Consider the following 144,179-nt stretch of genomic DNA (forward strand, 5'->3'; position numbering starts at 1 on the left):
CAGCTTTAAATGTCTCACCATCTTTTTTCAATAAGACTAAGGACTTAAGCATCCTCAAAGTCAACGCTGGTCGAGCTTCAGCTCTCTCGGCAAATTGTCAATGGGAAAATGAATGGAGAAGGCCTTAATGGCCCTTGGAGGCCTCTGAACTCAGCCATACAAGGTCACACACACATCATTCAAAGTTTGTGTGTGACAGGAAAGACTCAGCTTTAACTGTGGTAAAGGGCTTGTTAATAGCTTATACAGCTTTGACACAATGGCAGTTTACGTTTTATAGAGCCAGAGGACCTCGTCTCATGAGGCGCACACTCTAATCCTCACTCTAAAAATCTTTTAAAACAAATTTCTCGAACAAATTCCTCTCACGTCCAAAATATCTGCCTGATCTGGATAAATCATACATCAAAACGTAGGTATTTTAGTTGTCTTTCACCCAATGTGACTGTCATTGAGCTGGGCCTCACAGGTTTCTCACAAATCACCTGTGAGCGCAAAGAGGGAACATTTTCCATTAATCTGAACAGATTAACAGCTTCATGGCAGCCCCTGACGACACAAATGCGTGCGATAGCGCGCATTCACTCATATGTTTTCCATTATTCTGAACAGATCAATCGGGCCTTGTGTGTCTAAAGCAGATTTCACCAGAACAAGCCAGAATCTCATATTTCAGACTGGATTACGATCATATAATGGTTGACCTTCAATTTGACCTTCAACTCTCAGCACATTAACTCATATGTCTCTGTGTGGACGGGCAGCAGCTTGGCACCCATCAAAATTTCTTCATAAATTTTCTAGTTTTCCCTTATTCTTTTCCCTTTTGCTTCAGGTATTTTCAAGTTGGTATAAAAGTAAAGAACAGATGACATCTGGTTTTGATCCATCAATTTGAACATGATAAGCTACTGAACAAACACATGAAAAATGAATGATATTACTTAGAATTATTATTGTATGTGTTATTGTGATAGGCTGCACGGTGGTGTGGTGGTTAGTGTTGTCATTTCACAGGTCAAGAAAGTTCCCTGTTGCAAGAAGACTCCTGTTTGGAATCTTGGCTCGGACCTTTCTTTGTTGAGTTTGCATAGTCTGCCTACGCATGTGTGGGTACACTTCCTCCCAGTCCAAAATCATGCATGTTACATTAAGTGGTGATTTTAACTGGCAAACATGGACAGGTTGCTAGTCTTATGCATTATCATTAGCTTTGTGTTTGCCATAAATGTTATATTTAATGTATATGGCAAGTATGATATTAATAAGGTATATGATAAATGTAAGTTATATTTATCATTTATTTATTTAGTTAAAACACATGTAGTGATCAAGCCTAATTGGATTACTTAAGCATCAACTGTTGTTTGAAGAAGATTTGAGACTGTTGGAATAAAATGCAGAACATTATGTGACTTCACGTTCCTCTGAATACTGTGTTCCTCTGAGAAACAAGATCTCTGTTCTGCACCTCAATGAATCTACCTACTGTGCTTTAGAAATAAAACTACAATGCACAAAAATGAACAATGTTTAAAAGAAATCCACTTCTCGTCCCAGATCTAAAGTTGATTTATTTATTGACAGTAAAAGCTGACGCAGGTTATTTCTTTAAAAAAAAAACTCCAGGTGTTTCAGGTCTCTGCTGTGAGTCGTAATCCTGTCATCATGGCAGCAGTAGAAGGCAGAAGTGACCTCATCTGGTCACTGCTCTGAGGTTTCTGTTTTCCTCTGGATGTGGGAGATCTCCAGTATTGGCATGAGGAGCTGGAAAGCATCTTGAATGTAAGATGCACTGTTGGACGCCTGTGTAAGGAGAAGGTTTATAATATAACCAGGTACACTTTTGTAAAATACAACGTTTAGATTCATAAAGTTGACTTGACAGATCCCAAAGTAAAAAGACTTAACATAATATAACAATAATATTTAGTCCCTGCTCTTATTAGCTGGTTTTAGACACAGACCAATGCCTATAAAAACTAAATGATGGATGGTCAAATTTACTAGAAACCAACACATTTACACATCAACTTTTGTGATAAACTAGTCACTTTCTGAAGAAGATACAATCTCACTCTGTATTCATTGAGCTTCAGTAATGACACAAACCTCTAGAAAGACTTCTGTTATCAGAGGGTTTAGAATGTCTCCCTTCTCATTTGACTGTAAAAGATGACATTGGGGTCAAATTAGCATCATGATTCAGAGCAGATACAGTGCACACAACAGCTCAAATGACAATGAAAAGAGCATGATGGGGTGGGGGTGTTCTCCCCTCTGCTGGAGGCTGCTTGAGTGAGCCTGCAAGTGTTGGGGTTGCAAATGTTGTGATAATGTTTTTTTTTGTTTGTTTGGGTTTTTTGCAGGTGGGCCTCTGGGAAGGGGTGGTTGCTTTCCTGGGTGTGCAGTAGTTCTCTGGGTGCTGTCACCGTGGGCCCGAATCTGGTGAACCTCGAGCCCTCCTGCCCAGCGGCGAGTTGCAGGGAAAGGGGGTGCCTTCTGTATGCAGTCAGGTTGCTCAGTTTTGCTGCACTCTGTGACCACCCGCTCCTCAGTTTAAATTAAACCATAGACATTGCTACATATCACACACTGACACCACACACATGTACACTAGGCTTGGGGGCCTTTGCTCTATGGCTGTGAACTCTGCCTAGGGCTTTCCTCTGCTGTCTTCTGGGTGGATGCGCAGTTGTCCCTGTGGTGGGCTTCATGGGTTCCATGCTATGGCCCTCTGCACCCATTATTGATCACAATTAGGTCATTCAAGACTTATGCCATATATATTTTGCATGCTCATGCAAACACACTCTCAATCACATGCTTACTATACAGATGTGTAGAGTTGCCCTGGTTTTAATCATCAGTATGCACAGTTATGTTTTCATATACTTGATGCTGGTGTTGTTGCTGTTTGAGTTTTTCTCCGTTTGTCTTCCTCTAGGCTGATGGGTGGTTTCCCCACAAAGGCCTTAGGTTGTTTTTTTGTTAAGTGTCTCTAGAGCGGTAGCAGCTGGTTTTCCGGTTTTGTCTTGTTTTTCTTGAACAATTGTTTTCTCATATTATTCCTTCGTATCTCTGTCTTGTTTCTCTTTTCTTTGCTTTCCCCCTTTTCTTGTTCCCACTGTCAGGTTCGGCATTAATATGTATAAAGTATTTTAACATAAATGAATACACAAGAAGTACTTAACATAAGAAGCATCAAGGGGAGCTCTATATCCATAAATCTTCCCTTGGCAAAGCAAATGTGTTTAGGGGGATTGGGGATCGAGTTCCCCAAACTTCCACTGAATACAACTTGTTTATAAAGACATATGAATAAACTAATACTTTAGACTAGAGTCCATAAATGCTTATTTTCCATGACACAATGCATGTGTGAAAATAACTTATGTAGGTCCATGAGATAAGAACTAAAAGTGGACTTTAGAATCTTATTGAACATACTTTGATTTTATAGAGCCCACTTACCCCTAATACTGTCAAACAGGAGGTGAACTTCTTGGAAAGCAGTAAGATCTCTTTACACAGAAAAACAGTTAACCTAAAGAGAGATAACATAAGTGTTTAAGGAAAGCGATACCACACATGTTGAAACAGAATATCCATGTGTTGTCTTACTGTGACAGGAAGCTAGCATCTGTGCTGTCACTGGAAGAAAGGATGGTCTCAGCCAGTTTGTGGAACAGCTCAATGGATCGTGCTGTCAGCTCCGCAAGACTGCTAATAGCAGCAGCATGAGCCTCCTGATAAGATGCAACACAAAGATGCCGAAAGAAAGCACACCATCTTTAATTTTATGGTTTCATTAGGACACCATAAAAAAAATAGCCTGCTCCTTACCAGGTCTTAAAATCCGGTAACACAGCCTGAGAATAACGTAAACATATGGAATATTACACCCTATCATTATTTATATAACAAAATCTAAGCAAAAATACAGAAACAATGTGTGTTTAGCGCTGTCGCCTCACAGCAAGAGGGTTCCTGTTTCAAATCCCAGCTGGGGTCTTTCTGTGTGGAGATCTGCCCGTGTATGCGTTGGTTTCTCTCCAGGTACTGTGGCTTCCTCCCACCATCAAAAAACATGCAAATTAGGTTGATTGGAGACTCTAAGTGTGAATGTGCATGGTTGTGTGTCTCGCTTGTCTCTGTGTGGCCCTGTGATGGACTGGCGGCCTGTCCAGGGTGTACCCCGCCTCTCGCCCAATTACAGCTAGGATAGGCTTCAGCCCCCCTGTAACCCTACATTGGATTAAGCCGGTAAAGAAAATGGATGGATGGATGGTATAGAAAATACCAGGTAACCCAGGTAACCCAGGTAACCCAGGTAACCCTTCCAAGCAAGCCATATTGTTCAGACCCTAAATCCCAGATGAGCTGAAGAGGAAACAATGCAGTATCATGTGCTTCACTAAGACAAGTTTACAAGAGCATACAGTCCCTTGAAAATATATATATTTTTAAAGTACAGTATACCCTTGAACTTTTCCTCATATTGTTAATTTACAAACAAAAACTTAAATGTATAGACCAACACAATGTAGCAATTTTTGCCCATTCTTCTTTGCAAAACAGCTCCAGTTCAGTCAGATTAGATAGAAAGTGTCTGTGAACAGCAAGTCCTTCCACTCCTCCATAAAAGTTAGATTGGTGGAGTGCAGGAGCTGCTAGTCGACAATCCTGGGACCAACGGAGGGACCGAGTTGTGACATAAGCCTTTGCAAGAGCATTCAAGTAGATGGGAGCCGTTCCATTAAGGACTTTGTAGCTAACATCAGGTTCAATGTTCAATGAACAGAGGAGTGTTCCTCCAGAGTTACAATGGGCATCTTGCTTGCTTTTCTGATTAATGCTCTCTCTTCTCTGCCTGTCAGTTTAGGTGGACGGCCATGTCTTGGTAGGGTCGCAGCTAGGGTCGTGCCATGCTCTTTCCAAATTTGGACGATGGATTGAACAGTGCCCCGTCAGATGTGAAAACCGTGGGATATTTTTTTATAACCTAGTCCTGCTTTAAACTTCTCCACAACATTAGACCCTTCTGATGTGTTCCTTTGTCTTCATGATGCGGTTTGTTCCCTAATGTTCTCTAACAAACCTCTCAAGCCTCCACAGAACAGCTGTATGTATACTGTCACTAAAGTACACACAAATGGACTATTTACTAATTAGGTGACTTCCACAAAACAATTGGCTGCGCTACATTTTATTTAGCAGTATCAGTGTAAAGGGGGATGAATACAAATGCACACCACACTTTTTAGATTTGTGTTTGTAAAAAAAATTGAACATCATGTATCATTTTCCTTCCACTTCTCAATTATGTGCTACTTTGTGTTGGTCTATCACATAAAATTACAATGACATACATTTACGTTTGTGGTTGTAATGTGACAAAATGTGGAAAAATTCAAGCGGTATGACTAAGGTACTTTTTCCAGGCACTGTATGCCACCTTTGCTAATTTGCGACAAGCAACCACACTGAATGAAACAGGTTGAAATTCCCAAATAGCACAACAAGTATTTTTTTTTTACTCACAATCACTAGATGGCACACGTATTATTTCAGTTACACCCCCAAATGAAGGTATCTTCCCATTCAAAACGTTTGAGTAAATTCTAAAGGAAGTGAAACACCGTGTTGATGACAATCGTGTGGTTATGTGTTAGTGTTTATAACAAAGATATTCTTGTGAATGTGCCCTGAGCTGGGACTCGAACCAGAAATGGCTGCATCGAGATGCCTCTACCTCTGTATGTGGAACGCATTCTTAACCACCTGAGGTAAATGGTGTCCCATCACATACAAATTCAGTGATTAAATAAACTACCTTCGTAAACTTTAGGTAACACTCAATAGTTTTTTTATTTACAGCATCCCTTTATCTCAAAAAACTTTTAAGCTGCAGCCTTTTGAGATCTGGCCAAAATGTAAGGTTTTCTTAAAAAGAAAACCTGGCACTTAAGGTTTTCATTGGCGCAGTTGTTGCCAGGTTAGAAACACAACATCCCAATGCATTAAATGCATTCATGGTGAGGCCACTTAACCTCATAAAAGAGAATAAATCAAAGCGGGATTTGTTTGCTGTTTTGTAAAATGAAATAGTGATAATTATTAATATGGACTTACTTCTAAAGAGTGTGTTTTCTTAATCTCCACTTCATTCTCTTCAGCATCCTCCTGTGATGTGGTCATGTCCCTTACTGTGCTATGTGCACTTATACAGACCTGTTGGAGTACAGAAAATAAACTTTCTTCAGTGACACTGAATGGATAAACATATGAAAAAAGTGTCAACACAAAAAAAGCAACTGTTCAATCTAATGGGATCTATGGTTACATATGATTGGATGTAGTCGCATATTCCTGCCATTTTATTTTTACAACACAGTAGAGTAAGCATTTATATGACTGTCATAACCTGACCAGACTGACCAGAAATCTTTTCCAGAGCACAGATTAATTATTTATACCTTGCTGAGTTTGTCAGCCGTAGCAGAGACATTGAGACCATTAATAGCCATCATTAACTCCTTCTCAAACTCAGAGCCGTCTTCATCTGGAATTAGAAATGCACAATAAAATAATTAAGATGGCAGTCATCAAGCTTTCATCTTGTTTTATGAAGGTGTTACCTGTCTTTTCCTCAATTTCCTCATCCTCAAACTCCACCATTGAGAAAATGTTCTTGATTTGCTCCAGTTCCTCTCTGAGCTGAACCAGCTCCTCCCCTGATAGAGTGGTCAGAACGGACTTAACCTGCAACATACACACACAATCAAATACATTCACATGTGCATCTTTGACAAGATTTCACTGAAGTGAGAAACCAAAACAGTGGGTGCTTTTCGTTAAGCCACTTATTCTCCATCATGTTTTCTTGCCTTCAATGACCCCAAAATTGTTCTCTCTCCAACATTTTGGATGGTTTTCTAGTCTCTTAAATGCACATTAATGAGACAAGTTGAGATGAACCTTCTAAAGGGGCTCAGAGAGAGGAAGCACAAAGCATGAATACTCTCGTCTTTACTAATAACACATGTTTCGTTGTCCTCTCAGACTGGTGCAACGGAAACAAGTACCGGTATGTCTTCAGTTAGCCAAGTACTTCTCACCTGGAAGTTTCAGCTCCTTATATCGTTCTCTCATTCTTAGTGGGAGAAGGTACACAAGGTAAGAAAGTGAGAACAGGAAGGAGACACGCCAGCATAATGAAAAGCACTAAATGTCTCAGTAGGTCTGTTCCATAGCTGTTTTTATGAGGTAAAAAAATTAAATAAAAGAAAAATAACAAACCATTCACCGCATACTTTTCGTTTGTTTTAGTTTAAGACTAAGAGAAATGTTAATATTGACTTACTGTAGATGAAGTATTATATAAAGGAACTTGTACCTTACATTTGCTGTCTTGAGACAGAATCTCCAGAGCTTCAAGATGCGACAGACCTTGAAATTCATCAAACAGCATATTGTAGTGAGCGACCACCTTCTTCTCTGAATGTGATGATTCCCTCTCTGCCATCTGAAGCTCCACTTTCTCCTTTGCCTCTCGCAACACCTGAAAAAGATAGAGACAGAACAAAAGGACAGAAGTTTAGACAACTAGTGAACTATCCAAATTCACATCACTGCATCCTCTCTCATTCAATAGATCCATTAAGACTAATTTAGTCTTGAAAGCCCACCTGTGAAAGAGTTGAGTTCCTATTCATCAGTCCTTTGGTCCTCTTAAAGCCAGGATCACCTTCTGCGATCACATCCATTGTCTTCTTTCCAATGAACTCCAGAGCATCCAAACCTCCTGTTATCACCGTCTTTCCCTGTGGAGAAGTTCATTTTCAGTAAGCAACACCATATGAAAGGTTTTGCTGATTTGGAGGTTGCCAGGAAAGTGACTACTAATGAGCATTCGTGCACATGTAATTCCTCCTCTTAGTCATTTACTCACTGTGGTGTGGACAATGCTAGTGAGGGAAGACAACATCTCCATCGTACTTCCTACTGCTGATGATCCATCACCCAATACTTTGTCTGTCTCACTGCTAGCCTCGCCAACAGAAGGAGAATCTAATGACAAAGGTACTGGTAAATGTACAAATGTTGAGATAAAAGGGAAATAATTTTCAATGTATGTCTGTGTTACCTTGTTTCTGTTCTTCCTCCACCCGGGTGATCAATTCCGTTGGACTTGGTATTCCCAAAGAGGTCTCAGCCTTCTCTAACACCTGAGTGAGCCCTTCACCTGGACCGACCAGCAACATGTAGAATGAAGAAGAGTAAACAATGGACATAAACTGGATCATGTGTTGGGATCAAATGTATTAATCTTTGTTTTCTGTTAGTTAAAAACTACAGTAAGAATTTACTGAAGGGAGACAGCGAGGAGTTTGCACCCAAGAGGTGTGGACACTAATCTTTGTTGCTGGATGTGTTGCATATGTCCATTTGAGAGATTACTTTTAGGTTCACAGCACTTGAGATGTCGAAATTCTAATTAATCATACAGTCTAATTTTAGAGAGGTGTTTTAAAAGGGAAAATAAAACCAGCCTTTTTTCTGTGTAACAAAGTGATGTTTTTCCTTAAAAATAAAATGGAAAATTTTGTCATGTCTTGTTGATTGAAGCAGATCCTTTTTCTGTTGCTATTTCCAGTTGGGAACTGCGAGTAGAAAAAGATCCTGAGCTGTTTATCAAAGTATTTTCATCTCAATTTGTCTTTTTTTCCTTCTGCATTATCACAAATGATGTTGACTATCACATATTTTCTTTGGTATCGATTTTGAAATTTTAGTATTGTGCCAAACCCACTCAGGACACATGTGGAGACACATTTTAATTCCACCTGTGAACACAGAGCTGTCCAAGATGTGGGATGAATGTTAGCACTAAGTATGAACAGGCATGGGGGCTAATGAGAGGAATGTTACACTATACAGCGCTCTCCAAATCCTGCAGAGGTGTTGGGTTGTTAAATATACTGTTTATATTCCTGAACTGTAAAAGAAAAAAAACAAAGCTGTCAGTAATTTGAAAATAAGATTAAAACATGTTTTAGGCGAAAGTAGGAAAAAGGCAACTAAAATATTTTCAGCAACTTCAGGGTAAGAGTCCACAAAGTTTTCACACTATGATCATTTGTATCAGATGAATCAGATTCTACTTGTGACAGATGACACAACCAGGACATCGCCTCCATGTTCTTAGGTTAGAAGGGTGACATATTCTGTTAAATGACTGGTTGCCAGAAAAGTAGCAACGGTGAAAGCACTGGTGCCTTCATGAAAAATTCTGAGATTTTGAAATTAGTGTTCTGAAAAAAGACACTGATGTCTCATATATTTTGTCGTCATTGGGAAACATTTTAAAGAAGATGCTTGTGCTCAGACGCCCAACTAAGGGGTAAGGCAGGATCCGCATTGTGCTTTATTATGTTTTAAGGAGAAACAAGTGCACCTGAGTCACTATGCTTCATTATCCACAGGTTTGCTTGCTTGTGATCCAATGCTAATTTGTACTGATTTCAGTAGATTGCTTTGGTTCTTACTGATATGAGGCTTTGTCTGTGTCCATAGTTCAGTCCAAACACCCAAAGAACTGGCCTAACCTCACATTAATGTCTCTCCAATCATGCAGACAAGTACAGCTCTGATTTATGCAGCTTGGACTGAAAACAAAGATTAGATTAGCTGTAGTGCTGGATACTCACCCACAGTGGCCACAGTAGCTGTCGCTGTCGATAAGATGGATTTGCCCCAGTTACCCCAGTATCCCCAACCACTCTGAGACACAGTCAACTCACTTAAATTCTGAAAGACAAGACATGAGGGCAGGAGGAGGGAGAAAGGAGAAAATCAAAAACAGAGCAAGAAAAATATATCTTAATGAGTGAGAGAAACAATCAATTTGTGTCCACAAAATGAAGTGATCTTGGTGTCAATACAAGGTGATCAACAAATCTAATTCAAGAGTTAGGGTCAAGATCAGGCTCATCACGAATTATAACAAACTGCAGCTTGTTTGTAAGTTGTGAATCAAATGATTAAACTTAGCCTTCATAATGCAACATGACCAGACAGATAATCTACTTTATTATATCAGTGGAATTCTTGTTTTGGAAAAGTTGTTTTTCATATTTGACATGACACATTTTTTAAGCATTTAGTACAATTTAACCTTATTGTAAGTTTGTTATCTTGGTTTCCATTGTAGTGTTGCTGATGTAAAAAACAAATGGGAAAAAAAGAGGTAAACTGCTGAGGTGAAAACCTACAAGCTGAATATGTTATGCTAAAGATTTGGATCTAAAGAGAAACTCTCTACCATACTGGCCTTGTACCTTGGATGTTCTTAAATGTTTATTAATGTGCAACAGAGGCACATCTGCTGCACTCTGAGCTTAGCCCTACCCAAGACAACTGTCATTTTTGACCACTCTCAAGTTCTAAGACATACAATAAAAACTTTTTCATTGTTTTCTCAGTCAGAGATGTGTGCTTAACATATATTTATATTTATATAAAATATAATTGCTAATGTATTTAAACAAAAGAAAGATTCTCTTTTTGACATTATTACTGCTACCTTTGCTGTCTGCTCCTCCACTTTTGGTATCATCTCAGCTTCAGCTGCCTGTTTGGCCACATCAGGTGATTTTACATGCAGACATGGCATTGTTGGGTTCTTGGGGGTTTCAGGGAGAGAGGCATGCTGCATCTCAGGCTCCACCTTTGGACTCTCAGCTGCTGTACAGGAAGCTTCACTGTCTGACATCTTGTCAAATGTGTCAGTACAAGGCTGCAGAATAGAAGACGGACAATCACAGTGGTGTGGATAATTTTTTGTATGATACTGTAGTGAACTCAAGTGTAGAATTTAATACAAAGTTAAACCTTTGGGAGACTCCAACATCCCTGTGTGGAGATGTTCATGTGTAAAGAACAGATGGGGGATTTCCACACCAAAAATAAAGAGAAATTTACAACAACCTTTGGCCTATGAAAGCATTTTGGGGAGTTTTAACTCAGTACCTCTTTCCACAGACCTGCACCATAAACTTTGGTGGCTGCATTAATGACTTAGTGCTAACTAAGCTGAACAAACAAAGGATAATCTGAGAGAACATTGGAGAATAAACACTCCCCACCTTATCTGGACAAAAGTAAACCAAAGGTGACATCTGCTCTGATCCAGACTGACAAGAGACAGACGCCTCATGGACGCCTCTCTTAAAATTACTTGACATAGATTAATTTTCAGTCGAATCTTGAAACTATATTAAATGTGTTTTATATCTTTGTACAATTTCTTTCAGGTTCTCAGTGAAATCACAAGTTGCATTTTAAGACCGTTTTTTTTATCGTACTTGGAAGAATAACGAAGAAATCATTATTTTGGAAAATGACAAACCTGCCTATGGAGCCTCATTGCCCCCTACTGGTCTGTAGTGTTGAATAGTTAAATCCAAATAAAGTCAAGAACTGGACATTTATATGAAGTAATGCAACTATTAACCGATGTTTCCTGCTTACCCTCTCTTTATAAAGGACGAGTGTGTGAAGAGAGTTTACTTATTCAGATTCCTTGGCATCCATATCTCAGACTGTCGGTCAAGGTCATCAAACACCTCAGCGATGGTTAAAAAGGCACAACAGTGTCTCCACCTCCTGAGTATCCTCAGGAAAAACCAACTGAGTGAAAAGCTACAGGTGTCCTTTTACAGATCTACAGTCGAGAACATCCTGGCCTACTGTATCTCTGTTTGTTTTGCTGGATGTTCTGTTGCAGACAAGAAAGCTCTCCAGAGAATCATCAAGACAGCAGAAAAAAAATCAATCGGTTGCCCCCTCCCCTCTCTGTCAGACATTGCAAACGGCCACATTCTCTTAAGAGCTAAAAACATCATAAAGGACAATACACACCCCGGTCATCATCTGTTTGAACTGCTACCCTCCGGCAGGCATTATAGGTCCATCAAATCCAGAGCTGCACTCACTTTTAGCAGCTTTTGTCCACATGTTATAACGTCACACACAGATAATAAACCCTCCCACCTGCCACTCTCTTGCATATGCACACTTGCTCTGCATTTTAAATGGTTGTATGTATATTTATTGTGTATTGCTGTATCTATTTAATTATTTATATTGTATGTATGTCCCCAGTGGAGTTTCACTTTTGAATTTTGTTCTACTGTAATATACAATAACAATAAAGGCTTTCAATACAATTCAATTCAATAATAATAAAAAAACAAAGAAAGTCTGTTTTTTCACAACCTTTTCAAAATGTTTTTCATCTTCTGGAAGTAGAAAATAAATTAAAAAAATCAATCAAGAAAATAATTTTGGACCTTCACACTCGCCGTAGAGCATCGCCGTGGTACGAGCGCAGTATGTCGGGAGCGAGCATACCCCTGATGCAGGGACGAATCTTGACGGGAAACGGACTTTGACACAACAAGTGTCAGATTTACAAAAAGCACAAAACCCTTTTCTATCATATTATATATCTAAAGTGTGCACGAAAGTACAACGCTCCAAACATGTGGCACACGGATAACACAAAAGAGGAATTCTATGAATAAGCAACTAGGTGCCTTACATTTAAATCAGTTAGTCAGCGGTTTAATCTTATAACTGCATTGTAAGACGTGCAGTTACTGATACTCGGCATGTTGGAACCATCACAAGGAGTTGCTGCAGATCAGTTGAGCTGAACGTCAGAATCAGCGTTTTCTAGCATTTAATCAAATATTGAAGCAGAAAAAAACGTCTGGCTTGGCTTCACACATACGAACCAACTCAACTGTCTGAAGTCTTGAAGCTAGCAGTTAAAGTTACCTCAGTCTGCTGGTAGCTTCCTTCACGGAAACAAAAGGAAGAATTATCCATATTGTTACTCATTATACGTTTGTATATTTACATTAGATGTCTCTTTTTTTATAGAACAACAAAGTAAATCAGGTCTTCTTCTTTTTGTCCAACAGGATTAGCCACGTCATATTTTGTTTACAAACCTTACAGAAAATGCTTTCCGGTTGGCACCTTCAGAATAAAAATATTCTTAGCACCTTGATGCACAATGTCAACAGGGACCAAAAAGAAAGAGAAAAGCGTCTATATAGCGATCCATGATTGAATTTTCATGGTTGTATTCAAGTAGCCACAGAGTCCCAAGCTGCCTTATGAATGCTTTCAGTGTTATGGAACTCTACAAAGTGAGAGACTTCGTCATTTTATTTTTTAAATACACCACTGTAGGCACTGCTATGTCGTCAGTTACCTTCATGAACGAGGAAACAAAAAGTCGACCTGATGGTAACGGGAAAATTATTTGAATGTTTAGGAAACAGCTATTTAAAAGGTTAATAAACAAATTAGATTACTGGTCTTATATAAATTGTTGCTATCTTATTCAAAATATGTAATTCATGATTAATTTTTTAACAAAACATAAATACAAATACGATTAATCAATGAATATCCAACTTAAACATTAAATATCACAGCAACAGATTTGCTATATAATAGAAAATACATTTAATCTAGTTCTGTCAGCAATGACTGCTTTTAGTTTAAGTAAATATTTATTTGTGTCTTATCTAAGATATATTATCATTATGTTAAATGCCATCATTATTATTATTATTATTATCATAATGATTCACCTGCAACCACCGCACCCCTGTAGTATAAACCACGCCCACTCAACCTTACTAGAGCTCTCGTGCTCTAAACTGAACTAGAGCATTGTAACCAGGAAGTTAATGAATCACCAAGAAACCTAAAGAAGTGCAGTCTTCGTTCGGATTGTGCATTTTGTTTCAACTTGAGGGTGAAGTTTCATACAAAATATGAAACTGTAGATTCAAAGGTGTATCATTTTGTGGAGGATTCGTTGTTTTGATCTGCAGGAGGTGAGAATTTGAGAAAGCTTTGCTTAAAATACTTTGTTATATAAGCATATGTGCTTGACAACATTTATTTTCTAGATTCTAATTCTATATTCTTGGAAAGAAGAATTTATTATTTAATCATTTAAAATTATATTTGTATCAATATGTTTATCAATAAGGCTTATTAAAGATTGCAGTAGCAAATATTTATCAAATATGGACCAAAGTAAAAAGTAAGTCACCTTTGCAACGTCAGCCATAACCACCGACTCTTCCTGTTTTGCAGGTTTGTCTCGTCTGAATGGTAACTGATGTCATAACTCCTCCCAACATGTTATCACCTCAGGATAAATGCCTATCATGCATGCTTTTTGTAGTCCTGCTGCTTAGTGGCTGCACAACAGATGGAGCTCAAAATAAATCAGAGGCAGTTGCATCCCTGCAGATGAACACCTTCCCTTCCAGTAAGGACATTATGGCAAAGGAGGGATCCAGCATACTGATTGAGTGTAACATAACTGCAAGACATGCGGACATTAAATGGTATAACTCCAAAGGACTTCTGCTGGAAGAGGGAGAAGGTAGGATGAGAGTTCATGATCAGTAATGTGTTTTTATGGCATTATATGGCTGTGGGAAAAGTTCAGACACCAAACTACGTGTGAAAGACCAAGAAAGTAACTAATTTTGATGAAAAGATGATGCTTTAAAAAGCTCTCATCATCATCAGTGGCAGCTGCCTTCCTTGATATATACATCTCTCTCAATTTACAAAAAAGGAAAAGTCATTCAATTTGTCATTGAAAATATAAACTCTTAGGTTTTTTGGATTTGATTTAATCACCCTTCATATGTAAGATGAAGCTTCTTCTGTCCCGCAATATCAGATATACTTAAACATGCTAAAATAAATTCAAGTTTGAATTTTTTCATTTGACCATCTGCTGCTGCTTGCTGGGTTGAACAACTGCCTTGAACAGAGGTGCCAAGACTTCCTTCTCCCCAGCCAGCAACAGTTAATAATCCATCCATTTTCTATACCGACAGTCCGTTAATCGGGTAGCGGGGGGGCTGGAGCCTATCTCAGCAGTCACCGGGCGAAAGGCGGGGTTCACCCTGGACAGGTCGCCAGTCCATCACATAGAGACAAAGGAGACAAACAACCATGCACACAGTTAATAATATTTAGTAAAATTATTAAAGTTATAATCTACGAGGCACAACTGATGAAAGTCAGAAGCTTATGACTAAAACCTAATATCAGTCTCAAAACATGTTGGCCTATACGTGTCAGTCTGGAACAGATATGAAGGGAAAATATCTGAGCATTGAGAGTGGGGGGATGTGTCCTAAAATCCACGAACATCTCTACCAACTTGAGCGTGTTCAGCTCCAGAGTGTTCTGCACCAGCTGATCCATTTTTATATTTATATACTCCCTTTTTATATACTCCTATACTTTTTATATTTATTTATATACTCCCTGCAGTTTGCCCGGTAGGCAAACTTATGAGGGACACTTATGAGGGACTTCAGGTGGGCCAACACCAGGCATTCAAAGGATTCATGACTACAGATGTCAGAGCGACATATCTGCAGTCATTCAGTTCTGTGATGGAAGATTTCTTGGGAACCGTGTGGTCAGGTGTGTAGGGAAACCTGCAGTAAAATGTACTGAGGTTGTCAGCCGGGGCTTTGTTGGCTGCAGTAGTGGGAGCAGGGCGTTGTCTGTTGTTGATGATATCCAGCAGGCCTCTCTCTGTTAGCAGAGAAGTTGTTCCTCAGCTTTTCAGAGTTTACTCTCTTGGCCGCTCTGATCTCCCTCGTCAGCGTGTTTGTTCCTGGCTTGTTTGTACAGGGCCCTGTCCCCACTCCTGTAGGCGTCCTCCTTGGTTCAAAGAAAGGTGTCTACATTTGAAAAGATCTGATTTACTGAATAAAGTAGAATCCTAAGATATAAAGGTCAACACAACATTGGAGCCTCTTCAACATGCTGCCACTCATGCAGCACAGCTAACAGCAAATAATCCATAATAAGGGTTTTCACCTTTCTTGTACTGGAGGTTGAGGATTTTCTGCAGTTAATCACAAACATGACTCATATGTCACTTTCTTAAAATTCTTGTGTTATGCATTTTGACTGCAGGTGGGAAGTGGCAGATCACAGAGAAGGGCATCCTGAACATCACTGTGGTCTCCTTTGAAGACCGTGGCCGCTACATCTGTGTTGCTTCCAATAGCAGCGGCCTCACCAAAAACTACACAGTCACACTGCGTGTTGCCTACACCCACAGTGGTCTGGGGGTTTACTTCATCATCGTGTGTCTGGTGGCCTTTACCATCACCATGATCCTCAATGTGACACGACTGTGCATGGTCAGCAGCCATTTAAAGGAAACAGAGAATGCCATCAATGACTTCTTTCGCACTGAGGGGGCAGAGAAGCTGCAAAAGGCATTTGAAATTGCCAAACACATCCCCATCCTCACTTCAGTTAAAACACTGGAGCTTGCCAAAGTCATGCAGTGCAAGACCATGGAGTTTGCCCGGCACACCGAGGAGCTGGCCCGCAGCATCCCTCTGCCACCAATCATCCGTAACTGCAGAAAGTTGGCAGAGGAGGATGTGAACCCTGTATCTGATTCTGTAAACCCTGAACCATTGAACAGGGAAGCTACAGACCAACACTGTTGCTACAAATTCGAAGAGGAAGAGGAGCTGTGTCCGTCAACTCTGTCTAGTGAAAGACGAGGGAACAAAGAGGACAGCAATGAAGTCAAAATGTCACACAGAGAGGGTCAGTTGTGAATATGAGGAAGAGGACTGTTGCCTCAGCTCTGGAACATGAGTCTTATGAGTGCAACACATGATATGTTCAGTACAAATCTCATTTATATACATTTCTGCAGTGGAAGGTGTCCAATTAAAAACTTTTTAGTGATCAAGAAGTCATCAAATTCTGGGGTTTTTAGAATTTAGAGATTTATTTTCTTTGTCTCTGTGGTGGGAAAAAATATTGTTACATTTTGTCTCTTTGTTAACATTGGTCAAAATTTTATTTCAATGTGATTAAATATTTTTTGTTTTCATGCACCAATGCCATTTGCTTTTAGAAACTCCTATTTAAGTTCTCATTTCCAATGTCATTTGCTGCTTTTCCCTTCTTCTTTTTTAATTAAAGATGAATATATATACATATGAAATAAAGTTCACTAATATATATGAACTCGTAAACCTTGTCGGGGTCAAATGGAAAACTAAGCTCCACCTCAATCGTTGCTGAGACATGCTAACAGGCACTGCTAGGATGGAGAGATAGATGCGGTTCAGCAGGTACCAAAGCTGAACAAGTGCCAGCTCTGACCAGGGACTTGACAGATAAGGTGGAGAAGTTTCTGGTGATTTGCAGGTGATTTAGCATCCAGTGTGATGAGTCCACGGACAGCAACAGTACATTGCAGCTGATAATGTTTTTCACAACGGTGTTTGATGATTTCTCCACAAAAGAAGAGCTCTTTACACTATTGGCTACAGTCGACATCTACATGATGCTGATGCTGTGAAGAGCTTCTTTGTTGAGAAAAAAGTTCCATTGAAAAAGCTAGTGTCAGTGACTGCAGACGGCCGTCATGCAGGCTTCCTCGTGCACTGCAAAGGAGACATAGACTTCCCAAAATGTCATCATTACCATTGCATTATTCACCAGCAAGCGATATGTGCAACAGTGACCGCCTTTGATCATGTAATGACTTCCATCGTGAAGATCATAACAGCATTCGCTCAAAGCCAAATAACACTGGCTATTCATGCTTTTGGAGGAGATGTCAGCTGAATACGGCGACCTGTTAATACACACATATGTCCAATGGCTCAGCAGGGGATGAGCTTTGCAAAGAGTGTTCATGCAGTCCAAATGAGAAGACGCCTCACTTCTTGAGATCACTGAGTGGATAGTTGACCCATTTTTAACAGGCATCACTCAGAAACTGAATCGTTTGATCCGTGAGCTGCAAGTCAAAGGAAAGACATAAACGCTGTAAACGCATTCAAAGCCAAGATGAACATTTTCTCTGTGCATTTACAGAGAAATTTACAGAGAAAATGTTGTACTTTCCTTCTGTGCAGTCAGTGGTATATGACAATGCTTATGGCTCTGGGGCTTTTGACAAAGCTGTAGAAAAGTATTCTCTGTCACGAACGATGGTGCAGGAAGGGAGGAGCCAGATGCAGACTTCAAAAAGACTTTGATTTATTAACAAAAAGCAAGGAGCAAGAACAAAAAACGCACCTGAGCCACATATCAAAAACTTCTTAAACTGTGTGAACAAAACAAAACACGACTATGAAACAAGACTGTGGACTGTGAGGCAAATTATGGCCACAATTGTGAAGGGCCCAAGGTAATTTGGGCCTAATTTGCCCCCCTTTCCTTTGCTGGCTCCTTACATTTAATCTCCAGACCTTCATGCCCACTTGATAGTCTGGAGCTCGGCCTGGTTATTTTGAATTGTACTATAAGTGCCTCATCCAGTTTTAGGATGTCCTCAGTCATTTCCTCAATAGAGATGTTATTTTCAACACTGCCATCCACCTTTAAAATTATTTCATGGTTAGATTAAAGCACTAATATACACATTGTTCATTGTTTCTTTAACATACAAAGTGCAACTCACCCTGTGTTCTTCAGGAATCTCGCTGGAGTACGTTGCCTCTCTTCCAGACATTAAAAAAAAACTGTGAGAATTTTGTTATGACTTGGCGCTTAGTCCTGAGTCCAAACAAGACTGCATCCAAGTGGTTATCCCACTCATCTGGCCTCTCCTATACCAATTTTCACAGTGCCCTAGAAAAAAGGTAAAATTATAGAGCACTTCTAAAGTTTTTAAATACTGTTTATTTTATACCAAACAATATTTCAAAGCGATACTTATCACATGTTATAAAAGACATACCTCTGGATGGTCCCGTTCATCCTCTCCACCAGTCCATTCATCTGGGGATGGTAGGGAGAGCAAAGGCTTCTGTGGATTCCCAGTATCTTGCATATATTTTGGTTGATCTGTATTAGGAATAAATAAAGACAGCAATATAAATGCAGTTATAGAGAGAATAAGACATGACTTAGTTATTCAGTGAGTTTCAAAATATTTAGAGTTACCAAACAAGATAAATGTTTGTTATATATTTATTTTATGTCAGTAGCATATTTAGCATAGTAAGCATACTTCATTCACAAACTCCCGGCCTTGGTCAGTCAAGATCCTGTTGGGAGCTTTGAACTGATAAAAAATTTGAGGATGCACTCTGACTTTCTTAGCAGTCTTTGACTTTATGGCGTATTCCTGGGGCCACTTCATCAGGTAATCTATCATCACACAAATGTACTGATTCCCTGCTTTGGTTGTTTTTAATTTGCCAATCAGGTTCATCCCAATAAGCTCAAATGGTTTTGCAACCTGTAACGCATAAAATATCCCTGTTAAAATGTATGTTATATGTCCTGTATAAGTTGAATTTCAAACATATTTTATCTAAAAGTAAAATATAATATTATTAAAATAATGTTGTTGTTTTTTTTGTTTTTTTTTTAATTGTTATTTTATTGGTGTGTATTCCACAACCTGCTTTATAATGACACTGCTGGCCTGGCATGCAGTACACTGGTTCACCTGACAAAATATGTGGTAGGATAGCATAGGTTCATACTCACCCACTGTTTAATGTCGTCCGACATGCCAGGCCAGTAAAATCTTTTAGAGATTGCCTGTCTAGTTTTTTTCTGGTTACAGTGTGCACCAGTGCTGCTGGCATGGAAGTCTACAAAGACTAAATCTGCCTTGTCTTTCCCATGGAGCACCTTTGCCTTGAGACAATGATGCTGTCCTCTATACCTCAGATAGTACAAATGACCATCTGTGAAAATCACAGGGCCACTAAAGTAAAACTTCATTAAACTAAACAAGTCGGTCATCTTTGCTTCCATTAAATCGAGCTCTCAATAAAGGAATTAATGCGTCTACTGTTTTAAATGTTCTCAAAACTAAAAGAAAAAAAATATCTAGAAAAACAGAAAAAATTACTTCGATAAACAGGAAAAAAAAATACTCAGAAAAACTCACCCACAAAAACAACCCAAAAACAAGATTACTCAGAAAAAACGGATTTTTTCTTTCAAGTGAATGCAATACACTTCCCTACTTATTAAAAGACAGATTTCAAATTAATCCAGGAGGAGAAGAAGAAATGACCGTTTAAAACCCGAAGGAGGCAGTAATGCAACAAAAGGATGCCAACTGCCGCATAACCCCAAAGAAAATGAAGAAGAAGAAAAGCAGCGAAAGAAGAAGAAGAATGTGTGTTTGTTGTACAATTGAACAGTTTTTAGTGACGCTTTCAACTAGCCTCTTTGACAGATAACGGTGAATAACAGCACTGAGGTAATTTTTATTTAGTTCATGTTGCTTTTAATGTCAGTTGTAACACACAGTTTCTCATAATTGGTGAATGCTTTTAACGTTGAGCTAGCTGTGGCTTCTGATGAGAGGTGTAGTGAATTTTTTTGGCGTCTGGGAGGACACAACACCGTGGAAGCAGCCTGGTGTTCCGGTTTAACCTGCGTCCACGTTAACTGGAGACCTTGAGATGAAAGTGTGGGTGGTTGCTGGTAGCTACAACATTTGTCGGGAAACTGACAGAGGCCGCTGAGCCGTTCTCATTGAAGCCGCCATGTTTGTATTACATTCACCGGCCAGCACATCATGTTGGGTTGTTGTGTGGACTGTGGTTGGATTGAGCTTTTTGTCTCATGCAGGAAACATCCGATTGCATTTGTATCGTTGCAATTCAACGGCAGCTATACAGCCGACTGTCTGTTATACTAGAGGAATGGATACAGGAAACAACTATATTTACGTCTGTTTAACGTCGCGGGTTCAGACTTTTAACATTGGTCAATTGAATTCTTAATAAGTTGGTTTCTAACAGAAGTTGTCTATGTTAATATGTTCTGTGGGTCCAAATAGCCCCAAAATATAATGTTAACCTTGAACATGAAGTCAGGAAGTATATCTCTGTGGAGGACACAACTCCTCATATTCACCCTGCAGCAGCATCAGATGGGAACATTTGTATTTATAAGTATTAACAGTGTCTACAGAGCAGGTTCCATGTTGTGTTGCTTTAGCTCTGCTCAATGGGATCACCACAGTGTTTGTGGTGTAAAGAAAACTGATGGAACAGGCTGCTTCTGCCATCCCTCCATAAGCCGAGCTGATTGGGCCCTTAGTGTGTCTGTCATCATCTTTCTGTTTCTTAGTCTTAATCAAGAAGCCAAGTTAATGATAAAACATTGAAATGATACTCGCAGATTATCAGTGATAATATTCTTATGTCATCATGTATTTATTCAATACATGTGACCGTTTACATGATATTCAAATGTTTATTTATAATATTAGCATATTCAGACTTTCCTTAATTAGTATTTGGATGTCTGAGGAGGAGAAGACTTAATTCAACACATACAGGGCTTAATTCAACAGATACAGGGCTTAATTCAACAGATACAGGGCTTAATTCAACACATACAGGGCTTAATTCAACACATACGGGGCTTAATTCAACACATACGGGGCTTAATTCAACACATACGGGGCTTAATTCAACACATACGGGGCTTAATTCAACAGATACGGGGCTTAATTCAACAGATACGGGGCTTAATTCAACAGATACGGGGCTTAATTCAACACATACGGGGCTTAATTCGACACATACGGGGCTTAATTCGACACATACGGGGCTTAATTCGACACATACGGGGCTTAATTCGACACATACGGGGCTTAATTCGACACATACGGGGCTTAATTCGACACATACGGGGCTTAATTCGACACATATAGGGCTTAATTCGACACATACAGGGCTTAATTCGACAGATACAGGGCTTAATTCGACACATACAGGGCTTAATTCGACACATACAGGGCTTAATTCGACACATACAGGGCTTAATTCGACACATATAGGGCTTAATTCGACACATAGAGGGCTTAATTCGACACATACAGGGCTTAATTCGACACATACAGGGCTTAATTCGACACATATAGGGCTTAATTCGACACATACAGGGCTTAATTCAACAGATACAGGGCTTAATTCAACAGATACAGGGCTTAATTCAACACATACAAGACTTAATTCAACAGATACAGGGCTTAATTCAACACATACAGGGCTTAATTCAACAGATACAGGGCTTAATTCAACACATACAGGGCTTAATTCAACACATACAGGGCTTAATTCAACAGATACAGGGCTTAATTCAACAGATACAGGGCTTAATTCAACACATACAAGACTTAATTCAACAGATACAGGGCTTAATTCGACACATATAGGGCTTAATTCGACACATATAGGGCTTAATTCGACACATACAGGGCTTAATTCAACAGATACAGGGCTTAATTCAACAGATACAGGGCTTAATTCAACACATACAAGACTTAATTCAACAGATACAGGGCTTAATTCAACACATACAAGACTTAATTCAACACATACAGGGCTTAATTCAACACATACAGGGCTTAATTCAACACATACAGGGCTTAATTCAACACATACAGGGCTTAATTCAACAGATACAGGACTTAATTCAACACATACAGGGCTTAATTCGACACATATAGGGCTTAATTCGACACATACAGGGCTTAATTCAACAGATACAGGGCTTAATTCAACAGATACAGGGCTTAATTCAACACATACAAGACTTAATTCAACAGATACAGGGCTTAATTCAACACATACAGGGCTTAATTCAACAGATACAGGGCTTAATTCAACACATACAGGGCTTAATTCAACACATACAGGGCTTAATTCAACAGATACAGGGCTTAATTCAACAGATACAGGGCTTAATTCAACACATACAAGACTTAATTCAACAGATACAGGGCTTAATTCAACACATACAGGGCTTAATTCAACAGATACAGGGCTTAATTCAACACATACAGGGCTTAATTCAACACATACAGGGCTTAATTCAACAGATACAGGGCTTAATTCAACAGATACAGGGCTTAATTCAACACATACAAGACTTAATTCAACAGATACAGGGCTTAATTCAACACATACAGGGCTTAATTCAACAGATACAGGGCTTAATTCAACACATACAGGGCTTAATTCGACACATACAGGGCTTAATTCGACACATACAGGGCTTAATTCGACACATATAGGGCTTAATTCGACACATACAGGGCTTAATTCAACAGATACAGGGCTTAATTCAACAGATACAGGGCTTAATTCAACACATACAAGACTTAATTCAACAGATACAGGGCTTAATTCAACACATACAAGACTTAATTCAACAGATACAGGGCTTAATTCAACACATACAGGGCTTAATTCAACAGATACAGGGCTTAATTCAACACATACAGGGCTTAATTCAACACATACAGGGCTTAATTCAACAGATACAGGGCTTAATTCAACACATACAAGACTTAATTCAACAGATACAGGGCTTAATTCGACACATATAGGGCTTAATTCGACACATATAGGGCTTAATTCGACACATACAGGGCTTAATTCAACAGATACAGGGCTTAATTCAACACATACAAGACTTAATTCAACAGATACAGGGCTTAATTCAACACATACAAGACTTAATTCAACACATACAGGGCTTAATTCAACACATACAGGGCTTAATTCAACACATACAGGGCTTAATTCAACACATACAGGGCTTAATTCAACACATACAGGGCTTAATTCAACAGATACAGGACTTAATTCAACACATACAGGGCTTAATTCGACACATATAGGGCTTAATTCGACACATACAGGGCTTAATTCAACAGATACAGGGCTTAATTCAACAGATACAGGGCTTAATTCAACACATACAAGACTTAATTCAACAGATACAGGGCTTAATTCAACACATACAGGGCTTAATTCAACACATACAGGGCTTAATTCAACACATACAGGGCTTAATTCAACAGATACAGGGCTTAATTCAACAGATACAGGGCTTAATTCAACACATACAAGACTTAATTCAACAGATACAGGGCTTAATTCAACAGATACAGGGCTTAATTCAACAGATACAGGGCTTAATTCAACACATACAGGGCTTAATTCAACACATACAGGGCTTAATTCAACACATACAGGGCTTAATTCAACAGATACAGGGCTTAATTCAACACATACAAGACTTAATTCAACAGATACAGGGCTTAATTCGACACATATAGGGCTTAATTCGACAGATACAGGGCTTAATTCAACACATACAGGGCTTAATTCAACAGATACAGGGCTTAATTCAACACATACAGGGCTTAATTCAACACATACAGGGCTTAATTCAACACATACAGGGCTTAATTCAACAGATACAGGGCTTAATTCAACAGATACAGGGCTTAATTCAACACATACAAGACTTAATTCAACAGATACAGGGCTTAATTCGACACATATAGGGCTTAATTCGACACATATAGGGCTTAATTCGACACATACAGGGCTTAATTCAACAGATACAGGGCTTAATTCAACACATACAAGACTTAATTCAACAGATACAGGGCTTAATTCAACACATACAAGACTTAATTCAACACATACAGGGCTTAATTCAACACATACAGGGCTTAATTCAACACATACAGGGCTTAATTCAACACATACAGGGCTTAATTCAACACATACAGGGCTTAATTCAACACATACAGGGCTTAATTCAACAGATACAGGACTTAATTCAACACATACAGGGCTTAATTCGACACATATAGGGCTTAATTCGACACATACAGGGCTTAATTCAACAGATACAGGGCTTAATTCAACAGATACAGGGCTTAATTCAACACATACAAGACTTAATTCAACAGATACAGGGCTTAATTCAACACATACAGGGCTTAATTCAACACATACAGGGCTTAATTCAACACATACAGGGCTTAATTCAACAGATACAGGGCTTAATTCAACAGATACAGGGCTTAATTCAACAGATACAGGGCTTAATTCAACACATACAAGACTTAATTCAACAGATACAGGGCTTAATTCAACAGATACAGGGCTTAATTCAACAGATACAGGGCTTAATTCAACACATACAGGGCTTAATTCAACACATACAGGGCTTAATTCAACACATACAGGGCTTAATTCAACAGATACAGGGCTTAATTCAACAGATACAGGGCTTAATTCAACACATACAAGACTTAATTCAACAGATACAGGGCTTAATTCGACACATATAGGGCTTAATTCGACACATACAGGGCTTAATTCAACAGATACAGGGCTTAATTCAACAGATACAGGGCTTAATTCAACAGATACAAGACTTAATTCAACAGATACAGGGCTTAATTCAACACATACAAGACTTAATTCAACACATACAGGGCTTAATTCAACACATACAGGGCTTAATTCAACACATACAGGGCTTAATTCAACACATACAGGGCTTAATTCAACACATACAGGGCTTAATTCAACAGATACAGGACTTAATTCGACACATACAGGGCTTAATTCGACACATATAGGGCTTAATTCGACACATACAGGGCTTAATTCAACAGATACAGGGCTTAATTCAACAGATACAGGGCTTAATTCAACACATACAAGACTTAATTCAACAGATACAGGGCTTAATTCAACACATACAGGGCTTAATTCAACAGATACAGGGCTTAATTCAACACATACAGGGCTTAATTCAACACATACAGGGCTTAATTCAACAGATACAGGGCTTAATTCAACAGATACAGGGCTTAATTCAACACATACAAGACTTAATTCAACAGATACAGGGCTTAATTCGACACATATAGGGCTTAATTCGACACATACAGGGCTTAATTCAACAGATACAGGGCTTAATTCAACACATACAAGACTTAATTCAACACATACAGGGCTTAATTCAACACATACGGGGCTTAATTCAACACATACGGGGCTTAATTCAACACATACAAGGCTTAATTCAACACATACAGGGCTTAATTCAACACATACAGGGCTTAATTCAACACATACAGGGCTTAATTCAACACATACAGGGCTTAATTCAACACATACAGGGCTTAATTCAACACATACAGGGCTTAATTCAACACATACAGGGCTTAATTCAACACATACAGGGCTTAATTCAACAGATACAGGACTTAATTCAACACATACAAGACTTAATTCAACACATACAAGACTTAATTCAACACATACAGGGCTTAATTCAACACATACAAGACTTAATTCAACACATACAAGACTTAATTCAACACATACAGGGCTTAATTCAACACATACAGGACTTAATTCAACACATACAGGACTTAATTCAACACATACAGGACTTAATTCAACACATACAGGACTTAATTCAACACATACAAGACTTAATTCAACAGATACAGGACTTAATTCAACAGATACAGGACTTAATTCAACAGATACAGGACTTAATTCAACACATACAAGACTTAATTCAACAGATACGGGGCTTAATTCAACACATACGGGGCTTAATTCGACACATACGGGGCTTAATTCGACACATACGGGGTTTAATTCGACACATACGGGGCTTAATTCAACACATACAGGGCTTAATTCAACACATACAAGACTTAATTCAACAGATACAGGACTTAATTCAACAGATACAGGGCTTAATTCAACAGATACAGGGCTTAATTCAACAGATACAGGGCTTAATTCGACACATATAGGGCTTAATTCGACAGATACAGGGCTTAATTCAACAGATACAGGGCTTAATTCGACACATACAGGGCTTAATTCAACAGATACAGGGCTTAATTCGACACATACAAGGCTTAATTCAACACATACGGGGTTTAGGGTGAGGTCAAGTGGTTTAAAAAAACCACTCTCAAATCCCAACATGAGCAGTTCTTTGCTCTAAATCTGGTGATGCTACTGTAGCAGCAGTTTTTTTAGAGCTGGAACCAGAGCTTTGGTGGTTGAAACAGAACATTTTCTAGGCCATGCTTCATATTAGGGCTGGGCGATATAACGATAGTTATCGAGGACTTTATGAAAAGATATGAAACCTGGTCAATATACTTTTGGATAGATTACATTCATCCATTTTTTGACAGACAGTACGAATAGCCAATGACAAAGAGAGTTTCGCTGAACCAATCAGGTGGCTGGAATAGAGCCATGCCAGCAGCTAGTCGTGTTTGTTTGTGCTGCTGCAGCCGTATAGAAAAAGAAAATGAGTGCACAGCCCAAGGTGTAAAGGATTGTTGATAAGAAGGGCCTAAAAGGTTCGGTGGTGTGGAGGTAGGGTCCCTACTGTACTAATCTTTTTCATCAGCTGAAGCAAAGAGAATCCAAACTTACAAACAGCCTGGAACAAGTGCTAATCTTCTCCCAATAACAGCACCTGTGCAGCAGCAACAGAAGACCGTAGAGTCTGCTTTATACAGCATCAGGCCACAGGCCAAAAGATCTAAGAGACACCGTGATATTACAAAGGCAGAAGCTTACTGCAAAAGACCTGCTGCCAATAAGCACAGAGGAAGATAAGGGCTTCAAGTGGATGCTAAAAGTTATGGACCCCAGATATATCGATATCGACTGATATAGAAAAAAATATCGTGATATGTATCGATATCGACTGAAAATATCGTGATATGACTTTTTCCCATATCGGCCATATCTATATATAGATATATGTGTGTATAGGTACACAGATATATATGTATTTATACTACCGTTTCAGGTCGTTAGTCCTAAAAAAAAAGTTCGATTTTATATATATCGACTGATTAGGATAAAAAATATCGTGATTTGACTTTTTCCCATCACCTAGCCCTCTTCATACCAGCATTGAAACCACTTTGTGGAGAGAGAAAAAACACGAATGACCCACTCAAAGCTCTGATATCAACACCTTATTGATCGTGACTCGCCTTTGCAAAAAAACAAGAATAAGCGGCAAGAAAATATTGTCTAATAGAAGTTTTTATAAAATAAATTAAAAAAAAAAGACTAAAAGTTTGAATGTAAAATCTGCCATAATTCTATCAGGACCCACACTAAGGTATTATTTTAAATGTTACATGTTAATACTATTTAAGTAATCTGTGAGTCAAATCTGGTTGGAAAAACAGCCCGTGATTTTTCTTGTAGTTGATGTTGGATCCTCTGACCACGATGATGTCACACGGCTTCAAGAGCAGTAAACAGGACTTCACTTTTGGACCATGGAAAGTGACTGCTGCTAAAAACCATATCATGAAATCCAAAGACATTGAAAGGTAAGATGCATTTCTTATTCCTAAATGATTTATTTATTTTTCTAAACGACATTGGTCTCTGTTATCTTCAGGTTTAACACAGGTTGTATAGGCAGAACATAGAGAAATAAAAACGAGTTTAACAGACCTATTCCTGCAGGTATTAAACACAGACCCAGTCATTAGCTATGTGTACATAAACTGGCCAATAACCTGGCTCTGTACAACATGGAAGCCCCTGTCAGGTAAGATAAGTAGGAATATGGCTCAATACATGACCAGAGCACAGAGGGGGATTAGGAGTAACACCAGAGGAGCTAAACTTTAACAACTGATCGACAGAACTGTCGCTCAAGATTGTAAGATCAGATATACAAATTGACTACAAGAGAGCTTATGACTCAGTGTCCTACACATGGATGCTTGGAACTCAACATCAACAGGACATTAAGAGCCTTCATCAAGAACTCAAAGGGACTCTGGAAGACAACCCTGGAGACCGGACATCGGTATGTCAGTCGGACTAGAAAAAAGCCTCTGAATGATATCAAAGATCAAGGTGATCACTGCTGAGGGGTTGAACTGCCAGAGGGCACCATAACCCTTCCATGAGAATACGGTGTTTGTTTCTGTTTGATGCAGAGTAGATGAACATGTCTGACATGATCTCCCAGATTAAGCCCAAACTTCAGTCTCGGTCTGATGTCTTTCCACTAAAATCTAAATCTTTGGTTACTGTGGCTTCATGTGGGAAAACTTTGTGTTTTGACACAAACTTGTAAAACCGACGGCTCGATTCTGTGAGCAAAAGCTATTTTCCAACTTTGGTCAGTAGTTCCTTCACCCTTTCAGTATTTTTCAGTTGACATATTATCATGATTGCAGTAATAACTGGTAACGGTGCCTCATCGTGCTGCATGTCAGTATTGAGTCATTTTGATGAGGTAATATCTGCATCTTTCAATTAAATTCAATTCACTTTTTTATTTATATAGCGCCAAATTACAACAATTGTCATCTCAAGGCACTTAAATAATAAATAATTATATTTATGATGATAAATAATATAAATATAATAATAAATAATATATAGTCCAATTCAAGCCAATTGGAATTCAATTTATTATTAAACTTGTCTTCATATGTACATAAAATCATTTGAGAAATTAAACCGGCGGAAAAAGGAGAGCAAAGAGAGGAAAGGTGTGACAGATGAGGCCCCCCAGCAGTCTGAGCATATAGCAGCTTAATTATGGGATGTTCCAGGATCTAGCACCATGCCCAACAAGCTGGGGCCTAAAAGCCTAGATGGCACGGCTGCTGGAGCCCTGTGTTGCGTCACTGGCTGATGTGCCGCCGAGGTGTGAGGGCCTTTATTGCTGCTTGCAGCTCTAATTATTATGGTTTTTCTTGGTATCTTCTTGAGAAATGCTAATGTAAGTTTTTTTTCCTATTAAAATGCATTAAAAAAACCCAAAACAAAACATTTCTACCTTGGTTTGGATGATGTCAGCACATGTTATTTCTGCTGGTACTTAACATGCCAACCAACACAAGCAGTTGATTGAGCTTTCCAAAACCCAAGTAATGCCTGGAAAAAAAAAACAAAATCCAAACATCAGGGAGGTACAAGTTTCAAGCATTTGTTCTCTCAATTAGATTAGATTAGATTTCCTTTATTGTCCCGCAGTGGGGTCCGACCTGGTTGTTAAACAGATACCTGCGATATCTCTCCTTCACACACTGGGGGTGAAGGAGTCTGTCACTGAAGGAGCTGCTCAGTGCACTGATGGTGTCCTCTGTGGGGTGGCAGATATTGTCCATCATTGATGATAGCTTTGTGATCATCCTCCTTTCTCCCACCACCTGCACTGACTCCAGGGGGGAGTCCAGTTTGTCAAGTCTCTTCCTGTCAGCTGTGGAGATGCTGCTGCTCCAGCAGACCACTGTGGAGAAGATGGCTGATGCCACATTGTTCTCACACAGTGTGATATTGTTATAACACTTGTTACAGGCCTTGGTGAGCTCACTGGCAAATAAAATGAACAAACCTGACACACTGATGAGGACACAGAAAGACTATTTGTGAACGCAATGCTTCAACTAAACTCTTAATACCTTTGTACCTGACTTCCTGATGTGGCCACTGGCTCGCAGCTCCTCTAAATCACTGTATAGTCTGCTGTACTGAAGCAGGCCTCTTTGGTCTCGGTGTGAAACCCTAACCCTACCATGCTGTTGCTGCTGGATGAAGAGAGAAAACAGCAGACGAAAGACATAAGCTTTCTGGAAAATTTAGGAAGTTGAGCTATATTTCTTAATGTAGTATTTTAAGTGTTTTAACTTCTTATTCAGAAATACGTGTGTTACACATAATTTTACAATTGGTATTAAGATGCGTCTTCACACGTCTTTCGTGACGACTTGTGGTCGGATCACATGTTCACGGCCTTCATGAAATTAAACCCAGTTTACATCACACACTGCCAGTTAAGGGGAAACACAGAAGATCAGCAGTGGGTTTACTGGGGATTCTGCTAAATCTCTAATTGCATTCAGTGACCTTAACAATACTAATCAGTTACAGATTTAGGCATTTATACATTTTTTGATCTGCCAGACAAATATATTATGTAACAGATGCAAATGAAAGAGTTTAATGGCACAGACCTGGCTTTTAATTCTAGTCCACAGATTTTCAGTAGGTCTGGGGTCAGGGTGGTGGAAAGGACTTTCCAGAAACTTAATGTTACCCTGCTTTGCTTAGCCATTCCAAAACCAGTTTTGTGTGGGTCAGAAATGGTAAGAAGTCGACCTTTACAAACCTTGGGTTAAAGTGGATACTGATCTTAAATTTGACAGACAGATTCGGGCAGTTGTGAAGTCAAGTTTTTATCATTTAAGGCAGTTTGCTAAAATGAGGCCAAATCTCCTGAGGAAGCACTTTGAGACAGTAATCCATGCCTTCATAACTACTCTGCTGGATTACTGTAATGCACTTTAAATGGGGGTTAGTGGTTCCTATCCCCCATTTTAGCTTCACTCCACTGGCTTCCCATGCATTTTAGGATTAATTTAAAAGTTTTTATTTGTTTTTAAAGCTCTCCATGGCCTTGACCCTTCCTACCTCTCTGAGGTGCTGCACCATTATACACCGTCCCGCTCACTCCTGGTGTGGCTTAAACAAAGTGTAAGCTTTGGGGGGACCGTGCTTTTGCTGTGGCAGCTCCTAAAATGTGGAATGACTTACCTTTGCACATCAGAGATGCTGCATCACTGTCTGTTTTAAATCACTTCTTAAAACTCGTCTCTCTGCCTTAGCTTTTGACACCACGTGAGATGTTGATTTTAAGTTTGTGCTTATTTTATTATTATATTATTATTTACGTGTTTTAAAGTATTTTGGATTTTAGTATTCTATGTTTTTGTGAATTTGTAATTTTAATGTTTTTATGTATTCTGCACAGCACTTTGGTCCTTGTGGTAATGCAAAGTGCTTAATAAATAAAACTGGATTGGATTAAAAGCCCCAAGTTGATAAGACATTGATGCCCATGATGTAAACTTCTGACCACTACAGTAAATGTTAGATTTGAGGTTCAGAATCGGCTCATCATTTAAAATTCAATTAAATCAATAAGGGTCCGTAACCACAAGATGCACTCAAAGCTTTTTTTCAATCTTTTATCTGTCGCAGCATAGATGAGTAGAGAATGGAGGTTTTCTGTGAATGATATATGCATATTATGTGCTTTAACTCAGTTTTACCCAGAGAAACTGAAGAGAAATGGTCCTTGAGGAACCCCTGCCACTTCTGTGGTGGAGTGTCAGTTCATGAGGTGCTTAAAAAAGTGTCCATGTGTCTCTAATCATCCTCTGCTGTGGTATGATCTCAGTGATCTTAATGCATAATGAGTGCTTTCACATCTGTATGAAGAACTGTCAGTTTAGTGATCAGATCACTGAAGATGCATCTCAATACCAGATGGAAACAACAATAATTCATACCTATTGTTTCATATCTGCCTTTCCAGGTTAGGGGAGGATATGAACATGCCTTCCCTTCCAGAGATGTTGTTTGGGGACAACATCCTGCGTATCCAACACACAGATGGCTACGGCATTGAATTCAATGCCGTAGATGCCCTTAAGAGAGTCAACATTATGGAGGATGCCGTCAAGGTGGCCTGTGCTCAAGAATGGCAGGACAGCAGGCAAGACTGGCAAACTCTTACTCCGTGTTTGTGTGTGCGGGAGAGTATGTATGTATGGAATTTAACTGAAAGACACATAATTTATACCTAAAGGGGAATTATACTGTCACTGAATAAAATTAAAGTGATAGTCCGTAGTGATTTATCGTAAGCAGACATTTGTACGGTTATTGCAACTGCCAGGAATGACCTTTTGTACTATTCTGTGTTGCAGCTGAGCTTAAGATGCCTCTTATGGAACAAACTCTGTTCCTTCATTACTGTAGGGTATAAAGGATGTGCAGTTTTGTGCATTTTCTGATCACCTTGTTCAGGATTCTTCTTTTACAATTAGCTTCAGGGGCTCCAGAGCAGTCCCCAGCACAGATGCTGCAAAGCAGTTTGTACTTTCCACAACAGACTTATAGCCCAGCCAGGCCCGGGATGCCAAGGCATGAGTTGAGCACTAGAGCCAGGACCCTGTGAGTCCGAGCACCACCCAACCCCTCTGGCAGAGGCTCGTCCATCACTTGAAAGGACCAGACACCCCAGACAGCTAACCAAAGTGTGTTGCCCCAATGCCCCCAGCGGCAGAACCTCAGTGACCCAACCACCAGTGACCTTTCTGCACACATGACTTACTCTATAAGACAGCCCCCCTCGTTTGCATAATGAAGGAGAAGTGTGAACAGAATAGGCTCGATGAAATAAACAGAAGAAGAAAGTGGAAACTATAGAGTACAGTAAAGATGTTTTCAGTGACTAATTAAAAGATATATTCTATAATTACAGTAAAATACGTGAATGCATTCGGGGAATGAATAGAGTGAAAATGCAATGAGAAATAACCGACAAATCAATTCAGTGATAAAAGAAGAAATAAATGAATAAAAGTACAGGATTAAATCAGTATTAACACAAAGTTAAAGGAATACAGTTTAAATCAAAGCAGAAATATTTATACATTCCGTATTGCGTTTATTCAGTTTTTGTTTATGTCTGCAACGTTTATTGGCCTATTAATTAAGTAATTTCTGCTTTTTTGGTATTTATATCGGATTATGGCAGTTCAATTCAATTCAAGTTCAATGATCTATTATAGGCTGCTTTCTAGACCATGGCCTAAAAGCACTTTTATAGTCATGACCACCTCCTCGCTGTTATTCTGATCACAGGTTGCCACTGAACAAAGGGTGTAGAGGAGGAGGTGAGGGATATAGGATGATAGTCTGCTTTACCTAATGGAAGAGGGGCCGATGAGATAAATAGACCTCTAACATTTGCATAGAATAAATCAAACAATTTATTTTCTCTGGTGGAACAACTGGAAGAGTAAGCGAACTGGAGATTTCAGTGAAGTCCCCCTAGATGGCCAAAATTACGACTATTGAGCACCTGGCTACATACTTGTCTCCAGAGGCAATATCCATTCGGAAGCCAGTTGCTGATCTGATCAACGATAAGCCAGCACTGGAAACTGAGCAGCTGGTGGTGGGGAGTAGTTCTACCTGGGCGCTATTTTCGGTGTCGAATGCAACAATTTCATTGAATCGTCTATTGTCCCAGAAGTGAGTTAGCATTTGAGAGGGTAACAGCTAGCTTCTCTTGGCTGATGACCCATAGGATTGGATTCTTCCTCTGCTGTCTATTAGCAGAGAGATGTTGGCGTTAGCATCGGAGAGGCTAACAGCTAGCTTCTCTTGGCAGGTGAACCACAAAATAGAATTTTTCTTCTGCTGTCTATTAGCAAGAAATGCTGGCAGTAACATTGGAGAGGCTAACAACTACCATGCCTAACTTGGTGACCAATTTGTTTAGAAACTGCCTGGTTGGCTGTAAGTTTGGAGAGGCTATAAAACCAAAGCTGACAGCCTACTGAATTGTCTATTGCTCTGGTTGTTAACATGCCAAAGCTCACTGAATTATCACATCTTCTTTACTAAGTACTAGTCGATTGTGTGATACAATACTGCCACCTACTGTTTAATTGGTTGTTACTGCACTCTCTGGCTCCCACTGCAAAATACAGATCAGCTGCAGATACAGCTGCTCCACCTCGGTTGCCATTGGTTACTGTTGTTAACTGTGACCGGAAGAAAAAGCAAGGATTCGGCTATAACCTGAAACCACACAAACACACAGCCACGCCCCCTAGAGGCATGGCGGTGAACTGCAGAGCAACATGTTCCCTCGATGCAGAACTTCGAATGCTCAATGATGACGTCATGTTGTTGTTGTCGACGTTACGGAAGACTATAAATTAAGCTGTACCAACCCACCGCCAAACCGGTCATGCTGGAGGATGTTGCAGGCAGCAGAATGTTCTCCACGGCGTCTCCAGACTCTGTTACATCTGTCACATGTGCTCAGTATGAACCTGCTCTCATCTATGAAGAGCACCAATGTGGCGCCAATCTGCCAATCTTGGTGTTACATGGTGTTGTTTAGGTGTTCCATTTAATCCTATATTTGAAATATGCAAACTAAGTGTGTTACCTTAGTATAAATTTCTCATTTCAGATCTGACTCTGAACTCTCCAAAGAGGTGATGAGACCTTATGACTGGACATACACCACAGACTACAGAGGAACTCTGTTAGGAGAAGGTATGCAGATAAAGGTGGGTTTTAGCAAAAGGAACACAGCACCATCAACTGTAAAGTGTTCTCAAGATGTAAGACCACAAAGAGAAGGTTTATTTCTGCCTGTTTGTCTTAAGGTGACTGAGACCGCCGAGCGTATTGACATAGAGAAGCTGAAAGCTCGTGAAAACATCCTGTTTTTTGATGAAGTGTTGCTGTTCGAAGATGAGCTACATGACCATGGAGTCTCAATGTTAAGTGTCAAAATTGTAAGTGTTGTTTGCCTGAGGGACTGTTTGTACCGTGTTAAAGGAGGAATACAACCCCAAAAAAGGTTATAAGTCTGTTGAAAATGCAGGAACTGCGATTGCTACATTAACTTTGACATTTATTTGATTACAGACTGCATGAACCCAAGATATTTCATGAGTTTTCTCACCAGTCACATTGAATTTGTTTATATACATCCACTTTAGTATTTCAGGTTTTCAACACAATCCATGAAAGGTGGGATTGTGGCAATTTAGATCTGTTGTTGTTAAAAAATTGTTATTTGAAACAGGTGATTCGAATCGTGATTTTGTATGAAAGCAGTATCTATGCAAGGCCTAAGCTGGATACATTGATGGCACTGCATCAAGAACTGTGGAAAACCTTTGTAAAGCACTACAATACAGAGTTCCATTCACAAACTTTACTGTGCAGAAAAGAAGTCTGATGTTAATTGAGTATGATTCAGTTCAGTTTTATTGATCTAGAACTAAATCAAAACAAATGTCATCTCAAGGCACCTGAAAGATACAGCATCCAATTCTCATTGTAATACTATCAAAATAATTATATTACAAATTTGTCCAATTCATAGCCAAAAAAGCTACAAAAAAAAGTTGTATTGAAACTTCCCTTTGATCCATCCCCCGTCCTGAGCTGCACGAGGCGACTGTGGAGAGAAAAAACTCCCTTTTAACAGGAAGAAACCTCCATCAGAACCAGAACCAGGAAGGGTCCATCTGCCTGGACCAGCTGGGGCTGAGAGGACAGGAAAGAGGGGACAACAAGCAGCGTAACACCAGGCCAGAGACACCTGCTGAGAGAGAGAAACACAAGTTAATGACAGCAATGATGTCATCTGGACATGGAGGGATAACTGAAGGCTCTGCCTCCCATTCTGCTTTTAGGGGCCTGATAACTGAAGGCTCTGCCTCCCATTCTGCTTTTAGGGGCCTGATAACTGAAGGCTCTGCCTCCCATTCTGCTTTTAGGGGCCTGATAACTGAAGGCTCTGCCTCCCATTCTGCTTTTAGGGGCCTGATAACTGAAGGCCTGTTGAAAAATGACCAAGTTGAAAAAGATTTACTGTCCCACTGTTTCTTTTCAGGTCTGAAATACAAAAATCAATGTATATTTACAAATTGAACTACGTTGACTAGAAAAAATACTAAATATCCTGGGTTCATACTCTGAAAGAAAAGTTTAATACAGTGTGCTATAGAAAAGTAAGATTAAGTGTAAGGATCCGTTAGTTTTCCATCTCCCAAACTATTTCCACCTTTGAGTCAAAGTTTTTGATTCATCGCTGTTTGCAGCTTTAATTAGACCTGAGCGCTGAAGGTGGTGCAAAGGCCTATTGAATGTTTATTCTATTTTTTCTTCTTCTTCTTATGAATTTTTGGGACTGCCTATACTCCAGAACTCATGGAAACTAAAGCCATTTTACAAATACACAAGAATACAAATATCAAGATAAGAGCACATACTCTGAGACCCAATGAAACAAAGATGGGCTGACTGGGAAGATGCCATGTTGAAGTCGACTGTGGGATCCTTTCTGAATGTGGGAAATGTCCACTTATGAAGCGTGGCTGACAATACTGATCAATATGGAAACAATTATCACTCTTACACTGTAATTTGTGTTTTTTGTTGACCCAAACAGCTGAAGTAACCAAACTTTATTAGCGCCACGTGTTACATAAACTAGGAATCACGTTGATGTATAGCAGGTGTGAAACAAGTTGTTGCTGTGCCCATGTTTCCTTTATCAGGGAGCCCTGTCAGCTCGCTGTGTCTCATGAGTCTGTCATCTGACTCTCACACCAGCACAGGGCCAATAGTTTATGCTTTATGAAAGAAAAAAGGTCAAAGAGAAATCTGAAACTGAAGAAAATAAATAAAAGATTGTAAAAGGCTCACTGAAAAAGCACACGGGAAGGACTTCACATTATGCAAGAAATTTAGTTTCTGGACTAACCGTGTCGTGTGTAACATTTTAAAGTGTTTAAAAATGTTTTAGAAGTGCAAAATCAAATAATCAACTCATCAAACTTCTTTACAGCAAGTAGGAAACCATTCAGAATTTTCAGTGTAACAGTGAAATTATTGTTTTTTGTATCTGCAACCAGATATAGCTAACCTAAGGGGTTAGGATTAGGGTTAACCCTAACCCCAACCTAAGGGGTTAGGCGTAGGGTTAACCCTAACCTAAGGGGTTAGGATTAGGGTTAACCCTAACCCCAACCCAAGATACACTCACTCATCATTAGTATATTGTGAGGACAGATTCAGAAAACATTCATTCATTCATTCCACCATATTCATGGCTCCCTGCCAGTGTGTCTGTCTTTGAATCAACTGGCAAGTGAAGGAGTGGCTGGAGACTCATGCAGCTTGAACCCTGCTTATAATCGCCTGCACTTCTAGTTTTCTTTGGATTATATGGCAATTATTGATTGACACAAAAAACTACATATTTATATAACTTTGTTAGATGAGGATTCTCATTCTGAAAACTCAAATGATTAGAATAACAATGTTTTTAGTTTCACTGAACTGAATAAAAGAAGTGTGCAGAATTCTACTATAATTCTATTGTTGCTGTATTCTTTTTTTCGATAAAAGAAGAATAAGGACCAGGTTTAGAAATATTTGGGCGACAATATGTGCATGTAGTCACAGAATTGGCCAAGTTCATTAATAATTATTATTTATTCACAGTGATATCAGCAAGATTTGAGGCAGAGATCCTGATTCCCAAACTATGTCTTTCATTAGGCTGTTTACAGTGATATGAAACATTTGCATAGTGTGACTTTGTGTGAAAATGTAACCTGCTCTACTTTTGTTGCTACAGAGGGTGATGCCCACCAGTTTCTTCTTATTGATGCGTTTCTTCTTACGCGTGGATGGGGTGTTGATTAGAATAAACGACACTCGACTGTATCATGAGGCAAGTTGATTTGTACGAGCCAGAATAAAGTGCAGTGTAAGATTCTGAAATGTAAAACAGGAAAATTAAATGTTACAGCAGTTAATCCACTACCAACACCAATTAATGCGCTAATGACTAATAAGATTATGCTTTTGCTTCCAGGCTGGAAGGGATTTTATGCTACGAGAATTTAGCACAAGGGAAAGCAAAATATCCCAACTGAAGGTGAGCAATGAGGCATCGTGTCCTGATACCCAGTTACAAGACATATTTTAATGCAGCTATTTAACGATTCTAAAGTCTGGAACCAGGAGATTTAATTTATAGACTTTTCTTCTTATGATTAGAAATACTTTAGTGTTATTTTCTGACTATAGAAACATTAAATTGAACTTTATCATAAGAATGTTGTATAATATGCATTAAAAAGTTGCATATTCTCCTGGTAATTAATATAAAGTATATTACTATGTTATGTGGTAAAGGCATTTTAACACGGATGTGACTTCTTTGTTCAGAACATTCCTGCAGCACTGTACACTGATCCCAATGAGATTGCTCAGCACCTAACCCTGAAGCTGACAGAGTGTGAGAAGCTGGGACTTCCTGCGTTGCAGCCGCAGAATGTTCATGATTAAAACATTCAGTGAGCAGGTTCAGCATGAGGTGTTGCATGGTGATAACAGTAGAAATAGTCCTCAGTCCTTAATGTAACAACCATTGGTCACCCCTTTAAGTATCTGTACAGACACAGTTTTTCACGTGACCACTTTGAAGATATCAGCAGCATGACTTTAGTAAGAAATAATCCCCTGCTCTGTTTTTATTGTTAGTATATTGAAGACCTTTGTATTTTAGGTAAAAACAGTTTCTGTAAATGTGTCTACTGTATTTTTAAGGTCACCAATGAAGGCTGAAGAACTGCCTGCAGGATCTATGTGAATATGGCCAAATAAAATGTGTCTGTTGTGTGTATCTCGGTGTGCTCTGTGTGAGGTGGATTCTTCATTTCTTTTTTCATTCTTTCTTTTCTTTTTCAGACATAAGGAGTCCCCTAACTTGATTTTATTATTTTATCGTAAGATCACTTTGCTTTGATCATAAATTGCTGGATGAGCTTTTTTAGTTTCACATCATCCTCAATGAGACGACATCTGTTGCTGTAGGAGTTACCAGTTTAAGACTGGTAAGCTGGTAAAACAAGTCTCAGCATTTCTCTCTTTATGTGAAAAGCAATGTGTTCATTTCTACTTTTATCAGTTCATTGGGGCAGTTCTTTTAAACAAATGGTTGAGATGTTGCTTCTTTAGCATATTTGCTAATGGCATAAAACACCACTTTTCACTTTAGACCTACATACCTGAACAGGAGGTTCAGTCAGGTTTGTATCCATACATTTTTTAATACATTATAGTGATTTAAATATGCCATTAGACATGAAAGGGTTAAGGGAAAGTGTTTCACATAAATGATAACTGTGAAACTCACTCCATATATCAGACTGTATTTATTCATTTTACAGATAATACATCAGTGGTAGGACTGGTCCCATGATGAAAAAGTTGATTATGATTTATTTTATGTCATTAATATGTCATTCCAGTTGTTCTAGCTTTTTCTCTTGTATTATATTTGGTTTTAAGTCTCTAAGTTTGTTTTTCTCTGCTGTTTTCTCTCATTTTGCCAAGATGTGCTCAGTTGCTTTTGTGTTATCAATTGATCCATCCATCCATTTTCTATACCCGCTTAACCCAAATTGTGGGGGGGGGGGCAGCCTATCCCAGCTGCCATTGGGGGCAGGGTACACCCTGGACAGGTCGCCGGTCCATCACACGACAACACAGAGACACACAACCATCTCTTGTCAATTGATCCCCGTATTAATATCTGTTCTCTGCACTAATCACCCCTCCCAGTATATGTGGTCCTTGAGCCCCCCTGGCACACCGGGCATGTTTTTATCACTGCAGCTCTGTCTCTTGTTTGTTTTTTATATTAAAAGATTATTTTGTTCCAATGAATGCCTGCCTCCTGTTTCTCATGGAATGTGACAGTTTTACACTGTATTTTAATCAAACTATGAAAAATCACTTCATTTTTGGTTCTTGGGAACACATTGTTGGGTATTTGGAGCAAGCCAACATCTGCCCTTCTTAGTCTTAGTCTTTCAATCACTCCCCGCAGCTTGTGAGGGTTGGAGAGTAGCTTGACAGCTTCACTTTGCAGATTAGTTTTCTCTTTCCTTCCACTGTTCAGTATAACGTCCGGATCATTGAAAATACTGCCCCTCCAAGTCCATCTAACACCATTCAATTCAGTTCAGTTCAGTTTTATTCATAAAGCATCAAATCACAACAAATGTCATCTCAAGGGTTATTTTGGTAATATGTGCTTCACGTCTGTTTCTCTGTTTTTGGTAGCATAATTCCACTTATTCATATATATATTACCCTTTAATTACTGTCACGGATGGCGAGGTGCCGAGCCGACTCACAAAAAGGACTGAAGAGTAGACCCAGAACACTGGGAGAATTAGAGTTGGAACAGAGTTTATTTACAGGTGTTGGGAGCCAGAGGGAGGATCCTGGTAAATGTGGAACTCTGAGAGAAGACTAATTTCATGTTTGTATGACACTCAAAAAACCGTGTTGCTTCGTTAAGGTAACATTTACTTCCACACCAGCTTTTTCATTTGTGACCTTTTGCCGTAAACCAGCTATGAGCCTTAAAGACACTCTGAGTGTTTTTCAGACATAACACTGATGTTCAGCCAGAAGGAGAAGAGTTCAGCCAGCAGTGACAGGATTGAACCAGAAGAGACTGAGCTGCACATGATTATCTTAAAAATTTGACTCAAAAGAAACTGTTAGTTATTCCACTTCATTGTATCATTATTCATCATTATTTCACAACAGGGTCATATGTTCATATTCACATGCACGTGTCATGGTTTTGTGTTTCTGACGTTCCTCAGTGTTCTGAGTGTTGCTCGGTTGTTTGTTATTGTCTATTGTTTCTGTTTTTTTTTCCTGAAATGCCTTTTGTTTCATTATTTGGTTCATTCCTCTTTCATTTAATATTTTAATTCATACATTATCACACATTCTGAAAAACACTTAACCCATGAAGTTAGTTTTGCTTTGTTTTTCAGTGTCTCACTTTAACAACTTTAACATACTTGAGCACCAAAATCTGCAGATCATGATCACGTCTTGTTTCCTGTTTTTATCCCAAAAATGTTTTAATTTATAATTAACCAAGCCAACCCATATTGTATTGCCAAGTGATGAAATGGCATGAACACAAAGTAAGATTAACACACTGATTATTGCTTTTGTGATGTTGCTCATTTGAGCAGTCCATTCTCCTGCAGCTCCATCGCGTTCCTGATACTTCCTGCTGACTTTGTTGGAGTATTGCTGGGTTCCACTGGGTTCCACTGGGTTCCACTGGGTTCCACTGGGTTCCACTGTTCGCCAGTCCAGGGGACGGGGCAAGAACCGAGACGACACTACTTTAGTGCTCCAGCAAAACCCGCCAAAGTTCTTTCACCAATTTTTCGGGACGGACTTTAAAGGGCTAGAACCCATGTCCTTCGAAGTATGCAATCCAAACTAAAGTGTCAGGCTATGAGTTCAACCTGGTTCACCACAGCACTGAATAAGTTCTAACTTCTGACATGCTTCTACTGGGAGTTAAAAAATTCCTACATTTTAGTTGTTATGAATGCAGCAGTTGACTGTTTGCGCACACGCAGATGACCAATTGGCTTTCGCCATCCCTTACAAGCGGCCAATCACAGAGCCCGTATCATGTTGAGAACTATTCAACATGGAGACAACCGTTGAGAAGCTTGAGGCAATGGTAAGTAGAGCGCTAAATGGCTTTATTCTATGTATTAATGTATTCTGGAGTCGATCTTAGTCGACCTTTTTTTGCATACCTGGGGTTTGTTTTTAGTTTAAGTTGAAAACAATTGAAACTCCAGGTTATACAACGGAGACAGATACATGGCCGAGTTCTGTTCAGCTGAAAGGGAGTTTTCTTGTAACTGGATTTCATCACCGTAGGTTGAAATCTTAACCTGCTCATGGGCAATTCTTTGTTCAAATTGTCCGAATAAATCGCCTGAAATGTATAAAAGCTTTTATGTCTGGCATTGTAACGCAATAAAAGCGTTTAATTGGTTTAGTAGGAGCATCAGATTGTCGGATACTTTAGAGAAAACCAATAAGTCAACCATCATCCTGATGTCAACATGTGTTCCACGTTCAGATGTGACCTGAAGTTATTTTAATCCCGAAACTGCACCACAACACAATTTTGACTCCATGGCATCTTTTCAAAGCCAAAAAGTGAGAGTGGCTTGAAAAGATGTAGAATATCAAGAGAACACATTAGAAGAAGTTCCTGGTGTGAGAACCTCAGATTAAAGTCAAGATTTTAGGTCTCATGGAAAAAAATCTACTTGTAGTTTAATATTGTGTCCTACTTCCATCCAGTGTAGCTGACCTGTGTGCTGTTAGCAGTCAGTCTGAAGCCCTTCTTTCACTGCCAGTTCAAAGTGGAGCAGAAGCAGCATCCAATTCAATCCAATTTACTTCTAAAGCACATTTAATAACAATTGTTGACCAGTGTGCTGTACACTAGAATAAATGAAATGAATAGATATTCAGGGAATGTACGGCTGAAGCGAGTCAGTAAGGTAGGATGGAGCGAGGCCATGAAGACATTTGTACACAGATAAAACTGCTGAATTTTAAGAATATCTTTTGTAACACACTGGGAGCCAATGGAGCTCCCTGAATGAAATATAGATTGGAGAGGGAATCGGTGAGGGGGGGCTCAAAGTGACTCAAATTCTTGTTTGCAACTAGGCTTCCAGCCTTTAAGACGCCACTAAGCTGCGCTTTGGGGATTCATTATTTTTTTAGTGTAGAAATGCAGGCAGCAGGAAATCTGACTTCTGGTGAAACGTTAATGTCTATGAGCCACAGATTCTTTGGTAGAAAGATCCCAGTCTCACAACTGGCGGCAACAGCCTTGTTGAATGTTTTGTCACTCATGGGCTGTCAATAAAATGTCTCCGGTGTGTCTGGCATGAGAACAGTAGGTCCACACAATTTAAACACCACACAAAGAGTGGCATGCCCAGTAAGCAGGGTGCATACGACCTAGGATACCCTGTTCAGAGTGTGCATATGACCTAGGATACCCTGTGCAGAGTGTGCATACGACCTAGGATACCCTGTTCAGAGTGTGCATACGACCTAGGACACCCTGTGCAGAGTGTGCATATGACCTAGGATACCCTGTTCAGAGTGTGCATACGACCTAGGACACCCTGTGCAGAGTGTGCATACGACCTAGGATACCCTGTTCAGAGTGTGCATACGACCTAGGACACCCTGTTCAGAGTGTGCATACGACCTAGGATACCCTGTTCAGAGTGTGCATACGACCTAGGACACCCTGTGCAGAGTGTGCATATGACCTAGGATACCCTGTTCAGAGTGTGCATACGACCTAGGACACCCTGTGCAGAGTGTGCATACGACCTAGGATACCCTGTTCAGAGTGTGCATATGACCTATGATACCCTGTTCAGAGTGTGCATATGACCTAGGATACCCTGTTCAGAGTGTGCATACGACCTAGGACACCCTGTTCAGAGTGTGCATACGACCTAGGATACCCTGTTCAGAGTGTGCATACGACCTAGGACACCCTGTGCAGAGTGTGCATACGACCTAGGATACCCTGTTCAGAGCGTGCTGACGACCTAGGACACCCTGTGCAGAGTGTGCATACGACCTAGGACACCCTGTTCAGAGTGTGCATACGACCTAGGATACCCTGTTCAGAGTGTGCATACGACCTAGGACACCCTGTGCAGAGTGTGCATACGACCTAGGACACCCTGTTCAGAGTGTGCATACGACCTAGGATACCCTGTTCAGAGTGTGCATACGACCTAGGACACCCTGTGCAGAGTGTGCATACGACCTAGGACACCCTGTTCAGAGTGTGCATACGACCTAGGATACCCTGTTCAGAGTGTGCATACGACCTAGGACACCCTGTGCAGAGTGTGCATACGACCTAGGATACCCTGTTCAGAGTGTGCATACGACCTAGGATACCCTGTTCAGATACAGCAGTGAAGCTGCCTGTAAATCCATCAGGATCATTTGTTTGATACAAAGACAACAGGCTTGTTTTGTAGAATTTCAATCCATAGCGTGTGGCTCTACTCAGGGTCTTCAGTGGGGTCTGGTGAGATGTGTCCAGAACTGCCTGGGCCTCTTGTAGTTTCCCACAGAGGGCTGTTTCCCAGCAGCATGCTGTCAGATATTCACTGAACGACCTCGCTCTAAAACCTGATGAGCAGAGAGGCAGGTTCTGATTTAAGCTCAACAAAGTCCATCCCTTACTTCCTGATGACAAAGTCCTTAAGGAGAGCTTTATCTTTCTGAATCACTAGACGTTACTGAAGCAGCTATAATGCTTCATTCGGGGAAGCTTCAGCTGTTGGCAGGTGCTCTGACTTCATTGCACTACTGTGTCTCACAGGTAGTAGTGCAATAGTATTGTCAAAGCATTTGAAAACTGCAAAGACTTACTGCTTTCATTACATGACCTACTCACCCGTAAAATGTGTTTAAGGGAAATTATTTCTCTGTATCTAAAGCGATTTTCACACCGCAGGTGTTCAGGACCGTCAGGCCCACAGTTTGTCCCGACATGCTTCATGCAGACGATGCTGAATCAGCTGAGTGATGACGGTTCAAGTGTCAAGTTCCACTGTGCCGGCGAGATGCTTGTAACCCAGAGTTACAATTGTTTAAATTTTGTATCTAGATTTTGACTTTCTACAATTAAACAGACCTGATCATTCCATATTTACAGTACTACCAATGCAAAGCAAAAGCAAATCAAGCGCTCCCAGTTACCACTCGCTTGCATGTGTCAGTCACCGCTGTTCCTGGCACGATGCAGCTCTAAGTTTGCTGTATTAAGTTTGGACGAGTAGCAACGTAAGGATGGATATGCAGGAACAGATAGAGCGGGGAAACAAAACCAAATTCCTGTCACATTGGAGGGAAAAGGGCTCGATCTGAAGAGCAAGTGATGTTCAATATGAGCAAAAAGTCCTGTAGAGTCGTTAATCCACCTGAAAACAAACTGCAATACGATGAACACCTGAAGGAAAACAGTCCACTGGCTGTTAAACATGACTGGTCCATAAAAGCTGACCTGTACATATAAATCCCACTCACAGAGACCCACATGGATCACCAACACACTCAAAGATGTGTCCAATAAACACTGAGTACTGCTTTAGGAGGTCCACACACTGACAGAAGAGATGCAGAATGATCTCTTCTCAGTGGCTCTACCTGCGTTAGCGCTTTATGCTAAACGTCAGGACAAATGCAGACAGATCTCACAGTACTTTACTACAACACTGACCTTTGGTCTGGCAAAACAACGGAGCCTTACATCAGCAGGACGGTTATTACATCAATGATGATTTTGCTGTCAGGATTCTAAGCTTGTAGACATAATTTTTTCCCCACTTGACCACCCCGTAATTTTCCCAGGGACACGGGGAAGTGCTCGCCGGGGAAGACTTGTCTGCATCACAACAGAAAATAGACCAAATGTTGTGAAGGCAGCTTCTTTGGATAACTGGACAAGGCTTCAGTGCTTTGGCCAGAGGCTGCATTTAGCAATAGGTGAATAGCATTATCCATTTAAAAGACAATCGATAACCCAATATGAATGAATCTAAAATAGTATTTGTATACAAATGAGAAACTACCTGAGCTGTACTCAGGAAGCGATGCTGCCTGTCCAAGGTGCCACCGTAATCCTGTCGTAAAAGGCCACATGTTCTGGTCATGTTTATCCTTCTGAGTTCTGGAAGCAGATGCCTTGTACCCTGATTTTATCACAGTGATTTTTGTCTGCTTCCCACAGGCCAGAGCTGTTAGCTTTTGCATGCCCCTTGGCCCGCAAACTGATTTTACAGCGGGAGTCTAAGATCCCTTCCCTTGGTTCAAAAAGTGAGTGAAAGAAGCATTTTCCATGATACCTCTGGAAAAACTAAGTTATGGAGAGGCAGATTGTGGAAAAGATTGATCACAGCTTGGTACCCTTTCATGAAGTTGATGGAGAACGATTTCCCTTTGAGATTCCAGTTTTCCTTTTAAATTTTTTACTTCTAAATTTTACTTCTCCCCTCAAATTACTGCACTGTTACACAGCCACCTGCGCCTGTTAATGCAAACTGATCTTTCAAATTTGTACCTATGAAACTGTGTCTAAATTCAATGGACACTGGGTTTCTTTGGTTTCTTTCTCTGTGGGGTAAGGGGGCATGGTAGGGGAATTCATAACTCTGTTACAGTATTTATAATTGTTTATCTATTGGTAAAAACTTAATTAAAAAGAAAATATATATTTTTTAAAAACTTTAGCTCAGATAATCCTGCATTGGCTGAAGTGGGAAGTTGAAACTCTTGCTTTAAGCTTTCATGTTAACATCAGATGTCATCATTAGTTGTAAATCTGTAAAACTGACTTCTCAATGAGGTTTTTTCAGTTTTTTACCAGTCCACAGTTAAAAAAAATCTGATTTCCCTTTAGTAACTAGATGCAACATCAGTACAGCACTGATCTGATTTATTTATTTATTTTAATGATTAGTCTTGCCGATACTGAACCCATCCAGAAAAACAGCGTGTGGAAGTGTGGAAAAGACTGGGATCATTCGTTTTTGCAAGGCAACATCAGATATCTTTCCTATTTTTTTAAAGCAAATAAACAGATATAAATATACAGAATTACTTATTTATGTAATAATTGTGCAAACAATCTTAACCATAAAAATATAATAAATGTAACTGGTTCAGTCAGGATCCCCAGCTGGTTCTTTCTGTGTGGAGCTGCATGTTCTCCCTGTGTATTTGTGTGGGTTCTCTCCAGGTTCTCCGGCTTTGTCCCACCACCCAAAAACATGCTGTCAGGTTAACTGGTGAATCTAAAATTGTCCTTGGGAGTGAGTGAGTGTGGTTGTTTGTCTCGTTTGTCTCTGTGTGGCCCTGTGATGGACTGCCGACCTGTCCAGGTGACCCCGCCTCTCGCCTGATGACCGCTGGGATAGGCTCCCCCCCCCCCCCCGGCGACCCGGCCGATGGATTAAGCGGGTATAGAAAATTAGTGTTATGAGTGTATTAAATGACTCAGTCAGTGAAATTAAGGATTCAAAATCCAATGTAAAACAAAATATTAAATAATAAAGGAGCTGAAATTGAGGGGGGAAAAAAACGAGCTCGGTTGGTCGACTTTCAAAATAAATAACAATCAGCTCTTTATATAGTTTGGTGCAAATGAGAATTAAACATCCATTACAAAACAATAGCTTCTCTAGCTTGGTAAAAACAAACACTAGAGGGGGCAGAAGGCCCTTGAATGAATGCCAATGCTGGACAGGACAAGGGGGAAATTAAAATAAGATAAAAATGGATCGGCCCATTGTAACCGATACCCGATCTTGAATTTTCTTCGATATCGGTACCGATATTGGATCGGTGCATCCCTCATTACAAAAGCAAACATTGGTGGAATATTTCCAAATAAGCAACAGTTCCTGATGTTGGCCCACTAAAATCTTAAAGGAAAGACAGAGAAATGGAGCTACAGTTCTATCCAGAGTTTATGGAGCCCTTATGTGACAGAAAAAGGATGATGGGAGCTCAGTGGTGTTCTCTGCCCGGTAGGGTTTATGTTCTGTGGTGCATGTTTTGATAGCTGAGTTGTGATATGACTGTGCCTAAAGGATGGATCAGAGAGATTAGCCTACAAGCTGTTCATGGTACAGAGACGAGAGAAAAGGATGTATTTCAGAATAAAACTGCCAGTGAGACCCTGTGACGGATTGGCAACCTCTTGCATAATGGCAGCTGGGTCGGCCGCTATAACTTTTTCAGGCATGTTTTACAAAGCCAGTGTTTGGTTTTTAAATGATGAATAAAACAATAGTTTTATTTTTTATTTTCCCGATATATAGCAACTGAATGAACATTTTCCAGGACTGATGATTTACCGGTATAAGTTCTATAAGTTCTATAAGGTGTATCACGCTTCTGTCACAGCCAACAGTGGCCAGTTTTAAACCCAGATTGCTTTGGGTGAAGGAGGTTGTTCTGTGAGAGGTAATCAGTGACCTGCTTAAAGACCCTTTCAGTGGTTTTAGACAGAAACGGGAGGAGAGAGACCGGCCGATGATTCTCCAGGAGTTGGAGGGAGGGAAGGTTTCTTCAGCAGCGGTGTAACCCGAGCTTTCTTGAATGTGGTAGAAAATGTTATCAGTGAAGCATTAATTAATGGCACTTAAAAGATTCAGGCCAATTAGACTCCAATTTATTGTAATCCAATCAAATCCAATTCATACAACGCCAATTACATTTTTTTCTTAAAAAATAAAAAAGTAACCTAGCTAAAGAAACCTCAAAATATCACTTAGATCCAATCTCCCGTCCTGGGTGTGCATGGGGCAACAGTGGAGAGAAAAAACTCCCTTTTAACAGGAAGAAAGAAACCAGTTCTCCATCAGAACCAGAACCAGGAAGGGTCCATCTGCCTGGACCAGCTGGGGCTGAGAGGACAGGAAAGAGGGGACAACAAGCAGCGTAACACCAGGCCAGAGACACCTGCTGAGAGAGAGAAACACAAGTTAATGACAGCAATGATGTCAGAGGGAGGAGAGGTGCATCATGGGAGCTCCCCCAGCAGGCTGGGCCTATAGCAGCAGAACTATGGGATGTTTCAGGCTCCCCTGAGCCATCCCTAACTATAAGCTTTATCAGAAAGGAAAGTTTCAGCCTGATCTTAGAGGTCAGGATAGGGGTGTGGAATTAAAAAATGTCTCCCCTGCTTCCTTGTTCTTTATCATTTTTGGCACTTGGTCCTCAGTGTGATGAAATCTGTTGTCTTTGACCCCTTATTTCTCAAGCTGACGTTCAACATATCACCTATGGAGAGTTTAATCTCTAAGGGCTATATGCCAACTCAACGTTTTAGAGGGCTGAATGCAAGCCTGTCCGTCTTGGTTCCTTCTGTCTGTGTGGGATGAGGGTGACAGACGATATGTGGGAATTAGTCTCTAGCTGTTTGTCATTGAGCTTTTTTGAGTTTAACATTGAGTGTCTTTACAGTTCCTGAAGTCGGAGGCAGACCTGGAATACATTGAGAGGCGGCTGAAGTTAGACTTCATCAACAACACTGCAGAGAATGGCTGTTCTGCTGAGGTGATGTCATTTCTCCATCCAGTTAAAACCAACCCAGTGAATGGCTGTTGTTCACTGTCAGTAACTCGGCTGATAACCCTTAATAACTACGTCTACTATCAGACCTCTTGTGGCTTGGAGCACTGCCAGATTACTTGACCACTCTGTTGTTGTGAATATCACTCAACTTGCTGTGAAACGAGCCCAGAGTCGGACAGTGCAGTTTCACACAGTCATCACATTTCAATGGGTGCCGAGAGACAAAGCAGTGTGTGTGAAAACCCAACAGGATAAATGAAATAAAAAGAATGCAGCTTTTCACATTAACCACCAAGCACAGAAAACTAAAAAAGTACTCAAATATAACTGTAATTGTCCATCATCACGAACAAAAGGTTTGTATAAGAGAGCAGGAGGGTCCCATCAGAGTGAATGGCTGCTGACTCCATTCAATCCTTTTCTGTCCACAAAATAAAAGCTGCTCAGTATAATCACAAGTCTTTATCGTTATTGCATTTCCACATGCAGCAAAGTTGGTGTCTCCAAATATTCAGATATACATTTACACTCCGTCCCTCCACAAACCCACCTGTTGATTCCACATTTACCTGAAAATATTTTTTCTTGTGGATGTAATCCGTTCCAGAGAAATTCATATCCCATTCTCTGTAAAATGGATAGTTCATATTTAATTCTCTAAAAGGCGTACAGCCAATGCATTGCTTCGGTTTGCTTCTAGTCTTTGGATTCGTAGGCTGTTCCAAAACAATAAGAAGAGCTAAATAATCTATGGAAAAATGCCAAAAAAAGCAGGACTTCTTCAGGCAATTTGACACAGTAGCATTTAATGTGCCTCCCTCCAGCACCGTATTTTACACTCTTGCAAGGTAAAAAAGACTCAAACTTATTGGATTATGCATGAAAAATGACCACATTTTATGCACTTTTAAAAGGTGCTGTTTTGATTTAAATCGTATTAACTTAGAGGGAATATGTAGCACATTTTCAGAATGGAAATTCATAAAAACAAAGTCTCAATAATTCCACTTGGACTGACGGTGGACATTTTGTCTGCAGGAGAACATGGTGGTGATGCTAGAAAATCTGAAGACGATCAAAGCCAAACACTCTGCTCTGAGGTGTCATGTGAGGGAGATCACAGGTGCACAGAAACAGTCCATGGAATCCATCAGGAGCAACCTGGGTGCTGTCAGAGAGGTGATCAAACACTGCCATCAGACTTCTGATTTTCAGGTAATGAATCAGTAATGATACATTCTGTTTTACACATGAATATGTGTGTGTATACCATGCCTTGCAAAAGTATTCACCCCCCCGGCTTTTTACCTATTTTGTTACATTCCATCCTGTAATTTAAATGTTTTTTAATCTTATTTTATGTGATGGATCTGCACAAAATAGTCTAAGTTGGTGAAATGAAATGATACAAAAATATATATTTTAAAAAAATTAATTAATAAACTGAAAGTTGCCATGTGCATATGTATCCATCCCCTTTGCTATGAAGCCCCTAAAAAGTTCTGGTGCAACCAGTTACCTTCAAAAGTCCCATAATTAGTGAAATGAAGTCCACCTGTGTGCAAATGTCACATGAGCTGTCAGTAAACAGCACAAAGCAAGAGGCATCGCACCATGAAGACGAGTAGCTCTCCAAACAGCTCAGGGACAAGCTGTTGAGAAGTGCCAGTCAGGGTTGAGTTATATTTATATAATATATATATCCAAATGCTTTTGGTCCTGTGTATTTTAGATTTTTTTTCATTATGTTACAGATGAGCTGAGAGGAAATTATTCCATGCAGCCAATCCCAGTTTGGCATGTTGTGGGGCTTTGTGAAACCTTTGCAAATACATTTATATCAAGGACAACTTTTTGACTATCCTCGTTGCAAACAGAACCAGAGTCATTAGAGACTTATTTTACTGCAAAAATAGATGCGTCATAATTGTGATACATTGAAAAATAGTCCCACACAAACCAAATGTCTATCCAGGCCATCATTAAACAACAGTATGTTACAGCTCTGTAAACTGTGGCTGTCTTTCAATTCTTCAGGTTGTGCCACTGACAGAGTCAGAGCAAGAGTCAGCAGCACTGCTGGGTTCAGATGTCACCACAGTAGAGGTAAGACAGAGCTAAGATGGCGTCTGTGAGGTTGGCGTCTACCATTCTCTGTGCATGCTGTTGCTGTTTTTAACGTGTCATTCAACATGTCAGTTCCACACTGTCCTGCGATTGCCAGACACTCTTTGTCTATTGACAGACTTATTGCTAAAGTTTGGTAATATTAACTAAATTCTGTGCCTCTGTACCTGGCTGAGGTGCCAGCTTAGCTACTCCGGGTCCCAGCCCCACCTCCGGGGTGTCCGCAGCAGGCGTCCCACCGAGCTGAAGGCCTAGCTGGCCTGTTCTCCTTGTGCAGTTCGGACTCTTTACCAAATCTTCCCTTGGCTCCTGGTCCCATGGCGCGCCCTGGACCCTGTGGACTCCTGGCTGGTTTCTGTGGTTGGACTTAATCAGGCGTCTCTGCTGCCTGACTTCTGTGCTGACGGGGAGGGAACCTGCTGAATGTGCAGCCAGTGGCTTGCAGGCCACTTTCCCCGTCAGGCTGGGATTAGTTAACTCCAGATTGGTGACAAATAAGATTTTTGTGCTCAAGGATTTCTTTTCCTCTAATGGTTTGGATTTTCTCTGCCTGACTGAAACCTGAATTTCCCGTTTCCTGAACTTTTGTCAGTGCTTGTTTTAATTCCCCCGGGGCTTCTGCTCGTGGTGGTGGTCTGGCTGTTGTTTATAGATCAGCAGCAGCTTCCCCCGCCGACCCACTACAGCAGTTTTGAACTTTGCCTGTTTGAGTTGCTCTCCTCCGCTGCTTTGCTCTGTGATTTACTGGCCTCCAAAATATAATAAGAACTTTTCAGCTGACTTTTCGGATTTCTTGGCTGATTTTACATCGAGATATTACCAAGTTTTAATAATGGAGGATTTTAACATTCATGTTGTTGGTCAAGGACTTCTTGGATTTAGCGGACTCTTAACTTTCTGGTGGTGCCACTCAAGAACTTGGGTTAGGGGACATGCATTAGACCTGGTTTTGTCCCACGGATTATTTGTTCTTAGTTTGGAGATTGATGAGGCCGTTTTCTTGGACCATATACCTATTTTGCTTATTTTTATGCTGTACAGTTCTCTGCTTCTTTTGTTGAAGCGTCATCTCAACCCCCAGGGTCTTCCAATACTGAGGAGTTACTTTCTCATTTTGACTCACTTTGTCAGTCTTTTCTGGATGGTGTTGCCCCCATGAGGGGCCAAAAGCCCAAGTCAGAGCCTTGGTTAAAAGAGGACACTCGGGTCATCAGAAAAGAGTGCAGGAGAATTGAAAGAAAGTGGAAGAAAGATGGGCTGCAAGTCTGAAATGCTAAAGGAGGGCTGGAGTTCTTATCAGAAAGCAGTTAAGGCTGCAAAAACAATATTTCTCTGAGATTATTGCTGCTAACTTACATGATGCTCGTGTTCTTTATAACACACTGAACTCTGTTTTAAATGTGAATGAAATGGTCCCTTTGGAAGACTCAAATAAGACGTGTAACAGTCTTCTTAACTTCTTTATGGACAAAGTTGGTAGTATCAGCTCTTTGATCTCACTTCCTTCTCATGACCCATCTATGCTTGTCTTGTTCAGACTTACTTGATAAATTCCACCATCAATTCTCTCTCCTGCACTAAAACATCTGGCTCTCCGTGTGACATTGTTCCTCTGCTCAAGGAAGTCTTTCCCATGCTGGGACCTCTTATTTTCAACATAATTAATAGTAGTTTGACATCTGGTTTTTAAAAGAAAATTTGCAAGTGACAGTGGAAACCATGTACTGCTTGTACTTTGGGATCTTACTTCTGCCTTTGACATAGTAAACCATAGTATCCTGATTTCATGGGTGGGAATCGCAGGCTCAGCTCTGCAATGCATGAAGTCGTACCTCCCTGATAGAAGCTTTTGTGCAAGGATTGGTGTTTGTACATCCTCCTGTGCTGACCTTCCATGGGATGTGCAGCAAGGCTCTGCTCTTGGGCCTCTTCTTTTTCCCCTGTACCTGTTCCCACTGGGAACTATCCTACATAAATATGGGATATCGTTCCATTTACATGTCGACGACTGTCAGATTTATTTCTCCCTCAGGCAGTCTGAAGCTCACTCTCTTCAGCCCCTGAACGTAAAAGAGAAGTGGTTTTATTTGGTCACAATTTTTCTACCTGTGCCCCTTGTGCTGACCTGTCTGCTCTGACCCCACATTAAACAGGGTATCTTAAAAAGTCTAGATTTTTTAGATTTTTGAGGACGCGATAACGGAGCTAAAGTACCTGTGCAGCCCGGTCAGAATTTATCAAGCACAGCCTGCTATATAATATGCTGTTCGTGGTTGCTAGCAACGCGGCGACTAGCAACGGGAAATCAGTCAAGTTTCTCTATTTTCAGTGGACCTAGAATTTGCTGTGTGCACTGTTTCTCTCCACTGGATATCTTACTTTAGTCATTCCCTGCACCTGTTCTGTGTGCATTGGCTCACTTGTATTGGAATAGGCTTTGACATTTAACCATTGTAACCAAATTTAGTGAGAACACTGAATTTCTCCCCAATTGGAACTATTACAGGTTGTTGATATGTTTATAAATATATATGATTTATCAATATATTTCCACTCCCTGTTGCTTTTATCTGAATTTTTCTTTTTTTATATAGATGATGTGATTCCCGAACAATTTGACGCCTTCCTGTCCCTTGAGAGCTGAAGTGAAGAGTTCCCCTCCTTCCAACCGATGCAAAAGAGGCTAATAATAATAATAATAATACATTTTATCTGTTAGGCCTTTCATGGCACTTAAGGTCGCCGTACAACAATCAAAATATAAAACACAATTTAAACAACAGACAACAGCACAGTTTGCAGCTGAACAAAAATGCATATATTACAGGTCAAATGTCTAAATAACTGAGTCAATATTCCTGATGTCAGGGGGCAGGGAGTTCCAGAGACGAGGGGCAGAGCGGCTGAAGGCTCTAAACCCCATGGTGGACAGACGTCCCGGGGGGATGGAGGAACTTGTGGGGAAGACCAAATAAAAGGGAATTGGAATAGTACAGGCAGGAAGTGACCAGAGAACCAGGATAGCTGCGCTGTTAGAAATGAGTGAAGAGTGGGAGCGGTTGATTTTCTGGAGGTGGAAGTAGGCGGACAGGATGGTGTTGTTGATGTGGGTGTGGAAAGATGGGGTACGACACCCAGACTCTTAGCCTGTGGAGCTGGGGGAAACTGAGTAATTGTCTATGTTGAAGGTGAAGCTGGGATGTTTGGAGAGGGTGGACTTTGTATCAATAAGGACTACCTCAGTTTTGTTTGTGTTGAGTTTGGGATAATTTGAGGAGAACCAGGCTTTGATTTCCTGTAAGGAGGCACAGAGGGAGGAGGGTGGGAAGGTGGAAGTGGGTTTGGAAGAAAGTGGGAGGAGATAAATAATAAATAGGAGAGGGCCCAGGACAGAGCCCTGGGGAACACCGGAGGAGAGGATGAACTGAGTACAGCCAGAGAGATTGGAACCAGTCTAGGGGTGTGTCAGTTATGCCAATTGAAGCCAATCTTTCAAGGAGGATTGGTATCGAAGGCCAAGAAGGATGAGTATGGATAATAGTCCGGAGTCCTCTGCCATTAGGAGGTCGTTTGTAATTTTAAGGAGGGCCGTTTCAGTGCTGTGGTGGGGGCGAAAGCCGGATTGGAATTGGTCATAGAGGTTATTGTTGGAGAGATGAGCCTGAACCTGTGATGCGATGAGAGAAATGGCAGGTTGGAGATGGGACGAAGGTTATTGTAGTTTCTGGGGTCTGACCCAGGTTTTTTAATATTGGTGTCACTGCAGCAGATTTAAAAGATGGTGGGGCAGAACCAGTGGTCAGGGAGGAATGGATAATGGCAGTTATCAAAGGCAGCAGAGATAAAACTTAAAAGAAAAACTGTCCAAGAAGTTTCTGGAAGTCGAAGACGCAGACAGGCTTGCAGAAGGGGCTGAGGGCAAGGCTGGTGGTCACAGGGCCCAGCTCAGTCCAATGCTTCGAGTAGGAGCTACAAGGAGAAAGTGGCAGAGCTGAAGAACGTTGAGGAGGAGATTGCAGCCAAGGGATGAGAGCTCAGATAATGTAGTTCCATTACAGATACAGTTCTTGTGTATATACATGCTCACACACACATAATACGACATATAATACAAATATTGTTTGTCAATATTTTTTTGTTCTGAGTTCCATACAACTGTGAATAAATTCATATATTTCGCAAGTAATTTCAAGCCTCCTTTTTGTCAGTATGGATGTGAAATGGGTCTTAAATTGTATTAATTATGGTCTTAAAAAAACCTGCAGATACCCTGTTAAAGGTCTGTTTTTGCCAACTTAGGTGTGAAAGTTGATGCTACCCTTTAGATTTGATAACCACGTTAATGGTAGGGATGCGGTAAGTTTCATTGTGTGGAAAAGACTGGGATCATTCTTTTGTGCAAGGCAACATCAGACTTTACTTAAACATTTCTTTCCTATTTTTTGTAAAAAAAAATAAATAAATTTAAAAAGATGTCAATGTACTTACTTACTTACTTACTTATTTATTTAATAATTCTGCACCAGTAAAACAATCTTAACCATTAGCCAGCTCACCCTGTCACGCCTTCAGTTAGTGTGAAATGCGGCAGCACGATTTTTAACATGTACAAAGAAACGAGAGCACATCACTCCGATTTTAGCCTCCTTGCATTGGCTTTCTATTTATTTCAGGATCATTTTTAAAGTTCTTTTATTTGTTTTTAAGTCCCTAAATTGCTCCAGCCTATTTGAGTAAGACATACAGGTATATGCTAGGAAGGAACATCAACCATCTTAATTGAGCTTATCTGACCAACATGGGATGGTGGAATTTTCATAGATAAAATAACCTTCAGCAGGGTGTCTGGTAGGTGAATGTATAATAATGTAATAATAAATGTATAATAAACAAACAAAGGCATGTCACACATATCAAACAACAGGACCCTTCACTCTTTAATCTCCTGACCTCAAATCCCAAAGTTAAAGCTTGAACCCCAAGTGTCAAATGTCACCCGAATAAAGAAAAATGGTTTGACATGACCTTAAAAACCAAAAGGTCTCGCCATGGCCAGGCGCTCGATGACTGCAACTAAAACCGTGCAATCAGCTGTTGCCTCATCATGATGGCACTTTGATGGGGTGGTCCATGAGGGGATGTCTTCTGGCATGTTGTCTGCCTGGGCTGCTTCAGGTAGTGGGAGACCCTCGTTTATGGCAACATTGTAGAAAACGCAGCATGCCAGAATAATCTAGCATGCCTTCTCTGGGCTATAGAGCTTTGATGACCAAGGGGAGCGCACGACTCACAGAGGACTGGGACACACCCGATCTGTCTCCAGTCTCCCTCTGAAAGGTTCCCGTGGCCAAAGATGTGATCAAAGGGTGATCAGGACCTGGACGTGTGGTGGAATTGGGTTTGATCGGCATGTTTCTATCTGAAGTTGTGGCTGTAGCAAGCTGCATATTTGCTGCAGCACAGTCAATCTAAATCTTGATGTCAGCCATTCGTCTGTCTCTGCATGGATATCTACACGCTCTCTTCCAAGAGCCTGAAGTGCTAAAGCATCCAAAAGTTACACTTCCCATTGACCTTGTTATATACAGAGTCAAATTAACCTTCAATTAGTGCTTAATTTAAAACAAACAGAATAATGTCTGCATAATTATTGGATATAATGTATATATTTCTTGATATCTTCAAAGTAATTAAATGTACAATCCATTAGTCAAGCAAACTTGATTTGAATAGCAGCAGACTGAATAACAGGTTTGGATCACTCGCAAATTCTGTTCGTACCTGAAAGAAAACTCAAAATACGAGGGGTTCTTGCATGAGGCCCAACGCTTTCACAACTTTCAGGCACTAATTTACCACCACACCTTGTTATTTCTTATGTGAAGCTATATTTTTTTCACAGTCATCATTGCTGTTCAACCCAAACTTGCATTTCATGCGATTCTGTGAAAAGGTAGCTTCCAATAATAATGTGAAATATTTCCTTTTGTCTTATAAACATTTCACAAAATATCTTTGTTTTTTCAGTTTAGTAAGTACTAGTAGTATGTTGTGTTCATAGCTCCATAATAAAGCAAAAAAAGATGTTTCTTTCTCCACTGGAAGTAAATAAATGTGCAAAGATTGAACATAATCTGATTTCAATTTCAGAATTCCTACTTCCCACTTCAGAAGCCCATTAAATGCAGTATAGAGGAGCAGCTGGCAGCAACACAAACAGAATGTCTCACTCATATTGGCACAGCACACTGTCTGATTACTGTTTATGAAAAGTTCCCTGTTGACTGAAATAAATGTGAACCTGAAATTTATTAAACTAACTTAGCTCCCATTACTGCGCTGCACAGCAACAACATTTAGAAACCAATTTTGTGACGGTGACCACTGATTTGTGATTGCAGGTGGCTTATTTTTGTTTAAATTTTTTTCTTGCAGATGTCTCCTGTTATAGCAGCCGCTAGCATACAGCACCAAAAAAGTGGTGAGTATTTTACATTAGTTGCTTGACTGTGGAATGGTGAGGAAATTTGAATGTCAGTTTTCTGAAACTATTCCTACATGCTTTAAATGCATGTTTAAATGCAGTTTTTTGTTTTAGTATCACAGTAAAACCACATGCTTGTATTTCCCTAGCAGTATTTACTTGCTTTATGTCCTTTTCAATACACGTCATCCATCCATCCATTTCATCCACTTATCCAAGGTCAGGTCTCTTCCCAACGACACTTTCCAGCTCCTTCTGGGGGTTTCCGAGGTGTTCCTCCAGCAAGTCCTGGGTCTACTCCGGGGGCCTCCTCCCAGTAGGACATGCCCAGAAAACCTCCAAAGGGAGGCGACCAGGAGGCATGCTAACCAGATGCCTGAACCACCTCAGCTGTCTCCTTTCAATGCGAAGGAGCAGCGGGTTTACTCTGAGTTTCCTCCGGATGGTGAAGCTCCTCCCCTTATGTCTGAGCCCAGCCACCCTCCCAATCTGTGTGTCCATTTCTCACTCAAACTTGCCATCATTGGTGAACAAGATACCCAGATACTTAAACTCCCCTGCCTGAGACAAGGACTCATCCCCAACCCGGAGAGAGCATTCCAGCCTTTTCTGGTTGGGAACCATGAACTTGGATTTGGAAGAGCTGACCCTCATCCCAACTATTTCACACTCGCCTACGAACCGCTCCACTGAATGCTGAAGGTCCTGGCTTTGGTTGTACTGGGACCAGATTGCTCGTAAAAGCAGCGAAAGCCACACTGCTCCTCCTGAACCCAAGGAGGTTTGGTTGGTTGGAGCTTTGTCTCCAACACCCTGGAGTAAAGTTACCTTGGGAGGCTGAGTAGTGTGATCCTCTTGTAGTTGAAACACACTCTCTGGTCCCCTTTCCTAAAATTAGGAACCACCACCCTGGTCTTCTACTCCATAGGCAATGACCCAGACATTGAACCATTGGAATGACCCAGGCATTGAACCATTGGAATGACCCAGACATTGAACCATTGGAATGACCCAGGCATTGAACCATTGGAATGACACGTCCATGCGACTTCAAGAGGCGTAGACAGCCCAGACAGCCCCACCGTATCCAAAAACCTTTAGTATCTCAGGGCGAATCTCTTTGACGACCTTCACGACTGCCACCAAGGTGATGGACGAGCCTTCCCCCAAGTCCTCAGACACCTGCCACCTCAGAGGAGCCAGATTGAGGAGATCCTTTGAAGTGCTCCTTCCACCGTTTGACAAAATAATCAGTTCGGGTCCTTGAGGCCATCCGAAAGTCCCTCTCCATAGTCTCCCTGAATTCCTCCACACCTGAGTTTTAGCTACAGCAACCACCAATGCTGCAGCCCTTTTAGCTGCTCTGTAGCTGTAGCTGCTTCAGGTGACCCCTGGGACAATCAAGCCCAAAAGGCCTCCTTCTTCAGCTGTACGGCTTCCCTCACCGTTGGTATCCACCAACCAGGCTTCCGGTTACCACCACGACATGCAACGACAACCTTCAGGCCACGACTCTACCAGGGGTTAACATCTCCAACAACACAGCTTGCAGGATCATGGGGATACTCAAAACCTTCCACCACGTTAAGGTGGCGATTCTACGTAGGAGAATACATGTCAACAATAATCAAATGTTTTTTGGTTCAGATTTATAGTTTCTTCAAGTTTGAGGTGCACAATGGTAGAATTGAAAGGTTTTCATTGACAGTGACAATAGGTTTCCCAGATATGCCTTAGGTTTTAGTAGACTAAGATGACGCTTTGGTGCTAAGATGTGTTGTTAAAGGACACTTAGGTCTGAATTTACAATCAGTTATTTATTCTACACACATCCCTGTAGACTACAACAAATAGAGAAAGCATTTGACAATCCTTCAGGCATTGGTGGACCAGACTTTTCAATAAGAGTCGCTGTTTTTGACAACAGAGGTCAGTGTCGTCAAAGATAAAGACAATACTGTGCAAAAGTGTCTATCTACCCCCAATCTTTTTAAGTGGTCTTGAACGGTTCTCTATTGTTCTACTTCACTTAAAATCTTTTGATGGGGGGGTTTGCTTTTTCGGTTTTTATATTTTCCATCATGGCCATGCGTCTTTGAGCCTGACGAGTATGTCTTTGTCCTCAGGCTGTGAGTACAAAGAACTGAGTGCAGCGCTGTTGGAAGAAGTTCCTCTCAGTGTACGCTCCAACATCAAGCTGACTGACATCAACGCATTCTACCAGGAGCTGCAGCAGCACCTAAGCAAAGGCAACAGGTTGGTGAGCAACTACAGGGAGTCTGTTGGGAAATAACTAGCTGAGGTGCAAAACATTACTGAACAGAATAAATGTGTTAATTCGGAGGACTTTTTAAAAATGATTTTAGTCACAAAGATAGCTTTTTTTCTTCGACAGCAACATTTTTCAAAAACTGAAAGTTTAACCAAAATCTTTTGGCAAAGAAAATGAATGAAGGAAGATAACAGACAGTGACTGGCTGAGAATGATGTTTGACATAAATTAGGTTATACTGGGAGAATGGAAAAAGAATCAGTTTAAATTGTATTACATTCTTTCTTTATTTTACATTTACTCCCTCACTCGTTTTAGGAAAAATGACTATACTTTTTGTATTCTTACAGTGGGGCAAAAAAGTATCCAGTCAGCCACCAATCGTGTAAGTTCTCTCACTTAAAAAGATATGAGAGGCCTGTAATTTTCATCATAGGTATACCTCAAATATGAGAGACAAAATGAGAAAAAAAATGCAGAAAATCATATTGTAGGATTTTTAATGAATTAATTGGTAAATTCCTCTGTAAAATAAGTATTTGGTCACCGACAAACAAGCAAGATTTCTGGCTCTCACAGACTTGTAACTTCTTCTTGAAGAGGCTCCTCTGTCCTCCACTCGTTACCTGTATTAATGGCACTGGTTTATACTCGTTATCAGTATAAAGACACCTGTCCACAACCTCAAACAGTCCCACTCCAAACTCCACTATGGCCAAGACCAAAGAGCTGTCAGAGGACACCAGAAATAAAATTGTAGACCTGCCCCAGGCTGGGAGGACTGAATCTGCAATAGGTAAGCAGGTTGGTGTGAAGAAATAAACTGTAGGAGCAATTATTACAAAATGGAAGATATACAAGACCACTGATAATCTCCCTCGATCTGGGGCTCCACGCAAGACCAAAGTAACAAAGGCTACCATCAGCAACTCACTACGCCACCAGAGAATCCTGCAGTCCCAGACGTGTCCCCCTGCTTAGGCCAGTACATGTCCAGGCCCGTCTGAAGTTTGCTGGAGAGCATTTGGATGATCCAGAACAGGATTGGGAGAATGTCATATGGTCAAAAAAATGCCGAGTTGCATCCAAAGAACGCTACTGTGAAGCATGGGGGTGGAAACATCATGCTTTGGGTCTGGTTTTCTGCAAGGGGACCAGGACGACTGATCTGTGTTCAGGAAAGAATGAAGGGGGCCCTGTATGGTGAGATTTTGAGTGAAAACCTCCTTCCATCAGCAAGGGCATTGAAGATGAAATGTGGCTGGGTCTTTCAGCATGACGATGATCCCAAAAACACCGCCTGGGCAACGAAGGAGTGGCTTCATAAGAAGCATTTCAAGGTCCTGGAGTGGCCAAGCCAGTCTCCGGATCTTAACCCCATAGAAAGTCTGTGGAGGGAGTGGAAAGTCCGTGTTGCCCAGCGACAGCCCCAAAACATCCCTGCTATAGAGGAAATCTGCATGGAGGAATGGGCCAAAATACCAGCAACAGTGTGTGAAAACCCTGTGAAGACCTACAGACAACGAAGGGTATATAACAAAGTGTTTGAGATTAACTTTTGTTATTGACCAAATACTTATTTTCCACCATAATTTGCTAATAAATTCTTTAAAAATAAGAATTTTAGGAAAAATAGGATTTTTTTTCTCATTTTGTCTCTCTCATCTTTTTAAGTGGGAGAACTTGCACAATTGGTGGCTGACTAAATAATTTTTTGCCCCACTGTACTTTGTGAACCTTCTGTTTTTCAGATCTTTGGGGGGAACTATCAGTATTTTAAATGTTTAACAGATGATCCACTTGGTGCATGTGTGTCAGTTCACTGGAGAGAACCTCATTTCATTTGATCTCCTCTTAGAATGTATTAGTTTTGGACACATGGATATAGAAATCAATCAATAAAAGTGATTTTTTTTTTGGGTTTGCATTATAGAAGCTCTTATGTCTGCTCAGATGAAAATGTGATTGTCTTTTCCTCCTCTTGTTATCTGCAGTGGATCACTCAGCATGCAGAAGATAAAGCAGTTGAAGATGAAGGCTAGCGATGCCAAGCTGAAGGTCTTGCAGCACCTCAGTTTAGTTGAGCTGGACAGAAGAGGCCAAGTTCGCCTTGTGATGTGAAGATGGGTGCTGGTCCCAGTGTGCTGCGTTTGGCTGCTTTTCCTGTTGTTCACAAAGATCAGATGCATTCAGGTCTTGTTTGTAGCCACATCCGTCATGTTTTAAATCCAAAGGCAAACGTGCTACTGCTGTTTTAAATCCAAGTGATGCAAATAGAAAAATTATTTTGTCCTCTTTTATGTCATTGATTAAACTTGTCATTAAAAAAAAAAACTTTTTTTAAGTATAATTAACCAGAACAATTCAAGTGTGCAGAACTTGAAGTAATGTGTTGTAAATAAAATTGAAAGGTAATGCCTCATGGAAACAAGGACTATACTGCTGCAAATATGCAGCTTGCTACAGCCACAACTCCAGATAGAAACATGCCGATCCAACCCAATTCCACCACACGTCCAGGTCCTGATCACCCTTCGATCTTTGGCCACAGGAACGTTTCAGAGGGAGATTGGAGACAGATTGGATGTGTCCCAGTCCTCTGTGAGTTGTGCGCTCCCCTTGGTCATCAAAGCTCTCATCAGTTTATCACCCATGGTGCACCAAATTCCCTTACACCGCTATCCAACAAGTACAAATTAAGGGACTTTCACGCCGTGGCTGGACTGCCAAAGATAACCAGAGCAATAGACTGAACACATATACGCATCAAAGCACCTTCACCTGATGCATTCCCTTTCCTCACCTGCAAACAGTACCACTCCATCAACGTCCAAATCACATCAGACTCTAAATGCAACCTTTTAAATGTTGCTCTGCAGCCAGGGGAAGCGCAGCCTTTTGTGCTCAGTCGAGCACAGTTGGCACGTGTTCAAGGTGCGCATGGAGATGGCTGTCTTGTTGGTAAGTGACTTGTCTGATTGTTGATATTCACCATGCAAACTTCATCAGATTATTTACCTAAAAGTCACTGTTTTCTCCAGGTGGAAGCTATGCTTTAGCCCCCTGGCTATTGACACCCTCAGTCAGCCCTGTAACAAGACAACGATGCTGGTACAATGACTGTCATATGTGCACCCGGGCTGTTGTGGAGCGCACTGTTGGTATGCTGAAGGCCGGGTGTCTTCATACGGGGGGGGGGGGGCAAACTGCTCCATAGCATAAAGGCTTTAGAAGAATATTCTGGCATGCTGCGTTTTGCACAATACTCCATGCCAGAAGACCCCCCCCCATGGACCGCCCCATCAAGATGAGCCAACAACTGATTGCACGGCTTTAGTTGCAGTCATCGAGCGCCTGGCCATGGCGAGACGTTTTGTTTTTTAAGCCATTTTCTTATCAAATAATTTCTTCTTTAATTCGGTGACATTATGAACTGCAGGTGACACGAAATTAAAAGCAGCGGAGAAAAGAAATAAAAGAAACCTCCAGAAACCTCTTATCTCGCACGTCAACTGCTAAACAGCCTCCCCAGCACCGTTAAAAGATAAAGTCATGAGCAAAATTGAACATACAAAAGTCAAGTGTGCGTGCTACAAATAGAACTTGTGTATTTAAAAGATGTCAAATATATTTTTGTAAAGAATAATGTGTCGCAGCATATAAAAATAATCACTCATTATTCAAAAGTTTTGGTGCATGGAGTGACTGACGTAGCTGTGTGGGTGCAGATTACAAATCACCCTTGACACAAATCAACGTTGAGTCAAGAGTTACCCAGAGGTTCCTAACTGAGGGTTTAACAAATGAGATAAATGGGCCGAGAGTCTCCGTTATCTTAGGTAAAAATGTATCAGGGGCACACTTCAGTGTTCTCTTCATTAAGTTGTAGAAAATTGTCAGTCATACAACTTGTGACAGAATTAAGCACCTGAGCAAGATCTGTACCTTAAAAACATCATAGGGTTTAAAATAAATATATCATCTGCACAGCAGTGATAAGAGATGTCCTTAAAATAGTTTCAAATATGCTGAAGAGGGAGCAGATATAAAAGAAACAATTAAGGCCCCCAAAACAGACCCTTGTGGGACACCAAGGGATGAGGAAGAGGATCTGAATTTAGCAGCAGCCACAGAAAAAGATGTGCTGTGATTGCTGTGTTTAAAAAAGCAAAGTCCTTTTCAGTCCTTTTTCAGACTATTGATTCATTGCTCCCCACATACACTCTGATACATTTTAATACTGGATATGCAGCCACATAATCCAGAATGAGCTGTGATGAATCTGACACCATGTCCTTGGAAAAGCAGAACACTTTATGCTCTTCCATCTTTTACAGCTAAATCAGCCCCAGTTGAAGTCTGAGGCCCAGTCTGCAACTTTCCCGGTAGCCCTTAGTGTCTGATTTCCTCACATCTCACTCTCTGGTTTGATGTTAAATGACCACACAGGTCATCAGACAAAATGTCAGGGTTGAAAAACCATGAAAATGTTGCTTTACCAACCAAAATAGATCAGTCCCAGTGATTTATGAGTATCCAGAGACCAACATAAATAATAAAAAAAGAGAAGTTCAACAGAAAGTTGGAAGTTAGGTCTGAGAGCAAAGTGTCCAACTGAAGATCAGCTGAGCATCATCACAGGAAATAATGAATCACAAAGCTTAAAAGCACCTTTTCTCTCTGATGCCAAATAACCTGCAAACTACCATGTTGCTCCATATTGTTCCCAGTTTAAGTTTTTATTTGTTCTGGTATCCTTAGCTTTGTTATAAATGCTCTCACCCTAAGATTATTTTTAACATATCATGTCCAATTAATTAGATCTTTGATTAATTTTTAATTGAATTGAAAGCCTTTATTGTTATTGTACATCACAGTACAACGAAATCCAAAAGTGAAACTCCACTGGGGACATACATGCAATATAAATAATTAGATATATACAGCAATACACAATAAATATACATACAACCATTTAAAATGCAGAGCAAGTGTTCACATGCAAGAGAGTGGCAGGTGGGAGGGTTTATGATCTGTTTGTTTAATGAAGTTACAGCATGTGGATAAAAGCTGTTAGTGAGTCTGGAGGTTCTGGATTTGATGGACCTTTAACGCCTGCCGGAGGGTAGCAGTTCAAACAGGTGAGTAGGAGACTGACCTGTCCTTGTGCGTTTTCAGGTGCCTGATGAAGTTGGACGCAGTTGAGCCTGGCATCATTTATCCTGGTACCACACACTTTGCAAGTGGCTGTTTGCTTTATAACCAGATATGACAACATATGGCAAAGTTCCAGATGATCTTGACGCTGCCATGGTTACGGTAGTTTGGATATCAGAGGCTATGTTGCGCTCAGCCTGCCATCAGCCTTGTTATACATCGGAATGAATGAAATAAACATCAATCACAATAATTTAGTGAAATACAGATTGAAGAGAGTCCCAAACCTCAAGTCCAAGTCAAGTCTTTGTTTGTGCAGCTCGAGTCTCCATCTCTGCAGAGAGGGGAGGGGGCAACTGATGATTTTTTTCTGCTGTCTTGATGATTCTCTGGATAACTTTCTTGTCTGCAACAGAACATCCAGCAAAACAAACAGAGACACAGTAGGCCAGGATGTTCTCGACTGTAGATCTGTAAAAGGACACCTGCAGCTTTTCACTCAGTTGGTTTTTCCTGAGGATACTCAGGAGGTGGAGACACTTGTGCTGTTGCTGAGGTGTTTTTTTTATGAGAATGACAGACAGTCTGAGATTTGGACGTCAAGGAGTTTGAATAAGTGAACCCTCTTCACACACTCGTCCTTTATAAAGAGAGGCCGGTGACCTGTGTTGTTTTTCCTGAAGTCGATTATGAGTTCTTTGGTTTTTGTAGTGTTGAGGATGAGCTTGTTGACAGAGCACCACTCGGACAGGTTCTGGACTTCCTGCCTGTAGGCAGACTCATCGCCACCTGTAATAAGTACAACCACAGTAGTGAAATACTCAATAAGAGTTAGATGGAAATGTTGGTGAACAGTCAGAGGTGCATAATGAATAGAGGAGGGGACTTAACACATGGCCCTGAGGAGAGCCGGTGCTGAGTGTGTTTGTGGAGGAAAGGTGAGGGCCAGGTGGGGTGGGGGGGGTGGGGGTCTCAGGATGTCTGGGATGATGGTGCTAAAGGTGGAGGAGTAATCCACAGAAAGCATCCTGACGTAGCTGTTCCTGTGTTCCAGGTGGTTCAAGGCAGTGTGGAGTATGATGGATATGGCGTCATCTGTGGATCTCCCAAAACTCTTCATTATGAGGGGGTGAGGGCCACAGGTCTGTGGTCTGATAGGCTGCTTGAAGATGGTTTCTTTGGAACAGGGATGCTTATTGCTGGTTTCAGAGAAGAGGGGACCATGGCCTGGGTGAGAAATAAACTGAAGATGGCGGTGAAGACAGGATAGAGTTTGTCACAGTGAGCACCTTCCTTGGATTCACCACTTTGAGAACCTGCCTCACCTCATGCTGTTGAATAGTGACGGCAGGAGTGTCTGTGACCAGGAGGGTGGAGTGGAGGAGCTTCTGGTCTCAAAGTGGGCAAAGAAGTCATTAAGCTCCTCTGACAGCAAGGCTCCATCTGTTGTTGTTATTGGCTTTTGGCTGCCTTTGTAGTTGGTGGGATGTTGTAGCTCCTGCCACACACGCCTCGGATCCAAGACTATGTCCTCAATTTTGCTTTTATAGGCCAGCTTGACGGCCCTGATCCCTCTCCTCAGATCAGCCCTAGTAGTGGTCTCAGATGGGTTTAGGCCCCATCCTGAGGACAATTACCATTAGAAGCTCTTTTTCTTTAAATCCACAACATTTGATGAAATAACTGAAGCAAAATTCACAGTGATGGTGATTAAAGTTGAGTAATTAGTGTAATGTAATCGGTGAAAGGTTGTGCATTGATCCTATTGAAGGCATCTAGGACCACCCAGATCACAAGGAAAGAGCTGAGGCTCCTCTGGTTGGGTCATCGTGACTGAGCATTAAACTATCCCTGCTTCCTTCTTCTCTCATTCAGCCCAGAGAGTGAGGACAGTCCAAACAATACGTTTATCTACAGACTCTGATGCTGGTTGATCATTGGTCTGTACTTTAAGAGTACCATAGATATAGTTATGTAACATGTGAGTTCACAATAATAATAGAAGTTTTGTTTTTTTACTAGAACAATTATTATCAATTAATTTAATTATTTTAAAATGTATTGATAATCTGAAAACAGCTTTTCAATGCAAGCATCACAGTGAAGAGAAAAGAAGTAATCAAATGTCAAAAATAAATCCAGGAAGAACACAATGTTTAAAACTAGACATTAGTACAAGTTTGTTGTTGAATTCAGATTTAACAATATGTGAAATATGTGAAAATATCAGAATTTAAAAACAGCAAGACCAGAGGGTCAGATGTCAAACAGGTTTTTATCCTCTGAAAGCAGTAAATGTCAGCCTTTATTCTTTTAGAGGTTATTTTAACATGACTTTACTGTTTTACAGCTGATCTAAATGTGTCTGCTCTGCTTCTTTCTCAGTGAGATCACCTTTCATTCTAACATTCAGGTGCAGATGTTTTAAGCCAAGCTGATACTTTTTCTAAATTTGAGGTTAGCTCTTCTGCAACAACATCGCAAGTTTTACCAGAAACATGAGCAGAAAATGTAGAATTTAACCCAACTTAATCTAACCCTTTGCTGCCATCAATTCATTAAATCTGTCAATAAATCCGTTGACAACCTGTAAAGAGACAGAGATGTTTTCACCAGTTCTGTGTTAATATGTATCATCAGCATTTATATTTGATCTCATTAAACCATTTAACTATTAACAGTTTGAACCCTGCCAAAGACCACAAGAAACTCTGATCCTGAGCGTGACCAAGACCAGCCTTAGCAGGGCTCCCAGAGCCCCGGTGGATACAAATACTGATTCCTATTTAAACACCTAACAATTTATCAGGGAGAGATGCTTTTTATAAAATAGGGTGTATATTATGATAAACGATCAAAACAGAGCTTCCAATATTCAAGCAAACAGGAACAATAAAAGTTTCCTATTGAAAGGCATCGTTTATTTTAAAAAATGCTTCAGATGTAAATTGTTTATCCAGTACTTTTTAATTCCAAGATGCAACAATGATCAGAATCCTGTGTGATGCATTAATGGTAATAAAACCACAGGCTGTTATAATCCACCATAAATCAGATCAAATAGGGAGATGCTAAAACACAAGTACCAAATAATTCATGGTCCAGATCTGGGTTTCAAATGTTAGCTGAGGCGTCATGTATAGGGAAAGTAATTGTAGCTGAAATAAAACGGCAGTCTAAAGATTTAGTAACCACACGCACTGACACTTGACTTTCCTACATATCCGACGGTACTTGAAGGCAGCGGAGAGATCAGGAGTCACAAGGCTCCTTTTGTCGTTTTTTGTTTTTGCCTCCATCAACGTCTAATTACTGTGTTATGAAGGAAGATGAACTGTGCAGGCAGATTTAGGCTGGTTTCTTTAAAAGGAGCTCAACAAAGCAGGCTAGAGCCTGGAAATGATTTAAGTCCCACTTTCATTGCGAATCCACTTATGTATCAATGAAAAAGTGGACTTTATGTTATATTCCAGCTATAACTCGGGGCTGGCGCTTAAATTTGGAGTTTAATGTTGATGTGATCTGTGTGCTGATCCTTTATGTGACTGTTTTAAAAGAATTAGCAAAAAAGTAGAGAGGAGGAGGGATTTCCGGCCCCTGGATGAAAAAAAAGAAAGATTTCATCCAGTTTCCATTAGATGTAGAAGAAGTTTGGGAGGAGAAGGGGGGCTGTAAATTCCTCTCATGCAGCAGGCCAGGCTGGAGGGAGTTCCTGTTCCTTCTCATGTAGGTTACTATTTCTTTCTAGACGTTTGAAAATGAAATTAGCTGGGGAAGACGTGGGCTTTGTGGCCGCAAACTAACTTCTTTCTACGGAGACCTCTGGCGATGTCCACGAAGGAGTGACGGGAGTTTGGAAAGTTTTCTTCCTGAAAAGAGCATTAGAGCGAGCGGAGGGGCCGCTTCTGCCCTCCAAGAAAGAAATGAATGTTTCACGGAGTTAAAGGACCGGGAAATAAACGGAAGAAGCTCGACAGAAAGGTAAAACCGTGTTTGCCGACATGGAAAGTGAATATATTCGGTAACGTACTTTTCTACCCAGCAGGAACACTTGATTCCCTGAAAGTGTTGCTTTGCTTTGTTTGTATGATGAAGGCAGCGATACGAAGACAGCTGCCAGGTGCTGCTCAGAGATGGAAGGAAGGTTTAACAACAGCCTTTTAGAAAGTAGCAATGGTTCACTATTAGAAAAGAGCCTCCTCAGCATCAGAGACCCCTGCTGAGAATGGGGGGGTTCAGACCCTTCAAACTCATTCATTCACTGGATATCAGTGAATTCTTTTCTGTAAGTAATAACCACTATTCAACACAATGTTAGATTCAGAAGTAACCCAAGTGGTCGGTCTACTTTTAGCTTAGAATGAATAATCAATCAGAAGTTCCAGCAAAGCAGAAATGAGGACATGAGGCACTTCATCATATCATTTAGTAAGACTGAAACTTTGCAACTAAGCACCAAACGAAGCACTTTTCTCCAGAAAGACCTTCATAGCACAAACATCTTTTTTAAAAAGTGATCCCCAGTCAGAAGGGCCCAGGAACTGTGTTTTTCACTTCCTTCAAACCCTAACTGTGACAGTTGTACAGGCATCTTTAGACTGTTCTGAAGAGTCTGTGTGAGACTTTAAAAAAGCAGCCTGCATTTGGGTATTTCACAATGTCAGAGCTGTTCTTTTTGGAGCTTCTCCCCACTGACAGTGTTGTGTTTCCTCTGGAAAGCAGAGTTTATTTGGCTTTAGAATGGTGTGCTTTTGATTCTGTTTCCCAGCGGGTTGGGATCGCTCTCAGGCTGGTAATGTACTCGCTGTTTCACCGTGCGTACATGCAGTTACTCTGGTAAACTGTTAGCACGGCGTCATGAGAAGACGTTAACATTTTGTTGATCTTAACATCAAGACAGAAAAGCAACAGCAGCGGTTTCGTAGAGCCCTAAACCGAGCGTGATGAAACACATTAAAACTAAGCCTTACACACCCACTACACGCTTGCATACGTGTAACATTCATTTTTGAGGACGCGCACAACCAAACGCACCAAACCAACGCAGGGTACAAACCAAACCAACGCAGGGTACAAACCAAACCAACGCAGGGTACAAACCAAACCGACGCAAGGTACAAATCAAACCAACGCAGGGTACACACCAAACCAACGCAGGGTACAAACCAAATCTACGCAGGGTACAAACCAAACCAACGCAGGGTACAAACCAAACCAACGCAGGGTACACACCAAACCAACGCAGGGTACAAACCAAACCAACGCAGGGTACACACCAAACCAACGCAGGGTACAAACCAAACCAACGCAAGGTACAAATCAAACCAACGCAGGGTACACACCAAACCAACGCAGTGTACACACCAAACCAACGTAGGGTACAAACCAAATCTACGCAGGGTACAAACCAAACCAACGCAGGGTACAAACCAAACCAACGCAAGGTACAAATCAAACCAACGCAGGGTACACACCAAACCAACGCAGGGTACAAACCAAACCTACGCAGGGTACAAACCAAACCTACGCAGGGTACAAACTAAACCAACGTAGGGTACACACCAAACCAACGTAGGGTACAAACCAAACCAACGCAGGGTACAAACCAAACCATCGCAGTGTACAAACCAAACCAACGCAGGGTACACACCAAACCAACGGAGGGTACAAACCAAACCAACGCAGGGTACACACCAAACCATCGCAGGGTACAAACCAAACCAATTTAGGGTACAAACCAAACCAAAGCAGGGTACAAACCAATTTAGGGTACAAACCAAACCAAAGCAGGGTACAAACCAAACCATCGCAGGGTACACACCAAACCAATTTAGGGTACAAACCAAACCAAAGTAGGGTACAAACCAAACCAACGCAGGGTACAAACCAACGCAGGGTACAAACCAACGCAGGGTACAAACCAAACCTACGCAGGGTACAAACCAACGCAGGGTACAAACCAACGCAGGGTACAAACCAAACCTACGCAGAGTACAAACCAAACCTACGCAGGGTACAAACCAAATCAACTTAGGGTACAAACCAAACCATCGCAGTGTACACACCAAACCAACGCAGGGTACACACCAAACCAAAGCAGGGTACAAACCAAACCATCGCAGTGTACACACCAAACCAACGCAGGGTACACACCAAACCAATTTAGGGTACAAACCAAACCAGGGTACAAACCAAACCATCGCATGGTACACACCAAACCAACGTAGGGTACAAACCAAACCAACGCAGGGTACACACCAAACCAATGCAGGGTACAAACCAAACCAACGCAGGGTACAAACCAACGCAGGGTACACACCAAACCATCGCAGGGTACAAACCAAACCAACGCAGGGTACACACCAAACCAACGCAGGGTACACACCAAACCAACGCAGGGTACAAACCAAACCAACGCAGGGTACAAACCAAACCAACGCAGGGTACAAACCATGGATGGATAGATGGATGGATGGATGGATGGATGGATGGATGGATGGATGGATAGATGGATGATGGATAGATGGATGGATAGATGGATGGATGCTATTTGGATGGATGGGTGGATGGATGGATGGATGGATGGATAGATGGATGGATGGATAGATGGATAGATGGATGATGGATGATGGATGGCTGATGGATAGATGGATGGGTGGATGGATAGATGGATGATGGATAGATGGATGGATAGATGGATGGATGCTATTTGGATGGATGGGTGGATGGATAGATGGATGGATGGATAGATGGATAGATGGATGATGGATGATGGATGGCTGATGGATAGATGGATGGGTGGATGGATAGATGGATGGATAGATGGATGGGTGGATGGATAGATGGATAGATGGATGGATGATGGATGGCTGATGGATAGATGGATGATGGATGGCTGATGGATAGATGGATGGATGATGGATGGATGGATAGATGGATGGATGATGGATAGATGGATGGATGATGGATGGATGATGGATAGATGGATGGATAGATGGGTGGATGGATGGATGATGGATAGATGGATGATGGATGGGTGGATGGATAGATGGATGGATAGATGGATGGATAGATAGATGGGTGGATGGAGGGATGGATGGGTGGATGGGTGGATGGATAGATGGATGGATGATGGGTGGCTGATGGATAGATGGATGATGGATGGCTGATGGATGGATAGATGGATGGATAGATGGATGGATAGATAGATGGGTGGATGGAGGGATGGATGGGTGGATGGATAGATGGATGGATAGATGGATGGATAGATAGATGGATAGATGGATGGATAGATAGATGGGTGGATGGAGGGATGGATGGATGGATGATGGATAGATGGATGATGGATGGCTGATGGATAGATGGATGATGGATGGATGGATGATGGATTATTGGATGGATGGATAGATGGATGATGGATTATTGGATGGATGGATGGATGGATAGATGGATGATGGATGATGGATGGATGGATGGATGGATGGATGATGGATGGATAGATGGATGGATAGATGGATGGATAGATAGATGGATGGATGGATGGATGGATGGATGGATGGATGGATGGATGATGGATAATGGATGGATGGATGCCTGCTGTCTTTCCATTTGAAGCATTCTACATGTAAAAGTGCTCCTGGGGTTGCTGCCGTCTTTCTGAGCTCAGTTCTGTTTCCTGATCAAACATTTTCATCACAAAGTGCTTACCTTGATGCACTGAATATTGTCCAAATATCTGTTTCCTGTGCTGAATCAACTGGCCTGTCACCCTAACACAGAGAACCAGGCTGTACAGTAAGTGGACTATACTTAGATAGCACTGTTTTAGGGTAGCTGACTTTTACAGTACAAGCACGGCACGTCTTAGTCTACCCTGTTTATGTCTCTATCGCACACATTTGCACACGTAAGGGTCACATGTGACGATGGATAACAGCTCACGGTCAATAAAAAAGGGAAATGTTGCATTGTATCTATAATCATCGTGATGAGCCCAGCTTTGGATGCACAGACAGCAGAGATAACTGTATATAACTGCTGGCTCACATATTATCTCAGATGGAAAAACTTTTTAGTTTTGAGCCGAGCACAAAATCCCAAATTGGAGAATGATTCGTCATACAAGTTTTCAAAGTTATTGGTATTCTTTTTAATTTTTTACATTAGTTCAAATATGGAAGGAATAAATGATACATTGATTCAGAACCTTTAATGTTTTTCAGTCAATGTCCATTCAGGTCCAGAATCTTTTCACCATTATTACACATATTCTTTAGCATATATTAACAGAAATCTAAGCTTTACAGCCATTTATATGCATTGAGAAAAAAGAAACTGTTTGGACTATGTTCATTCAAAGATTATCCCAAAGATGTTATCATTGTGTACAAAAGACAAAGTTTTACCTGATTAATGAACTCATGACGGCCGGCCTTCTAACAAAGCAAAATGAACAGAGCTAGGATGGTTTCAGTTCAGTGTACCAAAATGATCCCACAGACTAAAGAACGATTCAACTATGATTTAATAGACAAGAAAAACACTGTGGTTACAGCTGGAGCATGTTTTACTGGAAGTGGAAGTGGAAATGATGGACACATTCTTTTGTTTAAACTTGGCCTTTACAAAGTAGTTACCTCCAGCTGGAAATCACTAGTAGTGAGGAGCAGAGGGAGAGGAGAAAGCTCTAATGTTACTCAGCTGAGCTGGAGGGGGGGGGGGCTGGACAGGCCCAAACCATGATGAGGAATCTCAGGAGGAGGAGGGTGATAGCCCAAAACTTTCCAGCCCATGTTTTTTACGTAGGTGATTAGCATGAGTATTTCATTTATGTAAGATAGGCTACACTTACAGTGATATATTAGGAGAGGGGGGGGGGGGCAATTAAAAACTTTTCCCAGATGGTGGGAATATGATCCCTCTCTCCTCTGTAAATCATGTGGCATCAAAGAACATCCAACAGTGACACACCACTGTACTTGTGACATCAGGCTAATGCCCTGCAGCCATTTGGTGGTGCTGTGAGAATGAGTCAGCACTGCCATGGAGACATATTCAGGCTGAACTATTCTCAGTTATATCAGCGGAATAGCACCGTACATTATCGAGAGTTTCCTGTTTTATGGCAAAAGATTGACATGAAACAGAAAGTTGATAGAATTACTATAAAAATATGGAGACTTGGACTTGAGGGGAAGTCTTTCTCACGGAGACATTTTGAGTGGACATTACATATAACATTATGACTGTGACAGACAGAACAGCCACAGACAATGATGCCATAGCACAAAACAACGAATAGAAATAGAGCCTTCAACGTACTGTGGAGTTAACAGGGCCTGTTCCTCAGAGCACCCACTGAGGCTGCAATGTTCAGGATGGACCTGTTATGTAGCTCAGTGGGACACGGTGTGGGGAGACCCAATTATTTTAACAACTGTATGGGTTCGGATTGGTTGGTGACTGGTAACATGATGAAAAAACAGGTGGAACATACAAGAGGATTGGCTGAATGAAGCTCTGGTAGAGTAAAAGGAGAAGACGGGGGGGGGGCATAGAGTCTTTTCCGTTGATGTATGACTGACAGTTGTTGGTGGTTTCTCCTATGATTGTCTGTAATGTGTTGGTTGGAACTGAGGTGCAAAGACAGCTAATCACAACAACGTGGAGCTCCTGGGGAGACATTGGAGGTGCAGGGACAGTGTTCACATCTCCAGGTCAGGTGTGCACACTTTAAGGTGCGTCTTGATGCTGTTACAGCACCTATCATTGATATACACCCCACCACTTTTTCATCGACTGTCAAACGTAATGCATATGAAATTGTTTAGGCTGATCTCAGAGGCCAACTCCTCGAGCCATTGTCAGGATCCAAGTGTCACTGAAAGCTCTTTCCAGTCGGCACCTCACGGGTAACAGGTCCACTTCATTCAGAAGGAGGGCATTTGACAAGATGACGGTGTGGAGCGGTGGTGCATATGGACACTTCACTAATGTGCAATGAATACCTTCACGTCTTCACGTTGCTCTGGTGTTGTCACTTTATCCAACACCAGTGAACAATACAATAGAAAATCAGTTAAATGTCTTTCAATCAGATCGTGATTCTGGCTTCAGTGCTCGAGAAGCCATGAACTGGTGTTTATATCTGAGTTTCATTTGTTCTCAGTGTCCAGAAATCATCAGTTAGGAAGAGGGACAACAACTCAGTGGGCTCAGCATCTGTCACATCTGTCTCCTCGATAGGCAACAGGCTCATTGAAGTCTCTACTTCCCTGCTGGTACCTTCATCAGTTTTCAGAGAAACCCAGTCCTCATTCCTACTGACACACTTGTTTGCTGCCACATTCAGAACATCCCTGTGGTGCTTCCATGTTCATCTGCTCTCTTATCATATTGATCTTGTACGCTGTTGCACAGCAACGGGTTGAAATCACTGCTCTCACTGTCCTCTGATCCATCACTCTCCTTTCCTATTGACAGCCAACCATCGCTCTCAAAGGGAAATTCTCACCCTCTGAAACTTTATCAGCAAACATTTCAACCAAAATATCTTCTCTTGTTGAATATTTTCTTTCTTGATTTTCTCAAAATCTGACCTGGACATCTTTGATATAAGCACTTCCACTTCCGCGGGGTTTTAAAAAGTCAAAATGTTTCATTTGAATTTAAGGCCTTAAAATGTCTAAAATCATCTTAGAATTTCAGAAAATGTCTTAGAAATGTATTAACGTTACTTTTATTTAAAACAAATGCATAAACTTCAGTCTTGCTTTTAATTATTTCGATGTTTGAGGAGCTATGACAACAAAATGGAACTAAAGTGCACCCCGGTCACAATTTATCCAGCACAACTAGTTAGTGTGTCGTGCGTGCGCCCGGGTGGGTTGGCGCACATCTTTTTTCTGTTATTGCTCCGTTGCGATGTAGATGATAGGACTCTGAGTTGTACTGGAAGTCTGAGGTGTACAGTGAAGAGAAACTGTGTGAGTACAGGTCCCTGAGGTCCTCCTGTGATGCTGACCACCTTCTCAGACACACAACCCTCAGACTGTCAGGTCGTCAATAATCAAAGTGGCTGTGGAGGCACCCACCTGAATTTCCTGCAGCTTCTAACATAACACTTCAAGCTGAAGTGTATTAAAAGCTGCAGAGAAATCAAAGAACATGATCCTCACAGTGCTTCCAGATGAGAACGGGCTGATGGCAGATGATGGCATCTTAAATACGAGGACAATAAGCAAACTGTAGTGGGTCCTGAAAGGCCTCCTGAGGTGACTCTATAACCATCTCTCCAGGACTTTCATGATATGGGATGTTACAGAAACTGATCTATAGGCGTTGAGGACAAATGGATGGGATTACTTAAGTACTGGAACAAGGCATCCATCCACCCCAGAGCTGACACCATCTGGACCTGCAGCCTTGTTGTGGTTCAGTCCCTCCAGCTGCTTCTTCACCTGACCACTGGAGACACTATTATAAATATTATTACTGTAACTCCTAATATTCATAGATAAGAAAATACCTATGTACATCCTGCATTGCCACTCAGTCTAAAAACTATTTTGGTCTGTGCTGTCCAGTGGGATAGTGAAGATGGATTCAAAAAGTTGGAAATGTGAAGAGTTTAAAACTTTTTAAAGCTTTTTTTCTTACTCAGCCAGCTCTATGCCTGTTTTAGGTCAGTCCAAACAAAGAAAGGGTCTAACACAAACAACGGCCAAACTCAGCCCGAAGATCTGAATCAAGTTAGAAGCTGCACAAAAAGAAACTCCCTTCTCCTCAGCTGGTATCAAACATGTCAGGGTCAATATCAGTTAGCGCCTGACAGATCTTTGAGGAATTCATGTGCACGCCAGGTTAATGACTCGCCAGGTTAATGACTCGCCAGGTTAATGACTCGCCAGGTTAATGACTCGCCAGGTTAATGACTCGCCAGGTTAATGACACGCCAGGTTAATGACTCGCCAGGTTAATGACTCGCCAGGTTAATGACACGCCAGGTTAATGACTCGCCAGGTTAATGACACGCCAGGTTGATGACACGCCAGGTTAATGACTCGCCAGGTTAATGACTCGCCAGGTTAATGACACGCCAGGTTAATGACTCGCCAGGTTAATGACTCGCCAGGTTAATGACTCGCCAGGTTAATGACTCGCCAGGTTAATGACACGCCAGGTTAATGACTCGCCAGGTTAATGACTCGCCAGGTTAATGACACGCCAGGTTAATGACTCGCCAGGTTAATGACACGCCAGGTTAATGACTCGCCAGGTTAATGACTCGCCAGGTTAATGACACGCCAGGTTAATGACTCGCCAGGTTAATGACACGCCAGGTTAATGACTCGCCAGGTTAATGACTCGCCAGGTTAATGACACGCCAGGTTAATGACACGCCAGGTTAATGACTCGCCAGGTTAATGACTCGCCAGGTTAATGACACGCCAGGTTAATGACTCGCCAGGTTAATGACACGCCAGGTTAATGACTCGCCAGGTTAATGACTCGCCAGGTTAATGACACGCCAGGTTAATGACTCGCCAGGTTAATGACTCGCCAGGTTAATGACACGCCAGGTTAATGACTCGCCAGGTTAATGACACGCCAGGTTAATGACTCGCCAGGTTAATGACACGCCAGGTTAATGACACGCCAGGTTAATGACTCGCCAGGTTAATGACACGCCAGGTTAATGACACGCCAGGTTAATGACTCGCCAGGTTAATGACACGCCAGGTTAATGACACGCCAGGTTAATGACACGCCAGGTTAATGACTCGCCAGGTTAATGACTCGCCAGGTTAATGACACGCCAGGTTAATGACTCGCCAGGTTAATGACACGCCAGGTTAATGACTCGCCAGGTTAATGACTCGCCAGGTTAATGACACGCCAGGTTAATGACACGCCAGGTTAATGACTCGCCAGGTTAATGACACGCCAGGTTAATGACTCGCCAGGTTAATGACTCGCCAGGTTAATGACTCGCCAGGTTAATGACACGCCAGGTTAATGACTCGCCAGGTTAATGACACGCCAGGTTAATGACTCGCCAGGTTAATGACACGCCAGGTTAATGACACGCCAGGTTAATGACTCGCCAGGTTAATGACTCGCCAGGTTAATGACACGCCAGGTTAATGACTCGCCAGGTTAATGACACGCCAGGTTAATGACTCGCCAGGTTAATGACTCGCCAGGTTAATGACACGCCAGGTTAATGACACGCCAGGTTAATGACTCGCCAGGTTAATGACACGCCAGGTTAATGACTCGCCAGGTTAATGACTCGCCAGGTTAATGACTCGCCAGGTTAATGACACGCCAGGTTAATGACTCGCCAGGTTAATGACACGCCAGGTTAATGACTCGCCAGGTTAATGACACGCCAGGTTAATGACACGCCAGGTTAATGACACGCCAGGTTAATGACACGCCAGGTTAATGACACGCCAGGTTGATGACACTGTGAATGCATCCTCTGCATGATGAGTCCACTTGACTGTATCTGCATGAACAGGACATGTCGGACATTTTCTAGTCTTGTTTGAAACAGCTGTGTGAACTCACGTAGCCCTTTGATGTTTCTGTTTCTGTTTATGTATTTATCAGACGCTTTTATCCAAAGAGACTTACAAATGAAGATATAACAGCTTTATAAAAAGCTAACAATAAGCTAACAATAAGCTACATAGCAGGAACCCAGGAGTCCGACTCTGTCAGAGGGGACAGAGTAGAGATAGGGTGCAGGCATAGAAGGAAGTGCAGAAAGATAAAGTGCAGAGATAGAGGGGGTAGGGAAGTACAAGGTAAGTGCTGGGATAGGAGATGCTCTCTGAAGAGCTGGGTTTTCAGGAGCTTCTTGAAGATAGACAGGGACGCCCCTGTTCTGGTAGCGCTCGGTAGGTCATTCCACCATCGTGGGACGACACATGAACAGAGTTTGGATTGTCTTAGGCGTGGTGTAGGAGCTGCTAGACGACAATCCTGGGACCAACGGAGGGACCCAGTTGGGACAGAAGCCTTTGCAAGAGCATTCAAGTAGATGGAGCCGTTCCATTAAGCTCTTTGTAGCTAACACCATCATCACCTTTGATGAGTGTCTCTAACTCATATGTTGACACTAATGTTCTCTCACATATTAAAAGTTCCTGCATGTGTAAAGTTGACTCATAAACAGGCTGTAAGAACACATCTCACTCTGCATCAGTACTTTTCTCCAGGTTTCTCACTCTTCTTGTGCAATCCTCCTAATGCTGCTGTTGTGCAGCTACCACAACAATGTCTCTCTATTGCAATTACCTTCATCTAGTGCAATACTTTCCCTTCTCATTTTGTACCCATAGTCCCACTCTCTGTCCTGTATGATGTATTCTTATGTATTATCTATTTATTTCTTGTTGCTGTATGTTCTCTGGTGTGTTGCTGAGTCCTGAGACAAATGCGGTTGTAAGTCTGACATATTTATGTTTTTAAAGGCCAAATGGTTCTGCAGACTTATTATATGCCACGTATGATGGTTACAAAAGCTTTTTAACCTTTTTTCTGATAGCTCTCTGGATCCCTGGCCTGTGAAATTACATAGAAATCTGTTTCTGTATTTTCATGAGATGAAAAGGTTTAAAACAACTAAGGACATTTATTATTTTTTCTACAACTAATCTTTCTATTATTGTTATTATACAAAACTGTTGTGTCGTCAGTCCTGTTTTTAAAGCCCAAGTCATAGAAGGGAAAGTTACCATCTGATGGATTCAGGGCAGGAGAAGTATTCACTGTAATGCACAGGTATGAAGGTGTGGCCAGAGCTGAATGGATGCCAGACCCAACTGTCTTTCTCTCCCAACCCAACCTGTTGGAGTAAGTGTGTGAAGTAGGAAATGGAAAGAGGGGTGTGTCTCCTCAAACCAGAGCGCAGCAGTTAGATGCTGAATGGTAGAAACAGGAAAGTCAGGATCATGGCTGGATTCAGCTGTGTACAATGAAGAGGAAATTATCGGGGAAACCTTTTGATTCTTGGCACAGAAATTTATCAAAATTTGATTTTGAAAATGTCAGATTGGGAAATGTTTGTGTTCCAGCTGAAAATAGAAGAAGAAGCGAGAAATAACTAAATAACAGCTCAGTTCTAAAATAAGTAGCTCATACAAAGCACACCTGTATGTCTGATCAAACTGGTATTTAGATAACCTGTTAAATAACCCTTATGATGACATCACAGCATCCAAATGAGAGCGTTGAAATTATTTCAGTTGGCATGTGATCAGAACTGGAGAGGAGAGAGGAGGGTGATGAAGTTATCGGACTGCCGTAGAAACATGTAGTCGGGGTTTCACTTCATCAAAAGTGTCCTCCTGTCAAACATGAACTGATTTAGGGATTCATTCATTTGGGTATTGATCAGTACAGGATATTCAGTGTGAAATGCTGATTTATAGGGTACATCCAGTGATTCTGGCACAGCACTGTGTCGCTCTGTGTTTGAGTGGAGATGCTGGTCTGGGGTCAGTGTGTGGCTCTCATACTGCAGGGTTGCTTTAGAATACTCTGACCATGAAACAAAAGCTGCTGTGACAGAAGTCATCTTTCATCAACCGAAGACGGCCAAGATACTGTAAACATGTGAAGTCTTCATGTGCTGATGCTGTCCTCGTTTCCCTTTCCACACTGAATATTAAAAAATGTTTTAATTTATAATGGCTTACAAAACATAACTCAAAAATGTAAAAAAAATAAAATTCGATGTTAAACAGAAGATGAGCGAAGAGAGAAGAAATTCTGAAGAATCAGACTTGTTTCAAGGTGCACGAAGGTGTTGTCGGATCATTCTCACCTTCCAGAGTTCTGAAGGTTCACACTGAGCGGCTGATCTGTGGTACTGTTGCACTACAAGACTTTTTACCAGATTTAACCCCCAACCCGGCTGATTAATCTCTGTCAAGGATTTCCAGCTGCCTTTCAGATAGTCATTGTTTTGTCATGAATATACAGAATAAAAGTAACTCCTTTTGTATTACATTTGTGTTCTCGCCTGTTTATTTCGGAGAACGTGGCAGTTTCTCTCACTAAAATCTCTTCTGATATCACCTGCTGGAAACATGAAAGAAGCATGGCTGTTCTCGCCAACGTTCAACCAAATTCTGTTCAGTTTCCTTAGTTCACCACAGTTTCTTTTCCAGGTTTTGCCCTGTTGTGCCACCTGACTACCTGCTCTGTCCATGGTTGGTTTCTCACTGCCTCTCATGTGATGGCTTTGAAACATTTGCACATAGTGAATGATGGCTGCGAATCAAAGGACTGATTTGCTTCAGATCCGTGGCATTTGTCTATTAGGCTCTGTAGAGAGTGGCTGATGAAGCCTCTGCAGCTCACTTCCACAATGTGCTCGCCGACACTCCTCCAGAAGACCCTGGTACTTGGCTGGCTTCTCCTGGGATGCCTTCTTTTTCTGGGTACATTTATTTTTTGTCATTTAAGTTTTTATTCATTTTCATTCTTTAAAATAGACATCTTCATAACTATTGCTTCCATCCTACACCACAGTCCTCTGTATTGCAAAACAAGTAAATAAATAGATTGAATTAAATAGAGGAGAAAAAGGAAGGGGAGAAAAATAATCCACAGGTACCATGAATAGATCATGAAAAATAAAAATGAATGGCAAAAGTAAAGGGAAAGAAAAGGGGGCTGCAACTTCATCCTCCCCACAAAAGTTTAACTGGTGTCACCCAAACCCTCCCCAAGTGTTCAGATACTGAGATAAGATAATGTTTTATGTCCATTTCTGTCCAGACTTCCATACTGCTCGTAAAACAAAAACTATTGCTACTACAAACCTTTTTAAAAAACATGGGACCATAGAGTGTGTTTCAGCAATTTTATTGATACTGCCATATATATCGATATTTGGTTTTCCGATAAAGTATACAATTTTTTGCCGCAAGTATAAATTTTTTTTTAAATTAATTAATTTTTTAAAGCAAACTTTGAAAACTATTGAAAAATCAGACGTTACAATTAGTGAAAACACTAAATATTAACATAATACAATACAATGCCGTTATAAACAGTTATAAATTCTTAAAAAAGTTCAGTGGTTTTTATGGCTTTTCTGTTTATAGAGTATTGGATTGTTGTAACTCACCGGCTACTTTATTATGTACACCTTGCTAGTACTGGGTTGGAAACCCTTTTGCCTTCAAAACTGCCTCAATTCTTTGTGGCATACTTTCAAAAAGGTGTTGAAAACAGTACTCAATAGATTTTGGTCCATATTGACATGATTAGGGACGTCACGAGAACTGATACTTCGGTTTTATACTCGTTTTTCTACAGTACCAAAGGTACCATTGGTACCGGGGATGTAATTCCTCAGGACATAACGTGGGCACCACATACACCTAAAAGTGTTCTAGTGTGCTGTTAAATGCCAAAAGAACACGGAAGATGGCAACTGCAGCGACAGCTCTGAAGAACCCAAGAACCCAAGCATGGTCAGAAATAAGAATGTTCCTGCTCTGCTATGGGTTGTATCTCACAACCCATAGCAGAGGAGATGAGTGCTTTGTGTCATAACGATGGTGGTGGTGAAGGGAGGTCCCGGAGGCAGATATTCCAAAGAAAAACTCTTGATTTATTTAAATAATCCAACAGAAAGTGCCGCTGAGCCAGTATACCAAAACTTAAGTATGACCATGAAAAAACAAAAACCTGACTATGACAATGAGAAAAACCTTACATGAACTAGGATGAACCTCAGACAACAGCATGAGTGACTTGGCTTGGATGACGGTGTCTAGGCAAGGAATGACGGTGAGGATCTCACACTGAACATGAAAAAACCTTGAGACTAATGCAGGCTGTGTCCCACAGCAGGGAAATCCAAATTGTTGCAGCATCAGATACATTATAGCTGGAAATAAGAAATAGGAAACAATATAGAAAGCCATAAAGGTACTACAATATATAAAAGGAGTATTTACAAGATTATGAGTAATACTATGTATGGACAATAATATATAGCAGAGTATACATCAATGGTAAAAGCTGTCTATACCTTTCAGCACTGATGGAGCCTTTCCAGATGTGCAGGTTTTCAATTCCATAGCACTAATGCTGACCTGCATCTGTGGCTGTTACGGTTTGTGTTCACAGACAATGATTCCTGGAAGTGTTCCTGAGCCTTTTCTTTTAATATAGCGCTGACTGAGAGCCCAAAGAGGCAATTAATATGTATTTTCTGCCATGCTCACCTTTATTTCTGAGAGACTCTAACCTCTAACCAAATGCCCTGAGCTATTTGCAACATGTTCCTTCAGGTATTTCTTTGTGGAACCTCTTACTTTTCCAGCCTTTTTGTTGTTCCTGTCCCACCTTTTTTTAGATGTGTTGCTGCCATCAAATTCAAGATGAGATGATATGTTTCATGAAGTAAATGTCCCACCTTTAACTTTTAATATGTTTTCTAAGTTCTATGATGAATACAATATTGGTTTGTGAGATTTCTAAACTTTTGTATTCTGTTTAAGTTTACAATTTACAAAGTGTTACCATTTTTTTTAAAACTGGCTCTACACTGAAAATGTTTTCACTCTTCTTCTTGAACAACTAAGGAAGAATGTATTTGCAGTCAAAGTATTTTACAACAGCCCAATACATGGGTCTCTGGCCTTCAGTTGATCTCTGAAGAATCCACAGCGAACCGTCAAACAGCTGCCACTGTCTCCAGTTTAAATCATTTAACTTAGATATCTTTGGTGGTCATGAATTTTTTTGAGGTTTTAGTTTTTTCTTTAAAAAAAAATCAAATAAAAAATGTTCCTGCATTCTTGCTCTTATCCATTCCTGTGACACTTGGCCATCAGTATAACACTCCATCAGTGGGTCTTTCATTACTTTATATGCTGGTCCACCTCTATTTACTCATTTTCCTCTTCTTTTCCTCTTTTCTATTCCAGCCAGTATAGACTGAGGGTGAGCCTTGTCCTTCCATGAGTTTGGTGGACCCCGTGATATCAAGATGAGGGCCTCAGGTGAGGAGTTGTCAAACAGCAGTAGTAGTGTAGGCGGTGGTGCCAGCACAGTCCTGCAACGCCTCCTGCAAGAGCAGATGAACCGGAACTATGTGCTGCAACAGCAGCAACAGCAACAATCTGGAGGGGGAGGGGGAGGAGCAGGTGGGGGAGGTGGTTATTCAGTTAGCCCACCTGATGATCACTCCATGACTGCCCACATTGCGCGACAAGAGCCCCAGGGACAAGAGTTGCAGACAGACAGCAGTCTGGAGAAGCTTGGTTCCACCAAAGTAGGAGGAGGTGGTGGGAGTATTGGAGGAGGAGGATGTATGGGCACTTGTGGAGGAAACAGTAGTGGTGGAGCCGGTGGGAGCACCCAGGAGCAGTGCCCAAACCCCGAAGACCTCCCCACATATGAAGAGGCTAAAGTGCAGTCACAATACTTTCGTGGCCAAGCTCCTGCTCCCCAACTTCAACAGCAGAACAACCAGGCCCAGCAGCTTCCATTGCCAGCCTCGGTGGGAGCTGCCTTCTATGTCACAGGAGTTAGCAGTGCTAAGGTGCGCACCGAGGGCCGTCCTACATTACAGCGAGTGAGTGGTGCAGGGAGGGTGCATCAGGATGATGGATTGAAAGATTTGAAGCAAGGACATGTTCGCTCTCTCAGTGAGAGACTTATGCAACTCTCCTTGGCCACCAGTGGTGTGAAGGCCCATGCTCCTGTCAGCAGCACTCCACTCTCCCCCCAGCTGCCCCCTCTAGGGCAGCCTAGTGACTACTACAAAGCACAGCATCGTGGCCCACCTCCAGACTACCCTGTCAAAGGAATGGGTTCTCCAGCCAAACAACAAGAACCTGGAAGCCATTTTTACCATGAGCAGAGAGGGAGGGAACACTCGAGGGAGGTACCGAATGTTCGATACCAGCCGCCACCAGAGTATGGCTCATTCAGGTAAGAAAAACATACAAACACATGCGCCTTTGCTTAGTCATCTATATTAGGAGCTTGCATTAAGCGATTGATTCACCATGTATAGCCTTATCCACATCATAACATGCACTTTACCTTAATCCACACCTTAGCCCTAACATTAATCAGGACCCCAGAAACATTGTTCTCCACCTTAGAGGGACTTGGTTTTGTTCCATTATATAGACTGAAGCGTGGTGTATGTGTGAATGAGTGATAGTGGCTTGTAAAAGTGATTTGAGTAGTCCTCTAGATTAGAAAAATGTTATATAGGTACAGTCCATTTTATCACGGCTCGGTGCCGAGCCGACTCACAAAAAGAGCCCAAGAGCAGACACAGACACTGGGAGTAAGAGTTAAGACAGAGTTTATCTACAGGTCAGTGGTTTTGGAAGCCGAAGGGAGGATCTGGGGAGTCGGGGAACTCTGAGAGAGGGGGGGCGGCAATTAGTGTGAATCCGATAGAGTGATTTGTTCAGACAAGGGCATTGAAATGTTCTTAATGAGTCCAGGTGGATATCCAGAGTGGAGGGGATGCTGGCTGTGGTGTAGTGGCTCTGAGTCGGCGGTGGGGTGAACAGGCAGGTAGGAGAGACAGGAAGTTGTCCTGGAATCCAACAATGAATACTAGTCCATAGCATGGTAACCCAGAGCGAGGAGAACATTGATGGGATCAGTACTGAAGAGCACAGGAAGGCAAGGTAAGAACTAGAAGGAATACTTTCTAAGAAACCACAGGAGTCGGCCTAATTACCACTGCTGAAGTGAGACAGTCTGTTGAAGGCTGGTTGCTCCTGCAGCTCCTGTGTCTTGATGAGGACAGATGAGGAACAGGTGTGAAGGCAAGAGCAATTCAGACTTCCTGGAAACTTGCTCAGCTCCACTTAAGACCCAGAAACCACAACAACAACACAGCCAGGCATGATCGTGACACATTTAGCATTTTATTCATTACTCTTTACCTTAGAACAAAACAGAGCATAACTCCTATGAATTCCACAAAATTTTAATCATCAGGGCATGACAAGTAGGTGCTTTAAATGTTTGTCGTTAACATTTGCAAGCTACAGTGGCTTTTTTACTATTATTTTGCATTAAAGAAAAGAAAATTGACCAAAAAACGTCCAAATTGTGAAGTGAAATTTAAAAAAAGAAGCTTGTTTTAAGAATAAAGAAAAAAGTAAAAATGGTGCACGCATTTGTATTCACCCTACAAATCAGTACTTTGTACATCTGTCATGTAGCAGCTGCAGGTCTCTTAGGGTCAGTCTTTGTTGCTCAAGCTCCTCTAAGTTGGAAGGGTGCACCAATCTTTAAAGGTGGTACTAAATAAGTACTTTTTAACAATTTGACACAACTTTCTGAGGTCTTATTGAGATGTATGAGACATGAGAGAGGTGTTAAAACGGGGGTCAGAGAAGGGCCCCTCTTAGCTGGGGGCTCACTGCTCAGCTGCAAACTATTATTTATCCTATATGAAGCCACTGTCAATGGTTTGCCAAACACGTGTTGTGGATTTACGGCCACAAAGTACACTATTTCCCATGTTTGTGACATAATGAGGAGGCATCAGTGTGCTGAGTCACTGCTTCAGCTTCACTGCAATAAAGAACACTCCAGGAAGTCGTTCCTGCTGCTGAGCAAGGACTGCTTTTTATGACAAATGACACTTATTTGTTCAAATTATACCACAATATAATACCTCTTTAGGAATTTCATTTAATTGAATTCATTTCTGATAATATTTAGTTCTGTTACATTATGTTAGCAGCTCTAATTTGATCATATATTTACTCAAACTTCCTTTTCTATTGTCAGGTTGATCAGGCTCGTTGTGGTACAGTCATAGTTGATGATAGTCACCAATTTCATGACTTACATGTGACCACAAAATGTAAACATGCAAAACCAGTCAGGACTGCCACAGCTATAACATCCATGCATTGGACTGAAAGAAGGAGGGCTGCAGGAGGGTGTGATGGTGAGCAGCGCCGTCTCACAGCGAGAGGTTTCCAGCTGGTTCTTCCTGTGTGCATTGGTTCTCCGGCTTCCTCCCACCGTCCAAAAACATGCTGTCAGGTTAACTGGTGACTCTAAAAGTGTCCGTAGGAGTGAGTGTGAGCATGGATGGATGTTTGTCTCGTTTGTCTCTATGAGGCCCTGTGAGGGACTGGCGACCTGTCCAGGCTGTACCTGAATCACCTTCAATGAGATGTTTCCATAACCCTCTGGCAGGAAGTTTTCCACACTCCTTAATTCAGAATCCTTACAACTGAGGCATGTTTTTAGGTTTTTGTTTCAGGCACATCCAGTTCAATATCTGTCTCAACAGGATTAAGACCCATCTCTTCCTCAGCTTCAATTTTTGGACAAATGGTCTCACATTTTCCTGAAGTAACCTGTGACAGAATGAGAATTTACAATGGCTTCTGTGATGGGGAGTTGGCCATCACAGCCCCAAACCATGTCATTTATACCCCCATGCTTCAAAGCTGGCATAAGATTCTTTTGCTCAAATACAGTCTTCAGTTTATACCACATTATCCTGTTTCTGTGTCCAAATGAAGACGATGGAACTGATCCATCCATCCATCTTCCACTTTTCCGAGGTGGGATCACGTAGGGAACAGGTTCAGGAGAGAAACGCAGACATCCATCCATCCATTTTCTATACCGTCAATCCGTCGGTCGGGTAGCAGGTGGAGCCCATCCCAGCAGTCAGAAACGCAGACATCTGTGGAATAATATCTGCCAAAAAATGTCTTAAATATCAAACAAAAATGAATAACTCATGAGAAAATAAACATTACTGAAAGATATAGCAATATATATATATAAGCAAAGAGAAATTGTCTTTTCAATAGTAAAACTAAAGGTTTGCAAACAAATTATTTGCGTAATTGTAGAAAATATTCTTTTTTTTTACTTGTTCGACATCCTTTTCTTATCAGTTTCTCGCTGATCAAAGATTTCCTCTGACTGCCATCTTTGCAGTCAGCTCGCTCCTTTGCACTGCCTGACTTTCTGTTTGCACTTCTGGCACAAACCTCTGGTGGGAGGGTCCTCTGGGAGGCCCTTTCTCATTGGACAGTGACTTTTTGAGTGACCTGGAAGTTGAGCAGCGTAGCTGGCTGACTTGCCAGCATTTCTTTTCTTTTTTGCAGACAGTGGCAGATACTCTGACAGTTCCTCAGCTGTAGAACGTATAGTGAGAGCTCCTCAGCCCTTAGCTCGATCCCTCCGCCCCACCAACACCCACCGGCTCAACTGTCCAAGGACTAAGACCCTCACAATGGGCTGGGCTTTCTGCTCTGCCGCTCTATGCCTGTGGAACGCCCAACCGGACCACCTAAGGGCTCCACCTTTTAAAAAAAGGACTTAAAACATTTCTCTTTAGGAGACATTTTAATCCTTAAAATCTTAATGACTTCAGGCTGCTGCGTTTTTAACTTGTTTTTATGGGTTTAACTCCTGTAGCACTTTGAGATTGTTTTTATGATAGTGTTTTTTAAATAAAATGTATTATTATAATTATTCAAATTTAAGACATTTTGTTGGATCTTATTGGCAGATATTATTCCACAGATTTCTGCGTTTCTCCTATACAGGACCTCCTGTATCTCTGTATTGCAGCCGAGCTGATAAAGCCTCTGACTGAAACTGTTGTTTGATCAGTATATCATCCAGAGGATGGTCAGTATTGTTCTTTATGGTCATCACCTTGTGCAGCATTCTCCTTTAAATAATCAGTTCCAGGGGCTCCAGAGCAGTCCCCAGAGCAGAACCAGCCTTCTTTATCTGATGCTGCTGCTGCTCCAACAGATGCTGCAAAGCAGATTATACTCTCCACCACAGACTTATAGAAGATATTGTATATGCACATGTTGGTGCAGACACTGAAGAACCTAAGCTTCCTTAAGAAGTCTTTTATGTTCTCTCTTGCCCTCAATGTTGCATTCTAACTAAAATTATTTTCAGCACTATGGCACTCATCTGTGGAATAGCCTGCCAGAGGACCTAAGGGCCGCAGAGAGTGTTGATATTTTTAAAAACAGGCTCAAGAACCACCCATTTAATTTGGCTTTTAACTAATGTTGTAGTTATACATTTATTTAATTATTATTGCAGCATCTGTTGGAGCAGCAGCATCAGATAAAGAAGGCTGGTTCTGTTCTGGGGACTGCTCTGGAGACCCTGGAACTGATTATTTAAAGGAGAATGCTGCACAAGGTGATGACCATAAAGAACAATACTGACCATCCTCTGGATGATATACTGATCAAACAACAGAGTGTGTTCAGTCAGAGGCTTTATCAGCTCGGCTGCAATACAGAGAGATACAGGAGGTCCTTCCTGCCAGCTGTAGTAACCAGACACAATGTCTGCTTCTACTGAAGAATGTCATTATTTGTTGGTTTCATACTACAACTAAATTAATGTTTAATTTGACTTTATTGAGCCTTTATTTATCCATGTAACTCATTAACAACAAATTCTTTCACATTGGTTTCTTAAAATGTCTATTTTTCCCCTTTATTTGCACAGTCAGTACGTCTGTGTAATATAATTTGATATGAAGTGCAACTATACCCAGACTGCATATCCTGCCATATACTCTGTCTACTTATAAACAAATAATCCCTAATCTGTTCCATTCAGCAGTGAGATGATCATCGGTTCATGTTCAGCATTCTGTACACAGACACAATACTGACTACTGTTTGACCACATAATTGATCTCTCTGCAGATCCAGTAAGGAGGGATTGGTTCACTACCAGAGGCCCTTTCACCAGCACAGTCCCACCTCCTCTGTCACCTCTGTTGGCTCCTTGTCTCGCGCCCAGTCTTCCACCCTCAGCAGCATGCTCTCTGCCTCCCACACCTCACATCCTTCTTTTCCTCACCAACAATCACAGTGTCAGGGAGAGCCTTTCTTTATCATGGGGCCTCGTAGTCAGCAGGGAACAGGTTCCCACCAAGTGTTAGAGCCTGTTTCTTCAGGGGCGATACATCCAGCATCACAGAGGGGTCATACTTTTCCTCATGATCCCTACGGCTCCACCCCAAGGTTGCACCATCATCAGCAGCTGCACCTGCAATGTCAACAACCTCAGCAGCAGTTCCAAGGACCTCCACCTTCACAGGCCCAGCTGTCAATTCAGGCTGGTCATTTCCCCTTGCCCCACTCCTTCACACACCTGCAGGGGGAGCCTTATGCTACAATGGCTCGAGCCCCACAGATGGTAGATGTGCTGACGGAGGAGAACAGGATGCTGAGGCAGGAGATGGAGGCTTGTCGCGAGAAAGTCACCAAGCTTCACAAGGTAAAAACATCAGGAAAATGCTTTCACTGGATCATTATAAAAGTTCATTTATAGAGATGTCAGCAGTGGTGTTTCTTTGAAGTTGTAAATAACAAAAAGTGAAAAAAGAGAACACACTCAATCTTGCAAAGACGTTCCACTCTTGCTTAATAATACTTTTTTGGAAATAGAGCAGAGTAATGCTGTCCTGACTTAGTTAAGCAAAAAAAAAAGAAGAAAACAGTTGGAACTGAATTCAGAAAAACAATAACAGTATTTCAGGAAGTGGGACAAAGCAAAGCAAGAGAGAGATTTATATATTGTTTCACAGTTGCAGCCTTTAAAGTATAAATAAACATGTCCATACTTCCATGGTGTAAAGGCAGGAGGATGCTGCATCAGCTCATTCCTGGAGCTGTTCCTTATTTTGGTGATAAAGCATGAATGTGTTACTCATGTTTGTATGAGCCAGTATTGCCTTGTGTCTAAACACTGTCTGTCCAAGCAGAAACAATGAAAATACAACCAAGGGCTGGTTCTGCAAAAAAAATACCCCCCCACACACTTCTGTAGGGTCAAAAGATATCATTGAAAGAGATTACTTTGAGTCTATATGTTTGTGGTTGTCTTCAACAGTCCAATAGAGACAAAGACTTAGGTTGGGGAGAGAATAAGCAACACTATTCTGTACACAAATCCCCCAAATAAGGGGAAAATGATTCGAACAATTGCACTGAGACCACAATACTCTTGATGGAACATCACGGAGAATGTTAAATTGTTTGCCAGTTGAACAAAATTCGCTTTGATTCATTAATTATAATAAGAATTAGTATCTGAATTTAATGATTATGAACAAATAGACAAGAACATTGCAGAAGACATTGAGGAAATCTATAAATGTTTTGGTGGTGACTGATAATGTACTCCATAAATCCTCTAAAGAAATAATTTTTAGCACTTTTCTAAAAAAAAAGACATTTCTACAGCAACAACACTCAGATAACAGACTGAACTCCTAACAAAGTTCAACAAATAAACCTTTTTGAACAGCTTTGTTCAACATGAGAGAAAAATGAAAGGATGTTGATAGAATTGAACAAAGAAGTGATGCTAATGTCTTTCTAATATTCATATAAGTTTATATTCCTAAAGTACTCATAACGTCCTAAAGTCCAGGTGCAGTAGAGCTAAAGTAGTCTGTCTCACATGAATGAATGTTAAAGGACAAGCTACCGTGTTGCAGTTTGCTATTTCAGAAACTCAATTGTAAACTTATTTCTTTTGACTGTTTAAGGTAAGTTTACTCATTAAAGTCAAAAGAACTCATATAGTTTGGGAACTTTCATTACTCCGGAGGTGAGCTGTTCTGGTAGCTATTTCTGGTAATAGATGCTCAAAGTAAACCTTCAGATGGCAGCTTTTGTCCACCTTTGGCCTTTGGTTTTACCAGAACTCTTGTTTCCATTTTCTAGCCAAAGGCTTCAACGTGTGCCCAAACCTAGCGGCTGTACTTCCAGCAAAGCTGCCGTTAAGTTTTCTTTCTATCCAGTTTCTGGGGTCTGCTTTTTTTGGCTCTTCAGATGCTTCACTACTCGTTATTCTAATTTTTCTCTGATCTATCCAAAATTGACAATTCTGGTATTTAGTTTTTCTTTCTCTTCTATCATTGTCTTCTTTTCCACATTTGACATATATATATACTGTATATCTTTAATTTTACCTTTCAGCACATTGGGTAGTTCAGTATTTGCATTCTTCTTTGGCTGGACAGTTAAGACAGGATTTAAAATTGTTCCAGGTATCAGGGCTCGGCCACTCATCTCAGGGGAGGAAAGGTGCTGAAGGACATCTGTATTGCTACCAAATGCTGTAGCTGTAACTTTCATGCTTTTCCTTGGCCCATGGTCTGGCCCCTGAACGTTCTCTACTGTGTCAGGTCCACATTTTTCCAGGTGGACTCTTTATCAGTGCAGAATGTACCTGTGAAACTTTGTGTCACAGCTTATTTGACTTTATAAAATAGCCCTGCTGCATGACTACAGCACTTCCCTCTGCTGGCCATACAGTCACAGTTCACATCAGCAACACGCCATCCTTCCTCTGCAGTTTATTTCCAAATCAAGAGAGACCTGTAGTTTGCTTTTTTTTTTTGCTCCTCACAAGCCAGGCGGTTGTTGAAATAATCCTATGAAAAAAAAAGAAAAAAAAGCATTTATGTTTGAATGTTTTGATAGGGTTAATGTGATCAGGGTGACTGATTAAAACTAAATGAGCGAGTTAGTACAGTAGTGTATTACAGTGCTTTAACCTCTATATTCCTCTACATTTCTTCATTCTGTTTTCTGGCTGTTGTCATAACCAATGTCTAACTAATACCCAACCCTAACCCTTTATCAGTAACTGTGGGCCAACATGCTAACATGGGCAGCCCAACTATCCATGCTGTTGATTCATCTATAAACAGGGGGGTGAAGTACAGGCTGCAGAGTACCCCTCAAACTCCTGAGCTAAAAAGATAAAAGCCTTGAAAATAATTTTGACACCATGAGGAATGTGCTAATGTATCTTTTATTTCAACTGAGCGACAAATGTTGAAACAGGAGCGACTTAAAAACACCCCTCACTTTCAAATGAAATTTTAAAAAATCAGACCTTGTTTGTAATGGAAGTTAATGGGGACTTGGTCTGAGGCCATTTAAGAGAAAACCCGGTAAGACCCGTCACAGTGGTGCTCACATTGTGTGAAAGAAGACAAAAATGACATTTTGATGTATATCTTTTGTAGGTAGAAGGTCTTTTTCAGACTTTTTTCTGATAAGGGTAAAAAATCTTAAGGGTAAAAAGTGACAATGGGGGACATCATCACACTTAAAGCATTTCGGGGGAAAATCTTCACTTTTTATAAAACTTAAACTGACATTGTGTCAAAACTGTAAAAGCTATCACAAAACCTTTTCAGTTAGAGTTGTGTCCTCTCCATTTAAACTTTGAATGATGTATCTATGATAAAGTATGGCAGAATTAGAGTGGGCCAAGTTTTTCACCCTTTTCAGCAGAATCCCATTCATTCTTTATGGGAAAATGTTTGCATTTTTTAGCACTTTTTTCACAAAAAACACGAACCACAAATAACAGCACACTTCTCCATATTCAGCCGCACATTTTGATACCACGTTTGTGTTTTTTTTTTCAAATCTGTGGAACGATTTATTTGCCAAAATTAGTGACGAAAGTGGAAGATATAGGAAATTCAAAAACTGAACATTTACATAATAAATGATGTTGATGAAGATTCTCAGTCATATGGGTCAACGTAATCAGAGGAGCGTGAATAAGGGCAACTGGACTTTTTCTGGGATCTTGAAGACGTTTCACCTCATCTGAAAGGCTTCTTCAGTTCTGAACTAGATGTTGGGGAATATCAGCTGATAAGCAGAGAGGGTCGTTACAGTCACATGTGTCACATGTGTCCTCAGCCAATGTGTTTGAGTCATTATCACCTCTGAATTATCTACCTGTCCGAAAGGGCGAGTGAGTTTTGGTCACAGGATCCAGGATGTGAATGGTTGTGAAACTGCTTGGGGAGGCGAGACAATGCTGCTTTGTAAGTGCTGGGAAGGTGATACCTGAAACCACATCTGTCATAGCTGTATAGTGGAACTGATGTTGCCATAGTAACAGTTACTTTGCAATGCAGAATGTTGGAGTGGAAATTAATGTGTTGTTGCCGAGGGTTACGGGACGTTTTCTTATGCCTGTTAAAAGATGTTTTTTCCAGTGTGACATAGATGGGATTTATAAAAGCTAAATTCATTAAGGACCTCTAATACTGATATATTGTATATTATTATCCTGTATATTATTTTAAGTCAAAGTGCAAATCACCTTTGCATTAGTATTGTTTCAGCAGTTCTTATTGTGCCTGGATTATAAAACTCTCTGAATCTAGGGACACTGGTGCAAGAAGACTCTGCCCACTTATCAAGATCGTCTGCCTTATTGCTTTAAAGAAAAGCGTCAAAAGGAATTACGTTGCACCATGATTGAGGGTCCATGCAGTTAGTCAGCTCTTTGTAATAAAAGTGTTTACTTTGAAGCATTTGTTGCTCCTATCAGATAAGCTGCTCAGCATTTCTGATAACAGTGATAAACTTTCTGCCTTCTGTGGGAGCTTAGTTTTATGAACATTTTTGAAAGGCTTAAACCTTTTATTGTTAATTTGTTTCTGGTTGTTAAACTTTAATGTATTTTACAGCTGGAAACTAGGCAGATGTTCAACTCAACATCAAGGCTTGTCACAACATTTTAGTGCTTTGAAAAAAGGTTTAATGCCTTATGAGGCATCTGTTTAATCAGCTGAGCCACCCAATGTATTTAAGCTGTGCTCATTTTGTACTTTTTCACCAATTCTTTCACGGCTTTCAAAGAAAAAAATACTTTTAACAATAAAACAATCAATTAACAATTTAAATTCAAACTCTACAACACTGGAAAAACAATATTTTGTGAAAGCTTTCAAGGTCCATTGTCTGTTTTACCATCAAAAACTATTGTTCCAGGTCATTAACTGTACAAAAGGTCACTAGATATGCATGTAGAAAGCAGTAAAGTGATTAGACAAGTAAAGCTGATGTGGCTGTACAGCACTTCTAAAATGTGTTTTTAAGTTAAAGTTCCATCACATAATTTTACTGCTTTCAATTAACACAATAGCACAATAACACAATAATAGAAATTTTCCACAAGGCACACAACCTGCATGTTTCCTTGCTGCAACATGACTGCTGTAAAGAAACGTGGCACCATGGAGAATATTTATGTCATTGCAAACATGTGCTATAACAGCATATAGTGTTTAGGTTGATATGAGATTTGAACCAGAGCCCAGTACAGAAAATGCAATGTTAGGCAGCTTTTTAACCAGTTCAGATCTCATGTTGTCAACCAACATTGTGCCTGGTTTTAAGGCACTTAATCTGCATGGACCATTACTCATGGTGCAAGCAGTGTCCTCTCACAAATCAGCTTCCTAAGTAGGCTGAGGGAGTTTGGTTTGTCCACTAAAATCTGCATGGTTGAGAGCACCCTGACCAACTGCATTACTGCATGGTGGGTTTAGGGTTGGGTTAGGGTTGGGGTTAGGGTTGGGGTTAGGGTTAGGGTTAGGTGGGTTAGGGTTAGCACAACAGCCGTGGACCGTAAACGCCTGCAGAGAGTGGTGAAGACAGCCGAATATTCACCAGGACACCATTGCCCTCTCTGCAGAGCATCTCCCACTGCAGAGTCCACAGAATAGCTGCCTCCATCCTCAGGGACCACCCCCACCCTCAGGGCAGAGGACAGGAGTGTGAAAGTGAGGACGTCACGGCTCTAAAACTCTTTCTTTCCAACTGCCATCAGACTCCGAAACAGCAGATAGCAGCCATGTGATAGTCAATATTTCAACATTTCACTGCTTCTACCTGCACCTGCTTCTATCTAACTGCACACGTTGGACTTGATCTCACTATAAACAGGCCTACTCCCTCTAACTCTCTTTGCTCTTAGTGATTTTAAGTATTTTTGTTCTTGTTTTGTAAGGTGACCTTGAGTGCCATGAAAGGTGCCTTTAAATAAAATGTATTAGTATTATTAGTATTATTAGTACTATTGCACCTTGCTGTTGCATTCTGGTGACCTTTTACATTCATGCTCAGTTACAGAAGTCTTACTTTCATGGACAATACTCCACTACTTCTGCACCTCAGGGAACTGCACACACTGGACTTGTATCATTATTGCACCTCATAGATTTAAGATATTATTTCACTCAACTTCTGCCCACATGCACAGCTACAGACGTGTTATTTCCTATTGTACATATTTAATTATGTATACTGCTATTGTATTTTTTAGCACATGCTGCCCTTTTACTTTATTGTGTTTTTTTTTACTTTATTGTGTTTTTTTTTACTTTAACGTGGCCTTTTAATCTATTCTTGCGGACAGCAAAAGAGGCGGGTAGGGTCAGGGTCAGGGGGTGTTGGCTAAGGACCCCTACTGCAGGTAGTAGCTTTCATGCAGGGGATTTGAACCCAGGTCACACGAAAGGTGGCAATTATACCACTACACTATCCAGAATCTAGAAAAGGATTGTTTGATCATTTCACAGCTTTAATACAGCTTTAATCACAATGATATGTGATGATTTTAATTTCTATTTTTAGTTTAATGCTCATTTAGGAAAATAAACTTGTATTAATGAGCTGTTTCTGTGAGGTTTCTGTTTCTTTATTCTCTGGTTGATAATCTGTAAGTGAAACTTTTTAAAAATGTTTTTATTTCATATGCAGATTCTCTTAATCCTTTGAATTATTTTCCTACTTTTCTATTTCTTTTACTTCATACTGACACAAGAAGGGACTGCCAAAGTGCCACTTAGCTTTTTGTTAAGCTTACTTTAAGTTGGACTTTTTTTTAACATGAGAATTGATTATAAACCTAATTTATAATTAAATTATATTTGCTGATGCCAGTGAAAATAACCAAATAACAAACTCCTTGCATATTTGTAACAGTAACCAAATTATTCATTCAGCATACTTTTAGACAGAGAAAACTTACTATAAATGACTTCCATAACATAAGAAAGCAGTCACCTGTTAACAGATTTCAGATCCAGTAGCTGCTCAAAAAAAGCAGAATTTTCAGTATATTCTTTCTATCTTGTGTCTGTGGGCAGCTGGAAACAGAGATCCAGCTGGTGTCAGAGGCCTATGAAAACCTTGCTAAGTCCTCCTCTAAGAGGGAAGCCCTTGAGAAAACCATGAGGAACAAACTGGAGCTGGAGGTGCGCCGGCTTCATGACTTCAACCGAGACCTGCGAGGTGAGAGCTTGGAGGTGTAGCATCATGATGCAGTTCATGTGATCACAGTGGAAATTTACCACACTGGAAGTGGCTCCTATTTTCTTTTACAGTCCACTAATCTTGGTTACAGTATACACAAATTAAAAAATGTCAGTAATTATGGGGAAAAGTGGAAAATTTGAATAGCCATTGAGCTAACATAAAGTTAACATGCAGATGTACTTTGATGGACATTAAATCACTTTCTGGAGATCTGCCTTGTGTATCTAAACCATTAAACTGGAACAAACTTAATGAAATGCTTACACTTCACAAGAAAATTATCAAAATAAACACCACTAACCTTTTTTTTGTTTCTGTATTTGTTTCTAAGTATTTGTTCTGTGCTGCTGTCTTAAAGAGCGCATGGAGACGGCCAATAAGCAGCTCGCCTCTAAAGAGTGTGACGGCTCAGAGGACAACCGCAAAACCATCTCCCAGCTGCTTGCTCAGAGTAAGTGACACGTGCACACACACACACGTGCACACACACACGTGCACACACACACACACGTGCACACACACGTGCACACACACACGTGCACACACACACACGTGCACTATGCCGTCAGAATCCTTTCATATTGCGTGCACAGCGATCAACTGAAGGTGTCACTCACCTCACAAACCGCGCCTCACATGTAACGTAGTTTCCTCATTGGCTTATAATGGGCCCCCGCTCACGTGCACGCGTAAGCGCTGCTGCACGCCTGTAATCACACAACGTGTAGCGACCACGCCTGACATTCATGCGTTTTTTGGTGAACGCACACGTTAACGCTGGTTTCCTTAAATCATTTTCTGTTTGCTGCTGGCTTTGGTTAAATCAAAGGTTTCTGAGGCTTCTTCTCACACTGCAGTAACTTTTATCTGCCTTTATTTTTAAATCTGCTTTTATTTAGGTTTTACTTCATGATGCCTGTTGCTTTTACTTGCTGTATGTTTTATGGAATCACTTTGAACTGCCTTGTTGTTGAAATGTCCAAATAACCTTGTCTTGCCTCGTGAGCTTTAACCCTACCATCATTTATTCAGTCAAATAGTTTCTTTAAAACGGCTGATATTGAAGTAAATAAAAATAAAAGTGCCTGACTTCTAAGAACTGCATGTCTGTCATGCGAACGTGCACAACTAACCAAAAACACAGCAGTTTCAAGGTTACTAAGTTTCTGCCCATGTTTTCCCAGTTGGGCTCCATCTAATAATACACAGTGAGACTCATCGGCTGGGGGGGGGTGTTGCAGCTATTCAGGTGCTCAAACCTAACGCACCTCTCCAGCGGTCCAGCAGTTCTCAAAGAACTGATTACATGCAGAGTCGTGGTTAACTTACAAAAGTTTGCCATTGATTTAGTGTCTGATGTGACAAAGCAAAGTAACAGAAACAGAACTCTGTCTTCATTGAACAAATGAATCTAAAGCCTGTCTGTCTGTAGCTCGTTTGGATCGATTCATCTGGGGATGAAAGTGGAACAGAACAACTATGCGACGCCTTCATGTACGTTCAGTGGTGCGCACGGTGCAGATCACCTCCGGCCACGCAGCATCAGAATCTGTGAATGCACATATGTGTGAACGCATGACAACAGGCAGGGACAGACGGACACGCTGCTTCATACGTACGCAGCTTCCTGTTACGCGTGGCAAGAGGGCAGAATTCAGGGAGGAGAGTATTTTATACTGTTTATTTAGATTTATTTGATGCCTAAGAAACAACGGATCAGAAATGAAACAGAATGAATGAGGCAGATACGGTGATATAAAATTGAGAGAGTACTGTCCATGGCTGCGGATCTGGGAAACACGCCCCTCGTCTTTGAATAATATCCATTTCCTTTGTTCAAAGTCATCTTCTTTGACTGGTAGATTATCCCTATTGTGTAGATCTCGTTAATAACGTCCATTCATGTGAAACATTTCCTGGTAATGGCCTTCCTGTTGCTACAGTCATTATGGTCTGATGAAGCTGCTCGGTGTGCAGTTTGTGCAGAGGACCCGTTTTATTTCAAATGAGTTTGTAATCAGACTTCAGGCTAAAACGATCTATAACCGTCAAGAGTTTTAGAAGTATTGAGTCTGGCTTTTTCAGATATGTGATAAAGCCATTGGCAAATAGTCCTATTTTATGTTCTTTCTTTAATTCTTGTCATTTTTTCTAATTTCCTGGGCCAAAGCCTCAGTGAACAGAACAAAAACAGGTGCCTCTATAGTGTAAAACTCGCTGTTAAAGTGCCATTTATTTGAATTCCGGCTCATTATAAAGGGACTGGATCCACCTGATGAACTGACTGTTAAAACCCATCCGCCTCATGACTGAGAGCTCACTCTGGGGAAGGCCTTCTGAGACGATTCCTGCTTCCTTCCAGGAGGAAGTTTAGCGTTTTTTGTGCCCAGTCAAAGGACTCTTGCAGTGAGGAGGACACTTCCTCCCTAAAGATCATATACCACTCCTTTATAAATCCATCGCTCCCAGGACTTTTATTAGTCTTCACTTTACCGATTGCTTTGTCCAGTTCTTCTTTTGTTATTAGAGCCTCATGGAGGGGAGAAGTCATTTTTAATCTCAGTCTGGTGGAGAGTACAGCGTCTTATAGTTGTCTTTAAAGTTTAATTATGTCTGGTTCATATATTATTTCACTGCTCGTTGGTTCTCTAATAGGTTCTTCTCATTTTTTGTGTTATGAGGCGACTTGTAGCTTTAGGTCCAGGTTCATAGAATATTTGTTTTGTGAATTGTGATTTCTTTTCTATCCCTTCAGATGCCATGTTGTCTTCTCTTATTGTTCTTATCTGTTGTGATCATTCCTCACTATGATCTGTTGTTGCTGTTTTTTTGGATCCTTAACTGTTGTTGTAATTTGTCCAACTTTAGTCCTTTCATTTTATTTGTAAAAGATTGCCTCTCATGTTTTAACAGTGTCCCAAACTATTATTGGTTCAGTCTCCTTATCTCTGTTATTATTACCACAGCCTCTGATTTCTCTCTTATTTCTTTCATGGTTGTTGTCTTATTTAGAATTCCTACATTCAGTCTCCATAGAGGAGTTTTATGTATATAGTCCAGGTTTATGGTTTGATATATGGCATTGAGGTGTTATATATCCGCTGTCCCTATAGAGCGTTCTTTAACCCTGTGTCCATCTGTGACTGATAGCGCTGTCACCTCACAGCAAAATGTTCTAATCCCAGTTATGTGGACTTTTCTGACAAATTAAACCTATAGAAAAGCCTTTTTTCCATTTCCTTGGAGCAATGTTGATAAGAATCAATAGTTCTTTACAAACGTGTAAAAGCACTGGCGTAATATTTGCTCACGTTTAGCATTACATACTGAAACCCAGTGGTAGAGATGGGTTAGGGTTAGGGTAAAGGCTCAGGTTTAACACAAAACTAAAAGCACAGCTTAGCCGGAATTCCAAAACACAAGACCTGACATGAACTATGAAAAAACACGACTATGATTACAAAATGAACAATGACTTGCCGTGACCAACCTGACAACATGAACGGTGCGGATCTGGCAAAGAACCGAGGGAACCTGGAAACTAAGATACTGTGGGGAGGTGATTGGTGATGGAGTGCAGCTGTGATCAAAGACAGGTGACATAGATGAACCTAATGATGTGCAAGAGTGACTGAGGAAAACATGGCAAGAACCTAAATACTGAACAAAAACCTGAAAAATCTAAAGTCATAACAGAGAAATCAAAAAACCCACAGATGTGACAGTCAAAGTTATAAAGAAGCTGATCTGTGATCAACTTATTGTTTAAGGACAGTGTCACATTTTATATATATTCAATTAAACTCAGTTCAGTTCAGTTCAGTTCAGTAATACTATATTAATCCCCAAAGCTAAGTTATATTGCTGCAGTATTAATTATTATTAAAGATGTGCTTTTGCTGTAGATGGATAATTTGATAATATATAAATCAGCTTACAAAGAGGTTAAAGGTTGAAGTTTAGCAGAGAGGAACCAGCTCTGTGATCCTCCTCCTTTACTGTTAGCGCTCTGTCTGCAGTCTCTGTCTGCCCGGATAGTCTTAAAGCTGAGCAGAGAGCTGTTAGAGTTGTTCCTGCAGCCAGGTCCAGGATTCCACCATCTGTTGTTAACCAGCTCTGTGATCCTCCTCCTTTACTGTTAGCGCTCTGTCTGCAGTCTCTGTCTGCCCGGATAGTCTTAAAGCTGAGCAGAGAGCTGTTAGAGTTGTTCCTGCAGCCAGGTCCAGGATTCCACCATCTGTTGTTAACCAGCTCTGTGATCCTCCTCCTTTACTGTTAGCGCTCTGTCTGCAGTCTCTGTCTGCCCGGATAGTCTTAAAGCTGAGCAGAGAGCTGTTAGAGTTGTTCCTGCAGCCAGGTCCAGGATTCCACCATCTGTTGTTAACCAGCTCTGTGATCCTCCTCCTTTACTGTTAGCGCTCTGTCTGCAGTCTCTGTCTGAGGTGTTTTATTTGAATTTGTCATGGTGATAGGTGGTTAAATTAAGTTGGTCAAGTTTTATTTGAGGGGTGGCTGTGGCTCAGGAGGAGGGGCAGCTATCTGTTGTAAGATCAGTAGTGTGGTACTTACACCTGCGTGTCCAACAGTGTGGGAATGTGTGTGATAGAGACAAAAAGCTGTTTTTGATGGACTAAGACTAAATATGGACCTAGACGTGCTGTATGAGTGTGGCATGTAATGTAAAAGAGTGGTGAACTGGACTTGTGCTACATAAGTACAGACATCTGACAGGAGAGTTTTACTGAAACAGTAGAAGTAAACATGTTTTAAGCTTTAAAGGGAATCAGTGTAACGTACACTGTTCAATACACTCCATCACAAAGAATAAAATGGACAGAAGTGAAGGTGGTTTGGCCTATCCTACCTACCTAGTATTTATTCTTATTCTCACAATAAATACATTTTTGCTGGTTATTTATAGTTTGTACAACATTTACCATCAATGGATCATGGATTTATTTTCTTGTGTGTTCAGATAAAGAAATCCTACGTGAAAAAGAGAAATTGGAAATGGAGTTAAATGCACTGCGATCTACCACAGACGATCAGAGGAGACACATTGAGATCAGAGACCAGGCACTCAACAATGCCCAGGCCAAAGTCGTCAAACTGGAGGAGGAGGTAAGATTTCAGATGTAATGCTTGTGCGGACTACTTGTTCCAGTATTTATCAGACAATACATGGTCAGATTTAAGGTAGGAAGTCTCAACAGCAGCCACATTCTCTGATTTAAAATAAACTCATGATGTCACATGTTGACAGTTAACCCTTAAGTTCACTTGATTTATTCAACAGCAGTTAGCATAAAAAGTGATATCATGGCATTTTACAGTGATGAATTCAAGTGAAATTATACAGTCCAATTCAATTAACTCCAATTCAGTTCAGTTCAGACAGTATTTATCAAATGGAAATTCATAAAAGGTTGACGAGCGAACCGCCAAATCACACTCAGTGGGTCCACATGATGAGATTAACTGGATCACAGCTACAGTTAGGTTCTGCTCCTTATCCTTGGATATATGGAGGTGAATGAATGGAATCACTGGCACAAAGCGTGTCATACCCCGGTACCATAGGTGGCGCTGTCCCCATTTCAGCTATCGCTAATAGAGCCACTTCCTGTTGACGTCTTCACCGCCAACAACAACAAACTCAGGCATTCAGAAAGATGGAGAACGCAGAGCGAGATGAAGCTGCGTCCCTCTCCATCTGTGATGAGCTGGTTATGGCACAGAGATGCACAACATTCTCCATCGCCTTGTTTCTTTCTTTCTGACGGCGACAACAACAAAAATCTCGAGCATGCGCAGAACGCTCGACCCGATCCACCACGAGCTTCTGTCGTCTACGTGCACGTTTGGATCGAGTTATCTCGGGGTCTTAATCCGATCGTGAGTAACCCGATCCGATCTGTTTTTTTTGTCAGATTAAGGTGTCTACATGCACTGAATAACTCAATCTTATTGTAATCTTGTCATTAATCCGATCCGATGGCACTCATGTTACCCACTGACTGATTCATTGTCTTGAAGATGCACAGAAACACAGTGGCAGCTTGTTCAGACTGTGAAGGGAGAATCTTAACAAAGCCCTTTGGTCGTGTGTCACTGTGCTCCTGCTTTGTTTTTGCATTTGTAGCTTCTCATGCTAGTAGAAGCTGTTGATAATGACGTGTGAATAGGAATCTATGGCAGACTCATGTTCTTTATAAGACTATTATAATCAGGGTTTATTAATCCACATGTTAATATTCAATACACAGTCCTGCTTCTACTCATTTATTAATCTTATGCTTTCTCTGTTTTAATTACTTATGAAGTAATTCCATTTATTTATAGAGTGCTAATTCACAGCAACATCTTATCATAGGGGACAATGAAGACAAAATAAAACAAGTTCAATTCAAGTTTATTGAAATAAAGCCACTTCAGTTTGTTATAATCATTAAAACTGTTTTCATATAATGTCAATGAAAAAAACAAAGTTGTTTAGCTAAGGAAACCAACAGGTTATATTTAAACTTCTCTTTGATCCAATCTCCCGTCCTGAGCTGCACGAGACAAGAAAAAAACTCCCTTTTAACAGGAAGAAGCCTCCATCAGAACCAGAACCAGAACCAGGAAGGGTCCATCTGCCTGGACCAGCTGGGGCTGAGAGGACAGGAAAGAGGGGACAACAAGCAGCGTAACACCAGGCCAGAGACACCTGCTGAGAGAGAGAAACACAAGTTAATGACAGCAATGATGTCATCTGTACATGGAGGGAGGAGAGGTGCATCATGGGAGCTCCCCCAGCAGGCTGGGCCTATAGCAGCAGAACTATGGGATGTTTCAGGCTCACCTGAGCCATCCCTAACTATAAGCTTTATCAGAAAGGAAAGTTTCAGCCTGATCTTAAAGGTAGAGAGGGTGTCTGCTTCCTGAAGCCAAATTGGCAGCTGGTTCCACAGAGAGGGGCCTGATAACTGAAGGCTCTGCCTCCCATTCTGCTTTTAGGGGCCTGATAACTGAAGGCTCTGCCTCCCATTCTGCTTTTAGGGGCCTGATAACTGAAGGCTCTGCCTCCCATTCTGCTTTTAGGGGCCTGATAACTGAAGGCTCTGCCTCCCATTCTGCTTTTAGGGGCCTGATAACTGAAGGCTCTGCCTCCCATTCTGCTTTTAGGGGCATGATTACTGAAGGCTCTGCCTCCCATTCTGCTTTTAGGGGCCTGATAACTGAAGGCTCTGCCTCCCATTCTGCTTTTAGGGGCCTGATAACTGAAGGCTCTGCCTCCCATTCTGCTTTTAGGGGCCTGATAACTGAAGGCTCTGCCTCCCGTTCTGCTTTTAGGGGCCTGATAACTGAAGGCTCTGCCTCCCGTTCTGCTTTTAGGGGCCTGATAACTGAAGGCTCTGCCTCCCATTCTGCTTTTAGGGGCCTGATAACTGAAGGCTCTGCCTCCCATTCTGCTTTTAGGGGCCTGATAACTGAAGGCTCTGCCTCCCATTCTGCTTTTAGGGGCCTGATAACTGAAGGCTCTGCCTCCCATTCTGCTTTTAGGGGCCTGATAACTGAAGGCTCTGCCTCCCATTCTGCTTTTAGGGGCCTGATAACTGAAGGCTCTGCCTCCCATTCTGCTTTTAGGGGCCTGATAACTGAAGGCTCTGCCTCCCATTCTGCTTTTAGAAACTCTGGGAACCACAAGGAAACCTGCAGCCTGAGAGCAAAGTGCTCTGTTGGGGAAATATCCAACTGTGAGATCTTTAAGATGTGATGGAGCTCGGTCAGTTTTGGTCATATTATAAACATTTAATGACAATTCTCATTGTGGATCACCAGCACGTCATGAGCTGTTTCTCTTCAATTCTACAAATTGTTGCTGTGTACTGAAGTGTTTTCAACAAATAAGTGCAGAAGCAACATACAGCTATACATGCTCACACCAACCGGAAAGCTAAGATTCTTGGGATTCGATTAATCTCCGATAATTCCATCCATCAATTTTCTATAGCCGCTTAATCCAATTCAAGGTCGCTGGAGCCTATCCCAACTGTTGTTTGACAGGAGGCAGGGTACACTCTGGACAGGTTTGCAGTCCATCACAGGACAACCCAGAGACACACAACCACCCAGACTAACTCCTAGGGTTAATTTAGAGTCACCAGATAACCTAACATGCATGTTTTTGGACAGTCTGAGGAAGCCGGAGAACCCGGGGGGAAACCACATATGTATAAATTTCTCTGGTGCACCGCTATCGCTATGGAAACAGCAGGAAACAAGCACGTCTCCTATGAGTCTGAGCAGAGTAACACTAACAACCGGGTATCTTAACCACCATTTATTTATTTATCTGATCTGTATATTTAATTTGGATCATAATGGACTGGATTTGATTGTATTATAAATGGCTTTGTTGTAGACTGCAATATAAATAAATATTAATTGAATTTAATAAATGAAGATGGACTAAAGATTAGGAGATTGTGATATTAATCGAGGCAAACAGACTTTAGTTGAAGATTATTTAAAGAATGACTGTAAAATCAATTTTAAATTTGAGTTTAAAACAGTTGTTTGCAGAAAAATGTAGTTGCCAATAACGGATCATACCAAAAGGTTTAAGGTCAGAAAAAGTCTGTCATTATTTCTGACAGTTTCAACAGTTTTTATCAGCTTCCACCCAATTACTGGAATTACATTCAGTATGTAAAACCCATTAAAAAGTAAGTAACATTTCAGATAATGGTTCATTTCTGTTTCAAGATAATCCTCCATTATGATAAATAAATCAGCACAGATGAAGTGTTTATGTTAACACAAGTTTATTTTTGTCTGTATTTTTGTGTTTAGCTGAAGAAAAAGCAGGTTTACGTGGAGAAAGTAGAGAGGATGCAGCAGGCACTGGCTCAGCTGCAGGCAGCATGTGAAAAGCGAGAGCAGCTTGAACACAGACTCCGTACAAGACTGGAAAGAGAGCTCGAGTCACTGCGCATGCAGCAGGTAACACACTCGGATTCTGCTAAATGACTTTCCATTAAAAATAGAGACCATCAGCTAGTGTTATATATCGTCTCCTTCGACTTCCGGGTGACGACCCCGGAGTTATCTCGGGGTCTTAATTCGATCGTGAGTAACCCGATTTTAGTCAGATTAAGGTGTCTACATGAACTGAATAACTCAATCTTATTGTAATTTAGCCATTAATCCGATCCGATGGCATGCATGTAACCGCACTGAGTGTTACTCAGGAGTGAGTTATTATAATATAATATAAAATGAATACACACACATATATACACACATAATCCACTACATTTACAGACCAACAGGTGGAAACTTATGTACCAGAACAGAAACCAGCACAAACATGAAAGATCACATCTGCACTTAAAGACACTATATTGCCAAAAGTATTGGCTCATCTTCCTTTACATGCATATAAATTTAAGGGGCATCCCATTCTTAATCCATAGGGTTTAACCCTGTAAGACCTAGATATAGAAATAAATTAGCAACATGGGTTTAAAATTTGAAGGCCTCTGATGTAGAAATGAGAGAGTTTTCAGATTTTTTACATTTTAGTAAGTTTTTAGGGGCAACGTTGTTTTTAGTTGGGAGCAGAACTGTCTGAGGTACCACCTGCAGGCATTTCTCCCCGAATCAGATCAGCCATGGTCTGAGTTTCCAGAGTTTGTCCTTCTTTTCCTTCTCTGATACTGCCAAGATGTTTATCATAATAAAAGGAACACATGCACCCCCACAGAGCACTGACAGGTTCACATTCAAGACCATTTGCACCTGTCCCATTCACACCTGTCCCTGAACAATGCAACAGACATCCCCCCAATAATTGCAGAACATTCAGAAACTGTTTTTCTATCTCCTAATGCTACTAACTGCTGCGGTGGCAAAACTGAGATCATTTAGAAGTTAAAAAACTAACAAAAAAGTACAAAAATACAGGGAGTTTCAAATATCCCATACAATTGATTCATGTGTTTAACTATGGTCTAAGCCAGTGTTTCTCAATTCCGGTCCTCATGACCCTCCATCCTGCATGTTTTCGATGTTTCCCTCCTCCACCACACCTGATTCAAATGATCAGCTCATTACCAAGCTCTGCAGTGGCCTGATAAGGAGCCATTCATTTGAATCAGGTTTGGTGGAGGAGGGAAACATCGAAAACATGCAGGATGGAGGGTCATGAGGACCGGAATTGAGAAAAACTGGTCTAAGCTAAACTAAGTAAAAACTTAACAGAAAAGCACATTTAGCGCGTAGTTACAATGAATCATCAATAATGAGGAAAATGAGGAAAACCATTTCAAGGCAGATGCTGATATACCGACCCAGTATTTCAGCCTGTCGTGCATGATGTGATGTTCAGTATTATCAGTGGCTGAGGTCCAACATCAGTAACACAGTCATATCAAACACATAACGCTGTAATCAGAAGTGAGTTGAAAGCACAGAGCTTTGTAAATAGGACCATGTGATTAATTAATTTTGCACCATTTTCTTGGTGATCTGAAATGTTTTATTGAAGCACTTCTTTCATCTTGTTGCCTTTTTTCATCATCAAATGTTGTGATAAAATAAATACCTTTGAAAGGGTTCGATATTCTGTGTAATAAGCCATGATCATAATAATGAGAATAATAAGCTATTGCTTCCATTTTTTTTCTTCTTGCCACATTCAACCCTCTCAGCGTCAGGGAATGTCTCAGACCAGTGGTGTGGTCCCATCTGAGTATAATGCCACAGCCTTAATGGAGCACCTCAGAGAGAAAGAGGAGCGAATTCTGGCTCTGGAGGCTGACATGACCAAGTGGGAGCAGAAGTACTTGGAGGAGAGTGTAATGAGGCAGTTTGCCCTGGATGCTGCATCATCTGTTGCAACTCAGAGGTGTGTGTTTCTGCAGTGGGAAAGTTTTGGATTTATGTTAACAGTTACAGTATTTTGAATTAAAAAGGCAGTTTCTAATTTGCTGTTGTCATAAGACACCGGAGATAGAATGCAGTTATTTTCACACAAAGAAATATAACAAAGTTCTCTACAGCTGAAAACTGTGCACTGCTCTTTTTATGCAATTCTAGGGTGAACTTGTAAGTTCTACCCATTTCTTTATATGACACCCTAGTTCTCTCAAGGAATAATGATTTCACAGGTTGGTTTTCTTGTCATATTGGACCAATATGTATATATATACATATATATATATATATACATATTGGGTCGGGGTCCAGACAAGAAACACTAAGGGAGATGAAAACATGTGTGCTCAGAGCTGTATTCAGTATATCCAGTGTTAAATCTCTTAGCTTACAGACAGAGGACGGCTACCTAAATTTTACTCCAGTAGAACTTGACTCTCTTGTTGACAGCACTACAGCTTCAATGCGTACAACACTGGACAATGTTGCCCCTCTGAAAAGGAAGGTAATCAGTCAGAGGAGGTTGGCTCCTTGGTATAATTCACAACTGCTTTAAAGCAGACTGAAGAAAGCTGGAGAGACAGTGGCGTTCCTCTAATTTAGAAGAGTCTCAATTAATCTGGAAAGATAGTTTAATAACATATAAGAAAGCCCTTCATAAAGCTAGAACTGCTTATTATTCATCGTTGATAGAAGAGAATAAGAATAATCCCAGGTTTCTCTTCAGCGCTGTAGCCAGAATAATCCCAGGTTTCTTTTCAGCGCTGTAGTCAGGCTGACAAAGAGTCCGAGCTCTGTTGAGCCATGTATTCCTTTAACTCTCAGCAGTGATGATTTCATGAGATTCTTCATCAATTAAATTGTTTCTATCAGAGAGAAGATTAATGGAATCCTTCCCATTATTATCACTCATGTATCATCAAGTAGAGCAGCTTCAGAAGTATCTTTAGGACCTGATTTGTATTTAAACGGCTTCTGTCCAGTCAAACTTTAATAGTTTAATCTAAACCATCAACATGTATTTTAGACCTGATCTCAACCAGATTGCAGATTACCCCCTTGATCAACATTTTGACATTGGATTTGAAAGTGTTCGGGTTGGACTTTGGTTAATTTTTTCAGTTATTCTATTTTTTGTTGTGTTTTTGTTTTCATTTATTCTGTTCTGTGGTCTTCATGTTTAACTCAGCTGTGTTAATTGTCTCAGTTCCATTCACTAATCAGTTCTCCACAGTATTTAAGCAACCAGTTTTATCTCAGTCATCTCCTCACTTTTACAACCTCTTGTTCAGTTTCTACTTTCTTGTTTCATTTGAGCTTCTGGTTAGTCTTGTCTTCTCTTGTTATAGTTTGTCAGTGTTTTGGTTTTCGTTTTTCTCCAGTTTTTTTCAGTATTTCTGGCTCTGCCACGCTTTTTGGTTTTCAAGCAGTAAATGTGTTCAGGTCACCTCCAACCTCCTGTTATCATCTCATCATCTGCTGGTCTGCATGTGGGTCCTTCATCAGCACACCTAACAAAAAGGCTATGTGCCACAAATGTTTGAGGTTGCTGTAATTTAACCTTGTGGTGGAAATCTGAAATTAAGCTGTATTTTAACAAATGTTTAGTATATCCTTTGCAAAGGGGTCAGATAAATACAGAATGCCATGAAGTCTGCATGAGTTCCTACATGTGTCTGATGGAGAAGCGCAAGGTCTCTCAGTATTTAAGTACTTCACGATCAAGAATTGGATTTGCCACTTCCAAGTTGTAAAACAAATCTGTCTCTTCAAACAATTCCAGAAACCACTCCTGTCACTTAGGAATGCACTATACTAACACACGAACACTAGAGTTAAACATGCATAAAGAAAACACTTCTACATAGATAGAAAAGTATATAAAAAAGTTGAATAACAACAAATAATTAACTTTTCTACTACAAACTTTAGTTGAAAAACCTACTCTTGATTCAGTATTAGCTAATTATGGACCTATATCCAATCTCCCTTTTTTGTCTAAAGTTCTTGAAAAATAGTTGCAGCTCAACTTTGTGATCATTTCCACAGAAATAATCTGTTAGAAGAGTTTCAGTCAGGATTCAGAGTTCATCATAGCACAGAAACAGCACTGGTGAAAGTTACCAATGATCTCCTCTTAGCCTCTGATAGCGGACTTGTTTCTTGTCCTGTTGGATCTCAGAGCTGCATTTGATACGATCGATCACAGCATTCTGTTACAGAGACTTGAACATGTTATTGGGATTAAAGGGACTGCATTAGGCTGGTTTAAGTCATATTTATCTGATAGATTCCAGTTTGTTCTTGGAAATGAAGAATCTTCCTCAAACACCAGAGTAAGTCATGGAGTTCCTCAGGGTTCTGTGCTTGGACCAATTCTTTTTACTTTATACATGCTTCCATTAGGTAACATTATCAGACAGCATGGCATAAATTTCCATTGTTATGCTGATGATACTCAGCTGTACTTATCTATGAAACCAGATGAAACCAATAGGTTGGTCAGACTACAAGCCTGTCTTAAAGACATAAAGACCTGGATGACTCATAACTTTCTGCTTCTAAATTCAGACAAACTGAAGTTGTTCTCTTTGGACCTGAGCGCTTCAGGGAGAAATTATCTAGTTATATAGTTACTCTAGATGGTATTTCCTTGGCTTCAAGTACTACAGTGAGGAACCTTGGAGTTATTTCTGACCAGGATCTGTCCTCTGACTCTCATATAAAACAGGTTTCTGCCTTCTTTCACCTTCGTAATATTGTTAAAATCAGGAACATCCTGTCTCAGGGTGATGCAGAGAAACTGCAGAGTTCTGCTGAGATCTAACAGCAGAGATCATGTTTCTCCAGTTTTAGCTTCTCTTCATTGGCTCCCTGTTAGATTCAGAATAGAATTTAAGGTTCTTCTCCTCACATATAAAGCTCTTAATGACCGAGCTCCATCATATCTTAAAGATCTCACAGTTGGATATTTCCCCAACAGAGCACTTTGCTCTCAGGCTACAGGTTTCCTTGTGGTTCCCAGAGTTTCTAAAAGCAGAATGGGAGGCAGAGCCTTCAGTTATCAGGCCCCTAAAAGCAGAATGGGAGGCAGAGCCTTCAGTTATCAGGCCCCTAAAAGCAGAATGGGAGGCAGAGCCTTCAGTTATCAGGCCCCTAAAAGCAGAATGGGAGGCAGAGCCTTCAGTTATCAGGCCCCTAAAAGCAGAATGGGAGGCAGAGCCTTCAGTTATCAGGCCCCTCTCTGTGGAACCAGCTGCCAATTTGGCTTCAGGAAGCAGACACCCTCTCTACCTTTAAGGTTAGGCTTAAACTTTCCTTTCTGATAAAGCTTATAGTTAGGGATGGCTCAGGTGAGCCTGAAACATCCCATAGTTCTGCAGCTATAGGCCCAGCCTGCTGGGGGAGCTCCCATGATGCACCTCTCCTCCCTCCATGTACAGATGACATCATTGTTGTTATTAACTTGTGTTTCTCTCTCTCAGCAGGTATCCCTGGCCTGGTGTTATGTGTTTGTTGTCCCATCTTTCCTGAGGGGCAGGTATCCCTTACCCAGAGTAGTTTATCTTCATTGCACAGTCTCAACATTCCCACTGAAATTTCTTTAATAATTTATTCTCATTAAAAATTTTGGAACAAGTTTGGAAACAACACAACAAAGTGATAGTTGTGTAGCAGTCTGTCTGAATTGAACTGCAACTTTTTTCTCTTGAACCATGGCTATTTAAGGAAAAAACAAAGGAATTCTCAAAGTTTTGTCATAAAGTGATCTGGCATTTGTGTTTTGGGTGTAAAATCTGGTCATTTTGGTTTTTCACTGGAAAGCTCTCTATAAATGCTGTCCATATATTTCAGAATGTTGGGTTTGGCACACCTCTTGAATTAAAACACACTGTCATACTTGTTGCCAAGGATTTACCACTATGAACAGTCCAAGGGTTCCCTGCACATGTCAGCCTTTTATTTGTTTTCTTAAAGGCTTTGATAAAGTTGAATTCAATTGTAATAACAATAAAACGCAAAGATGCTCTCATGATGATCAATGAAGGAACCAAAACTCTTTTGACTTTTACTTTGATTTGTGTCCTGCAGGGATACATCCGTAGCAGGGATCAACCACTCCCCAAGCAGCAGCTATGATACCTCTGTGGAGGCTCGAATTCAGAAGGAAGAGGAGGAGATTCTCATGGCCAATCGGCGTTGTCTGGACATGGAAAGCAGGTAAATACCAAAATATAGACAGCCTCTTCAATACCTAGTTCTGGTAATGTCATAATCTACGGTGACCAGATGTCCTTTTTACATGTCCTCTTTTTGAGAGCTAAAACTAGCATCTGGCCGGGACTTTTTCTTTATCTTAGCCTCAGATGTGTTTCCATTGGATTTGTGTTACATTTCACTCCCCATACTCACGTATTATTATACACTCGCTCTCCTCCCAACCTTCCAGCATAGATTGATTGGAAGAGAGATGGGGAAGGCCAGGGTCTGTGTTTTTATGTTCTTCTTACACAGTCTCAGATTATATAGGGAATTATCATCATTGGTCGATCACCTTCTCTCTTCAAACATTCAACTAGTCAGCACTATGATGAGCACCAAAGACTGGACCAGTCAGCACCAGTTTCTTTGTTTACAACAGATCCATCCAGATGAACTACAGGAAAAATACTCATATTTTTGCATGTGAAGCTCAGTGCATGAGATGCAAAGCAATGGCCAACTTATTCATTTTCTCATTTTAATCTGTGGCCGTATAAAGGTGTTGGTGTTTTTTGATTTTTTATATTTTTTTATTGTTACTGCTTTATAAATGGGCAAACATTGAGTAGAAAGAATTAACACCTGTTAAATGTTGTCATCTTAAAGCACCACACTGAATGCTACAGCAAGATATTTTTTTACACTTAATTTAATCTTTGGCCAAAGAATAAATAAATAAGACAAGTTCAATTCAATTTAATTCAGTTTTATTTATATAACGCCAAATTAAAAAAAGGCTGCCATTCCTGAACACTTCAACATTGAGTCGTGATCTTGGGCTCTAATGAAAGGTTACACCTGGGACTGTCCTGTCCTACATCCAGATCCTCTGTCAGTATTACTGACAAAGAGTAACAGAAGCACAAACAATCAGAGCTTAGTGCATACAATAAAAGTCCAAACAAATAGTTTGGTCAAAATGCAATTAGTTTATATGCATAAATAATGACATCACACAACACTGAACACTATTCACAATTTCTATCGACATTATGTGCTGTTGGCAGCACAGGGGCACCTCACATGTGCTACACTTCACAGGAGCCTTGGTCTGGCACTGTCTGCACCTCCAGCTGTGCTGCGTCCTGATACGTGCACAGGTTTGTGATGACTGGCAAGAGATGGTCCGGGCTCAGCTGAGGTGGTCGACCCGTCTCTGCCAACTCCAAGGCTGAGGTCTCCCTGAATGCCTTCTGGTGCACAGGAACCTCACCTCTGTTTCTGCCATGTTCTTTGTGCAAAATGCATTCACAAAAGCCATGTCCATGAAGTGGTAGAAGAAGGTCTCCTGCTCCAAGACCTTTTTGTATCTTATCAGGCCATCTGACCCCCCCCAAGTACCTAAAAGGACAGTTGGAAAAAGAAAAATGGTATCAAAATATTCCCAGCACATAAATTATTACATTTCAAAAGGCAGAAAACATCCCCACTCCCCCAACCCCCGAGCATTTTGTAGATGCAGTTTCTTTTGTAAAGTCGGACCCTCTGTTCATCTGTACTTCTGAGATACTCTGCCTCTCTGAGGTGCTCTTTTTTATAGCCAGTCATGTTACTGACCTGTCACCAGTTGCACCGTGTTCCTCCAGCTGTTTTAGTACTTCTTACTTCTCCAGCCTTTTGTTGGCCCCATCCAAACCTTTTTTTATCTGTATAGCTGCTATTACATTTTGCATTTAGTGTCACAGTTTTTCTGGAACTGGAGCAAGTCTCAGTTATTCACTCACTGTCATGTAGTAACCTAGAGTCTCTGCTCCCCTCTATCCAGGATAAAGAATCTCCATGCCCAGATTATTGAGAAGGATGCCATGATCAAGGTGCTGCACCAGCGCTCCAGGAAAGAGCCCATCAAGTCCGATGCCCAATCTGCGATGAGGCCATCCAAATCTCTAATGTCCATCTCCAACTCAGGCTCTGGTGGCTCAGGGCTTCTGTCACACAATCTCGGGCTAAGTAGCTCACCAATCACAGAAGAACGCAAGGACTCCAGCTGGAAGGGCAGCCTGGGTGAGAAGCAGCTGTTTTTTTCAGATGTGACACATAAGCCCCCTTCAGATGTGAGAAAACTGACATCATGAGTTAAAACTAGGACATTAAATCACCTCGACGTTGGTCACATTCATCTGCGTTTCTTGTTGCTTCATTCAGATTCACCTGCAGTGGTGTAGAGGAGAGCAAAGAACAGTATCACCACACTCCTTTCACAGGGAGCGTGTTCCTACAGTAACGGTTCACATGACACAATGATGTAAAACACCAAGAATGCAAAGGATCACCTCAGAATATCTTCATATACCTTTCACAGCATCTGTGTTCAGTGGAGCTGAAGTACTGACCGAGGAGCTGCTCCAGATAATAAAAAACCTTTTTAAGTTTTCACAGCATCAGTATTTATTTGATTTAGCAGATTATATACCAAACTGAGACTTAGTTAGACTGAGTTACACCATCCGTTAAGGTGAGCATGTGCATTTTAGACTTGTGCTGTGTAGAAAGCATTAAGCATTAAGCATTAAGCCGGACCAACCCAGTGAGGCTGCTGTGTAAAGTTTGGACAAAGAGGCCTGAGTGGAAATCATTCGCAGATGATGTCTAACACATTCATTCCTGTGGGAGTAATGTCAGAAAAGGTCTTTGGCAGCTGATATGGAACTTTGGTTGATGAATTATCAATGGTCTGATTGTTTTTGATGAAAATCTGTTTTCTGGGTTCTTAAGGGGTTCTGCTGGGTCCAGAGTGTCGGACAGAGTCTCTGAGGACAGAGTCAATCTCTTCATCCCCTTCGCCGGTACTTTCTTCAACCCCAATGACTGCAGGCCACTCGAAGACAGGCAGCAGGGACAGCTGCATGCAGACTGATAAGAATCAGTGTCAGGACAGCAGCAAGACCAGCGCCTCTCAGAGTATGACCCTGCCGGCTCTGCTGTCCAGAACCAGCCCAGTTTACATCCCCGACCGCTTAGCAGGTCAGCGCACACTATCTGCCAGTCACTATTTCTTAAAGTGGGGAAATATGAATAAATTAAATAATAAATTTAACACGTTTTCGAGGCGCCTCTGTCAGGAAACAATCAGCTGTTCCACCTGATCAGTGCGTTTCCTGTTTTCTTCACTAAGTGTTTACACGATATCTGAAGAATCTGCAGAGAACGCTCAGCTTTGATGCTTTATAAAGGACTGAAAGCAGTTTTTCTTTCATCTGTGAGTTGAATCGTCTTTTTTTAGAGACGATGCTCAGTCGAATCTTTCTGTATCAGTTGTAGTATCAGTCCTCCGGTTTATCAGACAACACGTTTATTTTAAGTGTCAAGTAGAGAAATTGTTCCTTATGTTCTGTTTTACAAAGTTATGAATTTGGAAATAAAAGCTGTGACACCAGAATGAGTATCTGACTGTGACCCTCCAACACTGGTGATTCTATCATTTAGTCTATAAACCAGGACAAATGACCGCATCATATTCAGTCCATGCAGAATGATTGAAGGTAGCGTTTTGCTGATGTGATTCAGTCCCACTGGCTGTTTTCCAGGTTGCAGAATAAGAGGAACTTCCAATCTACAACAACAGTTTACAGACAGATTGTATTGAAGCAATGCTGACTCATCATTTTTGAGCTGTTTATAATGCTGACTCATCATTTTTGAGCTGTTTATAATGCTGACTCATCATTTTTGAGCTGTTTATAATGCTGACTCATCATTTTTGAGCTGTTTATAATGCTGACTCATCATTTTTGAGCTGTTTATAATGCTGACTCGTCATTTTTGAGCTGTTTATAATGCTGACTCATCATTTTTGAGCTGTTTATAATGCTGACTCATCATTTTTGAGCTGTTTATAATGCTGACTCATCATTTTTGAGCTGTTTATAATGCTGACTCGTCATTTTTGAGCTGTTTATAATGCTGACTCATCATTTTTGAGCTGTTTATAATGCTGACTCATCATTTTTGAGCTGTTTATAATGCTGACTCGTCATTTTTTAGCTGTTTATAACGGTGTTTGTCATTTTTGTGCAGATGTCCCAGTGTTTCACAGCAGCATCCTCGAGCGGAGGTTTCCTGTCCAATCCCATCCAGAGCAACAAGCTCATCCTTCAGCTCCACCTACCCAACAGGAGGTCGACGCAGACATGGTGGAGATCCTCATCTGACCCCCTGGTCTCAAGAGAAAAACATTAACCAAAAAACATGGATGGCAGTGCTTTTACAACAGAAAAGTGACCCATCCTGTCTGAGCCTCGTCTCTATCGGCCTTTAGTTTTCATTCCAGCCTGAAGGAGAACGAAGGAGATCAGAACACTTTTCTGGTCTCAGTATTCTTACAGTTTATTTAAACTCATGTTTATCTTTCTAATGCAGCTTCATTTGGTCCATATTATGCCACCTTGTTCAGAAGAAAAGGATTTTTACTTTTGACTGCGTTTCTTCCAAACACACACTAACTTTAGGCCGTGGCAGATAAAACACTTTGTCAGGTTTCAGCTGAATGCAGTTTGTTGACCTGCAGGGTTCAGGGTCACATTACTTCCTAACTCCAATAGCTTTTATCTTTGCCTCAGCTGCTTAAGCTTGTGATTTGTTACTGTTTTGTGCAGCATTCAGATAAATTGTGGGGAGTGCTTCTTTAGTAATCTGAGTAAACATAATTCTGGTTAATACAGGTTTGAGCTTCATCGGACCAAGCATTTATTGCCCAATTTAATCTGAAATGAGTGTTTCCTTGTTTTCTGTATTACTATAAGAAGTCTGACATGTGGTATCATATCTATGGTTTCCTGTTATTTTCATAATCATTTTCAAAGTGAATAAATAAATATTGTGTTCTACGTTAGTCACATGACACAAAACCTTTTTCTTAACCATCCAGCCAAATATGAGCGATTACTCCGTAGATAAACCCAGCTTTGATCATTTTAAAGAAGTGAGGGGTGCTCTCTGCTCTGAGGCCTTCAGCCTTCACTGTGCAGAGTTGGCTGTTCATCAGATATATTCATGGTTTGTATGAATGCACACAGACAGTCCTGTATCCTCCTAACATCTACACTGCTGTACTTTACTGCTGCCCTTCAAAAAATGCATCATATATGTGGAATGAATCCCTGATTTTATACCTGCCCTAAAAATCCTGGGCAGAAAAATCAATCAAAATCTGTTTTTTTTAACAGTCCAAATGTCATAAAACACACAGTGGCTCTCAGTCTTTAAACATGTTTTAAACAAATATTGCAGATGTAACTACTGTACTCACAGCACATATCTACTGTTGTGTCCTGTTGCCACAGATGAAGAAAAAAGATTTTAGAAACAGAAATTTGAAGGACTTACTTAAATCAGTTAATTAATCTGACGAGTTGGTGCTAAAAAGATTGAGAGAAACTTCCTGTTTGTTCCTCTGTACAAGGTCCATTTCTTTAGGCTGGATATATTTCATTCATAGAGCACCAAATCAACTAAATGTCATTTCAAGGCCACCGTTGAATAGATTCCATTTACATGTCTGACCTTTTCACACATAATCTGTAACACTAATGTCTTCATCAGTGTCTTAGAGTGATTCATTCTGTCTTTAGTCACCTTTCCATTCATGTTCCTCAGCATTCATTTAGACCTGCCTGAGAAAGGCTCAGAAAGGGCAACATCTGCAGAACAGTACATGAACTGCAGTGTAACGGGAAACTCCAAACAGCAGGTCATAGAAAATTAACAATTCATATTGGTGTGCATGCATATAACTTTTCTACCTATTTAAGCTGATTGATCAGTCAGAAGTGAGTTTGTACTGCAGTAACTGTTGTAGTTGTTGTCAGCCTTAGGAGAAATGAGATGTTTACTGAGAACACTGTTTCCATCCTGTCAGTGGTGTCATACATACACACACAAACATTATATATATATATATATATATATATATATATATATATATATATATATATATATATATACACACTGCTCCACAAAAATAAGGGCAACACCTAAACAACACCATCTAACTCCAAGTCAGTCACACTTCTGTGAAACCAACCTGTCCAGTTATGAAGCAACACTGATGGTGAATCAGTTTCTCCTGCTGTTGTGCAAATGGAACAGACACCAGGTGGGAATGAGACAACCCTATAAAGGAGTGGTTCTGCAGGTGGTGACCACAGACCATTTCTCTGTTCTCAGCCTTTCTGGCTGATGCTTTGGTCACTTTTGCATTTTGTCAGTGTTCTCCCCCCCAGAGGCAGCATGAGGCGGTGTCTGCAGCCCACAGAAGCTGCTCAGGTGGTGCAGCTCATCCAGGATGAAGCATCAATGCATCTGTGGCAAGAAGGTTTGCTGCGTCCCTCAGCACAGAGTCCAGAGCATGGAGGAGATACCAGGAGACAGCCCAGTACAGCAGGAGACATGGAAGGAGCTGTAGGAGGGCAACGACCCAGCAGCAGGACTGCTACCTCCTCCTTTGTTTAAGGAGGAGCAGGAGGAGCTCTGCAAAAGGACCTCCAGCAGGCCACTAATGTTTCTGCTCAAACTGTCAGAAACAGACTCCATGAGGGCCCGATGTTAAAAGGTTTATTACTAGAAATAAAAATCACAGCAATGCTGGAAAAAACTAGAAACGAAGGAACTAGAAATTGCACTAGGCGATAACAATTAACACGGGAGAAGGGGGTGGAACCGGAGACTGACAGCGAACTGAGGAAAACAAGAAATGAAACTCATAGCAAAACTAAACAGACCAGAAAACCAGGAAATTAAGGATCATGACATCTGTATGTTTCAGCTAAAAATATATTCACTCCTAAAATCTCTTTGTTTGGTTAAATAATAAACTTGAATAAAAGTAACCAGTTCTACCAGTTCTTTTTTTCTCTTAATTCTTTCTCCTCTGTGCACATATGATGTTGTAAGTATCATTGTGCTGTTACCATTATGATGTGCACGGTTCTGTAAGTTGATCAGGGAGTAAGTGTGTACAGCGCAGGTTTTAATCCTGGGACATCTACACACATCTGGTGTCTTCTGATTACATCATAGTTTCACCCTTCCTGGGCAATGTTAATCAGCCTGTGGACAAGGAGCCAACTGCTGTCTTTATGTCAAAAAGACATTCCTGACTACCAAGATACATACAGTACATAAATTAGATCAACAGCAACATGAAAATCAAAATGTGGTTATCCAGCTCCATGAAAAATTATTTATTCTGTAAATAGAGGCAGATGGATATAGAAAGTGAAAGAGAACAAACGTTTCAACTCGATTAATTTGGCCCATCGTGGATTGGGGGAAGTCTTCCTTTGACTGAGCCATCAGTCAGTTGAAAGTGGCTCTAAAGCATTAAAGCAACAGTTTCTGAACCTTAAACCTGTGTCCCTGACTTGTTTTGAAGAACACACCCTGCCTGAGGATTGAGCTACCGCAGTTTAAGACTTTGGTTTCCACCCCCACGACACACTGATTTGAGCTTTTTCTGGGCTTTTGATATAGTCTTCGTGGCCTCTTCAATACAATAATTCAGTCTGTACAGCTGCACATGAGTAAGTCTCACACAGTGATTGCTTTTTTCGCTGTGGTGTTACATTCCACAACTGTAGGAGGAGCTGATGAGCAACAAATTAACCAAATTCTCTAGTGTTACTTCTAAGGAATGCAGAATCACTATTCCTAGGTCTTTGTGATTGTAGCTCTTTTCTTTCAACAATGCAGTGCATGCCAATAGATTAGCTAAACAATTAACAGAAAGGAATTAACTTTAATTAGTATTTAAGCTTATTTATGTCACGTCTGTTGGTTTTGTTATGTTTTTAGTTCTTGGTTTTTCTGTTATAACTTTAGGTTTTAGGTTTCTGTTAAGTCATTAGTTTTTCCCCAGTCACTCTTGTACGTCATTAGGTTCATCCATGTCACCTGTCTTTGTTCACAGCTGCACTCCATCACCAATCACCTCCCCACAGTATTTAGTTTCCAGGTTCCCTCAGTTCTTTGCGAAATCATCACCATCGTTCATGTTGGTCTTTAATTGATCATAGTTCATGGTCCATAGCCATAGCCAAGGCCATAGCCATAGCCATAGCCATAGCCATGGTCCATAGCCATAGCCATAGCCATAGCCATAGCCATAGCCATAGCCATAGCCATAGCCATAGCCATAGCCATAGTCCATAGTCATAGCCATGGTCCATAGCCATAGTCCATAGTCATAGCCATAGTCATGGTCCATAGCCATAGCCATAGCCATAGCCATAGCCATAGCCATAGCCATGGTCCATAGCCATAGCCATAGCCATAGCCATAGCCATAGCCATGGTCCATAGCCATAGTCCATAGTCATAGCCATGGTCCATAGCCATAGTCCATAGTCATAGCCATGGTCCATAGCCATAGTCCATAGTCATAGCCATGGTCCATAGCCATTGTCCATAGTCATAGCAATAGCCATAGCCATGGTCCATAGTCATAGCCATAGCCATAGCCATAGCCATAGCCATAGCCATAGCCATAGCCATAGCCATGGTCCATAGCCATAGTCCATAGTCATAGCCATGGTCCATAGCCATAGTCCATAGTCCATAGTCATAGCCATAGCCATGGTCCATAGCCATAGCCATAGCCATAGCCATAGCCATAGCCATAGCCTTAGCCATGGTCCATAGCCATAGTCCATAGTCATAGCCATGGTCCATAGCCATAGCCATAGTCCATAGTCATAGCCATGGTCCATAGCCATAGTCCATAGCCATAGCCATAGCCATAGCCATAGCCATAGCCATAGCCATAGCCATGGTCCATAGCCATAGTCCATAGCCATAGTCCATAGTCATAGCCATGGTCCATAGCCATAGTCCATAGCCATAGCCATGGTCCATAGCCATAGTCCATAGTCATAGCCATGGTCCATAGCCATAGTCCATAGTCATAGCCATGGTCCATAGCCATAGTCCATAGTCCATAGTCCATAGTCCATAGCCATAGTCCATAGTCATAGCCATGGTCCATAGCCATAGTCCATAGTCATAGCCATGGTCCATAGCCATAGTCCATAGTCATAGCCATAGCCATGGTCCATAGCCATAGCCATAGCCATAGCCATAGCCATAGCCATAGCCATAGCCATAGCCATGGTCCATAGCCATAGCCATAGCCATAGCCATAGCCATGGTCCATAGTCCATAGTCATAGCCATGGTCCATAGCCATAGTCCATAGTCATAGCCATAGCCATGGTCCATAGCCATAGCCATAGCCATAGCCATGGTCCATAGCCATAGCCATAGCCATAGCCACGGTCCATAGCCATAGCCATAGCCATAGCCATAGCCATAGCCATAGCCATAGCCATAGCCATAGCCATGGTCCATAGCCATAGTCCATAGTCATAGCCATGGTCCATAGCCATAGTCCATAGTCATAGCCATAGCCATGGTCCATAGCCATAGCCATAGCCATAGCCATAGCCATAGCCTTAGCCATGGTCCATAGCCATAGTCCATAGTCATAGCCATGGTCCATAGCCATAGCCATAGTCCATAGTCATAGCCATGGTCCATAGCCATAGTCCATAGCCATAGCCATAGCCATAGCCATAGCCATAGCCATAGCCATGGTCCATAGCCATAGTCCATAGCCATAGTCCATAGTCATAGCCATGGTCCATAGCCATAGTCCATAGCCATAGCCATGGTCCATAGCCATAGTCCATAGTCATAGCCATGGTCCATAGCCATAGTCCATAGTCATAGCCATGGTCCATAGCCATAGTCCATAGTCCATAGTCCATAGCCATAGTCCATAGTCATAGCCATGGTCCATAGCCATAGTCCATAGTCATAGCCATGGTCCATAGCCATAGTCCATAGTCATAGCCATAGCCATGGTCCATAGCCATAGCCATAGCCATAGCCATAGCCATAACCATAGCCATAGCCATGGTCCATAGCCATAGCCATAGCCATAGCCATAGCCATAGCCATGGTCCATAGTCCATAGTCATAGCCATGGTCCATAGCCATAGTCCATAGTCATAGCCATAGCCATGGTCCATAGCCATAGCCATAGCCATGGTCCATAGCCATAGCCATAGCCATAGCCACGGTCCATAGCCATAGCCATAGCCATAGCCATAGCCATAGCCATAGCCATAGCCATAGCCATGGTCCATAGCCATAGCCATAGTCCATAGTCATAGCCATGGTCCATAGCCATAGTCCATAGTCATAGCCATGGTCCATAGCCATAGCCATAGTCATAGTCATAGCCATAGCCATAGCCATAGCCATAGCCATGGTCCATAGCCATAGCCATAGTCCATAGTCATAGCCATAGCCATAGCCATGGTCCATAGCCATAGCCATAGTCCATAGTCCATAGTCATAGCCATAGCCATGGTCCATAGCCATAGCCATAGTCCATAGTCATAGCCATAGCCATGGTCCATAGTCATAGCCATAGCCATGGTCCATAGCCATAGCCATAGCCATAGCCATAGCCATAGCCATAGCCATAGCCATGGTCCATAGCCATAGCCATAGCCATGGTCCATAGCCATAGCCATGGTCCATAGCCATAGCCATGGTTATTGTCTTTTTTCATAGTTCAAGCCAGTTTCTCAATTCCGGTCCTCATGACCCACCGTCCTGCATGTTTTCGATGTTTCCCTCCTCCACCACACCTGATTCGAATGATCAGCTCGTCATCAAGCTCTGCAGTGGCCTGATAAGCCTGATAAACCTGAGTGAGTTCGCCTCTCCCTGCACCTTTGCCAGAGGGAGCAGGCTCTCCTCTTACCGGCTCCCTTGATACTGCTGGTCTCGTCGGCCGCCAGACAGACTCCAGTCCCAGCTATGTGCATTAAGATTTATCAATAATATTAGATTTATTAATCAGACTGCCTGCCACAATAGCATTCTGAAAGCTGGTGGTGGTCAACCCTTGTGTCAGTGAAGGGGACATTTCTATGTATCAGAATTTCAGATCCCTAACTTTTCACTTTAATTCTGTGCGGTACACTTTGTCTACCTATGTACATCAGATCTTTATTATGTCTGAGCTGCAATGGTAGGTACCCTGGAGGAATGCTATCCCAGCGTCGAGTAGCAAATTGTGTGAAAGAACATTATGTTGGAGAGGTTGGTTTAGGACTTTAGCATTCCAAGAAATTAAATAATTGAGTTCTCAGTGGAGCTGGTACTAACAAGCTTGACTTGAGAGCAAGAATGAGGTGTTGGAAGTTGAGGAGCACCTGAGTAATATAGACACCCAAAAATGTTGTGCTGCTAACCCTCTCCACTAGAGAGTCCCTGATGTGTAGCAATCTGGTTTGAGCTGGTCATGGTTGACTTGGTAGGGTAACCATGTGCAAGCAAAGTAAAGATAAATGGAGTAGCACACAACCCTATTCTCAATCTGATGGTGCATAAATGTCTTACTGCCAACATGTTATTTCTGTTGCCTACCTGACCAGATATCAAACATCCATTTGCAGAGTGAGTTTTTCAGTTCAAACAGATAGAGCTTTACCAGAAGGTACTGTGGGAGGATTGTGTTAAAGGCTTAAGGGAAGTCAAACAGAATCCTGGCATAACTGTCCTTTTTTCTCCAGCTGGGATAAGATGGTGTACGACATTCGCATCTTTGGATCAGTTGACACAAAATGCAAACTTTAAGGGGTCTGAAAGGAAGTCCCAGGGCTAACAATTTACACAACAGTGTGTGAAGGAGGATGGTGTTGAAAGCAGAGCTAAAATCACTGAAGACTCGAGCACAGCCCCCAGATTGGACAGAGCGACTTGGAGACCTATTCGCCCTGTGGGAGTGATGAACAACATGAAAAGACTCTGGACCACTCTCTCAAATTTCATCATCACTGGGGTGACTGCTACCGAACGGTAGTCATTCAGGCAGGTGATGTCTTGGGTAGAGGGACCATGGTGGAGGACTTCATACCGGGTGGACTGTGGCCTGAGACAATGACAGATTGAAGATCTTGGTAAAGACCTTTAGCACATGTCCAGGAACACCATCGGGTCCTGTTCCCTTCCTTTTTTTTTTATCCTGTTGCCTTCCTGCGATTGACAGCCTGCAGCACGCGCCTCACCTGGCACTTCCACCATGACGATAGAGGTGAAACTGTTGTGAGATGCTGTGTGTGGGACGGCTGCCTCTGGTGGCTCCACCTCGAAACGAGCAAAGAAGTGGTTCAACTCCTCTGCCAGTGAGACGCCACCTTCAGCAGCTCCAGGACTGGTCCTGGAGCTGCTGATGGGATGGACCCTTCCAAACCTGCCTGCTGTTATTTGTCCAGGTGTTCCTCAATCCTCCTCTTGTAGTCCCTCTTAGCCTTTATGATGCCTCTCTTCAGGTTGACCCATGCCATGCCCAATGAAAGCAATGTTCCCTTCTTTTAGCAGCCGCTGGACCTTCCTGGTCATCCAGGGCTTCTGGTTGAGGTAGACACAGATGCATTTCTCCACAGTAAGCAGGTCTTGCTGTGACACAGTACATTTTCAGTGAATAATTCCAGGCCTGGATGTTCAAAAATGTCCAAATTAGTCCTGTCAAAACAGTCCTGCAGCTGCTGAGAGGCATCATCAGGGCAAGTTGTGATAGTTCTTGTGGTGGTGGGAGCAGATTTCCCATATATGCAGGAATCTTCAGCAGAGACAAATGGTCAGACTGGGCAAGGTGTGGTAGCTGTTTAGCTCTGTTTCCCATCATGATTGCTGTACAGACCTTGTCTGGTGTGTTGGCTCCTCTAGTAGCACACTTAATGCATTGGAGGAATCTGACTTCTGTAAAGTCTCCTGCAATAATCAACATGGCATCAGGATAGCGGTTCTGTTGGCTGCTAATGCTACTGTTTACGTGTCTCAGGAGTTAGAATTAGCAGTTGTACAAGTGCAAGAATTCAGCCATAACACTCCTCTCATAGCAGATTCTGACTTTAATGAGATTGTGTTGACTGTAACGTTTGCAGGTTACGGTGCTGCGTGTCTGGAACGGGCTACAGTCAGCATACACACAATCAAAGACACACCAAACATCAAAAGGGAGAGTTTCCAGCTGCTGGAACTGCAAGCGCCACCATCTTGGAGCTTTTTTTTTTATTATTCATGTTCTTGTTCACGTTGTTGTAACTAAAACTTACTGAGCCTGCACTTCGCCCTGCGTATGTGTCAGGGTTGCTGTTGAAAAACAGTTGAAAATCAGTGATGTTGTAACACGCAAAAGAGGGTAACATTAGATAGAAGTGACAGTAACACAATGACTAAAAATAAACTGTAGGCTGCAAAAACACTGTTGAAATTTCATCAGCAAACTGTGATTGTGAATGCAAATTGTCTTGAATCAAGAAGACTAAATGTTACTCTGACTTTAGAGTTTTAAAATGTGGTCACAACATTCAGTTGGTCTACTTAGAGCCCCCCCCCCCCCCCCCCCCCCCCAGCTTCTTTGCTATGTTTCAGGTCATATTTTCAGGTTCTTTGCTATGTTTCAGGTCATATTTTCAGGTTCTTTGCTATGCTTCAGGTCATGTTTTCAGGTTCTTTGCTATGTTTCAGGTCATATTTTCAGGTTCTTTTCTACGTTTCAGGTCATATTTTCAGGTTCTTTGCTATGTTTCAGGTCATATTTTCAGGTTCTTTGCTATGTTTCAGGTCATATTTTCAGGTTCTTTGCTATGTTTCAGGTCATATTTTCAGGTTCTTTGCTATGTTTCAGGTCATATTTTCAGGTTCTTTGCTATGTTTCAGGTCATATTTTCAGGTTCTTTGCTATGCTTCAGGTCATGTTTTCAGGTTCTTTGCTATGTTTCAGGTCATATTTTCAGGTTCTTTTCTACGTTTCAGGTCATATTTTCAGGTTCTTTGCTATGTTTCAGGTCATATTTTCAGGTTCTTTGCTATGTTTCAGGTCATATTTTCAGGTTCTTTGCTATGTTTCAGGTCATATTTTCAGGTTCTTTGCTATGTTTCAGGTCATATTTTCAGGTTCTTTGCTATGCTTCAGGTCATATTTTCAGGTTCTTTGCTATGTTTCAGGTCATATTTTCAGGCTCTTTGCTATGTTTCAGGTCATATTTTCAGGTTCTTTGCTATGCTTCAGGTCATATTTTCAGGTTCTTTGCTATGTTTCAGGTCATATTTTCAGGTTCTTTGCTATGCTTCAGGTCATATTTTCAGGTTCTTTTCTACGTTTCAGGTCATATTTTCAGGTTCTTTGCTATGTTTCAGGTCATATTTTCAGGTTCTTTGCTATGCTTCAGGTCATATTTTCAGGTTCTTTGCTAAGTTTCAGGTCATATTTTCAGGTTCTTTGCTATGTTTCAGGTCATGTTTTCAGGTTCTTTGCTATGTTTCAGGTCATATTTTCAGGTTCTTTGCTATGCTTCAGGTCATATTTTCAGGTTCTTTGCTATGTTTCAGGTCATATTTTCAGGTTCTTTGTTATGTTTCAGGTCATGTTTTCAGGTTCTTTGCTATGTTTCAGGTCATATTTTCAGGTTCTTTGCTATGTTTCAGGTTCTTTGCTATGTTTCAGGTCATATTTTCAGGTTCTTTGCTAAGTTTCAGGTCATATTTTCAGGTTCTTTGCTATGTTTCAGGTCATATTTTCAGGTTCTTTGCTATGTTTCAGGTCATATTTTCAGGCTCTTTGCTATGTTTCAGGTCATATTTTCAGGTTCTTTGCTATGCTTCAGGTCATATTTTCAGGTTCTTTGCTATGTTTCAGGTCATATTTTCAGGTTCTTTGTTATGTTTCAGGTCATGTTTTCAGGTTCTTTGCTATGTTTCAGGTCATATTTTCAGGTTCTTTGCTATGCTTCAGGTCATGTTTTCAGGTTCTTTGCTATGTTTCAGGTCATGTTTTCAGGTTCTTTGCTATGTTTCAGGTCATATTTTCAGGTTCTTTGCTATGTTTCAGGTCATATTTTCAGGTTCTTTGCTATGCTTCAGGTCATATTTTCAGGTTCTTTGCTATGTTTCAGGTCATATTTTCAGGTTCTTTGTTATGTTTCAGGTCATATTTTCAGGTTCTTTGTTATGTTTCAGGTCATATTTTCAGGTTCTTTGCTATGTTTCAGGTCATATTTTCAGGTTCTTTGCTACGTTTCAGGTCATATTTTCAGGTTCTTTGCTACGTTTCAGGTCATATTTTCAGGTTCTTTGCTATGTTTCAGGTCATGTTTTCAGGTTCTTTGCTATGTTTCAGGTCATATTTTCAGGTTCTTTGCTATGCTTCAGGTCATGTTTTCAGGTTCTTTGCTATGTTTCAGGTCATATTTTCAGGTTCTTTGCTACGTTTCAGGTCATATTTTCAGGTTCTTTGCTACGTTTCAGGTCATATTTTCAGGTTCTTTGCTATGTTTCAGGTCATATTTTCAGGTTCTTTGCTACGTTTCAGGTCATATTTTCAGGTTCTTTGCTACGTTTCAGGTCATATTTTCAGGTTCTTTGCTATGTTTCAGGTCATATTTTCAGGTTCTTTGCTATGTTTCAGGTCATGTTTTCAGGTTCTTTGCTACGTTTCAGGTCATGTTTTCAGGTTCTTTGCTATGTTTCAGGTCATGTTTTCAGGTTCTTTGCTATGTTTCAGGTCATATTTTCAGGTTCTTTGCTATGTTTCAGGTCATATTTTCAGGTTCTTTGCTATGTTTCAGGTCATGTTTTCAGGTTCTTTGCTACGTTTCAGGTCATGTTTTCAGGTTCTTTGCTATGTTTCAGGTCATGTTTTCAGGTTCTTTGCTATGTTTCAGGTCATATTTTCAGGTTCTTTGCTTTGTTTCAGGTCATGTTTTCAGGTTCTTTGCTATGTTTCAGGTCATGTTTTCAGGTTCTTTGCTATGTTTCAGGTCATGTTTTCAGGTTCTTTGCTATGTTTCAGGTCATATTTTCAGGTTCTTTGCTATGTTTCAGGTCATATTTTCAGGTTCTTTGTTATGTTTCAGGTCATATTTTCAGGTTCTTTGCTATGTTTCAGGTTCTTTGCTATGTTTCAGGTTCTTCGCTATGTTTCAGGTCATGTTTTCAGGTTCTTTGCTATGTTTCAGGTCATATTTTCAGGTTCTTTGTTATGTTTCAGGTCATATTTTCAGGTTCTTTGCTATGTTTCAGGTTCTTTGCTATGTTTCAGGTTCTTTGCTATGTTTCAGGTCATGTTTTCAGGTTCTTTGCTATGTTTCAGGTCATATTTTCAGGTTCTTTGCTATGTTTCAGGTTCTTTGCTATGTTTCAGGTCATATTTTCAGGTTCTTTGCTATGTTTCAGGTCATATTTTCAGGTTCTTTGCTATGTTTCAGGTCATGTTTTCAGGTTCTTTGCTATGTTTCAGGTCATGTTTTCAGGTTCTTTGCTATGTTTCAGGTCATGTTTTCAGGTTCTTTGCTATGTTTCAGGTCATATTTTCAGGTTCTTTGCTATGTTTCAGGTCATGTTTTCAGGTTCTTTGCTATGTTTCAGGTCATATTTTCAGGTTCTTTGCTAAGTTTCAGGTCATGTTTTCAGGTTCTTTGCTATGTTTCAGGTCATGTTTTCAGGTTCTTTGCTATGTTTCAGGTCATGTTTTCAGGTTCTTTGCTATGTTTCAGGTCATATTTTCAGGTTCTTTGCTATGTTTCAGGTCATATTTTCAGGTTCTTTGTTATGTTTCAGGTCATATTTTCAGGTTCTTTGCTATGTTTCAGGTTCTTTGCTATGTTTCAGGTTCTTCGCTATGTTTCAGGTTCTTTGCTATGTTTCAGGTTCTTTGCTATGTTTCAGGTTCTTCGCTATGTTTCAGGTCATGTTTTCAGGTTCTTTGCTATGTTTCAGGTCATATTTTCAGGTTCTTTGTTATGTTTCAGGTCATATTTTCAGGTTCTTTGCTATGTTTCAGGTTCTTTGCTATGTTTCAGGTTCTTTGCTATGTTTCAGGTTCTTCGCTATGTTTCAGGTCATATTTTCAGGTTCTTTGCTACGTTTCAGGTCATATTTTCAGGTTCTTTGCTACGTTTCAGGTCATGTTTTCAGGTTCTTTGCTATGCTTCAGGTCATGTTTTCAGGTTCTTTGCTATGTTTCAGGTCATATTTTCAGGTTCTTTGTTATGTTTCAGGTCATATTTTCAGGTTCTTTGCTACGTTTCAGGTCATATTTTCAGGTTCTTTGCTACGTTTCAGGTCATATTTTCAGGTTCTTTGTTATGTTTCAGGTCATATTTTCAGGTTCTTTGCTACGTTTCAGGTCATATTTTCAGGTTCTTTGCTACGTTTCAGGTCATATTTTCAGGTTCTTTGCTACGTTTCAGGTCATATTTTCAGGTTCTTTGCTACGTTTCAGGTCATATTTTCAGGTTCTTTGCTACGTTTCAGGTCATATTTTCAGGTTCTTTGCTATGTTTCAGGTCATGTTTTCAGGTTCTTTGCTATGTTTCAGGTCATATTTTCAGGTTCTTTGCTATGTTTCAGGTCATGTTTTCAGGTTCTTTGCTATGTTTCAGGTCATATTTTCAGGTTCTTTGCTATGTTTCAGGTCATATTTTCAGGTTCTTTGCTATGTTTCAGGTCATATTTTCAGGTTCTTTGCTACGTTTCAGGTCATATTTTCAGGTTCTTTGCTACGTTTCAGGTCATATTTTCAGGTTCTTTGCTACGTTTCAGGTCATGTTTTCAGGTTCTTTGCTATGCTTCAGGTCATGTTTTCAGGTTCTTTGCTATGTTTCAGGTCATATTTTCAGGTTCTTTGTTATGTTTCAGGTCATATTTTCAGGTTCTTTGCTACGTTTCAGGTCATATTTTCAGGTTCTTTGCTACGTTTCAGGTCATATTTTCAGGTTCTTTGCTATGTTTCAGGTCATATTTTCAGGTTCTTTGCTATGTTTCAGGTCATGTTTTCAGGTTCTTTGCTACGTTTCAGGTCATGTTTTCAGGTTCTTTGCTATGTTTCAGGTCATGTTTTCAGGTTCTTTGCTATGTTTCAGGTCATATTTTCAGGTTCTTTGCTATGTTTCAGGTCATGTTTTCAGGTTCTTTGCTATGTTTCAGGTCATATTTTCAGGTTCTTTGCTATGTTTCAGGTCATATTTTCAGGTTCTTTGCTATGTTTCAGGTCATATTTTCAGGTTCTTTGCTATGTTTCAGGTCATATTTTCAGGTTCTTTGTTATGTTTCAGGTCATATTTTCAGGTTCTTTGCTATGTTTCAGGTTCTTTGCTATGTTTCAGGTTCTTCGCTATGTTTCAGGTCATGTTTTCAGGTTCTTTGCTATGTTTCAGGTCATATTTTCAGGTTCTTTGTTATGTTTCAGGTCATATTTTCAGGTTCTTTGCTATGTTTCAGGTTCTTTGCTATGTTTCAGGTTCTTCGCTATGTTTCAGGTCATGTTTTCAGGTTCTTTGCTATGTTTCAGGTCATATTTTCAGGTTCTTTGCTATGTTTCAGGTTCTTTGCTATGTTTCAGGTCATATTTTCAGGTTCTTTGCTATGTTTCAGGTCATGTTTTCAGGTTCTTTGCTATGTTTCAGGTCATGTTTTCAGGTTCTTTGCTATGTTTCAGGTCATGTTTTCAGGTTCTTTGCTATGTTTCAGGTCATATTTTCAGGTTCTTTGCTATGTTTCAGGTCATGTTTTCAGGTTCTTTGCTATGTTTCAGGTCATGTTTTCAGGTTCTTTGCTATGTTTCAGGTCATGTTTTCAGGTTCTTTGCTATGCTTCAGGTCATATTTTCAGGTTCTTTGTTATGTTTCAGGTCATATTTTCAGGTTCTTTGCTATGTTTCAGGTTCTTTGCTATGTTTCAGGTTCTTCGCTATGTTTCAGGTCATGTTTTCAGGTTCTTTGCTATGTTTCAGGTCATGTTTTCAGGTTCTTTGCTATGTTTCAGGTCATATTTTCAGGTTCTTTGTTATGTTTCAGGTCATATTTTCAGGTTCTTTGCTATGTTTCAGGTTCTTTGCTATGTTTCAGGTTCTTTGCTATGTTTCAGGTTCTTCGCTATGTTTCAGGTCATGTTTTCAGGTTCTTTGCTATGCTTCAGGTCATATTTTCAGGTTCTTTGCTATGTTTCAGGTCATATTTTCAGGTTCTTTGCTATGTTTCAGGTCATGTTTTCACGTTAGGTTCACTCATGTCACCTATTTTCTGTTCCACAGCTGCACATCATCACCTTCCCACAGCCTTTAGTTTCCAGGTTAGGGTTAGGTTAGGTTCTTTGCAGAATCCTCACGTTCCCTTCCACGCTCACACCACGAACGTTAAGGCTGGTTATGCCTCATAGTCTTGTTTTATTTTTATGGTCAAGTATTTTTGATAATCCGGCTCAGCCGCACTTTCTGCCTGTTTTTGCCTTTTGGAATAAACCTTTTTGATTTGAGAAGTCTGCATCTGGGTCCTACCTTCCACCACCTCCTGACATGATTATGTCACCTTAATCGGTTTTGACCTGAATGGGCCGTGTTCATAACATGAGAGGATTTTCAAATGTCCCACCACTGGAAAAATGTAAAGTTTGGAAAAAGAATCAAATTAATTTGATGAAGAAAAAATAAGGCTGTAAAATTCAGAGGCTGCTCCATATTCATGTTCCTAACCAGTATATTCATACAGGATATTGTCTTTATTCATGATAAAAGCTTCACTGTGGTTAGTTCCTCACACCCTGACCCCCCCACAGGGAGAGGGGGGCCCAGCAGCTTTCTGAGAGGCAGCTCATTCAGTCCCACAGCAGCCTCCTTATCATTCCATCACAGCACTATATGAACATCTGAATTAGTGCTGTTGGTTCTTTTTATTTGGGACGAGACGCTGAAAGGGAGGAACAGGGCAGCAGACCTGGATGTGTGAGCGGATGGACGGAAAACTGACGGAAATCTGATATTGTGAAGTGGACGTGGCGTTGAGGCTTCTGCATCCTTCATCTGCAGCTCTGTCCGCGCGCACTGTTGAACAAGCGAAGCAGAGATTTTAAAAGGTTCGTTAGAGGTTGGTGTGGTCAAATAGCACGAAACCTTCACTCATTATTATTTCATGTGCAGTCTATTATTTGGATTAATATGCGACCTGCTCCTTATTTCAACATTAATGAAGATACAGAAGCAGCATTTTTAACGTCTTCTCACCATATTCCATACATGAGTTCCATCTATCAGAAAGGCGCCCAACAAATCTTTTTCTTACTTTTATGCAAAAACTCATTTCAGAGATGAAGGAAAAGTCTAAGAACGCGGCGAAAACCCGGAGGGAGAAAGAGAACGGACAGTTTTATGAGTTGGCCAAGCTGCTACCTCTGCCCGCGGCCATCACGTCCCAGCTGGACAAGGCCTCCGTCATCCGGCTGAGCAGCAGCTACATCAGGATGAGAGCGCTGTTCCCTTACGGTAGGTACGCGCAGCCGGCAGGCCCGAGGCTGCTCCGGGCGCAGAGAGCGCGCGTGTGTCTGACTTATCTGTTTAAAAGCTGCAATATTCAAGGAACGCAACAGATGTGGTGTAGTTTCATATTTCAGTTTGAACCAATACGGTTAGTTAACCAATATATTTAGATATCTATATATATATATATGTGTGTGTGTGTGTGTGTGTGTGTGTGTGTGTGTAGGTCTGTCTATCTGACAAAAAGACCAAATACAAACTGTGGGGTTAATGGATGCATGTGTGTCTTCTCCTGATAATTACTGACTGTAAATGATAAGAACGGGTTTATTGTCGCTGAATATGACTAAAATCAATAATTAACTATATTGGAAAATAATGAGAAGCGCGTGACTGTCTCTGAAGGAAACTCATCAAGATAAAATCTAAAAGACTATTTAATGTATGAAAACTTTCTAAAGTGCACGCATTTACATTTTGAGTCTTTTTAGGAAGTTTTACAAAGGTTTTTGTAGCATAAAACAGAACGAGCACGCGCCTTTTCATGGCCGGACCACCCGGCACACGCCAGAAAACGCGTCCGAAGCACGTCTCTGTCCGAGAAGCAGCCTCTCAACTGTCATCCATCGTTTTTGGTCGTAAACTTTAAGAAGCCTGTTATCAGTTTAAGCTCCATAATGACGCGAGGGAAAGCAGCAGAGTTTGGCATTAGTTTCAGATCCCAACACAGAATCCCTGTCGGCTGGAAAAATTCAAATATTAGCGCCTGAAGAGTTTGGGCTACATACCTTCAGATGAAATGTGGAGTGACTTTATCAAGAAAACTCAACTGAAATACATTTAATTTAATTTTCCACCGATTTACCAAATGATTTAGCAGCTCCGCCTGGATTCAGAAGTGTCTGCAGGCCTTTAATTCATTTTAAATAACATCAACATGAAGGAACAAAATAATCTACAAATTACTGGAGAACTTTAAAAGGTGTTTTCATTCCATCTGACAAGAGAATTAGCACATTAGAAGTATAAAGAACAGGATAAAGTCCTGCTGCTCTGTTACACACATTGTTCAACATTGAAAAGCTTAGATATTAATTTAATTCTTATTTTGAAATAATTATCATTAACTGTGGTATATCAGAGTTAAAATTTAGAAATATATATTTTAGAAAATATAATTAATAACGTTAATAGTCTATGTGAAATTAGGGGATTTTTTTTTATCTAACTGGTTTGTGGATATAATATTTTGTTTGGATAAAAATCAAATTGATAACAAAATATCAGTAAAAAAGTACTACATCGTGCCCTTTAAATGGAATATTATTAACCAGAATGCTGGCTGTGTTTCTTTGTAAATTGTACCTAAAAAGCAATGAAATGCAAACATTCTTCATATATATATATATATATATATGATATATATATGAAGAATGTTTCTGGGTAAGAATATTCCATTTAAAGTGCACGATGTAGTACTTTTTTACTGATATTTTGTTATCAATTTGATTTTTATCCAAACAAAATATTATATCCACAAACCAGTTAGGTAAAAAAAAATCCCCTAATTTCACATTGACTAATAACGTTACTAATTATATTATCTAAAATATGAAATAATTTTATAATAATAATAATAATAATAATAATAATAATATATATATATATATATATATATATATATATATATATATATATATATATATATGGACAAGGCGAAAAACAACTACGTTATGAATATATATACATACAGGTTTGAGATATCTTCTAAATGTATGGAGCTGGGGTGTGAGTTAGTATGCGCTCATTTAATAACTTTATCAATTTCAGTGAAATAAATGTGAATTCTTTAGAAAAACCCATGACTGTAAAATTCATGACTGACTATCATAAGATGATTTACATTACTTTTATTATATATTTATTATATATCTATAGTATTGTTCTCAGAGCAGTTTTGGTTCCACAGGATGCAACTACAAAAAGAAAAGTCATGCTAGTAAAGCCAGTTCAACCATAATTCAAATTAACTGATGAAACTTGGACAATTTTACAGATAGCTTGAAAAAAAAAAAATAACTATGAACTTTATTAGGAAGATTATTAGAGAAATGAATAAGATTTTAAAACACTGCAAGGATAAAACATCTAATGACATCACTTCTGCTTTGCTCTCACATGTAGATCAATCTCTGTCCAACTAGTAGTTTGATTTCTTTCTCCCTGCTTCAGCGACATTAAGAAAGTTCTGATTGATTGCCTCATCAGCTTTTTCTGACATTTGGATTCCTAAACAGGTTCTGAGTCTCATACAGCTTTATGTCCAATTTTAGGCTTCCTGTTATTTAAGAATTTCACTTTTTTAAAGTTAAACTTTCACTTTTTTTAAGTTAAAGTTTCACTTTTTTAAAGTTAAAGGCTAAATCTCAGAGAATGTTAATAATCAGGACAAAGAAACTTTATCAGCACAAAAAATGTCGGCGTCATCATCCAGCTGTGATATTCTTTATTTCCCAAACATTTTAGGATCTATACATTAACACTGGAACGTGATGCTTTTACCCCTAACCATGTAGAACATGTAGAACATGCAGAACATGTAGAACATGCAGAACATGCAGAACATGTAGAACATGCAGAACATGCAGAACATGTAGAACATGCAGAACATGCAGAACATGCAGAACATGCAGAACATGTAGAACATGTAGAACATGCAGATCATGTAGAACATGCAGAACATGTAGAACATGCAGAACGTGCAGAACATGTAGAACATGCAGAACATGTAGAACATGTAGAACATGCAGAACATGTAGAACATGCAGAACGTGCAGAACATGTAGAACATGCAGAACATGTAGAACATGTAGAACATGCAGAACATGTAGAACATGCAGAACATGCAGAACATGTAGAACATGCAGAACATGCAGAACATGTAGAACATGCAGAACATGCAGAACATGCAGAACATGCAGAACATGTAGAACATGTAGAACATGCAGATCATGTAGAACATGCAGAACATGTAGAACATGCAGAACGTGCAGAACATGTAGAACATGCAGAACATGTAGAACATGCAGAACATGCAGAACATGTAGAATATGTAGAACATGTAGAACATGTAGAACATGTAGAACATGTAGAATATGTAGAACATTTAGAACGTGCAGAACGTGCAGAACGTGCAGAACATGCAGAACATGTAGAACATGTAGAACGTGCAGAACGTGCAGAACGTGTAGAACATGCAGAACATGTAGAACATGTAGAACGTGCAGAACGTGCAGAACATGCAGAACATGTAGAACATGCAGAACATGTAGAACATGCAGAACATGTAGAACATGCAGAACATGCAGAACATGCAGAACATGCGGAACATGCAGAACATGTAGAACATGCAGAACGTGCAGAACATGTAGAACATGCAGAACATGCAGAACATGTAGAATATGTAGAACATGCAGAACATGCAGAACATGCAGAACATGCAGAACATGTAGAACATGTAGAACATGCAGATCATGTAGAACATGCAGAACATGTAGAACATGCAGAACGTGCAGAACATGTAGAACATGCAGAACATGTAGAACATGTAGAACATGCAGAACGTGCAGAACATGTAGAACATGCAGAACATGTAGAACATGCAGAACATGCAGAACATGTAGAATATGTAGAACATGTAGAACATGTAGAACATGTAGAACATGTAGAATATGTAGAACATGCAGAACGTGCAGAACATGTAGAACATGCAGAACATGTAGAACATGTAGAACATGCAGAACATGCAGAACATGTAGAACATGCAGAACATGCAGAACATGTAGAACATGCAGAACATGCAGAACATGTAGAACATGCAGAACATGCAGAACATGCAGAACATGTAGAACATGTAGAACATGCAGATCATGTAGAACATGCAGAACATTTAGAACATGCAGAACGTGCAGAACATGTAGAACATGCAGAACATGTAGAACATGCAGAACATGCAGAACATGTAGAATATGTAGAACATGTAGAACATGTAGAACATGTAGAACATGTAGAATATGTAGAACATTTAGAACGTGCAGAACGTGCAGAACGTGCAGAACATGCAGAACATGTAGAACATGTAGAACATGTAGAACGTGCAGAACGTGCAGAACGTGTAGAACATGCAGAACATGTAGAACATGTAGAACGTGCAGAACGTGCAGAACATGCAGAACATGTAGAACATGCAGAACATGTAGAACATGCAGAACATGTAGAACATGTAGAACATGTAGAACATGCAGAACATGTAGAACATGTAGAATATGTAGAACATGTAGAACATGCAGAACATGCAGAACATGTAGAACATGTAGAATATGCAGAACATGTAGAACATGTAGAACATGTAGAACATGCAGAACATGTAGAACATGCAGAACATGTAGAACATGCAGAACATGTAGAACATGTAGAACATGTAGAATATGTAGAACATGTAGAACATGCAGAACATGTAGAACATGTAGAACATGTAGAACATGCAGAACATGTAGAACATGTAGAATATGCAGAACATGTAGAACATGTAGAACATGTAGAACATGTAGAACATGTAGAATATGTAGAACATGCAGAACATGCAGAACATGCAGAACATGCAGAACATGTAGAACATGCAGATCATGTAGAACATGCAGAACATGTAGAACATGCAGAACGTGCAGAACATGTAGAACATGCAGAACATGTAGAACATGTAGAACATGCAGAACGTGCAGAACATGTAGAACATGCAGAACATGTAGAACATGCAGAACATGCAGAACATGTAGAATATGTAGAACATGTAGAACATGTAGAACATGTAGAATATGTAGAACATGCAGAACGTGCAGAACATGTAGAACATGCAGAACATGTAGAACATGCAGAACATGCAGAACATGCAGAACATGTAGAATATGTAGAACATGTAGAACATGTAGAACATGTAGAACATGTAGAATATGTAGAACATGCAGAACATGCAGAACATGTAGAATATGTAGAACATGTAGAACATGTAGAACATGTAGAATATGTAGAACATTTAGAACGTGCAGAACATGTAGAACATGTAGAACATGCAGAACATGCAGAACATGTAGAACATGTAGAATATGTAGAACATGTAGAACATTTAGAACATGTAGAACATGCAGAACATGTAGAACATGCAGAACATGTAGAACATGCAGAACATGTAGAACATGCAGAACATGCAGAACATGCAGAACATGTAGAACATGTAGAACATGCAGAACATGCAGAACATGCAGAACATGCAGAACATGTAGAACATGCAGAACATGCAGAACATGCAGAACATGCAGAACATGTAGAACATGCAGAACATGTAGAACATGTATTTCAGACGTTTGTTTACCGTTGGGGATTGGGCTTTGGTTCAGGCTACTCCTCCTCCTCAGTGGAGATTTTCTCCTCTCTCCAGGCGCTGAGTGTGTTTTACTCACGTTTCTGAGGATTTATCAACCAGTTCACTGTTCTCCTGCCTGATCGACGGGTTTTGGTCACACGATCCAAGCTGTAAATGTTTGGTAACCTGTGTTAGAGACGTAACACTTACAATGGAACCTTGGTGAGGATAGCTCCTCTGTTTAAAGGTTTGTTTTTCAGTTGAACATAAATGTCTTCTTTTACTCCTCTATCATACCTTCTGTCCTCTCTGTATAGAATATCTACATTTCTGTCCTCAAAAGAAAGTCCTTCTTGTTGAGCTGCTCAGTCTGAACCTGAGGAACCAGCTCCATTCTTACATTTTTATATAAAGGTTTGCACAGTCACTGCGATGACATGCATAAAATATTGTCCTTCCATAGGTATGTAGTTTGAATGTCTGAATAACTTTAAAGGATCTTCTCTAAGCAACACATCCTGATGCATTTCAAACCAAACCACAGCCTCAGACAGAAACTGAATAAAGCAGCGGCACTAAAAGATCAGTGTTGCATACAAAGTCCAATGACTTGGATGACATGTCACTGAAGGATTCAATACACAATATAAATATAAATATACACTATAAATGTACAACATATTTATATTGTATATTCATAATTTATTTACTGTGTCTTTCTTTCAATCTTCTTGAGATTTTCTACGGAGCATTTTTCTGTGAAAATACAGATTTCTGAGACATTTTTTCTGTGCTGGTTTGGATGCTGCTGGAAGGACTTCTGCTGGTAAATGGCCTTATCTGGTCTTATCTACATGTCTTATGATGCATAACCATAGAAATATGAAAGTTTTTGGAGCAGCAAACTGAACTTTCCAAAGCCCTCGATCATCATGGAAATATGAAAAATCTGTCAGATAAAATTAACAAGCTTGGAGCCCTGATGAACCCTAAGCCACAGCAGGATTATCAGGAATGCAAGATGTTTGTTTTAATTGAGATCTGGCTGCAGGAACAACTCTAACAGCTCTCTGCTCAGCTTTAAGACTATCCGGGCAGACAGGGACTGCAGACAGAGCGCTAACAGTAAAGGAGGAGGATCACAGAGCTGGTTAACAACAGATGGTGGAATCCTGGACCTGGCTGCAGGAACAACTCTAACAGCTCTCTGCTCAGCTTTAAGACTATCCGGGCAGACAGAGACTGCAGACAGAGCGCTAACAGTAAAGGAGGAGGACCACAGAGCTGGTTAACAACAGATGGTGGAATCCTGGACCTGGCTGCAGGAACAACTCTAACAGCTCTCTGCTCAGCTTTAAGACTATCCGGGCAGACAGAGACTGCAGACAGAGCGCTAACAGTAAAGGAGGAGGACCACAGAGCTGGTTAACAACAGATGGTGGAATCCTGGACCTGGCTGCAGGAACAACTCTAACAGCTCTCTGCTCAGCTTTAAGACTATCCGGGCAGACAGAGACTGCAGACAGAGCGCTAACAGTAAAGGAGGAGGATCACAGAGCTGGTTAACAACAGATGGTGGAATCCTGGACCTGGCTGCAGGAACAGCTCTAACAGCTCTCTGCTCAGCTTTAAGACTATCCGGGCAGACAGAGACTGCAGACAGGGCGCTAACAGTAAAGGAGGAGGATCACAGAGCTGGTTAACAACAGATGGTGGAATCCTGGACCTGGCTGCAGGAACAACTCTAACAGCTCTCTGCTCAGCTTTAAGACTATCTGGGCAGACAGAGACTGCAGACAGAGCCATCAGCATCACCATTTGCTTTTCCAGGTTGTGTGTTGCTTCGCTGTGGTCAAAACACAAGTTAAAGGATTGTTGTCAGTGTACAAATACAAATACTCCCTAAATCTTTCACAGATGGCTCACTTCATCTTAAGAAACTCCAGTTTTCCAGAAGGAAGGTGTTAATGGAGCAGTTAGTGTTCTGCACCCATAACCGATGACACCCAGCTTGCCTGAACCGAGCCCTTCCTGAGAGCCATCACAATGAGCACAAATGGCTTCTCAAAGTCTAGATAACCTAGACGTGGTGGACTCAGCAGGTACTCTATAAGCTGGCAGAGTACTTTCTGGAGTTCTTCTGTCCAAGTGATTGGCTGGCTCGAGTGTAGCTGGTCTGACTTCTTGCGTTTCCCTTTGCTCTTATTTGCACTTGTTCCTTTACTACCTGGAGTCTTCTCAGTAGACTCGATGCATGTGAAGTTTGCAATGTACGGGCGGTAGCAGGATAGGAACCTTAGCATCTTTCTCAGGTCTCCCACATGCTCAGGTTTGCGGTCTTTGAGCACTGGGATTGGCGCTAATGAAGGCGGTAAGTGGTCTGCTGCTGTCCTGGAGGAAATCCTGATGGTACGCTTTGCTCTGGTCCAGCACAGAGAACCATGCACTCCCACTCAGGCTGCTCAGCAGGTCTTGCACTCGAAGGATGTGATGACGGCCAGGAATGGATTTCTGGTTCAACTCTCGATAATCCATGCACAGACATAAGCTCCCATCCTTCTTTCAGACACTGACTACTGGTGAGGAATACGGGGACCCCGATTTTTGAATCCAACCTCTGTTCAGTAGGTCTTCCAAATACTCTCTCACCTCCTTGTGAAGAGGTTTAGGTCCTGAGCTGTAGGTGCGCCTTAGTGGAGTTCTGTCATGCAGATATTTAACTGCAGAGATGGCATACGACCCACATCATTCTCGTCTGCAGCACATTCTTTACGTAACATCTGTCTCACCTTTTTCTGCTGGTCTGGAGTCAGCTGGTCCACTGACACTGGAGGGTCTCATGGGTCATGTTCACATGTTTCCAGCTGTTTATGTTCCTGATCTTTCAGGTGTGTTGTCTCTGCTGACTTTGTCTTCACTTGCACTGGCTGTGCTCTCACTGGAACTAGCTACTGGTCTTACATCCACTGGGTGGATAGCCTTGACCTGCTGTAGCTGTCCCAGCACTGTGCAAGGGGTAATGTCGTGGTTTCTGGCATTGGTGACAGCCACCCTAGACCAGTTTCTGTCTTTCCGATGAGGGCTTTCAGCTTGGCTGGTGTAGGTGTTACCCACAGTCTGTTCAGCTTTCCCACTTTTCTCTAACTCCACCTCTAGCTGCCTGATTCTGTCACACAGAACCTTGTGCACCTTGTTGTCTGCTTCAGGTTGGCTCAGAGTCAACATCTTTGGAGCGACTGTTTGAATAGTCACTTTCTTGCCATCAGATTTGCCTGCCAGCTTTGTTTGTCCTCTACAGACTCTGGAGAAGTCCCTGATTGTCCACACTTGAAACAGTGTTCGCACTGGTCAGCTGTCACCTGTTCCCTGCTCCTGACAGACTTTACATCCTCTCCGAACGCTTGTTCTGGGTTGCCGGTTCATTATGCTTTTCTGTATTTCAGCCATTTCTTCTCCCAGTTGTCTGACTGTCTCATAGAGTTCTAAGTCTCTTGAGTTGGTGACTGCTGGTGTATTTTGGCTCTTAGGCTACACACCTTCAGCTGGCTGCTCTTGGATCCCAACTCTTCAGCTGCACCTTGAGATGGCTGACTAAACTGTATTTCTGTCTGTAGTTCGGTTACTTTTGGAGCCTTGCTGCTTGTGTATTTTTGTGTCTTGGACTCTCTTTCTAATTCAACACTAACAGCTTAATTCATTCTGTTGATGACTACTTAATCAGTCACTCTCTGATCATCAAGATAAGGCTTTAGTTGAAACTTGATGCGGTCACAACAGTCCAGTACTCACTGACCTCAAGAATTTCTTCTAGATGAGCTCGACACTGTACTCTTCATACGATTCCACTTCTCTTGAAGAAAGCAACAGCCTTTCCTTTAACTCAATGGCTCTGAAGAGGAAGTTTTGAGGAGACTCACGACTATCTTGAGTAATGTTTATTAGTCTGTGGTACAAGTCTGTAGAACTGTCCTCTTTGAAATGTCCCTTTAATATGGCTTTCAGCTGGGGAAGGCTAAGGCCACTCTTTATCTCAAGCATTTCACGAGTACTCAAACCTGGACTGACTGACTTGATCACGGCCTCCAGGACTTCAGCCCCCCTGTGTCCTTTTTATGAGAGTCTGTCCTTCTGCCCCTTTTCCCTAATCTGACCACAAATCTTGAATTATCTCCTTATTATCACTTCAGGGAATCTGTTCACAGCTGTAGGCAGACGTTTTGAGGAGCTGAAGTTTTACTTGCTGATGCACTCCTCTCTCTTTCACTCAGCTTCCTAACTTCATCCTGCAGAGTTTGACTGTTGAGCTGAAGCTGTATTTTTCTGCAAGCTCATTTCTTGATTTGTTTCCTGGATAATCTGTGTTCTCTTCACTTTTTGTGTTTCCAGGATTTTCTATCATTTATTCACCAAGTTTCAGCATCCTCTTTCAAAAACACGTTGATGCATCCTTCTCTTCATCATTAATTACATTGTCCATTTTGTTATTTGTCTGATTAACGCTCGTCTGTTTGTGACATCTCCACTTGGGATTTTGGCTCACACACACACTCATCTTTCAGCTGATCCAGTTGCAAAAGCCCCAGTGTCTGTGATACCGTCTCTGCAAACTCCTCCAGATCCATCGTGTCTGCTGAAGCCCCTCCTGTCGTCATCAATTTAGGAAACTCCGTCCTCGTTTGTCTCACCGAGCACAACGTTAATCATCCCAGTGGTGCCTTCAACATATCCTACTACTGGTATCCTAGTCTTCATTTAAAGGAATTTGTAAACTCTTATAATACTCTAGAAAGGGGGTCCAAGCCCTCTCAAACTATTGCAAGAGGCCTTCAAGGGTATATCTGATCTTCTCAAGTGTAAGAAAGTGCATTATATCTCTTATCCATCAGGGAAAGGTGGGAGGTGTGTCTTTCTTGAGTTGTCTTGCAATCGGGGAAATAAACGCTATGACTACCCCAGCTTCGCCTTTAAGGCCACGGATTTCAGGGGTGCATCCAAATAAAGCACATATGGGGTTGGGGGTGACATCTTTTTGAAACATTTTGCTGTCAGCAGTAAAGATGTTGGCCCAGAACATGTTTAACTTGGGGAAGGACCAAAACATGTGTATATAATCTGCTGTTTGACCCGAGGTCAACAGGGCAAGTCTTGTTTTGGTCAAATGTGCCCTCAATACAATTTTTAGTTGTATTAGGCTATGTCGAGCGCATGGGGAGAATGAGTGTATTAACTTAAGTGCTGCTTCCCACTGATCATCTGTCATTACTGCTCTGAGATCAACCCCTAACCCTAACCCATAGTCTCCTGACACCCTGCAGAGAGTCAGGAGTGATATTACAGTCCCAAAGAGTGGAAATCAGACCTTTACAATCCAGAGGAAGTGAGAGAATATGATCAGTTGCATTGTCAATTGGAAAGTCTGGAAAGGAGTTGGA

The 144,179-nt window shown here is 40.9% G+C and overlaps 6 protein-coding genes and 1 long non-coding RNA gene across 8 annotated transcripts in view; 5 read left to right on the top strand and 2 right to left on the bottom strand.

The window, feature by feature from the left end:
- Positions 1–1,554: 1,554 nt before the first annotated feature.
- On the bottom strand, positions 1,555–13,023 carry fam114a2 (family with sequence similarity 114 member A2). The gene is made up of 14 exons (XM_072375666.1): positions 12,847–13,023; positions 10,589–10,801; positions 9,714–9,813; positions 8,150–8,248; positions 7,955–8,073; positions 7,692–7,826; positions 7,400–7,564; positions 6,642–6,765; positions 6,480–6,565; positions 6,136–6,234; positions 3,625–3,749; positions 3,475–3,547; positions 2,113–2,166; positions 1,555–1,806 (listed from the first exon to the last, which is right to left on the bottom strand). Exons 1-14 carry the CDS (start codon positions 12,907–12,909, stop codon positions 1,705–1,707), a joined length of 1,557 nt encoding a protein of 518 aa, XP_072231767.1. The 5' UTR covers positions 12,910–13,023; the 3' UTR covers positions 1,555–1,704.
- Positions 13,024–13,743: 720 nt separating this feature from the next.
- LOC140279473 (microfibrillar-associated protein 3-like) lies at positions 13,744–16,803 on the top strand. Its single transcript, XM_072374609.1, has 3 exons — positions 13,744–13,922; positions 14,188–14,482; positions 16,048–16,803. Exons 2-3 carry the CDS (start codon positions 14,203–14,205, stop codon positions 16,707–16,709), a joined length of 942 nt encoding a protein of 313 aa, XP_072230710.1. The 5' UTR covers positions 13,744–13,922; positions 14,188–14,202; the 3' UTR covers positions 16,710–16,803.
- Positions 16,804–18,633: 1,830 nt separating this feature from the next.
- On the bottom strand, positions 18,634–19,334 carry LOC140280418 (uncharacterized). The gene is made up of 3 exons (XR_011909405.1): positions 19,127–19,334; positions 18,854–18,960; positions 18,634–18,744 (listed from the first exon to the last, which is right to left on the bottom strand). It is a non-coding gene; the product is annotated as an uncharacterized lncRNA (long non-coding RNA).
- An 883-nt stretch (positions 19,335–20,217) lies between these two features.
- tiprl (TIP41, TOR signaling pathway regulator-like (S. cerevisiae)) lies at positions 20,218–39,237 on the top strand. Its single transcript, XM_072375667.1, has 8 exons — positions 20,218–20,338; positions 28,173–28,300; positions 32,314–32,493; positions 34,993–35,092; positions 35,192–35,323; positions 38,185–38,280; positions 38,425–38,487; positions 38,781–39,237. Exons 2-8 carry the CDS (start codon positions 28,176–28,178, stop codon positions 38,898–38,900), a joined length of 816 nt encoding a protein of 271 aa, XP_072231768.1. The 5' UTR covers positions 20,218–20,338; positions 28,173–28,175; the 3' UTR covers positions 38,901–39,237.
- A 2,850-nt stretch (positions 39,238–42,087) lies between these two features.
- On the top strand, positions 42,088–62,735 carry ska2 (spindle and kinetochore associated complex subunit 2). Its single transcript, XM_072375447.1, has 7 exons — positions 42,088–42,126; positions 49,485–49,577; positions 50,634–50,810; positions 51,633–51,701; positions 58,158–58,203; positions 60,333–60,462; positions 62,473–62,735. The coding sequence occupies exons 1-7, from the start codon at positions 42,094–42,096 to the stop codon at positions 62,597–62,599; spliced, it is 675 nt and encodes a 224-aa protein (XP_072231548.1). The 5' UTR covers positions 42,088–42,093; the 3' UTR covers positions 62,600–62,735.
- A 6,296-nt stretch (positions 62,736–69,031) lies between these two features.
- amot (angiomotin) lies at positions 69,032–117,805 on the top strand. Of its 2 annotated transcripts, none has more exons than XM_072375664.1 (12): positions 69,032–69,616; positions 84,598–85,606; positions 90,373–90,949; positions 97,653–97,797; positions 98,180–98,272; positions 102,797–102,942; positions 106,660–106,809; positions 108,519–108,715; positions 112,837–112,965; positions 114,773–115,011; positions 115,723–115,971; positions 117,025–117,805. In XM_072375664.1, the coding sequence occupies exons 2-12, from the start codon at positions 84,660–84,662 to the stop codon at positions 117,156–117,158; spliced, it is 3,006 nt and encodes a 1,001-aa protein (XP_072231765.1). In that variant the 5' UTR covers positions 69,032–69,616; positions 84,598–84,659; the 3' UTR covers positions 117,159–117,805. The 2 variants fall into 2 exon arrangements, with proteins under 2 accessions (XP_072231765.1, XP_072231766.1); XM_072375665.1 differs by having other exon boundaries at positions 69,032–69,361.
- A 15,354-nt stretch (positions 117,806–133,159) lies between these two features.
- Positions 133,160–144,179, top strand: part of LOC140280280 (single-minded homolog 2-like) — a 35,785-nt gene continuing 24,765 nt past the window's right edge. The window contains 1 exon segment of the mRNA XM_072375584.1: positions 133,160–133,334. Within this exon segment, the coding sequence (XP_072231685.1) occupies positions 133,160–133,334 (175 nt within the window).

The sequence above is a fragment of the Leuresthes tenuis genome, unplaced genomic scaffold (assembly GCF_036924035.1).
Source record: "Leuresthes tenuis unplaced genomic scaffold, fLeuTen1.0.hap1 SCAF_21, whole genome shotgun sequence".
Classification (NCBI taxonomy): Eukaryota; Metazoa; Chordata; class Actinopteri; order Atheriniformes; family Atherinopsidae; genus Leuresthes; species Leuresthes tenuis.

Coding starts and splice junctions, on each gene's coding strand:
- fam114a2 (XM_072375666.1), bottom strand. CDS start 12,909: ATGAGTAACAATATGGATAATTCTTCCTTTTGTTTCCGTGAAGGAAGC. Junction 7,827..7,954: donor CTAGCATTGTCCACACCACA/GTGAGTAAATGA, acceptor ACTTCTCCACAG/GGAAAGACGGTGATAACAGG. Junction 7,565..7,691: donor GGAACTCAACTCTTTCACAG/GTGGGCTTTCAA, acceptor TATCTTTTTCAG/GTGTTGCGAGAGGCAAAGGA.
- LOC140279473 (XM_072374609.1), top strand. CDS start 14,203: ATGGTAACTGATGTCATAACTCCTCCCAACATGTTATCACCTCAGGAT. Junction 14,483..16,047: donor TCTGCTGGAAGAGGGAGAAG/GTAGGATGAGAG, acceptor TTTTGACTGCAG/GTGGGAAGTGGCAGATCACA.
- tiprl (XM_072375667.1), top strand. CDS start 28,176: ATGTTGGATCCTCTGACCACGATGATGTCACACGGCTTCAAGAGCAGT. Junction 35,093..35,191: donor GAGAAGGTATGCAGATAAAG/GTGGGTTTTAGC, acceptor GTTTGTCTTAAG/GTGACTGAGACCGCCGAGCG. Junction 38,488..38,780: donor GCAAAATATCCCAACTGAAG/GTGAGCAATGAG, acceptor TTCTTTGTTCAG/AACATTCCTGCAGCACTGTA.
- ska2 (XM_072375447.1), top strand. CDS start 42,094: ATGGAGACAACCGTTGAGAAGCTTGAGGCAATG. Junction 42,127..49,484: donor TTGAGAAGCTTGAGGCAATG/GTAAGTAGAGCG, acceptor GTGTCTTTACAG/TTCCTGAAGTCGGAGGCAGA. Junction 51,702..58,157: donor CAGATGTCACCACAGTAGAG/GTAAGACAGAGC, acceptor TTTTTCTTGCAG/ATGTCTCCTGTTATAGCAGC.
- amot (XM_072375664.1), top strand. CDS start 84,660: ATGAGGGCCTCAGGTGAGGAGTTGTCAAACAGCAGTAGTAGTGTAGGC. Junction 90,950..97,652: donor AAGTCACCAAGCTTCACAAG/GTAAAAACATCA, acceptor GTCTGTGGGCAG/CTGGAAACAGAGATCCAGCT. Junction 112,966..114,772: donor TGTCTGGACATGGAAAGCAG/GTAAATACCAAA, acceptor CCCTCTATCCAG/GATAAAGAATCTCCATGCCC.